Source organism: Zea mays, chromosome 2, assembly GCF_902167145.1.
Source record: "Zea mays cultivar B73 chromosome 2, Zm-B73-REFERENCE-NAM-5.0, whole genome shotgun sequence".
NCBI lineage: Eukaryota > Viridiplantae > Streptophyta > Magnoliopsida > Poales > Poaceae > Zea > Zea mays.
Genome location: NC_050097.1, coordinates 182,309,953 through 182,454,131, shown reverse-complemented (window position 1 = coordinate 182,454,131; position 144,179 = coordinate 182,309,953). Strand labels below are relative to the sequence as shown.

At 48.9% G+C, this 144,179-nt stretch overlaps 4 protein-coding genes and 1 long non-coding RNA gene across 7 annotated transcripts; 1 reads left to right on the top strand and 4 right to left on the bottom strand.

Moving 5' to 3' along the window:
• Window positions 1-22,633: 22,633 nt before the first annotated feature.
• On the bottom strand, window positions 22,634-25,363 carry LOC100282996 (ASC1-like protein 1). 2 transcript variants are annotated; one of them, XM_008669783.4, is made up of 7 exons: window positions 24,843-25,363; window positions 23,955-24,181; window positions 23,712-23,867; window positions 23,422-23,607; window positions 23,107-23,291; window positions 22,976-23,015; window positions 22,634-22,893 (listed from the first exon to the last, which is right to left on the bottom strand). In XM_008669783.4, the coding sequence occupies exons 1-6, from the start codon at window positions 24,996-24,998 to the stop codon at window positions 22,984-22,986; spliced, it is 942 nt and encodes a 313-aa protein (XP_008668005.1). In that variant the 5' UTR covers window positions 24,999-25,363; the 3' UTR covers window positions 22,634-22,893; window positions 22,976-22,983.
• A 24,573-nt stretch (window positions 25,364-49,936) lies between these two features.
• Window positions 49,937-50,673, bottom strand: LOC100277746 (uncharacterized). The gene is given in 1 exon segment (NM_001151238.1): window positions 49,937-50,673. A coding segment is annotated over 1 exon segment (324 nt). The 5' UTR covers window positions 50,532-50,673; the 3' UTR covers window positions 49,937-50,207.
• Window positions 50,674-60,569: 9,896 nt separating this feature from the next.
• On the top strand, window positions 60,570-87,128 carry LOC103647383 (uncharacterized). Its single transcript, XR_562806.2, has 2 exons — window positions 60,570-60,665; window positions 87,062-87,128. It is a non-coding gene; the product is annotated as an uncharacterized lncRNA (long non-coding RNA).
• Window positions 87,129-104,352: 17,224 nt separating this feature from the next.
• LOC109944347 (uncharacterized) lies at window positions 104,353-116,340 on the bottom strand. Its single transcript, XM_020549078.1, has 2 exons — window positions 116,175-116,340; window positions 104,353-104,544 (listed from the first exon to the last, which is right to left on the bottom strand). Exons 1-2 carry the CDS (start codon window positions 116,328-116,330, stop codon window positions 104,353-104,355), a joined length of 348 nt encoding a protein of 115 aa, XP_020404667.1. The 5' UTR covers window positions 116,331-116,340.
• A 7,118-nt stretch (window positions 116,341-123,458) lies between these two features.
• LOC100193958 (uncharacterized) lies at window positions 123,459-126,112 on the bottom strand. Of its 2 annotated transcripts, NM_001139027.1 has the most exons (6): window positions 125,303-126,111; window positions 125,032-125,209; window positions 124,460-124,623; window positions 124,082-124,340; window positions 123,882-124,006; window positions 123,479-123,740 (listed from the first exon to the last, which is right to left on the bottom strand). In NM_001139027.1, exons 1-5 carry the CDS (start codon window positions 126,007-126,009, stop codon window positions 123,896-123,898), a joined length of 1,419 nt encoding a protein of 472 aa, NP_001132499.1. In that variant the 5' UTR covers window positions 126,010-126,111; the 3' UTR covers window positions 123,479-123,740; window positions 123,882-123,895. The 2 variants fall into 2 exon arrangements, with proteins under 2 accessions (XP_035820452.1, NP_001132499.1); XM_035964559.1 differs by having other exon boundaries at window positions 123,459-124,006; window positions 125,303-126,112.
• Window positions 126,113-144,179: the final 18,067 nt, after the last annotated feature.

Here is a 144,179-nt window from a genome sequence, read left to right as displayed (position 1 = left end):
GGGGAGATGCCCATGATCAAGATGAGGAAGATGATCAAGTTCCAAGACCGCCACACCCAAGAGTCCACCAAGCAATTCAACGAGATCACCCCATGAACACCATCCTCGGTGATATTCAAAAGGGGGTAACTACTCGATCTCGTGTTGCTCATTTTTGTGAACATTACTCTTTTGTTTCCTCTATTGAGCCACACAGGGTAGAGAAAGCACTACAAGATTCGGATTGGGTGGTGGCGATGCAAGAGGAGCTCAACAACTTCACTAGGAATGAGGTATGGCATTTAGTTCCACGTACTAACCAAAATGTTGTAGGAACCAAGTGGGTCTTCCGCAACAAGCAAGATGAGCATGGTGTGGTGACAAGGAACAAAGCCCGACTTGTGGCCAAGGGATACTCACAAGTCGAAGGTTTGGATTTCGGTGAAACCTATGCACCCGTAGCTAGGCTTGAATCAATTCGCATTTTACTTGCCTATGCTACTTACCATGGCTTCAAGCTTTATCAAATGGACGTGAAAAGTGCCTTCCTCAATGGACCAATCAAGGAAGAGGTCTATGTTGAGCAACCTCCCGACTTTGAAGATAGTGAGTACCCTAATGACGTTTACAAACTCTCTAAGGCGCTTTATGGGCTCAAGCAAGCCCCAAGAGCATGGTATGAATGCCTAAGTCATTTTCTTATCACTAATGGCTTCAAAGTCGGAAAGGCCGATCCTACTTTATTTACTAAAACTCTTGATAATGATCTGTTTGTATGCCAAATTTATGTTGATGATATTATATTTGGGTCTACTAACGAATCTACATGTGAGGAATTTAGTAGGATCATGACACAGAAATTCGAGATGTCGATGATGGGGGAGTTGAAGTACTTCTTAGGATTTCAAGTGAAGCAACTCCAAGAGGGCACCTTCATTAGCCAAATGAAGTATATTCAAGACATTCTAAACAAGTTTGGGATGAAGGATGCCAAACCCATCAAGACACCCATGGGAACCAATGGGCATCTCGACCTCGACACGGGAGGTAAATCCGTCGATCAAAAGGTATACCAGTCGATGATAGGCTCTTTACTCTATTTATGTGCATCTCGACCGGACATAATGCTTTCCGTATGCATGTGTGCAAGATTCCAAGCCGACCCTAAGGAAGCTCACCTTACGGCCGTAAAACGAATCTTGAGATATTTAGTTTATACTCCTAAGTTTGGGCTTTGGTACCCTCGGTGTCGGGGACCATAATTAGGGGTACCCTCAAGACTCCTAATCTCAGCTGGTAACCCCCATCAGCACAAAGCTGTGAAGGCCTGATGGGTGCGATTAAGTCAAGGATCGGCCGACTCAAGGGACACGATCTCGCCTCGCCCGAGCCCAGCCTCGGGCAAGGGCAGCCGACCCCGGAGGATTTACGTCTCGCTCGAGGACCCCCTCTAGCAACGGACACACCTTCGGCTTGCCCGAGGCCCAATCTTCACCAAGAAGCAACCTTGGCCAAGTCGCCACGCCGACCGACCGTATCGCAGGAGCATTTAATGCAAAGGTGGCCTGACACCTTTATCCTGACGCACGCCCTTCAGTCAATAGAGCCGAAGTGACCGCAGTCACTTCGTCGCTCCTCTGACCGGCCTGACAAAAGGACAGCGCCGCCTGCGTCGCTCCGACTGCTGTGCCACTCGACAGAGTGCGGTCGACAGCAGCCAAGTCCGGCCTCGAGTGCCATAGGAAGCTCCGCCTCGCCCGACCCAGGGCTCGGACTCGGGCTCAGCCCTGGAACACGACGAACTCCGCTTTGCCCGACCCCAGGGCTCAGACTCGGGCTCAGCCCCGGAAGACGACGAACTCCGCCTCGCCCGACCCAGGGCCCGGACTCGGGCTCAGCCCCGGAAGATGACGAACTCCGCTTTGCCCGACCCCAGGGCTTGGACTCGGGCTTAGCCCCGGAAGACGACGAACTCCGCCTCGCCCGGCCCCAGGGCTCGGACTCGGGCTCAGCCCCGGAAGACGACGAACTCCGCCTCGCCCGAACCCAGGGCTCGGACTCGGGCTCAGCCCCGGAAGACGACGAACTCCGCTTTGCCCGACCCTAGGGCTCGGACTCGGGCTCAGCCCCGGAAGACGACAAACTCCGCTTCGCCCGACCCTAGGGCTCGGACTCAGACCTGACCTCAGCTGACGGTCTCCGCCTCGCCCGACCCAGGGGCTCGGACTCGACCTCGGCCTTGGAAGACAGACTCGACCTCGACCTCGGAGGAGCCTCCACCTCGCCCAACCCAGGGCTCGGACCGACCACGTCACAGGAGGCGCCATCATTACCCTACCCCAAGCTAACTCAGGCTACGGGGAACAAGACCGGCGTCCCATCTGGCTCGCCCCGGTAAACAAGTAATGATGGCGCCCCGCATGCTCTGTGACGACGGCGGCTCTCAGCCCCCTTACGGAAGCAAGGGGATGTCAGCAAGGACTCGACAGCCCCGACAGCTGTCCTTCCGCCAGGCTCCAGCGCTCCTCCGACGGCCACAACACCACACAAACCGGGTGCCAAAACCTCTCCGGCTGCCACGATGGCATGTACTTAGGGCACTAGCTCTCCTCCGCTAGACACATTAGCACACTGCTACACCCCCCATTGTACACCTGGATCCTTTCCTTACGCCTATAAAAGGAAGATCCAGGGCCCTCTTACAGAGGGTTGGCCGCGCGGGGAAGGACGGGACGGCGCTCGCGTAAGGCCGCTCGCTCCCTCCCGCGCAGACGCTTGTAACCCCCTACTGCAAGCGCACCCGACCTGGGCGCGGGACAAACACGAAGGCCGCGGGTTTCCCCTTTGACGCCTGTCTCCCTTCGACTTCTTCTCCCCCCTTCGCGCTCCGTCTCGCGCCGACCCATCTGGGCTGGGGCATGCGGCGACAATTTACTCGTCGGTCCATGGACCCCCCGGGTTCGAAACGCCGATAGTTGGCGCGCCAGGTAGGGGCCTGCTGCGTGTTGACGAACAGCTTCCCGTCAAGCTCCAGATGGGCAGTCTCCAGCAACCTTTCCAGCCCGGGACGGTGCTCCGTTTCGGGAGTCTTGAGTTCATGTCCCTCGACGGCAGCTACGACATGATACTCCTTCCCCCTCCGCGCGACAGCGACAATGGCGGCCGACAACCTGCCCGCCGGCGGCGGAATCGACGACGTCTTCCCCACGTGGTGGAAGAACAACATTCGGGCTTGTCCCGTCCCCTCCCCCGCCGACGGAGGGGGAGGCGGGGCAACCAAGGCCAAGCAGGAGGCGGCACCTCGTCGGCTGTCGAGCGAGTCGACCGCGCCGACGCCCCAACGGGGGGCACGTTGGGCATCGACCTCGCGTCTGAGACGAAGACGAGCGTCGTCTCCCCGCAACACGCCAACCCCAAGCAAACGGACGACGCCAGCACGCTCGCAAAGGACTTGCTGGGCGTCACCCTCGTACCTGAGACGGCGGTGCGATCTGCCCCTGACGTGACTTCATCACCGCCCGTCGACCAAGAGGTACCGACCGATTCCCATCTCGTGCCTTTTGGATTCAGCCTCGACCCACCAAGCGACTTTGCTTTGGTGGACGCTCTCATAGAGGCGAGTCCAAACCCTCTAGGGTATCGTATGCGGTCACCCTGGGACCGGCTGACGGCCGTCTCGACCTACGGGCCCTCGGGTTCCGAGGAAGATGACAAGCCCAACTTCTGTTGGGATTTCTCCGGACTTGGTAACCCCAATGCCATGCGGGACTTCATGACCGCATGCGACTACTACCTTTCCGACTGTTCCGACGGTAGCCGCAGCCTCGGCGACGAGGACTACGGCCCAAGTCGTGAATGTTTCCACGTCGATCTAGGGGGTCCCGACGAAGGCAACCATCTTGGTATACAGGAGAACGATGATCCCCATAGGCCTGTGCCTCGCGTTGACATCCTTCGGGAGCTAGTTGTGGTCCCCGTCCCGGCGGGGGGTCATGACCCACAGCTCGAGCAAATCCGCGAGATGCAGGCCATGCTCGACGAGGGAGCAGGAACACTTGAGCCGATCCACCGGGACATTGGGTAGGAATGGGCGGGCCAACCTCCGACCGGAGAAGTGCGTCATCTACCCCAGGGCGTCCAGTACCACATCGCCGACAACGTCAGGGTAAGGCCGCCACCGGTTTCCAGTGGGGTCGGCCAAAACCTGGCTGCAGCGGCAATACTTCTCCGCGCAATGTCGGAGCCATCAACCACCGAGGGGCGACGTATCCAGGGAGAGCTCAAGAATCTCCTGGAGGATGTCGCGGTCCGACGGGCCGAAAGCTCTGCCTCCCGAAGGCAGGGGTACACCTCAGAACATCGCGCCGCGACTTCCCGATTCATGCGGGAAGCCTCGGTCCACACCGGGCGCACGCGCAACACAGCGCATGCGGCCCCGGGTTGCCTCGGCAACGAGCACCATCACCGCAACCGTCAAGCCCACCTCGACGAGAAGGTGCGCCGAGGCTACCACCCCAGGCGTGGGGGACGCTATGACAGCGGGGAGGATCGGAGTCCCTCGCCCGAACCACCCGGTCCGCAGGCTTTCAGCCGGGCCATACGACGGGCGCTGTTCCTGACCCGGTTCCGAACCCCGACTACTATCACAAAGTACTCGGGGGAGACGAGACCGGAACTGTGGCTCGCGGACTATCGGCTGGCCTGCCACCTGGGTGGAACGGACGATGACAACCTCATCATCCGCAACCTCCCCCTGTTCCTCTCCAACACTGCTCGAGCCTGGCTGGAGCACCTACCTCCGGGGCAGATCTCCAACTGGGACGACCTGGTCCAGGCCTTCGCCGGCAACTTCCAGGGCACGTACGTGCGCCCTGGGAACTCCTGGGATCTCCGAAGCTGCCTCCAGCAGCCGGGAGAGTCTCTCCGGGACTACATCCGGCGATTCTCGAAGCAGCGCACCGAGCTGCCCAACGTCACCGACTCGAATGTCATCGGCGCGTTCCTCGCCGGCACCACCTGCCGTGACCTGGTGAGCAAGCTGGGTCGTAAGACCCCCACCAGGGCGAGCGAGCTGATGGACATCGCCACCAAGTTCGCCTCTGGCCAGGAGGCGGTCGAGGCAATCTTCCGGAAGGACAAGCAGCCCCAGGGCCGCCTACCGGAAGATGTCCCCGAGGCGTCAACTCAGCGCGGCACCCAGAAGAAAGGCAAGAAGAAGTCGCAAGCGAAACGCGACGCCGCCGACGCGGACCTTGTCGCCGCTGCTGAGTACAAGAACCCTCGAAAACCCCCCGGAGGTGCCAATCTCTTCGACAAGATGCTCAAGGAGCCGTGCCCCTATCATCAGGGGCCCATCAAGCACACCCTCGAGGAGTGCGCCATGCTTCAGCGCCACTTTCACAAGGCCGGGCCACCTGCGGAAGGTGGCAGGGCCCGTGACGACGATAAGAAGGAGGATCACAAGGCAAGAGAGTTCCCCGAGGTCCGCGACTGCTTCATGATCTACGGTGGGCAAGTGGCGAACGCCTCGGCTCGGCACCACAAGCAAGAGCGTCGGGAGGTCTGCTCGGTAAAGGTGGCGGAGCCAATCTACCTAGACTGGTCCGACAAGCCCATCACCTTCGACCAGGGCGACCATTCCGACCTCGTGCCGAGCCCGGGGAAATACCCGCTCGTTGTCGACCCCGTCATCGGCAACGTCAGGCTCACCAAGGTCCTCATGGACGGAGGCAGCAGCCTCAACATCATCTACGCCGAGACCCTCGGGCTCCTGCGGATCGATCTGTCCTCGCTCCGGGCAGGCGCTGCGCCTTTTCACGGGATCATCCCCGGTAAGCGCGTCCAACCCCTCGGACAACTCGATCTACCTGTCTGCTTTGGGACACCCTCCAACTTTCGAAGGGAGACCCTCACGTTCGAAGTGGTCGGGTTTCGAGGAACCTACCACGTAGTGTTGGGGAGGCCATGCTACGCCAAGTTCATGGCCGTCCCCAACTACACCTACCTCAAGCTCAAGATGTCGGTCCCCAACGGGGTCATCACCGTCGGCCCCACGTACCGACACGCGTATGAATGCGACGTGGAGTGCGTGGAGTACGCCGAGGCCCTCGCAGAATCCGAGGCCCTCATCGCCGACATGGAGAGCCTCTCCAAGGAGGCGCCAGACGTGAAGCGCCACGCCGGCAACTTCGAGCCAGCGGAGACGGTTAAATCCGTCCCTCTCGACCTCAGCAGCGACGCCTCCAAGCAGATCCGGATCGGCTGCGAGCTCGACCCCAAATAGAAAGCAGTGCTCGTCGACTTCCTCCGCGCAAACGCTGACGTTTTCGCCTGGAGTCCCTCGGATATGCCCGGCATACCGAGGGATGTCGCCGAGCACTCGCTGGATATCCGAGCTGGAGCCCGACCCGTGAAGCAGCCTCTGCGCCGATTCGACGAAGAAAAGCGCAGAGCCATAGGCGAGGAGATCCACAAGCTAATGGCGACAGGGTTCATCAAAGAGGTATTCCATCCTGAATGGCTTGCCAACCCTGTGCTTGTGAGAAAGAAAGGAGGGAAATGACGGATGTGTGTAGACTACACTGGTCTAAACAAAGCATGTCCGAAAGTTCCCTACCCTCTGCCTCGCATCGATCAAATTGTGGATTCCACTGCTGGGTGCGAAACCCTGTCTTTCCTCGATGCCTACTCAGGGTATCACCAAATCAGGATGAAAGAGTCCGACCAGCTCGCGACTTCTTTCATCACACCTTTCGGCATGTACTGCTATGTTACCATGCCGTTCGGTTTGAGGAATGCGGGTGCGACATACCAAAGGTGCATGAACCACGTGTTCGGCGAACACATTGGCCGAACGATCAAGGCCTACGTCGATGACATCGTAGTCAAGACGAGGAAAGCCTCCGACCTCCTTTCCGACCTTGGAGCGACATTCCGATGTCTCAAGGCGAAAGGCGTAAAACTCAATCCCGAGAAGTGTGTCTTCGGGGTCCCCCGAGGCATGCTCTTGGGGTTCATCGTCTCCGAGTGGGGCATCGAGGCCAACCCAGAGAAGATCGCGGCCATCACCAGCATGGGGCCCATCAAGGACTTGAAAGGCGTACAGAGGGTCACGGGATGCCTTGCGGCTCTGAGCCGTTTCATCTCGCGCCTCGGCGAAAGAGGCCTGCCTCTGTACCGCCTCTTAAGGAAGGCCGAGTGCTTCACTTGGACTCCTGAGGCCGAGGAAGCCCTCAGGAACCTGAAGGCGCTCCTCACGAACGCGCCCATCTTGGTGCCCCCCGTTGCCAGAGAAGCCCTCTTGATCTACGTCGCCGCGATTGTGGTTGAGAGACGAGAAGAGGGGCATGCATTGCCCGTCCAGAGGCCAGTCTACTTCATCAGTGAGGTACTGTCCGAGACCAAGATCCGCTACCCACAAATTCAGAAGCTGCTGTACGCGGTGATCCTAACGCGGTGAAAGTTGCGACACTACTTCGAGTCTCATCCGGTAACTGTGGTGTCATCCTTCCCCTGGGGGAGATCATCCAGTGCCGAGAGGCCTCGGGTAGAATTGCAAAGTGGCGGACGAGCTGGCTAAAATAGCCTCGGGGCGAACAACGGTTCCCCCGGACGTCTTCTCCCGATACCTGCATCAACCCTTCGTCAAGACCGACGACACACCCGAGCCCGAGAAGGCCTCGGCCCAGCCCGAGGCACCCTCGGCTCGCCCCGAGGCACCCTCGGCCCCCGAGGGTGAGGCACTGCGCGTCGAGGAGGAGCGGAGCGGGGCCTCGCCTAATCGAAACTGGCAGACCCCGTACCTGCAATATCTCCACCGAGGAGAGCTACCCCTCGACCGAGCCGAGGCTCGGCGGTTGGCGCGACGCGCCAAGTCATTCGTCTTGCTGGGAGACGGGAAGGAGCTCTACCACCGTAGCCCCTCAGGCATCCTCCAGCGATGCATTTCCATCGCCGAAGGCCAGGAGCTCTTACAAGAGATACACTCGGGGGCTTGCGGCCATCACGCAGCACCTCGAGCCCTTGTTGGAAACGCCTTCCGACAAGGCTTCTACTGGCCGACCGCGGTGGTCGACGCCACTAGAATTGTCCGCACCTGCCAAGGGTGTCAATTCTATGCAAGGCAGACACACCTGCCCGCTCAGGCTCTGCAGACGATACCCATCACCTGGTCGTTTGGTGTCTGGGGTCTGGACCTCGTCGGTCCCTTACAGAAGGCACCCGGGGGCTACACGCACCTGCTGGTCGCCATCGACAAATTCTCCAAGTGGATCGAGGTCAGACCCCTAAACAGCATCAGGTCCGAACAGGCGGTGGCGTTCTTCACCGACATCATCCATCGCTTTGGGGTCCCGAACTCTATCATCACCGACAACGGCACCCAGTTCACCGGCAGAAAGTTCCTGGACTTCTGCGAGGATCACCACATCCGGGTGGACTGGGCCGTCGTGGCTCACCCCATGACGAATGGGCAAGTAGAGCGTGCCAATGGCATGATTCTGCAAGGACTCAAGCCTCGGATCTACAACGACCTCAACAAGTTCGGCGGGCGATGGATGAAGGAGCTACCCTCGGTGGTCTGGAGTCTGAGGGCAACGCCGAGCCGAGCCACGAGCTTCACACCATTCTTTCTAGTCTATGGGGTCGAGGCCATCTTGCCCACAGACTTAGAATACGGTTCCCCGAGGACGAGGGCCTACGATGGCCAAAGCAATCGAGCTAATCGAGAAGACTCCCTGGACCAGCTGGAAGAGGCTCGGGACATGGCCTTACTACACTCGGCGTGGTACCAACAGTCCCTGCGACGCTACCACGCCCGAGGGGTTCGGTCCCGAGACCTCCAGGTGGGCGACCTGGTGCTTCGGCTACGACAAGACGCCCGATGGCGGCACAAGCTCACGCCTCCCTGGGAAGGGCCGTTCGTCATCGCCAAGGTTCTGAAGCCCAAAACGTACAAGCTGGCCAACAGTCAAGGCGAGGTCTACGACAACGCTTGGAACATCCGACAGCTACGTCGCTTCTACCTATAGGTGTACATTCGGGCCGCCCGGCCCGGCCCGGCCCAAGCCCGAAAAGGCCCGTATTGTTTGAATTTCGGGCCGGCCCGGCCCGTTTGAATTTTGGGTCGTGCCGGGCCGGCCCATGGGCCTCGCCCTCGGCCCACGGCCCGGCCCGTAATTGCTTAAACGTGCCGGGCTTATTTCGGGCGGCCCGAAATTATAAAAGCCCGGAATTCAATTTTTGGCCCGAAATTCACATTAGGGCCCGAAATTCAGTTTTTGGCCCGAAATTCAGTTTTAGGCCCGAAATTCACATTAGAGCCCTAAATTCAAAAAAAATAAAACAAATAAAAGATAAGACAAATAAATTTGAACAAAATCAAACTTAATATTTGTATTAAAGTTACCACAGCTATGCAATGACTACCTCGTTTATAAATCATTTTGTTAGAAGAAAAAAGAGTATAATCAGCTCTATACAAAGTTCGTAAGTTCAGTTTATTGTCTAATGTTCATAACAAAAGTAAAATTACACCACACACTCTAATTCAAAGATACGAAAAACATCTAACTAGCATTATCTCTAGCTTTGTGTTCTTTATCAAGTATATGAAAGTGTGCAATGAAGTGTGTTTTAATAAATATATGGGCCTTTTCGTGCCTCTATATGGGCCTTTTCGTGCCTGCCTTAAACGGGTCGTGCTCGTGCCCGCCCATGGGCCGTGACCTCGGCCCAAACCCGACCCGATATAACGGGCCGTGCCGGCCCGGCACTAAATTATTTCGGGCCGTGCCGTGCCTGGGCCGTGCTTTTTTTTCCGTGCTTCGGGCCGGCCCATCAGGCCCGGCCCAAATGTACACCTATACTTCTACCCTTAAGATGCTTTCAAGTCGTTCATACACCTCGGTCACATACAAAGTTTAGTCATCAAGGAAGGGTCAGCCTTGCCTCGGCAAAGCCCGACCCTCCCTCGGGGGCTAAAAGGGGGGAACCCCCTCTGCGTCAAAATTTTCCTTGGAAAAATATCTTTTCGGCCAGAATGTCTTTCGTGCTTTTCGACTACTTCGAAAGTGGATCCTGAAAACGACGGAGTACACGTAAGCAGCCAAGGCTGACCGAGCCGAGGGACTCCTACGCCTCCGGGATACGGATACCTCACTCATCACCTTCTGCGATAAGTAACTCACGCTCGGATAAGTGATTCCGCGGACCGAACAAGTCTTCACGCTCGAAAACTCCTCTGCCGAAACAATTTTTCGGGCCTTCTCGACTACATCGGTGACAGAACCCTATGGACGAGTAAGAGTGCACGTAAGCGGCAAGGCCGACCGAGCCGAGGGATTCCTACGCCTCCGGGATACGGATACCTCACTCATCACCTTCCGTGAAAAGTAACTCTCGCTTGGACAAACAATTCTGTTACCGACAAATAAGTCCAGATACTCGAAACAAGAGGAAAAGAAACACAACTTTACAACACGACGACAGTATGTTTGGGCCTCGGCGGCCGCAGAAAACATACGCACACTACAAGATAACCCGATCCTGCAGGCTCGGATCTTGACAGTCGAAGGAAGCAGCAGCACCCTCGGCGTCAACTACACCTTCGGCGAGGTCCTGCCTAGCCTCGGACGGCGACACGGTCGGAGGATCTCCACTCCGAAGGACGACATCAACACCATGCCCGGGCCATCGCCGCCAGGGTCTTCTCCAGGAATCCGGCTCGAGCAAACGGCTCGGCCGGCCGCCCCGAAGCCTCAGCCAGCTGTCCCCCGAGGACATCAGCCCAGCTCGTGGCATCGGCGACTCAACTCTAGCGTCGGTCCCGCCAGTGGACGACCCGGCTAGGCTCCGGCCGACCAAATCTTCTTTTTGAGCCAACTCTGCCTCTGTCCGTGCTGACGCCGCTACCTCCAGCTTCGGCTCATCGAAGAGCGACCGAGGGTTCCTTTAACTAAGCAAGAGAAGCCTCGGACAACAAGGTCGACCGAGCCGAGGGATTCCTACGCCTCCGGGATACGGATACCTCACTCGTCACCTTCACACGAGGCGACTCACGCTTGGTGAAGCGGTTCAGATAGCCGACAGGCGAGTCTTAGTGCTCGAAATGAGGAAAAAACATGGCTCCGTGCCAAAAATACATACATGTTCAGGCCCCGACAGCCGCAATGAACAAGACACCAGCACTCAAAGTGCCATCACAAATGGAACTCCGGTTCCACCTCCGCAGGCACGAACAACCCCACACGATTGGGGGGCCTGCGGAGCAACAGAAGGCCGACGGGTGGCTCGCTGCGGCCCGCTCCAACAACGACGACGATGACTTCTGCTCCGAGGGGCCGAACAGCAGCAGCGATGACCTCAGGGCGGATGCTGCTGCCATAGGGCCCTCGCTCACTTCCTCACTCGAGAGGCAAGGACGAGCAGAAGGTCGTAGAGTTGGAGGTCAGTCCGTGGGCGGCACCGTCTATCTCGTCGGCGAAGAAACCTCTTCCGGCTGCCGTGGCGGAAGGCGGCGCCGGAAGCGGCTCCGAAGCCGCTCGGGTCAGAGAGCCGGGCACGCGGCAGCTGCCAGCGCCACGAACGGCGAACGCCCTTCCCCCCGATCACTGAGGGAAGGAGCGGGCCGCTGCCCGCGCAGAGACCGACCCCAACTCGGCGCACTCCCCTCCCCAGCACTGATGATGAACATCCTTGAAGCTGAAGGAGGGGCAGAGGCCGCAGCCCGGCTTGCTTCTCCCCACCCAGGGGCTGGTGGTCACCGTCTTGGGTGACCACCGGTGAGGGGACGTGGCCGGGCTGCCTGATGAAAATCCTTGAAGCCGAACGATGGCTGAAAGGTACCAACTTCCACGAAGTTGCGTTCCTCCAACGGCAAGGCGGAAGGATTGCGGGTGTTCCCCGTCCGGGGGCTCGGAAGGTGGAAAGACGCGATGCATAAGGGAGCGCGAAGACATGGTCGCCTTTCAAGGGGATCACCCTCCTTTTAAAGGCGACTCTCCCCACTTGCGTCCTCAGCCATCGCGGGCTGAGTCTTCTCCAACACGCTCCAAGGTCCTCCCCCTACGACACGGGGGCTGGGTCCCACGCGTCATGCAAGCTGGCCCAGGGCAGAAGAAGCCAAACCGCCGCGCGCGGTGCATGCAACTGCCCATCGGTTACAAGCATTCCTCCACTTTTGCCCAGACCAGCGGGTGAAAGGGCAGACAGCCATGCAGTCGGCATGCAACCGCGCCAAGTGGGCGCACCCCTCCGACTCCAACGCGCCCAGCATGGAGGCCCAGGCCCACACGTCATGCAACCGGCGCGCCGGTTGCTACGTGCGAGCAACTGCACCGCCCCTCGTGCCACTACCGCGCCTCCTCGACTGCGGAACCAGTACCGCGACTCGAGGCAACCCTGCGCATGACCCAACAGCGCCAGCCAGGCGCATTGGTCACGGGCCAGTCAGCCGCGGGAGAAGGCGCGACGGTCGATGCGGCCAAAAATGGGCCGACAGTAATGGCGGTGGCAGGCGAGCGGAAGCAGCGATCACGTCGTCAGCCAAGCTCACGTCCCCTCATGGGACAGCGAGAGAATCCTCTCCCACGGCGTGAAGACGGCGCGCCCGTGTTCCGTTCCTCGAACGGCTCGCGCACGCGCAACGGCTGCCCCGCGAACCACTCGCTCCGTCGCATTAACTCCGCGGTAGGACAGGCGGCACCTTTGGCAGGAGAAGCGGGCGACGCTTCGCCTTCGCCATAACGACCGCGTCAAAAAAGGTGCGCCACGTCGTTTCGATTTCGTATCCTTTTCCTCTTTCTCTCTCTTACAACAGGGACCGGGAAAGGGGGATACCCCAAAAAGGATTCTTCTCCACGAAGGAAACGGGCCCCGAGCCCCCCCTACTGATCAGAGGTTCGAAGGCTGGCCCCTCGGAGGGGTTCAACAGCCGCCTCAGAGCACTCGGACTCCGCGCCCACTACTGGTCAGAGGTTCGAAGGCTGGCCCCTCGGAAGGGTTCAACGGCCGGCTCAGGCCACTCGGGCTCCGCGCCCACTACTGATCAGGGGTTCGTAGGCTGGCCCTCGAAGGGTTCACAGCCGCCTCAGACACAGAGCGAGGGATGACCCTGGGTACGTTCGATACATAACCAAGGCTCGGGCTACGCTCCTGAGGTACCCTAGGACATTTCCGAGACCAGCGGGAACGATCTTGTAACGGAATCCCATCAGAGGGAGGCATCGAGCCCTCGGACCCCATCAAAAGGGGACCGGGTCCGGCAGATCACCCGCAGGTACTTTTGGAGCGCGCCTCCGGGCCTCTAGCCGACCCCTAACAAATGGGGCACGGGCGTCCACTCGGATTACCCGTCAACAGTTCACTGGAGACACCATGTTCGGCGCCCTCCAATGGCAACATGGCGCTTTTCCCCCCTCCTCCTTGCGGAAAGGCAACGCAGGGGCGTATGTAAAAAAGTCGAGTCTGTCCTTTATCGTCCTCTCGCCCTGTGCGGAGGCTCGGGGGCTGCTCTCGCAAACTTGGCTCCGGCCAAACCGTTGACAGCGTCAACATACCGGCCCGAGAACTTGGGACCCGACCGTGCACCCGGGCTATGGCCAGCTCGCATGAGGGAACAACCATAATTAGGGGGCTACTGTCGGGGACCATAATTAGGGGTACCCTCAAGACTCCTAATCTCAGCTGGTAACCCCCATAAGCACAAAGCTGCGAAGGCCTGATGGGTGCGATTAAGTCAAGGATCGGTCCACTCAAGGGACACGATCTCGCCTCGCCCGAGCCCAGCCTCGGGCAAGGGCAGCCGACCCCGAAGGATTTACGTCTTGCCCGAGGACCCCCTCCAGCAATGGACACACCTTCGGCTCGCCCGAGGCCCAGTCTTCACCAAGAAGCAACCTTGGCCAAGTCGCCACGCCGACCGACCGTATCGCAGGAGCATTTAATGCAAAGGTGGCCTAACACCTTTATCCTGACGCGCGCCCTTCAGTCAACAGAGCCGAAGTGACCGCAGTCACTTCGCTGCTCCTCTGACCGGCCTGACAAAAGGACAGCGCCGCCTGCGCCGCTCCGACTGCTGCGCCACTCGGCAGAGTGCGGTTGACAGCATCCAAGTCCGGCCTCGAGCGCCATAGGAAGCTCCGCCTCGCCCGACCCAGGGCTCGGACTCGGGCTCAGCCCCGGAAGATGACGAACTCCGCTTCGCCCGACCCCAGGGCTCGGACTCGGGCTCAGCCCCGGAAGACGACGAACTCCGCCTCGCCCGACCCCAGGGCTCGGACTCGGGCTCAGCCCCGGAAGACGACGAACTCCGCTTCGCCCGACCCCAGGGCTCGGACTCGGGCTCAGCCCCGGAAGACGATGAACTCCGCTTCGCCCGACCTCAGGGCTCGGACTCAGCCCTGGCCTCAGCCGACGGTCTCCGCCTCGCCTGACCCAGGGGCTCGGACTCGACCTCGACCTTGGAAGACAGACTCGACCTCGACCTCGGAGGAGCCTCCACCTCGCCCAACCCAGGGCTCGGACCGACCACGTCACAGGAGGCGCCATCATTACCCTACCCCAAGCTAACTCAGGCTACGGGGAACAAGACCGGCGTCCCATCTGGCTCGCCCCGGTAAACAAGTAATGATGGCGCCCCGCATGCTCTGTGACGATGGCGGCTCTCAGCCCCCTTACGGAAGCAAGAGGACGTCAGCAAGGACTCGACAGCCCCGACAGTTGTCCTTCCGCCAGGCTCCAGCGCTCCTCCGACGGCCACGACACCACACGAACCGGGTGCCAAAACCTCTCTGGCTGCCACGATGGCATGTACTTAGGGCACTAGCTCTCCTCCGCTAGACACGTTAGCACACTGCTACACCCCCCATTGTACACCTGGATCCTTTCCTTACGCCTATAAAAGGAAGATCCAGGGCCCTCTTACAGAGGGTTGGCCGCGCGGGGAAGGACGGGACGGCGCTCGAGTAAGGCTGCTCGCTCCCTCCCGCGCGGACGCTTGTAACCCCCTACTGCAAGCGCACCCGACCTGGGCGCGGGACAAACACGAAGGCCGCGGGTTTCCCCTTTGACGCCTGTCTCCCTCCGGCTTCTTCTCCCCCCTTCGCGCTCCGTCTCGCGCCGACCCATCTGGGCTGGGGCACGCGACGACAATTTACTCGTCGGTCCAGGGACCCCCCGGGTTCGAAACGCCGACACTCGGGGATCCACATTTGATTTGATTGGTTATTCGGATGCCGATTGGGCGGGGTGTAAAATTAATAGAAAGAGCACATCGGGGACTTGCCAGTTCTTGGGAAGGTCCCTGGTGTCTTGGGCTTCAAAGAAGCAAAATTCCGTAGCTCTTTCTACCGCTGAAGCCGAGTATATTGCCGCAGGCCATTGTTGCACGCAATTACTTTGGATGAGGCAAACCCTTAGGGACTACGGTTACAAATTAACCAAAGTTCCTCTTCTATGTGATAATGAGAGTGCAATCCGCATGGCGGATAATCCCGTTGAGCATAGCCGCACTAAACACATAGCCATTCGGTATCATTTTCTAAGGGATCACCAACAAAAGGGAGATATCGAGATTGCATATATTAATACCAAAGAACAATTAGCCGATATCTTTACCAAGCCACTAGATGAACAAACCTTTAACAAACTTAGGCATGAGCTAAATATTCTTGATTCTAGGAATTTCTTTTGATGTCTTGCATACATAGCTCATTAATATACCTTTGATCATGTCTCTTTTATATGCTATGACTAATGTGTTTTTTCAAGTATATTTCAAACCAAGTCATAGATTGAAAGGGATTTGGAGTCTTCGGCGAAGACAAAGGCTTCCACTCCACTCCATCGAATCATTCACCCTTCGCCGTCGCTCCGAGCAACTCTCCAACCTTGGTATAATCTTCACTCATATTTTGTTTGCCAAAGGGGGAGAAAGTAGTTAACAAAGGCTTATATTTCACTCAAGTATCCGTTTTTGGCGATTCATGCCAAAGGGGGAGAAAGTATTAGCCCAAAGCAAAAGGACCGCACCACCACCATTTTTCAAAATTTGAAGTTAAGAAAAGGTTTTGAAATGATGAATTTTTCAATCGGTATCTTATTTTTGATACAATTTCAAATTGGTACACCCTCTTCAAAAACTAATATCTAAAACCCTCTTGAACACTAAGAGGAGGATTTTATTAAGGGGGAGTTTTGTTTAGTCAAAGGAAAAGCATTTGAAACAGGGGGAGAAAATTCCAAATCTCGAAAATGCTTCTCAAAATCTTATTCATTTACCTTTGACTATTTGCAAAAGGACTTGCAAAAACAAAACATGTGGTGCAAGCGTGGTCCAAAATGTCAAAAATAAAGAAACAATCCATGCATATCTTATGAAAATACTTATTGGTTCAATTCTAAGAAATCTTTGCACTTACATTATGCAAACTAATTCAATTATGCACTTTTATACTTGCTTTGGTTTATGTTGGCATCAATCACCAAAAAGGGGGAGATTGAAAGGGAATTAGACTTACACCTTTTTTCCTAATTGATTTTGGTGGTTGAATTGCCCAACACAAATAATTGGACTAACTAGTTTGCTCTAGTCTATAAGTTTTACAGGTGCTAAAGGTTCACTATAAGCCAATAAAAAGACCAAGAAAGGGTTCAAACAAAGAGAGCCAAAGACATCCCAAAAGGCACCCTGGTCTGGCGTACCGGACTGTCCGGTGTGCCACCGGACAGTGTCCGGTGCACCAGGGAACTCGAAGCTGAACTTGCCACCTTCGGGAAAATGGGAGGCCGCTCCGCTATAATTCACCGGACTGTCCGGTGAAGCACCGGACAGTGTCCGGTGTCACACCGGACTGTCCGGTGTGCCAGCGGAGCAACGGCTACTTCGTGCGCAACGTTCGTCTGCAACGCATTTAATGTGCACGCAGAGGACAGAGCAGCGCCAGACGGCGCACCAGACAGTCTACAGGACTTGTCCGATGCACCACCGGACAGCCCAGAGGCCCCACCAGTCAGAGCTCCAACGGTCAGAACCCAACGGCCGGCTGACGTGGCTGGCGCACCGGACTGTCCGGTGCGCCATGCGACAGCAGCCTTCCAACGACCACATTTTGGTGGTTGGGGCTATAAATACCCCAACCACTCCACATTCAATGGCATCCAAGTTTTCCACCTTCAACACATTACAAGAGCTATAGCATTCAATTCTAGACACAACTAAAGAGATCAAATCCTCTATCAAGTCCGGAATCACTCCAAATCAAATAGTGACTAGAGAGTGTGACATTTGTGTTCTTTTGAGCTCTTGCGCTTGGATCGCTTCTTTTCTTTCTCATTCTTCTTGTAATCAAACTCAATTGTAACCAAGGCAAGAGACACCAATTGTGTGGTGGTCCTTGCGGGAACTTTGTGTTCCGTTTGATTGAGAAGAGAAGCTCACTCGATCTAAGTGACCGTTTGAGAGAGGGAAAGGGTTGAAAGAGACCCGGTCTTTGTGACCACCTCAACGGGGAGTAGGTTTACAAGAACCGAACCTCGGTAAAGCAAATCCTTGTGTCACACTCTTTATTTGCTCACGATTTGTTTTGCGCCCTCTCTCTCGGACTCGTTTATATTTCTAACGCTAACCCGGCTTGTAGTTGTGCTTAAGTTTATAAATTTCAGATTCGCCCTATTCACCCCCCCCTCTAGGTGACTTTTACTTTGTAATTCACTTTCAGAACAACCTTCATCACAACAACTCTAGCCGAAGATCGGGGAAGCTTCGGTTCTTCGACGCGGTTGGAGCAGCAAAGAAGTGAATAAGTGATCGAGTCGCTTGCGCACCACGTCTTTTGAAGGAAAATATGATGTTTCCATCAGTAGGCCCAATATTCATGTGTTGTAGTTTTATACGAAGTTATATTTCGCACTACACCTATAAATAGAGGTACAATGCCCATGCATTTTCACCTTTTGCTGGACAGACACTCTCGTGCTTGCGGGATCGCTCTTCCTTCAAAGATATATGGTTTTCTTACCTTCCATTGCTACTTAGATCCCCAAAGGTATAATTGTAGCGATATGTTCAAGTACCATCTTCTGTTAATTTATTAGTACTAACTGACTTTTGATCCTTTTCCTTTAATTATCTCCTTTTCCTAGGAGTACTAAAGGGAAGGAGATCATATTATTCTAATTGTGTTGCCCTATTATGGTTCTCTTTAGGAACCATGACAGATGACCAGCACACATGAAACAAACTTACACTATTGTATCTTCAAAAAGTTTTACAAAAAGGAGACGTTAGAATTCATGATTTAATATGAGATATCTATGGATGCATAACTATTGTTTTTCCTTTCTTTTTTCAAAACATGGAGATGTTTGTTTGCTTTTTATAAATGAAATTTAAACTAAATCAATCGCCTAAAAAGATTTTCTCCTATGCGATGCTACAATAAACAATTGCTGATCATGGATTAATTAGGCTTAATAAATTTGTCTCGCCATTTAGTGTACATCTGTGTAAATACTCATAATTGATATTCAAACATCCAATATGGTATGACTAAACTTTAGTTAGAGGAACCAAACACCCCCTTAATCATTTAATCCATCCTCTCTAAATGTAGCCTAAACGAGGGTGCCACAAATTTAATAACGATTGATTCTCATTTCTCTGTGCATAACGCTTACATCACATACGTTCAGAGAAGAAGAGACCTTTATCTCATTCACATAATCACAATTGAGAATTAAATAAACCTTGTCTTGTCTGATGGCAAGATCAACATTAATATAATTGCACTTAATAATGCACTTTCTATTCTCAAAATGGCAGTGCATGTTACTATCATCTAAACACAAATTGAAATCAATTCCTTCTCGTCAAAAGCACACATAAAATATTATTTACTTAGGGAACAAAGCCACCATATAACTCTAATGCAATATCTCTAATGGCTTCAACATCAACTTTGAACCTTTTAGCGACTCTAATACTTTTTCTCCTCTTTAAACAATCTTCTTTGTATGGAATCAAGTATCGATTGACAAATCTAAATACATAGTTCATCTATGAATGCAATTTTATTCTTATTGTTCTTGTTCATCCATTTGAGGAACTGAATATAATCCTTCATCTGATGCACATTCTAGCAACATCATCTGCAGGTGTCATAATTTATCTCTTCTGGGTGATCTATGGAGAATGTCCTTTCTGCAATGAAACTTGTTTCCTTGTTATGTGACTTTGAAAAAAATATTCATTTGAGCTTAAGCCTCCATGATGAGACATAAATATTTTTATCTTGGTTCTCAAATTGAGGGTCAAAAGGCTTCTTAAAATATTGTTTCTTATGGGGTGACCCTTAACTTATGACGAATTCTTAACTAGATTCACATTGCCAGTCTTCATAGCCTTAAATTTGTCCACTTTATGGACACACATGGCAATCAACTTGTGCATCGTCCATTTTTAGGACTCATGTTATAGTTTATGACATAAGTCTTAATTTCTTTGAGTAGAGACACTAATATTAAGTGGACAACAAAGTTATTTTTAATTTCATATTAAAAGATTTAAGCGTATTAATAAGATTGGTCATCTTGAGTATGTGTTCCCTCATGCCAAAGCCATTATACTTATCATCTATAATTTTCTTTGTTATGGTTCTAGCATATGCTTTAGAAGAATGATTGAATTGTTGTTGAATCTTGTTAAGGTACTCAGTGCCACTCTGACATTCTGGTATTGCTCCCCTTATAGATTATATGATAGGGCTTATAATGACCATCATGCATTTCTTCTTTGATTTCTCACCCTTAACACATTCGAGACGACACATCATTGTCAACTCTACACTATTAGCTGCCTGGCATTCCTTCTGTTGACAACACAGGACCAACAAGCTTCGAGTTATCAATGACATAATCTATCTTAGTCAATGCCAGTGGCATGCCTAATTTCTCCTTCCAAGGGGGATAATTAGATCTATTTAATGTTTTTAAGTCTAAAGATTGTGTTCAAAGCATTTGAGATCTTAGATGGTGGTGCTTGAAATTTAAATCATCATGCATATAAAAATGTAACATTGGTTTAAATTAAAAATGCATAATACTAAAAAAATATTTCAATTCTAAGTTACCTTTGGTAGAATTAAAACATAATAAAATCTTTAAAATAAATTAGCATCAACATACCATAGTATTCTCGAATTAAATACACCCTTTGGTTCCAAGTTAATGGGACGATAAAATAAGTACTAGAAAAGTGATTGTCCCATCAAAGCTTGAATTGAACATTTATGGACAACTGCCAATCATGTGGTTCTGTGATACTCTTTGGGTGGCTGAAGGGTTCCAAGATAAGTTGTCTTCAAGTCTAGTTATGTTTCTGTAGGCAGCTATAGCATTTTGCAACAGATTATAAGTTGAAATCAACTTGACCAATTTCCTACACTTATTATCCAGTCGGCAGACTCATGTAATTTATGTATAGTATTCGATAAATGGATGACATTACATCAACTATTTCTAGGTACATTGTTTCACCATTTGAGTATGCTCTTCGTGAATCTGAAGGAAGCCTGTAGCTTGCCATTGTCAACGGGCAATTGAAATGGTCAGCAGCACCCGAACCTCCTTAGGTTGTCTCCAACAATTTCCCCTATACAAAATCCCCTTAGGCCTTGTTCGGTTGGATCCGGAACGGAGGGGATTGGAAGAGATTAATTGCTCTTCTATTCAATTTTTACTAGAAAGAGATTTAATCTTCTCTAATCCCCCTCAATCCACCTCTAACCGAACAAGCCCTTGTGTATATTTTTCTATTATGCTCCATTTGGATGTTGATATTGGAGGGCATGGAATTGAATTGGGTTCAATACCAAATTAGTCATGGTATTGAAATGAGATGCAATTCTAATTCTATTGTTTGGATTCCACTGAATTGGAGTTTGGAATTGTGTGGATTAATTCCACTCAATGCAATACATATGGGTGATGCTCTGTATTATGAGAGGCAATTTCAAGTTATAGTCCAATTCTAGAGAATTGGGTATTCGATTTCAAATCTCAATTCCATGTGCAACCAAGCAATAGAATTCTGGAAAGCCGATTCAATTTCTAATTCCATGCTCCAATATCTACATCCAAACATGATACTATATTTAACTATTTCCTTTAAAAGATTCTCCCCTATATTCAGTGTCTCCAACAATTTCCCCTATCCATCTCCCCTACACCAACTAACTCATATATTAAAAAATCTTTTTAACAATATTTCCAAATACGCAAGCAGTTACAGTGCTTCCGGGAGCTAAGGTGCCCGCACAGATGAGGGGAAATCCACATCCCCCAAACATCCAGGGAGCAAATACGGGGAAGCGTTTGACTCGTTCAGGGGCTACAGTGCTCCCTGTACGTGTGGTTGGGGGAGCCTGTAGTTACTGAGCGTTGGACTCGTTCAGGTAGTGCTGGGAATACGAGCCGAGTTTTTTGGATCAGCACGAGCATGATCCAAAAACAGTAGCCCAAAGCACGGCCCGACACGAAACAATATGGGTCGGGCTAGCACGACCCGAAGGAGAGCCTGGGTCGAGTCTCAAATTCCAGCTCGTCGGGCCTCGGGCACGACCCACACAAATGGGACGGGTTTGGGCCGACGCGGCCCAATGAAGCCCATATTGTTTAATTTCTTTAATTTAGTAAGCTACATACTTTATATTGTTGTGATATTTAGAATTTATGTAGTCAAATGATGTTAGAATTGTTTAATATCTTTAATTTAGTAAGTTATGGAATTTATGTGGTAGTAATATTTTGATTTTATGTGGTCAAATATATAGGCCAGCACGACCCAACGAAGGCACGACGTGGTTTAGAGCCGGACTGGACTACTATTTTTATACTTCGGTCTGGTACGACACGACCTTTTTTTGAGCTTTCTTGGCCTGAACCTGTTTGGCACGAAGCATGACGAGCCCAACCCAATTCCTAGCACTAGTTCAGGGCTACAGAGCCTTACTGATGAGCTTCACCAATCACCAGTATCTTACCTATGTGTTTCTTCACGTTGACAAACTCATTGCAACATACTTGCCCTAGACCAGCTTGTAGTTTCAATTGTCTCATTTCTTTATTATACATTACAGAGTGAAAATGATGTAAAACTGGCTCATGCTTGACGTCATTCAGTCCTTGGGTTGGATAGGCTCAATAGTGATTCTTTGTAGAACTTTCAGGTTATTACATCCGTCTAATGTTTGGGGATCTTTATTTCTCAGGGTGTCATAAATGTCAATTGAACGTCAAAGCTGCTATAAAGCTGCTATATGATACTCCCTCCGTCTTAAAATAGGTCTTTCTACTTTTTTTTTTCTGTCCACATTCATCCAAATGATAATAAATATAGACATATATAGAAACTACATTCGTATGTTACTTAATAAATATGTGATTAGTCTAAAACGAATTATATTTTAGGACTGAAGGAGTATATGTTATTGCCTTTGCACTTAGGCTTCTTCGCTATGCTCTTATTAGAATATTTAGGAGCTTATCTTTGTTGGACAATTGTGGCAGAAAAACAGGGTCCTCCAGAAATAAAAGTACAAATGTTACATTCTTGTTGGGAACTTCTTCCCAAGATTTCCATTTCCATCACAATGAATGATACACCAAGAAATCAACTAAGCTTCTGTAGCAAATTACATGATTTGAAAGCAAATCAACTGTCTAGCTACAAGAATGGATGAACAAGGGATCATTCTGTATCTCTTATAAATGATGGTTTAGTGAAATAAATACAATGCACTTCTGTTTTGATAAAAAGCATCCGATAGGCGGCTTCATTGACAACTCCCAAATGATGGTTGTCATCTTCTATGCTGAACGAATGATATGACCTAATGAATTACAATATCTGGATATCTTCTGTAAAAGAAAAAAAAAAGGTTCAGAAGGTGTGCCTTGCTGCAGGTATCACACAATGTAGTTCTTCAGTTAATCATTCAACCTAAAAAGTTAATCTTCATGCTCATCTTCGCCTTCAGAATCTGTACAATAGTATATCGTTTTTAGTAAATAAGATGCTGCTGAAGTAAAACATCTAACACCATGAAGGAAAAAGAGACAATGGTCACTGACCGGATCGAACATCATCACCAACACGCCCTTTCGATTGAATCTGTTTAACTAGCATCCGCCATATCAGTACCCACCAATATATGTGAAGAACTAGGAGTGAGAACAGAAGACAGTTGAAAACATAGTAGTATATGGGGCCATAAAATCGATGCTTCTCCCTATCCAAGGTCAGCAGCACTTCATAGCTGAACAAAAGAAGGAAGAGATAGATCAAATCATCAATGATAGAATATGCCAGTGATTTTAGTGGTACTGTGAAATGGCTAGAAGTAGCACTAGATGCCAGAAAACCTACATGATATAATTGCTGTTTACCTTGTGCTTCTTAGGATCCAGAAAGGGAACATAACGAGCCGAAGAAGTATCCACGATGCCACAAAAAGAAGAAATGCCATAACTGCTAGCCACTCGCAGCTACTGTACTTGGCCATCTTCCCAATCTCTAGGAATATATCACTTGCATCATGAAGGGCTAAAACAACAGTGCCAACACGAGCGAATCTGTTTGATAGGCACAACAACAATACAGCTAGGTCATGATGCTAGTATCAGTTTGCAAAAGAATGGCAATCACCCTCTCCTAGGAAATTTTATTAAAAAAATACCGGAAAATGTAGGAAAGAATAATCAGAACAACAGTTGCTATATGGTGGGACATTGATACTCCAAAGTCCGAACGTCTTGTTTCCCAGAACAGGAGAGCGAAAATTGAATATGTGTAAAATCCAGCAGCATACATGTAGACAGCTTTGAGCTTCAGTCTGGAAGAAGGAAAATGGAACGTTGAAGATGGATCTTCTTGGGGGGAAACATAATTTGGAAGAGCAAGAGAAGACATGCTTTCTTACTTTATCTTTTGATCAGGCCAGATCTGGTCACCAGGGCCTATCCAAAAGTATCTTGTGTTCTTAAACCATGGCTCATTGTATGTTACAGATAGTGAAAGCAGTTCGCCAGAAAGAAAAAAAACAAACTTCCATGCTGATTCCTTAAATTTATTGATTTTCTTTCTACTGTCATCTGTTTCAGAAAGCTTATCATGTCCCTTTCCAAATATAAATTTTCGTGCTAAAACCTGTAAATATTATGAGAAAGTATTATGATCCACAACCACTTGGAAGGCAGATTTTTAACTCACCCCACATTTGGTCAGTAATAACCAGTAAGCAGGAAGTTTCCATAAAAGTACAACACATGATGTCTAGATTCTACATCCTAAGGAATACACACTTTACAGCAGAAAATGCTTAAATATGTCACCTTATGCAAAAGAAGATGCAAATGGCATCTAAAAACGGGACTCCTAACATCCCAAGGCAGGCGAAACATATCGAAAGGAAGGCATCGTTGATGCACTAAAGGAGGCCAGTGCTACTTGAAAACAAAATCTAACACATTGTGAGCATACCTTTCCCAAACCCACTCCAGCACAAATCTAATAACAAAAGGTAGACCATGCAGTACTTTTCAGTTTCTACTACTTAATTGATCCACCAAAAATTTGGTATAGCGGTGGCATGTAAGACTTGCACAATTGCAGAGATGAATGCAAAAGGCAAATTCTTTTATGATCTGGTTCATCTAACTGATCCATGAACAGTTTCAGGAGTGTACCAAACCAAGTTAATCCAAATGAATGCTGCTAATCCGCACAAACCACAATCCCCGAATGACGCAACCTAGCATGGGCATTTCGGATACAAGAACCTCTGAGATGCAAGAAAGCAGCTGATTACCTCGAAGACGAGTCGGTCGAGGAGGAACCGGACGGCGGGGAAGAAGGCGACGAGTAAGGGGAGTACGGCGAAGTCCCCGTACGCCGGGTAGACCTCTGCCTCCCAGTCCACCGGCGTGGGAGAGGAGCCCAGGAACAGCTCCAGGAGCGCCGCCATTGCGGGAGGAGATCCAACCAAGAAGGCCGATCACTTTCTTGGATCCAAACCACTCCTCCGGGGCAACAATAGCGCGAAATGCGCGCAAGATTCGGCGCCGACACAATACGCTGGTGCGTGTCCCTGAGCCGATCCAAGGAGTCACTGAATGGAGGAAGAGGCGAGTCAACGCGAGCAGCGGTAGCTGGAACTGGAAGGAGGTGAGATTTGGGACAGGAGGGAGGAAACAACGAGGTCGACTTCTGGGTGGAGAGAACTAGGAACAGCAGCGGATGAACTGCCGCCTTTTTCTGTGGGTTGGCAAACAAAATAACGCATAAAATCGGAGGAGGATAAGAATTTTTTTATTAAGATCTGGGCGCCCATTAGTATTATTACACTGGTGTCCAAGCTTACTTGTTTTTTATATGTGGGAAATGATTCAATGCGAACGGGCGAAAAAGTGCAAAACTTTGGGTTGCAGCTAATGAAGAGCATTTCCAACTACTTTCTTCTAAAAACCTCCAATCCTTATTTGTCAACTTTTTTTAAAGCAATGGCAGACCTAGGTAACAGAAAGGGTATACACCTGACTTACACCCAAAAAGGTCGAATGATACTATTCTAACTTTTTTTCTTGTCCAAAGCACAAAATTTCATTTTTGTTAAAGTTGATCTTTACACCTAATAATTGTTCAAAAAGCTCAAATTTAACTTGAAATTTTTTCCTTGCTCAATATCATGGTCTAAAAAATAACAGAATCATCTGCATATTGAAGGATCGACAATCCACCGTCTAATAGGTGAGTTACAACCCTTCCACTTGATCACCCTCTTTGGTCATCTCTAAAATACTCTCTCCATCCTATAAAATATGGTGTATATTTTTTGACAAAGTCTTTAAAGTGAAACTTTGACCATTAATTTCTTTCAAAATATAATATCAAAAAATACAAATTTAGCTTTATATTATTTTTTGAATATAAATTCAAGTATATAACATGCATACACTAAAACTATATGTTTTTGTTGAATTGCATTTTAAAGTTTTAAAATGTTGACTTTTCTAAAAACATGTGCGCCTTGTTTTATGAGATGGATAGAGTAATGACTAGCATATCCACGATTGTATTAAACAAAATTAGAATGAAAATCCAACGCGAAGACGAACACAGGCTTACCTAGCTTGTTGCCATCAAAATAACTAGGTTACAGACCGAAGATATAAATATACTATGCAGACTTTAGAGAAGAGCGATGACTACAACGACGACTGAAGATGTGGGCCACAGCGGCTACTTGGCTAGAGATCCAAATTCACGTGAGGCGCTCTAGATGATGGATGCTTCAGTTCTGCAGGACCTAGCGTCTAACTAATGGGCCCAAGGCTATAACCTGATGGGCTAGAACCTATCCATATGCTATAAATATATACATACTTGGGCCTCTTGACTTTGGGGCCTGGGTGCTCGCCCACCCAGCCCCCTCTAAGGACCGGCCCTGCATTCTAGGAGACCAAATGAAAAGGCTTAGAATTCGGACTTGTCATTCGTAGACATACAGACACCCAGAACCAAAGACGAGGGAGCACAAGTAGGGGGAGCAGGATCGATGTTCCTGCACTTGCCGTCAAAATGTTGCGAGATGGCTGAGTGTTCTTGCACTAGTGTGGGGACTGCAATGGCGATCAGGGTGTCACCCTGACTATGGTCGCGACAGCGCACGCTAGAGCGGGAAGGTCGCATGGGCTGATGGCCTTCACCTTCCTACGTAGGATGCCGCACGCCGCGACAGTGATATGCAGCTCCTTAGAGCAAGTTCCCCTTGTGTCCTTCAGCACATGGAGTCGGATCGCCTTCGCTGTGGAGTCAACGAAGTTGCCTCGTTCAATGGGGTGGATTGAGGGGAAATTGGAGAGGATTAAATTGGGATTTAATTTCCTCTAATTACATTCAATTCACTTCAAACCGAACAAGTAGAATATAAGCCAGGATTACATTGAGAGATAGGTAGAGATGGCAATGGGTCCTGATCCCCGATTCTCTACGGGGAATTCCTACATTAGACGATGGGGATGGGGGAGTTTTTTTTCTCATAGGGATGTAAACGGAGAAAATTATTTCCCCGCCGGGTAAATGGGGATGGGGACGAGGAAGCATTCCGCATCCCCGTTCCCCACTGGACCCGTTAAATTAGCATGTGACCATATTTTTCGTATACTAGTTAATGATAAAAATAAATAATTGCCTTATCAAGACATCACTCTCTGTTCAAATATGTTCATTTTGATGTACGCATAATGATTTTTTAAAGCTAATAATATGCATAAGTGATGATGTTTTACATTAATAACAAAATATATATATATATATTCTAATTATAATTTAAGTAGGGATTTTGATCCCGTCGGGGATTTATCCCCACGGGGAACGGGGTTGGGAGAAACGTCCCCCGCAAGCCTTCGCAGAATCCCCACAGGGAAATTTTTTGTCACGTGGACGCAGATGGAAAGCTATTACCCGACAATAAAATCCCCATTGCCATTCCTAGAGATAGTCGGGAAGAGAGCAGCGCACCAAGAGACTGCAAGGAATCTCAACTCATTAGACGACAAGCCCACAGACGGGTATCGCAGCTCTTCACGGGTGTCGGGTTTTTGGTGGGAGGCGAAGGAAGGGCGTGCGGGGTGAGGAGAGCTTGAAGGTAACTGTAGCTTGCCCGTTTTAAAGGCGTTGGGGCAGTAGGGGCATGCGTGTGCGACGGCTCGGGGAAAGGCTCACGTGACACCTGTGAAGCGATGTGACCATCGGGAGAGACAGATGGAGGGGCAACCTGGGCAGGATCTTTGGCCCTGACCACTTCGGTGGTTGTTGAAATGGAAATGGTCTCAACATTTCCTATAATCGATTTTGGTGTTTGACGTCCATCACAAACCATATGGACTAACTAGTTTGCCTAGTGAATGATTTTCTCAGGTGCATAAAGTTCAACATAAACATACAAAGAAAAAGACTTGAGGGAATTCTATATAGTTTGGAGCATACAAGACTTGGTGTAGCCAGTGCCACACCGAACACTGTTCGGTGCTCAGGCTGTAGCTCTCCGCGAACTGGCCGCTCTCGGGTTTTCTCAGCGCGCGTCTGCTAAAATTCACCGGACTGTCCAGTGAGCCAAAGAGGCAACGGTCAACTTCGCCCAACAGTCGACTACGCTGACTGCAACGTAGTCAGTACTACGCTGACTGTTGTGTGGTCAGTAGAGCAGAAGTCAGAAGTCAGTCTGCAAAGTCAGAATGCACCAGACTGTCTGATGTGCCACCAGACTATCCGGTGCCGCAAGAGTATAGAAGACTTCAACGGTCAACAGCTCTAAACCCCAACGATCGGCTGACGTGGAACTCACCGGACAGAGAACAGTGCAGTGTCCAGTGTGCCCATCGACAGCAACGACTGGAATAGTGTTTGGGGCTATAAATACCCTTCAACCACCACCATTCAAACCATCCAAGCTTTCCAACCTTCTCATTCAATACTAGAGCAAAAGCATACACTCAAAGACACAATCAAAGCATCAAATTCTCTCCAAGCTCCAAAATCAAATCAAGTTCTTAGTGACTTGAGAGAGGGTGATTTGTGTTTCTTTTGTTGCTCTTGTTGCTTGGATTGCTTTCTTCTTCTCGAGAGCACCTAGAGGGGGGGTGAATAGGTGATCCTGTAAAAACATGAAACTTATAGCCACAAAAACTTGGTTAAGTGTTAGTAGGCTAAATAGCGAGCTCTTGTGAACACAAGTACCACAGAAAAGCAATCACAAAAGACACGCGAGTTATCCCGTGGTTCGGCCAAGTACAACACTTGCCTACTCCACGTTGTGGCGTCCCAATGGACGAGGGTTGCACTCAACCCCTTTCAAGTGATCCAAGGATCCACTTGAATACCACGATGTTTCTTTCTTTCACTATATCTCGTTCGCGAGGAATCTCCACAACTTGGAGCCTCTCGCCCTTACAAATGATGTTCTCAAAGAAGCACGGATGTAAGGGAGGGAAAAGCAACCCACACACAAGTCTCAAAAACAATAGCTCGAACACGCACACTAGTCACAACTTGAGCTCTAAGTTCACACACGAAGTTCTCAACTCAAAAGGAGCTCAAATTGCTATCACAAGGAATCAAACGCGCTAGAATGAAGACTTGGTGCTTAGAGATGATCAAAGAATGCTTGGTGTACTCCTCCATGCGCCTAGGGGTCCCTTTTATAGCCCCAAGGCAGCTAGGAGCCGTTGAGAGCAATCCAGGAAGGCTATCCTTGCCTTCTGTCGGGTGGTGCACCGGACAGTCCGGTGCTGATTGCTATCCTATTCTGGCGTAGCCAACCGTTGAAGATTTGGAGCCGTTGGCGCACCGGACACTGTCCGGTGCATACCGGACAGTCCGGTGCCCCCATCAGATCGTTGGCTCGGCCACGCGTCACGCGCGGATTGCGCGGCCGACCGTTGGCGCAGTCGACCGTTGGCTCACCAGACAGTCCGGTGCACCACCGGACAGTCCGATGATTTTTAGCCGTACGCCGCCGACGAATTCCCGAGAGCAGCCTTTTCACCAGAGCTAGCCTGGCGCACCGGACACTGTCCGGTGCACCACCGGACAGTCCGGTGCACCCAGACTGAACAACAGTTGACTGTACACACCCAACTCTTTTTCCTTTTGTCTTTTCTCTGATTCTATCACTTAGACAAATATGTTAGTACACAAAAACCAATGTACTAAGTCTAGAATCATACCTTTGTGTTGATTTGCACTTCTTCCACCATTTGGCATAATTTCACACTTAAACCATTTGTGTTGGCACTTGATCACCAAAATACTTAGAAATGGCCCAAGGGCTCATTTGCCTTTCAATCTCTCCCTTTTTGGTGATTTATGCCAACACAAAAAAACAACTAAAAGAAGTGCAACTTCAATACGAATGCATACACAAATTTGTTTTGATTCAAATTGGGCATATTTGGATAATTCTTTGCTACCACTTGGTTTGTTTTTGCAAATCAAACTCAATTTCCTATCTCTAAGTCAAATTCACTTGTTGAGGCATAGAGAGAGGTATTCCAGGAGAAATTAATCAAAGATTCAAAAACTCCCCCTTTTCCCATAATCAAACATTCTCCCCACAAGAGACCAATTTTTGACAATAAGAGACCATAAGAGTATTTTGACAAATCAAAAGCTCTAACTCTACAATTTTCAAAATTCTCAAGTGGTAGCTGATCCATTTCTTGCTTTGGCCTTAATTCCCCCCCTTTGGCATCAAGCACCAAAACGGGATCATTTGTGGCCCTTAAACCCCATTGCCTCACCAAAATCTTCAAATAAGAGTAAAAGGCAATAAGAGTATGGAGATGAACATGGAATTAGTTACTCTCTTATCGGAGTGCAGTGGAAGTCTTTCATGGTCCAAGTCCACCTTTCCCTTTCAATCCACTTTTGAGACTAAAACAAATAAACTCAAACACAAGGTTAGTCTCAAAGTGTCAAGTTGTAGCATGCCTCCCCCTAAATAAGTGCATCACTTGCAAATGGACTTGTGAGGTCCGAGGATCATGGGTACAACTTGAGCACCATAAATAAGCAACAAAATGCATAAAGGAACATGATCAAAGGTATAAAACACATGTATGCTATAAATCATTCCAAGTTCCGCGAAACTAAGACATTTAGCTCACTGCGCAGCCTGGAAAAGGTCTTCTCATCTAGAGGCTTGGTAAAGATATCGGCTAGCTGGTTCTCGGTGCTAACATAAAACACTTCGATATCTCCCTTTTGCTGGTTGTCTCTCAAAAAGTGATGTCGGATGTCTATGTGCTTTGTGCGGCTGTGTTCAACAGGATTGTTCGCCATGCGGATAACACTCTCATTATCACATAGGAGTGGGACTTTGCTCAGATTGTAGCCAAAGTCCCGGAGGGTTTGCCTCATCCAAAGTAGTTGCGCGCAACACTGTCCTGTGGCAACATACTCAGCCTCAGCGGTGGATAGGGCAACAGAAGTTTGTTTCTTAGAACACCAAGACACCAGGGACCTTCCTAAGAATTGGCACGCCCCTGATGCACTCTTCCTATCAACCTTGCATCCAGCATAATCAGAGTCTGAGTATCCAATCAAGTCAAAGGTTGACCCCTTTGGATACCAGATCCCGAAGCAAGGCGTAGCAACTAAATATCTAAGAATTCGCTTAAAGGCCACAAGGTGACACTCCCTTGGATCGGATTGAAATCTAGCACACATGCATACACTTAGCATAATATCCGGTCTACTAGCACATAAATAAAGTAAAGACCCTGTCATAGACCGGTATGACTTTTGATCAACGGACTTACCTCCTTTGTTGAGGTCGACATGTCTGTCGGTTCCCATTGGAGTCTTTGCGGGCTTGGCGTCTTTCATCCCAAACCGCTTGATCAAATCTTGCGTGTACTTCGTTTGGGAGATGAAAGTGTCGTCCTTGAGTTGCTTCACTTGGAACCCAAGGAAGTAATTCAACTCGCCCATCATCGACATCTCAAATTTTTGAGTCATCACCCTGCTAAACTCTTCACAAGACTTTTGGTTAGTAGAACCAAATATTATGTCATCGACATAAATTTGGCACACAAATAAATCGCCATCACACGTCTTAGTGAATAAAGTTGGATCGGCTTTCCCAACCATGAAAGCATTGGCAATTAGAAAGTCTCTAAGGCATTCATATCATGCTCTTGGGGCTTGCTTAAGTCCATAGAGCGCCTTAGAGAGCTTACACACGTGGTCGGGGTACCGTTCATCCTCAAAGCCAGGGGGTTGCTCTACGTACACCTCCTCCTCGATTGGCCCGTTGAGGAAAGCGCTCTTCACATCCATTTGGAACAACCTGAAAGAGTGGTGAGCGGCATAGGCTAACAAAATGTGAATGGACTCTAGCCTAGCCACAGGAGCAAAGGTCTCCTCAAAGTCCAAACCTGCGACTTGGGCATAACCTTTTGCCACAAGTCGTGCCTTGTTCCTTGTCACCACCCCGTGCTCGTCTTGTTTGTTGCGGAACACCCACTTGGTTCCCACAACATTTTGCTTTGGACGTGGCACCAAGGTCCAAACTTCATTTCGCTTGAAGTTATTGAGCTCTTCCTGCATGGCCAACACCCAGTCCAGATCTAGCAAGGCATCTTCTACCCTGAAAGGTTTAATAGAAGAGACAAAAGAGTAATGCTCACAAAAATTAACTAATCTAGAGCGAGTAGTTACTCCCTTGCTTATATCACCCAATATTTGGTCGACGGGATGATTCCTTTGAATCGTCGCTCGGACTTGAGTTGGAGGGGCCTGTGGTGCTTCTTCCTCCATAACATGATCATCTTGTGCTCCCCCTTGACCACACGCCTCTTCTTGATGAACCTGTTCATCATCTTGAGTTGGGGGATGCACCATTGTTGAGGAAGAAGGTTGACCTTGCTCCTTTTGTTCATGTGGTCGCACATCTCCAATCGCCATGGTGTGTATTGCGGCCGTTGGAACATCTTCTTCATCTACATCATCAATATCAACTTGCTCTTTTGGAGAGCCACTAGTCTCATCAAATACAACGTCGCTAGAGACTTCAACCAAACCCGATGATTTGTTGAAGACTCTATACGCCTTTGTATTTGAGTCATAACCTAACAAAAACCCTTCTACAGCTTTGGGAGCAAATTTGGAATTCCTACCTTTCTTCACTAGAATATAACATTTACTCCCAAATACACGGAAGTATGAAACGTTGGGTTTGTTACCGGTTAGAAGCTCATACGAAGTCTTCTTGAGGAGGCGATGAAGGTAGACCCAGTTTATGGCGTGGCAAGCCGTGTTCACGGCTTCTGACCAAAATCGCTCGGGCGTCTTGAATTCTCCAAGCATCGTCCTCGCCATGTCTATGAGCGTCCTGTTCTTCCTCTCTACCCCACCATTTTGCTGTGGTGTGTAGGGAGCGGAGAACTCGTGCTTGATTCCTTCCTCCTCAATGTACTCCTCCACTTGAAGGTTCTTGAATTCGGACCCGTTGTCGCTCCTTATCTTCTTCACCTTGAGCTCAAACTCATTTTGAGCTCTCCTTAGGAAGCGTTTAAGGGTCCCTTGGGTTTCTGTTTTATCCTGCAAGAAGAATACCCAAGTGAAGCGGGAAAAGTCATCAACTATAACAAGACCATACTTACTTCCCCCGATGCTGAAGTAGGCGACGGGTCTGAAGAGGTCCATATGCAGCAGCTCCAGGGGTCTTGATGTGGTCATCACGTTCTTGTTGTGATGAGCATTTCCCACTTGTTTACCTGCTTGACAAGCTGCACAAGGTCTATCTTTTTCGAAAGTTACATTTGTTAGACCTAACACATGTTCTCACTTTAGAAGTTTGTGAAGGTTCTTCATCCCCACATGTGCTAAACGGCGATGCCACAGCCAGCCCATGCTAGTCTTAGCAGTTAAGCATGCATCTAGACCGGCCTCTTCCTTTGCAAAATCAACTAAATAGAGTTTGTCGTCTAGTACACCCTTAAAAGCTAATGAACCATCACTCCTTCTAAAGACAGACACATCTACATTTGTGAATAAGCAATTATAACCCATATTACAAAGTTGACTAACGGACAACAAGTTATACCCGAGCGACTCAACTAAAAACACATTAGAAATGGAGTGCTCGGATGAAATAGCAATCTTTCCTAGTCCTTTAACCTTGCCTTGATTCCCGTCACCGAATATGATTGAATCTTGGGAATCTTTGTTCTTGACGTAGGAGGTGAACATCTTCTTCTCCCCCGTCATGTGGTTTGTGCAGCCGCTGTCGATAATCCAGCTTGAGCCCCTAGATGCATAAACCTGCAAGGCAATTTAGGCTTGGGTTTTAGGTACCCAACTCTTGTTGGGTCCTACAAGGTTAGTAACAATGGTCTTAGGGACCCAAATGCAAGTTTTATTTATCTCCCTTGCATTTTGCCCCTAATTTCCAAGCAATCACTTTCTTATTCTTCCTACAAATTGCAAAAGAAGCATTGCAAAGCATGATAAATTGTAGAAGGTTCATTACTTGGTTTTCTAGGTACATGAACAACATTTCTTCTAGGCATATCTCTACCATACACAGAGGAAGAACTTGAAGCAAACATGACATTTGAATCATAAGCATTACAACTCCTATCATGATGAATATTTCTAGAAAATTTCCTATCGTAAATAAATGCATGATTCTTTTGATTACTACTAGCCATAGGAGCCTTCCCTTTTTCCTTGTTGAAAATGGGAGCTCTTTGGTTTGTTAAGTTCTTGGTTTCCCTTTGAAAACCAAGACCATCCTTAATAGAGGGATGTCTACCAATAGTGTAGGCATCCCTAGCAGATTTTAGTTTATCAAAGTCATTCTTGCTAGTCTTAAGTTGGGCATTAAGACTAGCCACTTCATTATTTAATTTGGAAATGGAAATTAAGTGTTCATTACAAGCATCAACATTAAAATCCTTACACCTATTGCAAATCACAACATGTTCTACAAGAGAGCTTGATTTATTAGCTATTTCTAACTTAGTATTTAAATCATCATTAATACTTTTTAAGCTAGAAATTGATTCATGGCATGTAGATAGTTCACATGAAAGCATTTCATTTCTTTTAACTTCTAGAGCAAGAGAATTTTGCGTACTAACAAATTTATCATGCTCTTCATATAAAAGATCCTCTTGTTTTTCTAACAATCTATTCTTCTCATTTAAAGCATCAATTAATTCATTGATCTTATCAATTTTGGTTCTATCTAAGCCTTTGAATAAGCTAGCGTAGTCTACTTCATCATCACTAGACTCATCATCACTTGAAGAAGCATATGTAATGGTACTTCGAGTACTTACCTTCTTCTCCTTTGCCATGAGGTAGGTGTGATGCTCGTTGGGGAAGAGAGACGACTTGTTGAAGGCTGAGGCGGCGAGTCTTTCGTTGTCGGAGTCGGACGAGGAGCAATCCGAATCTCACTCCTTTCCAAGGTGTGCCTCGCCCTTCGCCTTTTTGTAGGTCTTCTTCTTTTCCCACTTTCCGCTATTCCCTTGTTCCTGGTCACTATCATTATCGGGATAGTTAGCAATAAAGTGACCAATCTTACCACACTTGAAGCAGGAGCACTTTCCCTTCGTCTTGCTCTTGTTGGGATGCTCCTTGCGACCTTTGAGCGCCGTCTTGAAGCGCTTGATGATGAGGGCCATTTCGTCCTCATTTAGCCCGGCCGCCTCAACTTGCGCCACCTTGCTAGGTAGCGCCTCCCTGCTACTTGTTGCTTTAAGAGCAACGGTTTGAGGCTCGTAGATCGGCATTGGGCCATTCAATGCATCATCAACATATCTTGCCTCCTTGATCATCATTCGCCTGCTTACAAACTTTCTGAGTATTTCCTCGGGCGTCATCTTGATGTACCTAGGATTCTCACGAATAGAATTTACAAGATGAGGATCAAGGACAGTGAAGGACCTTAGCATAAGTCGGACGACGTCGTGGTCCGTCCATCTCGTGCTCCCATAGCTCCTTATCTTGTTGACCAGAGTCTTGAGCCTATTGTACATTTGAGTTGGCTCCTCTCCCCTGATCATTGCGAACCTTCCTAGTTCGCCTTCCACCAACTCCATCTTGGTGAGCATGGTGGCGTCGTTCCCCTCATGCGAGATCTTGAGGGTGTCCCAAATCTGCTTGGCGTTGTCCAAGCCGCTCACCTTATTGTACTCTTCCCTGAACAAGGATGCTAAAAGAACAGTAGTAGCTTGTGCATTTTTATGGATTTGTTCATTGATAAACATGGAGTTATCCGAACTATCAAATTGCATTCCATTTTCTACTATCTCCCATATACTTGGATGAAGAGAGAACAAGTGGCTACGCATTTTGTGACTCCAAAATCCGTAGTCCTCTCCATCAAAGTGTGGAGGTTTACCAAGAGGAATGGAAAGCAAATGAGCATTTGAATTTTGCGGAATACGAGAATAATCGAAAGAAAAGTTCGAGTTAACCGTTTTCTTTTTCTCCTCGTATTCGTCGTCTTTTTGAGAAGAGGAAGATTCGTCGCTGTCGTAGTAGACAATCTTCTTAATGTGCCTCTTCTTCTTTCCATCCTTCTTCTTTTGACTCGAGCCGGAGTCGTTGGCTTTGTCGTCCCTTGGCTCGTTGAAGATGGACTCCTTCTCATTATCGTTGACCACCATCCCCTTTCCCTTAGGATCCATCTCTTCGGGCGATTAGTCCCTTTCTTGAAGAGAACGGCTCCGATACTGAAAGTCGCCTAGAGGGGGGGTGAATAGGGCGAAACTGAAATTCTCAAAAATAATCACAACTACAACCGGGTTAGCGTTTAGAAATATAATCGAGTCCGCGAGAGAGGGTGCAAAACAAATCGCAAGCGGATAAGGAGTGAGACACGTGGATTTGTTTTACCGAGGTTCGGTTCTTGCAAACCTACTCCCTGTTGAGGTGGTCACAAAGACCGGGTCTCTTTCAACCCTTTCCCTCTCTCAAACGATCCCTCGGACCGAGTGAGCTTTTCTTCTCAATCACTTGGAACACAAAGTTCCCACAAGGACCACCACAAGATTGGTGTCTCTTGCCTCAATTACAAGTGAGTTTGATCGCAATGAAGAATCAAAGGAAGAAGAAAGCAATCCAAGCGCAAGAGTTCAAAAGAACACAACAAATCTCTCTCACTAGTCACTAAAGCCTTGGGTGGAATTGGGAGAGTATTTGATCACTTTGAGTGTGTCTAGAATTGAATGCTAGAGCTCTTGTAAGTAGTTGGAAGGTGGAAAACTTGGATGATTTGAATGTGGGGTGGTTGGGGGTATTTATAGCCCCAACCACCAAACTAGCCGTTTGGTGGGGCTGTCTGTCGCATGGTGCACCGGACAGTCCGGTGCACACCGGACATGTCCGGTGCGCCAGCCACGTCACCAAGGCCATTGGGTTCCGACCGTTGGACCTCTGTCTTCTGGGCCCACCTGGATGTCCGGTGGCACACCGGACATGTACTGTAGAGTGTCCGGTGTGCCAGCGCGCGCGTGCCTGACTTCTGCGCGCTTCTGGCGCGCATTAAATGCGCCTGCAGGTGACCGTTGGTGCGAAGTAGCCGTTGCTCCGCTGGCTCACCGGACAGTACGGTGTACACCAGACACGTCCGGTGAATTATAGCGGAGCAAATTCCCGAAGCTGGCGATTTCCAGAGTCGCTCTTCCCTGGGGCACCGGACACTGTCCGGTGTACACCGGACAGTCCGATGAATTATAGCGGAGCGTCTCTGGATTTTCCCGAAGGTGACGAGTTTGACTTGGAGTCCTCTGGTGCACCGGACACTGTCCGGTGGCACATCGGACAGTCCGGTGCGCCAGACCAGAGGTGCCTTCGGTTATCCCTTGCTCTCTTTGTTGAACCCAATTCTTGGTCTTTTTATTGGCTAAGTGTGAACCTTTGACACCTGTATAACTTATACACTAGAGCAAACTAGTTAGTCCAATTATTTGTGTTGGGCAATTCAACCACCAAAATCAATTAGGAACTAGGTGTAAGCCTAATTCCCTTTCAATCTCCCCCTTTTTGGTGATTGATGCCAACACAAACCCAAGCAAGTATAGAAGTACATAATTGAACTAGTTTGCATAATGTAAGTGCAAAGGTTGCTTGGAATTGAGCCAATATAAATACTTATAAGATATGCATGGATTGTTTCTTTATTTTTAACATTTTGGACCACGCTTGCACCACATGTTTTGTTTTTGCAAATTCTTTTGTAAATCTTTTCAAAGTTCTTTTGCAAATAGTCAAAGGTAAATGAATAAGATTTTTCGAAGCATTGTCAAGATTTGAAATTTTCTCCCCCTGTTTCAAATGCTTTCCCTTTGACTAACAAAACTCCCCCTAGATGAAATCCTCCTCTTAGTGTTCAAGAGGGTTTTGATATAGATTTTTAAAATAATACTTTTCTCCCCCTTTTGAACACAATAAGATACCAATTTGAAATTTCCAATTGAATATCATTTTAAAATTAGGTGGTGGTGCGGTCCTTTTGCTTTGGGCTAATACTTTCTCCCCTTTGGCATGAATCGCCAAAAACGGAGTCATTAGAGCCCTTACAATTACTTTCTCCCCCTTTGGTCATAAATAAATGAGTGAAGATTATACCAAAGACGGAGTCCTTTCTCTCCCTCAAAGATGGAGAGTGGCTTGGAGCGACGGCGAGGGATGAGTTATGGAGTGGAAGCCTTTGTCTTCGCCGAAGACTCTAATTCCCTTTTAATATACCTATGACTTGGTTTGAAATAGACTTGAAAACACATTAGTCATAGCATATGAAAGAGACATGATCAAAGGTATATAAGAGAGCTATGTGTGCAAATCAACAAAAGAAGTTCCTAGAATCAAGAATATTTAGCTCATGCCTAAGTTTGTTAAAAGTTTGTTCATCAAGAGGCTTGGTAAATATATCGGCTAATTGACCTTTAGTGTTAATATATGAAATCTCGATATCTCCCTTTTGTTGGTGATCCCTTAAAAAGTGATACCGAATGGCTATGTGTTTAGTGCGACTATGCTCAACGGGATTATCCGCCATGCGGATTGCACTCTCATTATCACATAGAAGAGGAACTTTGGTTAATTTGTAACCATAGTCCCTAAGGGTTTGCCTCATCCAAAGTAGTTGCGCGCAACAATGGCCTACGGCAATGTACTCGGCTTCGGCGGTAGAAAGAGCGACCGAATTTTGCTTCTTTGAAGCCCAAGACACCAAGGATCTTCCCAAGAACTGGCAAGTCCCCGATGTGCTCTTTCTATTGATTTTACACCCCGCCCAATCGGCATCCGAATAACCAATCAAATCAAAAGTGGATCCCCTAGGATACCAAAGCCCAAACTTAGGAGTATAAACCAAATATCTCAAGATTCGTTTTACGGCCGTAAGGTGAGCTTCCTTAGGGCCGGCTTGGTATCCGGTCGAGATGCACATAAATATAGCAAAGAACCTATCATCGACCGGTATACCTTTTGATCGACGGATTTACCTCCCTCGTCGAGGTCGAGATGCCCATTGGTTCCCATGGGTGTCTTGATGGGTTTGGCATCCTTCATCCCAAACTTGCTTAGAATATCTTGAGTATACTTCATTTGGCTTAGGAAGGTGCCCTCTTGGAGTTGCTTCACTTGAAATCCTAAGAAATATTTCAACTCCCCCATCATAGACATCTCGAATTTTTGTGTCATGATCCTACTAAATTCTTAACATGTGGACTCGTTAGTAGACCCAAATATAATATCATCAACATAAATTTGGCATACGAACAAGTCATTTTCAAGAGTTTTAGTGAATAAAGTAGGATCGGCCTTTCCGACTTTGAATCCATTAGTGATAAGAAAATCCCTAAGGCATTCATACCATGCTCTTGGGGCTTGCTTGAGCCCATAAAGCGCCTTAGAGAGTTTATACACATAGTTAGGGTACTCACTATCTTCAAAGCCGGGAGGTTGCTCAACATAGACCTTTTCCTTGATTGGTCCATTGAGGAAGGCACTCTTCACGTCCATTTGGTAAAGCTTGAAGCCATGGTAAGTAGCATAGGCTAATAATATTCGAATTGACTCAAGCCTAGCTACGGGTGCATAGGTTTCACCGAAATCCAAACCTTCGACTTGGGAATATCCCTTGGCCACAAGTCGAGCTTTGTTCCTTGTCACCACACCATGCTCATCTTGCTTGTTGCGGAAGACCCATTTGGTTCCTACAACATTTTGATTAGTGCGTGGAACTAAATGCCATACCTCATTCCTAGTGAAGTTGTTGAGCTCCTCTTGCATCGCCACCACCCAATCCGAATCTTGTAGTGCTTCCTCTACCCTGTGTGGCTCAATAGAGGAAACAAAAGAGTAATGTTCAAAAAAATGTGCAACACGAGATATAGTAGTTACCCCCTTATGAATGTCACCGAGGATGGTGTCGACGGGGTGATCTCGTTGGATTGCTTGGTGGACTCTTGGGTGTGGCGGCCTTTGCTCTTCATCCTCCTTGTCTTGCTCATTTGCATCTCCCCCTTGATCATTGCCGTCATCTTGAGGTGGCTCATTTGCTTGATCTTCTCCTTCATCCATTTGAGCCTCTTCCTCATTTTGAGTTGGTGGAGATGCTTGCGTGGAGGAGGATGGTTGATCTTGTGCATTTGAAGGCTCTTCGGATTCTTTAGGACACACATCCCCAATGGACATGTTCCTTAGCGCGATGCACGGAGTCTCTTCATCACCTATCTCATCAAGATCAACTTGCTCTACTTGAGAGCCATTAGTTTCATCAAACACAACGTCACAAGAAACTTCAACTTGTCCAGATGACTTGTTAAAGACTCTATATGCCCTTGTGTTTGAATCATATCCTAGTAAAAAGCCTTCTACAGTCTTAGGAGCAAATTTAGATTTTCTACCTCTTTTAACAAGTATAAAGCATTTGCTACCAAAGACTCTAAAATATGAAATATTGGGCTTTTTACCGGTTAGAAGTTCGTATGATGTCTTCTTGAGGATTCGGTGTAGATACAACCGGTTGATGGCGTAGCAAGCGGTGTTGACCGCCTCGGCCCAAAACCGATCCGAAGTCTTGTACTCATCAAGCATGGTTCTTGCCATGTCCAATAGAGTTCGATTCTTCCTCTCCACTACACCATTTTGTTGTGGCGTGTAGGGAGAAGAGAACTCATGCTTGATGCCTTCCTCCTCAAGAAAACCTTTGATTTGAGAGTTCTTGAACTCCGTCCCGTTGTCGCTTCTAATTTTCTTGATCCTTAAGCCGAACTCATTTTGAGCCCGTCTCAAGAATCCCTTTAAGGTCTCTTGTGTGTGAGATTTTTCCTGCAAAAAGAATACCCAAGTGAAGCGAGAATAATCATCCACAATAACTAGACAGTACTTACTTCCGCCGATGCTTATATAAGCTATCGGGTCGAATAGATCCATATGTAGGAGCTCCAGTGGCCTGTCGGTCGTCATGATGTTCTTGTGTGGATGATGAGCACCAACTTGCTTTCCTGCTTGACATGCGCTACAAATCCTGTCTTTCTCAAAATGAACATTTGTTAATCCTAAAATGTGTTCTCCCTTTAGAAGCTTATGAAGATTCTTCATCCCAACATGTGCTAGTCGGCGGTGCCAGAGCCAGCCCATGTTAGTCTTAGCAATTAAGCAAGTGTCGAGTTCAGCTCTTTCAAAGTTCACTAAGTATAGCTGACCCTCTAACACTCCTTTAAATGCTATTGAATCATCACTTCTTCTAAAGACAGTGACACCTACATCAGTAAATAGACAGTTGTAGCCCATTTTGCATAATTGAGAAACGGAAAGCAAATTGTAATCTAATGAATCTACAAGAAAAACATTGGAAATAGAATGGTCAGGAGAAATAGCAATTTTACCCAATCCTTTGACCAAACCTTGATTTCCATCCCCGAATGTAATAGCTCGTTGGGGATCTTGGTTTTTCTCGTAGGAGGAGAACATCTTCTTCTCCCCTGTCATGTGGTTTGTGCACCCGCTGTCGATTACCCAGCTTGAGCCTCCGGATGCATAAACCTACAAAACATGTTTAGTTCTTGACTTTAGGTACCCAAATGGTTTTGGGTCCTTTGGCATTAGAAACAAGAACTTTGGGTACCAAAACACAAGTCTTTGACCCCTTGTGCTTGCCCCCAACATATTTGGCAACTACTTTGCCGGATTTGTTAGTTAAAACATATGATGCATCAAAAGTTTTGAATGAAATGCTATGTTCATTTGATGCACTAGGAGTTTTATTCTTAGGCAACTTATCATGGGTTGGTTGCCTAGAACTAGATGTCTCACCCTTATACATAAAAGCATGATTAGGGCCAGAGTGAGACTTCCTAGAATGAATTTTCCTAATTTTGTCCTCGGGATAGCCGGCAGGGTACAAAATGTAACCCTCGTTATCCTAAGGCATGGGAGCTTTGCCCTTAACTAAGTTAGACAATTTCTTAGGAGGGGCACTAAGTTTAACATTGCCTCCCTGTTGGAAGCCAATGCCATTCTTGATGCCAGGGCGTCTCCCGCTATAGAGCATACTTCTAGCAAATTTAAATTTTTTGTTTTCTAAGTTATGCTCGGCAATTTTAGCATCTAATTTTTCTATATGATCATTTTGTTATTTAATTAAAGACATGTGATCATGTATAGCATCAATGTTAACATCTCTACATCTAGTGCAAATAGTAGTGTGCTCAACGGTAGATGTAGATGGTTTGCAAGATTTTAGTTCAACAATTTTAGAACGCAATATATCATTTTTATCTCTAAGATCGGAAATAGTAGCATTGCAAACATCAAAATCTTTAGCCTTAGCAAGCAAATTTTCATTTTCATCTGTAAGGCTAGCAAGAGAAATGTTTAATTCTTCAATCTTGGCAAGCAAATTATCATTATCATTTCTAAGATTGGGAATTGAAACATTACAAGCAATAGAATCAACCTTAGTTAACAAATTAGAATTCTCATTTCTAAGGTTGTCTATAGTCTCATGGCAAGTGCTTAGCTCACTAGATAATTTTTCACATTTTTCTACTTCTAGAGCATAAGCATTTTTAACCTTAACATGCTTTTTATTTTCCTTGATTAGGAAGTCCTCTTGGGTGTCCAAGAGGTCATCCTTCTCATGGATGGCACTAATTAATTCATTTAACTTTTCTTTTTGTTGCATGTTTAGGTTGGCAAAAAGAGTGCGTAAGTTATCTTCCTCATCACTAGCATTTTCATCACTAGAGGATTCATATCTAGTGGAGGATTTAGATTTAACCTTCTTCTTTTTGCCATCCTTTGCCATGAGGCACTTGTGGCCGATGTTGGGGAAGAGAAGTCCCTTGGTGACGGCGATGTTGGCGGCGTCCTCGTCGTCGGAGGAGTCGCTAGAGCTTTCGTCGGAGTCCCACTCCCGACAAACATGGGCATCGCCGCCCTTCTTCTTGTAGTACCTCTTCTTCTCCTTTCTTCTCCCCTTCTTGTCGTCACCCCTGTCACTGTCACTAGAAATAGGACATTTAGCTATAAAGTGACCGGGCTTATCACATTTGTAGCAAACCTTCTTGGAGCGGGGCTTGTAATCTTTCCCCCTCCTTTGTTTGAGGATTTGGCGGAAGCTCTTGATGACGAGCGCCATTTCCTCGTTGTCGAGCTTGGAGGCGTCGATGGGTGTTCTACTCGGTGTAGACTCCTCCTTCTTCTCCTCTGTCGCCTTAAATGCGACCGGTTGTGCTTCGGACGTGGAGGGGCCGTCAAGCTCGTTGATCTTTCGTGAGCCCTTGATCATAAATTCAAAGCTCACAAAATTCCCGATTACTTCCTCGGGAGTCATTAGTGTATATCTTGGATTACCACGAATTAATTGTACTTGAGTAGGGTTAAGGAAAATAAGAGATCTTAGAATAACCTTAACCACCTCGTGGTCATCCCACTTTTTGCTCCCGAGGTTGCGCACTTGATTCACCAAGGTTTTGAGCCGGTTGTACATATCTTGTGGCTCCTCCCCTTGGCGAAGACGGAAGCGACCGAGCTCCCCTTCGATCGTTTCTCGCTTGGTGATCTTGGTGAGTTCATCACCCTCGTGCGCCGTCTTGAGCACGTCCCAAACTTCCTTGGCGCCTTTCAGTCCTTGCACCTTGTTGTACTCCTCCCTACTTAGAGAGGCGAGGAGTATGGTTGTTGCTTGGGAGTTGAAGTGCTCGATTTGGGCCACTTCGTCCTCATCATAATCCTCATCCCCTACGGATGGTACCTGTGCTCCAAACTCAACAACATTCCATATACTTTTGTGGAGTTTTCATTAAATCACTCCACCTAGCATAATCTTCACCGTCAAAGGTTGGCGGTTTGCCTAATGGAACAGAAAGTAATGGAGTATGTCTAGAAGTACGAGGATAATGTAAGGGAATCTTACTAAACTTCTCGCGCTCATGGCGCTTAGAAGTTATGGAGGGCGCGTCGGAGCCGGAGGTAGAAGGTGATGAAGTGTCGGTCTCGTAGTAGACCACCTTCCTCATCTTCTTTATTTTGTCGCCACTCCGATGCGACTTGTGAGAAGAAGTCTTCTTTTCCTTCTTCTTCTCCTTCTTCTTCTCCTTGTTGTGGGACTCTCCTGATAGAGCTTTCTCGTTGCTTGTAGTGGGCTTTTCGCCGGTCTCCATCTCCTTCTTGGCGTGATCTCCCGACATCACTTCGAGCGGTTAGGCTCTAATGAAGCACCGGGCTCTGATACCAATTGAAAGTCGCCTAGAGGGGGGGTGAATAGGGCGAAACTGAAATTCTCAAAAATAATCACAACTACAAGCCGGGTTAGCGTTTAGAAATATAATCGAGTCCGCGAGAGAGGGTGCAAAACAAATCGCAAGCGGATAAGGAGTGAGACACGTGGATTTGTTTTACCGAGGTTCGGTTCTTGCAAACCTACTCCCCGTTGAGGTGGTCACAAAGACCGGGTCTCTTTCAACCCTTTCCCTCTCTCAAATGATCCCTCGGACCGAGTGAGCTTTTCTTCTCAATCACTTGGAACACAAAGTTCCCACAAGGACCACCACAAGATTGGTGTCTCTTGCCTCAATTACAAGTGAGTTTGATCGCAATGAAGAATCAAAGGAAGAAGAAAGCAATCCAAGCGCAAGAGCTCAAAAGAACACAACAAATCTCTCTCACTAGTCACTAAAGCCTTGGGTGGAATTGGGAGAGGATTTGATCACTTTGAGTGTGTCTAGAATTGAATGCTAGAGCTCTTGTAAGTAGTTGGAAGGTGGAAAACTTGAATGATTTGAATGTGGGGTGGTTGGGGGTATTTATAGCCCCAACCACCAAACTAGCCGTTTGGTGGGGCTGTCTGTCGCATGGTGCACCGGACAGTCCGGTGCACACCGGACATGTCCGGTGCGCCAGCCACGTCACCAAGGCCGTTGGGTTCCGACCGTTGGAGCTCTGTCTTCTAGGCCCGCCTGGATGTCCGGTGGCACACCGGACATGTACTGTAGAGTGTCCGGTGTGCCAGCGCGCGCGTGCCTGACTTCTGCGCGCTTCTAGCGCGCATTAAATGCGCCTACAGGTGACCGTTGGTGCGAAGTAGTCGTTGCTCCGCTGGCTCACCGGACAGTCCGGTGTACACCGGACACGTCCGGTGAATTATAGCGGAGCAAATTCTCGAAGCTGGCGAGTTCCACAGTCGCTCTTCCCTGGGGCACCGGACACTGTCCGGTGTACACCGGACAGTCCGGTGAATTATAGCGGAGCGCCTCTGGATTTTCCCGAAGGTGACGAGTTTGACTTGGAGTCCTCTGGTGCACCGAACACTGTCCGGTGGTGCACCGGACACTGTCCGGTGGTGCATCGGACAGTCCGGTGCGCCAGACCAGAGGTGCCTTCGGTTATCCCTTGCTCTCTTTGTTGAACCCAATTCTTGGTCTTTTTATTGGCTAAGTGTGAACCTTTGACACCTGTATAACTTATACACTAGAGCAAACTAGTTAGTCCAATTATTTGTGTTGAGAAATTCAATCACCAAAATCAATTAGGAACTAGGTGTAAGCCTAATTCCCTTTCAGATACCAATTGAGAGCACCTAGAGGGGGGTGAATAGGTGATCCTGTAAAAACTTGAAACTTATAGCCACAAAACTTGGTTAAGTGTTAGTAGGCTAAATAGCAAGCTCTTGTGAACACAAGTACCACAGAAAAGCAATCACAAAAGACACGCGAGTTATCCCGTGGTTTGGCCAAGTACAACACTTGCCTACTCCACGTTGTGGCGTCCCAATGGACGAGGGTTGCACTCAACCCCTTTCAAGTGATCCAAGGATCCACTTGAATACCATGGTGTTTCTTTCTTTCACTATATCCCGTTCGCGTGGAATCTCCACAACTTGGAGCCTCTCGCCCTTACAAATGATGATCTCAAAGAAGCACGGATGTAAGGGATGGAAAAGCAACCCACACACAAGTCTAAAAAACAATAGCTCGAACACGCACACTAGTCACAACTTGAGCTCTAAGTTCACACACGAAGTTCTCAACTCAAAAGGAGCTCAAATTGCTATCACAAGGAATCAAACGCGCTAGAATGAAGACTTGGTGCTTAGAGATGATCAAAGAATGCTTGGTGTACTCCTCCATGCGCCTAGGGGTCCCTTTAATAGCCCCAAGGCAGCTAGGAGCCGTTGAGAGCAATCCAGGAAGGCTATCCTTGCCTTCTGTCGGGTGCCGGTGCTGATTGCTTTCCTATGCTGGTGTAGCCGACCGTTGAAGATTTGGAGCCGTTGGCGCACCGGACAGTCCGGTGCCACCCATCAGACCGTTGGCTCGGCCACACGTCACGCGCGGATTGCGCGGTCGACCGTTGGCGCAGTCGACCGTTGGCTCACCGGACAGTCCGCTGATTTTTAGCCGTACGCCACCGACGAATTCCCGAGAGCAGCCTTTTCACCAGAGCTAGCCTGGCGCACCGGACACTGTCCGGTGCACCCAGACTGAACAGCAGTTGACTGTACACAGCCAACTCTTTTTCCTTTTGTCTTTTCTCTGATTCTAGCACTTAGACAAATATGTTAGTACACAAAAACCAATGTACTAAGTCTAGAATCATACCTTTGTGTTGATTTGCACTTCTTCCACTATTTGGCATAATTTCACACTTAATCCATTTGTGTTGGCACTTGATCACCAAAATACTTAGAAATGGCCCAAGGGCACATTTCCCTTTCACTTCTCACTCTAAACTTCTCAAGTGTTTTGTAAAGCAAGCGAGAGACACCTAATTGTGTGGTGATCCTTGTGTGGTCTTAGTGACCCGTGTAATTAAGAAGAAGCACTCGACTGGTCTAAGTGACCGATTGAGAGAGGGAAAGGCTGGAATATACCCGGCCTTTGTGGCCTCCTCAACGGGGAGTAGGTTCTTTCAAATCGAACATCAGGAAACAAATCATCATGTTCTTTTGTGTTGATCTTCATCACTCGATTTGTTTCTCCCCACTCCTCTCTCTAAATTTCCCTTGCTCATATTGTTTTGAGTTTGCTCTTAAAGTTATCCGCATTGATTAAACAACTCATAGCAAGAGGAGCGATCTTCCGCACTCTGAATTTATTTCTAACCCTAACCCCGGGCAAAGTGTGTGTTCAAAGTTTATAATTTTCATGTTTCGCCTATTCACCTCTCCCCCTCTAGGCGACTTTCAACTATCCAGAAAACATGGGCGACACATGTAGTTGTAGTCTGATGATCCCGAGAGAAGAAAGGCCCGGGTTGTCGTGTGGTGCCCACAGTCGGGCAACGTCTAGTTCCTCGACTCATGTGACACGCTGGCGCGGGAAGAAGGCGAGTTTGAATTTTTAGGCCCGCATAGTTTTTGTCTCCATCGTCTTCCAGCTGGGCCACAGCAGCAGACGCCACTTCCAGGGACAAGTGTAGGAGAAAACATGGGAGTACAGGTGAAGGGAACCGCGAGGCGAGCCCTGACGAACGCGGCGATCGCCTTGGAGGCATCCAAAGCCGAGAAAACGTGGGGGCAGACGCAAGACGCCGGTAGGCGCCCGGGGCGGAGCCGTGAACAAGAAATTGAGCATGTTGGAGATGAGGAAGATGTTGAAGCGGGTCGCGCAAGAGGGAGAGTGGGCCAAATCGAAGCAGGTGGAAGTTAGGTGGGTCGCGCAAGAAATTGTTATTAATGTTAAACAATGTCACTTATACACATCGTCAGATGTAAGTAATCATTATGCATACATCAAAATGAACACATTTGTACAATTAGTAGTCTCTTGACAATGTAATTATATATTTTTGTCGTTAACTAGTACATAAAAACATAGTCACATGCAAGTTTAACGGGTCCCCACGGGGAACGGGGATGAGGAATGATTCCCCGTCCTCATCCCTGTTTACCCGTCGGGGATAATTTTTCCCCGTTTATATCCCCGTGGGGGAAGTTTCTTCTCCATCCCTATCCACATTCACTAATGGAGGAATTTCCCGCGGGGAATCAAGGATCGGGTTCCGTTGTCATCTCTAGATGCGAGAGAGCAGGATGGAACGACGGAACCTGGGACGGCTTTGGAGCAGAAGTCATGGAGCAGGCGAGCTTCCATGGCGATTGCCTAGCCGTACGCGGTCCCCCGTAAGGCCTTGTTCAGTTACAAAGGAATAAATCCCACCATGGATTTAATCCAAGTTTGGATTGGGTGAATCCATATGTTACACCCAATCCCATGGTAGAATTAAATCCACCATTTAATCTATGTATCTCTCAAAGCTAGCTATTCTTTTGATCCATGGATTCTAATAAAAACTTGTGCAATATCTTTATGGATTTGTTCCATACCTAATTAGCTATGGATATAATCCATAAATTCCATAGTTTAAAAAATTCTCAAATCCTTGGTTTATAATCCATGATGGGTTTAACCGAATAAAAAAATCGAGTAGACTTGGATTATTTTAGGGTATGGATTATGGTATGGATTTAATTCCAATCCATGCTAATTCAGAGCTGAATTGGTGTAAACGAACAAGACTTAAGCAGTGCCTAAGCAGTGGCGTGCATTTGCACCACCGTGGCGAGACGAGCGCGGCGAGGTCTAATCTTGGGGAAGGTGAGAGCGGCCTGCGAGTATAGGTGTACATTTGGGCCGGGCCTGATGGGCCGGCCCGAAGCACGGAAAAAAAGCACGGCCCAGGCACGGCCCGATCCAAAATAATTTAGTGCTGGGCCGGCACGACCCGTTATATCGGGCCGGGTTTGGGCCGAGGTCACGGCCCATGGGCGGGCACGAGCACGACCCGTTTAAGGCAGGCACGAAATGGCCCATGTAGAGGCACGAAAAGGCCCATATATTTATTAAAACCACACTTCATTATACACTTTCATATACTTGATAAAGAACACAAAGCTAGAGATAATGCTAGTTAGATGTTTTTTATAGCTTTGAATTAGAGTGTGTGATGTAATTTTACTTTTCTTATGAACATTAGACAATAAACTGAACTTACGAACTTTGTATAGAGCTGATTATACTCTTTTTCCTTCTAACAAAATGATTTATAAACGAGGTAGTCATTGCGTAGCTGTGGTAACTTTAATACAAAAATTAAGTTTGATTTTGTTCAAATTTATTTCTCTTATCTTTTATTTGTTTTATTATTTTTTTGAATTTAGGGCTCTAATGTGAATTTTGGGCCAAAAACTGAATTTCAGGCCAAAAATCGAATTTCAGGCTAAAAATTAAATTTCGGGCTTTTATAATTTCGGACCGCCCGAAATGAGCCCGACACGTTTAAGCAATTACGGGCCGGGCCATGTGCCAAGGGTTAGGCCCATGGTCCGGCCCGGTACGGCCCGAAATTCAAACGGGCCGGGCTGAAATTCAAACAATACGGGTCTTTTCGGGCTTGGACCGGGCCGGACTGGGCCGGGCGACCCGAATGTACACCTATACCTGCGAGCGTGTTTGTGGGTGCTAGATGGTGGTGGTGGTCTGGCGGCCGTGCGGCGGGAAAGATGTGGTTTTCTTGTGAACAATGAAAAGAAAATGTAATAAACAAGGGGTGAGCGAGTTGAAGGAATTTTGGAACTTATCAATTTTATACTGTAATTAATTGTGTGGTTGTCAGTTATTTTTATTCCAATTTTATACCGATATTGTAGCGTTCCCTCTACTTGTCTTGCATGGAGTAGGCTAACTTGATTCTGCGCTTGTTGTTTACTTTGGAAGGTTCTTTGTTAATGTCAATCCACTCATTACAAATAGTTGACGTGTTATATTTGTGGTTTCTGCAACCACTTATGAGAGTGATTTTTTAAAAGCAACAAATAACGAAAAAATAACTAGAGAATTATATATGTGCGCCTGCACATACTCCAACGAATTGTGCAGAAAATTGCCGTAAACTGATATTATTATTATAATAAAATTACAACCAATATGCCTCTCTTTAGATGGAAATTAACCCTAATTAAGCAAGAGATCTACGAGCAAACTTGAAAATACATTAAAGATCCGGTTAGCTGCTGGAAGGACCGAGAGACTGCCATCGATCTATCTAGTAAAAAACAAAGAGCTGGATTTGATCAAAACAGTTAGAAAATGCTTAGAATGCTTGTTTTAAAACAAGCATATATGCCCTAGCAGACACTGTGCATTCAGGCATTCTGGTCGTCGTTGTCCTGTTTGGTGATGTATTGTCGTCTCGCCTTGGCGGCCACGGCTTTGGCCCAGAGCTTGAGCTTCTCCTTGACGTCGTCCTCCCGGCCGTGGCCTGGGCGCCGGGCCCTCGTGCTCTGCTCGCGCCCGAACGCCAGCACCATGTCCAGCGGCACCACCGTCTCAACGAAGGCCTCGAAGGCGCGCAGGTGCTCCGGCGGCGTGTCCTGGTCGTCGTCGTGGAAGGCGCGGTCGTCGTACCGCGCCCAGTCGACGTCCGCCATTGCCAGCGTCTCAGTGGACGGCCTTCTGATCATGGACATTGCGGTCGCGCGCGCGGTAGGCGTTGCTGCTGGCTAGCTGCTGCTTGTGGTCGACGCACGTATCCCGGTGGATGATGGTGTACGCTGTTCTAAGGGTCGTGTCGTGTACTCGTGTGTAGCAGCTAGCACGAATCGATATGATAATAATAATAATAATACAACACACGCCCGATTTGTATTTATAGTGGTTGCGATTTGACGGTGACACGATATGCATGAGAAGCTTAAGCAGCAGTAGACAAGACTCGATGGGATTTAATTCACGGACGGCGCGTGGACTTGGAACTGTAGCACGTTTCCAAATCGGAGTACCGATCGAGTACGTACGTTGTTCATGTGTGACACGTGACTCTATTTTCGTACGTGCGTACGTCACGGTGCGGTGCGTTCATTCCTACGCAGCACGCAGCTAGGCAGCACCTGCTGACAGCTCGTGTATATATAAAGTATTCAGCTGTGACGTTCGTAATCGTGTACGCGCGTGTGCAAACGTTCCCCGCACGCGGTACAGATGTGCTGCTGTGCATGCGTAGCTTTTGGTTTTCAATGCACTTATGAACAGCACGGCCAGGTGACACCACCAGAATCGCGTTCTTTGTTGACTGTCGACCCTCGGCAAAAGATATTTTACACTCGACAAATATTTTATCGGCAAAAGATTATTTACCGAGTACATTTTTTCGCACACTCGATAAAGAATTTGCCGAGTGTCGAAAAGCACTCGAAAAAGAAAAACACTCGACAAATTAAGAATCGAAAAAATATAAAAACAGTAAAATATTTTTTAAAATTATAGGAACAACTCTAGCCCTATCATTTTTACTAGCCCTATCATTTTTACTATTATTTCGAAACAAATTTATATGTTTTGTGAATAATGAAATTCGAACTCGTAACCTCTCTCTCGCGCATACACTCCTATACCACTACACTACTAAACCAATTATACCTATATTACGTTTTTATTCCCCATGTAATATAACAAACCGAGAGTAATTTGATTTTTAAAGCAATAAATGAGTTCATTTGAAAATGTAACCAACTATAAAGTTGCATAACTTTTTAAGATCTACAAGTTATATTTTAATAGTTTCTACATCCGAGACCGTTTACAAAATTTGAATTTTAAATTTGAAAACTTCACGCGAATTTTTCAATGATAAGATGATTTTCAAATCAAAACGTTGTCAATTACAAAGTTTCATTACATTTCAAGACCTACAACTTTTATTTTGGTGGTTTTCCCATTCGAGATAGTTTGAAAAATTCAAAATTCAAACATAGTTTTGCATAACAAGATCATTTCAAACCAAAACATTGTCAACTACAAAGTTTTATAACTCTTTAATACCTACAACTTTCATGTTGGTGGTTTTTTCTTTCGAGGTCGTTTTCAAAATTCAAAATTTAAATTTTTTAAAGTCAGACGTAGTTTTCGTTGACAATATGACTTCAAATGAAAAAGTTGTCAACTATAAACTTCGATAACTTATCAAGATCTACAAAGTTTATTTTGGTTGTTTGGTCATTTGTTCATCTCACATGATGATTCTAACAATATGCACAAATTCTATATATCTCTCTCGTAGTTTCATAAACTACGAGAGAGATACAGGTTTTATGGACAAATTTATTTTTATTTTGTCATATGAAGAAATGTTCAATATATAAATTGTACATCATGATGAGTTATACAAATTTGTAGTTGAAAACTTTTTCATTTGAATTAATTTACTGCTTTAAAATGTGATTTTTAAATTGTCTTTGCCTAGTGTTGGAAAAAAAGCACTCGGCAAAGAGCTCTTTGCCGAGCGTTGTATTTCTGACACTCGGCAAATAGCTCTTTGCCGAGTGTCAAAAATAAAACACTCGGCAAAGAGCTTCTTGGCCGAGTATTTTCTTTTACCAAGAGTTTTTTGTGTGGTACTCGACAAAGAGATTTTTTGCCGAGTGCCCGAAAAAAAACACTCGGCAAAGAATTTGGCACTCGGTAAAGAGCCAAATTCCGGTAGTGTCAGTTGTCACGTACGTACGAAACCAGTGGAAATATTTTGCTTATATCGACTTGAATATCTCTCCTTATTAGCATGTATCATGTCATGCTTGCTTTGATATTTAAACAAAATATGTGATGTTAAAAAATTCTATTAATTATTGAGTCATCTTTGTTTGTGTAACATCGCTATTCTCCTTCGTGGAATAGTGGCTAGTGAAAACTACATGACAAATCTCCAATGTCAGAAAATAAGGATAAACCGACACTCAGGGTGCGCTTGGTTTGTAGGTTCAGCTGTGAGTTATGAAAAATTTGCTATGCGCACCTGAGAACCAGGTACCCAAAGACGGCACGCCAAGCCGACCGACCCGACCATCGAGTGACCCGACGAGACGGGATTGTCGACCAACCCGCCCGCCGAACAAATGTTGTCAAGAAACCCAGCGAAGCGGGGCTGCCGATCAACCTATCTACCGAGCAAGGCAGGGTTGCCGACCAACTGTCTGCCGAGTAACCCAGCGAGGCGGATCTACCAACCAACATGTCCGCCGAGCAACCCAGCAAGGCGGGGCTACCGACCAATCTGTCCGCCGAGCAACCTAGCCGAACACAAATCTTATTGTTGAAAGGGAAACAGGCTTACACCTTTTCTTAAATTAATTTTAGTGGTTGAATTGCCCAACACGAATAATTGGACTAAATAGTTTGCTCTAGTCTATAAGTCTTACAGGTGCCAAAGGTTCACAACAAGCCAATAAAAAGACCAAAGATGGGTTCAAATTAAGAGAGCTAAAGACTTCCCAAAAGGCACTCTGGTCTGGCGCACCGGACTGTACGGTGTGCCACCGGACAGTGTCCGGTGCACCAGGGCACTTCAAGCTGAACTCCTCACCTTCGGGAAAATGGGAGGCCGCTCCGCTATAATTCACCGGACTGTCCGGTGAAGCACCGGACTGTCCGGTGTGCCAGCGGAGCAACGACTACTTCGCGCCAACGGTCGACTGCAACCGCATTCAATGCGCTACAATGCGCGCCAGAGTCAGAGCACGCGCAGTTGGCGCACCAGACCGTCTACAGGACCTGTCCGGTGCACCACCGGACAGCCCAGAGGCCCCACCAGTCAGAGCTCCAACGGTCAGAACCCAATGGCCGGCTGACGTGGCTGGCGCACCGGACTGTCTGGTGCGCCATGCGACAGCAGCCTTCCAACGGCCACATTTTGGTGGTTGGGGCTATAAATACCTCAACCACCCCACATTCAATGGCATCCAAGTTTTCCACCTTCAACACATTACAAGAGCTATAGCATTCAATTCTAGACATAACCAAAGAGATCAAATCCTCTCCCAAGTCCGGAATCACTCCAAATCAAATAGTGACTAGAGAGAGCGACATTTGTGTTCATTTGAGCTCTTGCGCTTGGATTGCTTCTTTTTTTCTCACTCTTTCTTGTGATCAAACTCAATTGTAATCGAGGCAAGAGAAACAATTGTGTGGTGATCCTTGCGGGAAATTTGTGTTCCGTTTGATTGAGAAGAGAAGCTCACTCGATCTAAATGACCGTTTGAGAGAGGGAAAGGGTTGAAAGAGACCCGGTCTTTGTGACCACCTCAACGGGGAGTAGGTTTGCAAGAACCGAACCTTGGTAAAACAAATCATCGTGTCTCACTCTTTATTTGCCCGCGATTTGTTTTTCACCCTCTCTCTCGGACTCGTTCATATTTCTAACGCTAACTCGGCTTGTAGTTGTGCTTGAGTTTATAAATTTCAGATTCGCCCTATTCACCCCCCTCTAGGCGACTTTCAATTGTCCCCCAATTCTAGAAACCATGATAGTTGGCGCGCCAGGTAGGGGGAGGGGCGCTCAGCCTGGCCCCTTACCGATGACACTCCATTCATCCACCGACGAGCTCGACCGAAGAGGATTCGTCGACGTATGGCAAAGGGCGAAAAAGCGACATCTCAAGATGCTTGACGGTGATCTCAAGCGTCGCCTCAATAGTCGCGCCGACGCCATCAAGAAGAAGGCGGTGAAATCCTCAAGCACTTTGCTTGAGGTTACCACCGTAGGCTCTCCCCCAGGCTCCGTCATGCCCGGGGTCGCAAGCGGCGACCTACGGCAGAGCGTAGTGGTATCTGAGGTGGCCACTGCCATCCTGCAGCCAAGCAAGAGCAAGGCCGCTATGCTCCATAGTAGGTGGAGTCATCTCCCCCGCTCGTGGGGAGTGACTTCTTCAACCTGCCAATGGGTTTGAGGAAGCCATAATAACGAAGGCTATGCATTCGTTAACACAACTTCCCTAGAATCCATTGGTAGGGCCCATGGGCCAGGAAAAGGGGTTGGCCCCGTCCATTGCGCTGGTCTGTATCCTGGTCCCCCAACGCGTGCGGTGACCAACATCGGCTGCCGCACAAACTCATGGTTAAGTCCCAAATCCCTCGGCGTGCTGGTGGAGACCAGCAAGCAAACCATTAATGGGTTGCGCCTTCGGCAACCTCATCATGCATTAGGTGGCCAGCCGTGGCGAGGAGGGCCCATGGAAGCTCTCCACGCATGCCTATGTTTCCAAGAACCAACCCATCGGCCACAAGCTCCAATGTGTTCGGGGTAGCAGCCAATAACCTCCATAGGATGTTGCCTACCTTTCAAGGCAGACGCGCAACGGAGCTCATACAGTTTAGGGCGGCCCCGAACCTTACTCCCGAAAGGTAGCATGATAACGAACTCTTCCTTTGTAATGGGGTTACATTTATCCATGTCTCAGTCCGGTATGGCCAGCTATCATAAACCCGGTTTCTAGCGCCATGCAAGGCCTGGCTTGGTGAGAGCCGCCCTTATAAACACGGTCTCGGGTGATACATGTATCCCATTGTGAAGAAAAAGTTAGTCCTTATCCATCGGTTTATTTTCTTGTTTACGCATGTTGATTCCTTTTACTCCACTTCAGGGATCCAATGGAAACTCTCACGACCTGCCATAATTTTTGGATCTACATAGAAATAGGAACCGCAAACATGTGCCTATAGTGGTCACCATAATTTTTGGATCTGCATAAAAATAGGAACCACATGAATGTTGGATGAGTATTTGCACTCATATCTGCATGTGTTTACGCTCAAAATTGAAGGTTTTTACTCTCGAACATGGAGATACGTCCACTAGTGAATCGCATGCCATATTTTTACTCATGTACCGTATTGCATAAATATCTACACTATGTAGCATAATTAGTATCAATATATATCATAAAGTGGTTCTAATGAAACTAACTGCATGGTTGTTTGAACGATTCTATATTTATGGAAAAAATAAAGCATTTAAATAAGACTTTCTGTTTCCATGCATGCCAATCCATTTCCTTTCATCGCACAATACTGTCATCCTAAATTTGTGTGCATGCAGCAGGAAACATATTTTTATGTAGTATACTGATTTGCATAAACACATACACCGTGTAGCATAATTACTATCAGTATATATCATAAACTGGTTCTAACGAGCCTAGTTGCATGGCTGCTAGAGCGATCTTATATTTATGGAACCATCCATTTTTGCGTGCATGTAGCAGAAACAAAAATGCATCCAAAATTTGCGCACATGCAATCGAAACTCTCACGATTTACCATAATTATCGGATCTACCATAAAAACCGAATCTTCTTGCATGTGCCTAGGCGTGTGGTCGTGATCTAGTGTCTGGGCGAGGTTTTTTATGCTATCGCTATGAACTGTTTATGCTATTTCTATGGACTATTTACGTTATTTGCGCAAAAACGGTACCGTAATTTATGGCTTGTGTCCCACGCAGGAGGTTCGGTGTTTGACCGGAGGTTTGACTTACGCGTGTGGGGAGGTTTGACCCGGTGCATGGTAGTGGGACATGCCAGACCGCATGCACCTAGTCGTCGGGCGCGGATGAGAGGGTGGTTGAGCTTCATATAAGTATTGGAAGCCCAGTGCTTCCAATATATCGACAATATATATATATATATATATATATATATATATATATATATATATATATATATATATATATATATATATATATATATATATATATATATATATATATATATATATAGGTGAAGCATCATCCGAGCACAAAACGACCGAGCAGCCCGCATGCGCGCGGGGGGCGGTCCCCACACGCGCCGCACCTCATTTCACGCATGTTGGGGAGGTCTGGCTTTTTCCTTTTTTGTGCATGCATTGTTAGACTTTTTACTTTTTTGTGGCACACATCACACATTTTTCATTTTTCATGTATGCTGCTTGGTTTTTTATGCACATACACTCAATAATTTTATAGTAATCGCTTTGTAATAGATGCAATCCGTAATATTGCAGTCGCCAGTCAGTAATTTTACAACAGTAGTCGCTCAGTAACAGATGCAATTAGTAATTTTATTGAGTCATCACTCAGTAATAGATGCAGTCAGTAATATTGCACTCATCAGTCCGTAATTTTACTGCAGTCATCGCTCAGTAATAAATGCAATCAGTATGTAATATTGCTGTCATCAGTCAGTAATTTTACAACAGTAATCGCTCAGTTATAATTCCAGTAGTGAAGAAGTGTTCGGTTATTACCAACGAAACGTTGGATTATTTACTAACAAAACGTAAGATTATTACTGACGAACCGTTGGGTTATTATCGACGAAACGTTCGATTATTACAGATGAAGCATTGGGTTATTACCGACGAAACGATCGGTTATTACCGGCAAAGCGTTGGGTTATTACCGATGAAACATTTGGTTAGCATCAACGAAGCATTGGGTTGTTACCGACAAAACGTACCGACGAAACATTCGATTATTACAGACGAAGCATTGGGTTATTAGGATGAAACGATCGGTTATTACCGGCAAAGCGTTAGTTTATTACCGACGAAGCGTTGAGTTATTACCAACGAAACATTTGTTTAGTACCAACGAAGTATTGGGTTATTATCGACGAAACGTTCGGTTATTACTAATAAATCTGAACTACCGACGAATATCACCTACAAAGTGAATGCATGCAAAAAAAGAAAAAATGTGCAAGGTGTTACTTGATCCGACAAAAAAGAAAAAGAATTAATGCGCATGTGGGTTGTACGGTAGAAAAAAAGAAAAAAAGTGCGTCCAAGGGAGGCAGGGCTTGCGTTGGGCATGCATGGGTGGGTGACCACGTCGGACGCCGCGCAGGACGACCGACGAGACTGGTCCGGGTGAAGCTTCACCTTAGGTGACAAATAGCGCTAGTATATTTGTACTGACTGCTAAGTCAGGGAGCCTTTGTGCCAAGGCCGGACGGTCCGCGCTTGGGGTGATAAGTTTGGGGAATATCAGTGCCCCAATAATCAGTATGAGAAAAATAAGATGAAGTCGGTATCATATGCTTCAACTATCGGAAGTATTATGTATGCTCAAGTATGTATTCGTCCTGACTTAGCATTTATCACCGAGGTGTTTGGATGCTATCAGAAGAATCCAGATATAGATCACTGGTAAGTAGTCGCTATCAGAAGAATCCAGATATAGATCACTGATAAGCAGTCAAGAAGTCTCTAAGATACTGCAAGGTACTAAAGGTCAATTTCTATAAAACAGTTTCTTTAAAACAGGGTGCATCCAAACAGTGCCTTAATAGGAAAGTTCTTTGTAAATAATGTTTTCAATCCACTCATTACAAATAATTGACGTGTTATTTTATGGTTTGTGCAAGCACTTATTATTATTGAGCTATTCAAAGGCAAGTAAATATTTAATCTCTACAACTATTAAGACGATAGTGTAGACCAAATTTGTGCCTCCGCCTCCCCCCGCGCTATCCCCCGCCTACCCCCGCGCCCGTCCCCGCGAATGTCGCCCCTGCACCCACCCCGTGATGCAATCCCCACCCCCTCCGCCTCCCCCGTGCCATCCCCCGCCTACCCCCGCGCCCGTCCTCGGGAATGTCGCCCCTGCACCCACCCCACGATGCAATCCCCACCCCCCGACGCCCGCTCATCGCGCGCGCCTGCTACATAGCCATGAGAGTGAGGGAGGCGTAGGGACCAGGGAGCGGTGGCAGCGTGAGAGATCGATGGCCACGAGGGCAGGGCGGGGACCAACATCGTCTTCAAGCCCCGCTCGCCTTCCTCCTCCTCTTCTTCAGCGACGACCACCACCTCGCCACCATTGCCGTTGTAGGAAGCAAAGGTGGATCCGGCGCCCTCTGCCCCCGCACCTGCGATGCAAATCTCCCCCGCCCCCATCCCCTTCTTTGTTGCATCTCCGCAATGGCGTCGGGCTCATCTCGCCCCCAAATTGACCAGGTAAAACCCTAACTCATGCTCCAAATCCGCCCCCGACAACCTCGCGCACGGCGTAGGCCTACCGCCGCGACCTCGCCGAGTTTGGCACCGACCTGCGCCACGAGACCGAGGTGCTCGGCGAGGCCGTCGCCCGGGCCGCGCGGGACCTGCCATCCTCCGTGCGCGTCCAAGATAGACTCGCACAACTCCGTCCCCGCCGCAGATCTCACCATGCTGGAGCGCACCTCGGGCCGCAGCTCCATGCCCCCGCTCCACATCTGTCTCCCTCCCATGTCTCCCATTGTGCCCCTGTCCTCAACGCCTTTCCTCCGTCCGCCTGAGATGCCACACGCGATACCCGCCTGAGAATTTGTTAAAAAGTCCAAGTGCTGCCAGTACTAACTCACCATCATATATCGTCCATGACCTTGGGAACAGGGCGTGGTAAGTGCACCTGTCCTCCTTCAACCTCCAGTCCCAAGATCCAATGCCGGCTTTGCCAACTCCCCTGCAAATTCAGTTTTCCATCACACATCCTGCCTACTGATCAGGTGCACACAGTGGTCAAGAGTTCTGGTGCTCACTTGAGAAGGTCAGTGGTCGGCGCCGATAGCACCGTGGAGTACTTATTCCCGTTCGGGCACGAAACAAATGCCTAGGGTGTGAGAAAAACAATGGCTGCTGTCAGTTGCCCTCCGGCCCGCTCGCTACTCCTGCCGCCCCACACCCGCTCCTCCCGCCCTCTCATCGCATTCTCCACTATTTGGTTTTCGCATCGCCTTCCAAATCCAAAAGACCCAAACCCTAGCTGTAGCCGCCCCCTAAGGTCATCAAGATGTCTCAGCGCGGTGAGACGGGAAGTGGAGACCGGCCGCCGCATCGGCGTCGTCGCGCGATCAAGGGGTACAATGATGCCATTGCCGACATCCTCCACGACCACATGGTGAGATTGCTCCCCTCCCCTTTGCTAGAACTCCCACTAGGCGTCCCCTTCTGCTTGCCCAAATCTGAACATAGGGCAGGTCTGGGGCACGAATTGAACATGGTTCTATTTTAGCTTGGGAGTCTGCCAGTCTTTGACACACGCGATACGCTTCAATCGACTTCGCCAACCACTGCACGTCGTAGGGGGAGGAGAGATGAAGTGGGGACTAGCAGCCATCATGGCTTCCACGACGACTGTTGCACGGTTAGACCGTTTTAATCATTGTGTGCTACTGTTTTGTATTTTTTAGGAAGGAGTATCCACATTGTTTTATTTTCCATTTATGTCATGCAATGCTATTAATTTGAGTTTTCAGGATATATAATTCTTGTGTTCAAACTAATTTGTGGCACATGTATCTGTTTGGTGCAGTGATTTCTCGGGGGATAAATGCAGGAGAAGTGAGGAAACTGCAGGATACAAGGATTTACAGTTGCAATTGCCTTCTAAATCAGATTTATAGCCACCAGCTACACCGATGGCTGTCATGCCCTCCAGAGAGACAGTAAGGTGCATCACCTTCCATGATATAATTGAATGAGTGCTACTTGCAGCTGTCATATCTTATTATTATGTTTCATACGTGTAGGACAATATTGCAGAACACGGACACAATGCAGCCAAGCATGTAGCTTCATTAATCAGTGTAGATACGCCTAAAGTTGGCCCTAACATACAACAACGTACGACCAAGAAAAGGTTAGTATAGCTTATCAAATCAGCCTTAAGTTAATTCATTTACTCCCTTGACATTGTATACTTATATACCAGAGCGTTCGATCTGTTAGAGCTCGATCATCGCCGATAAAAAGGCTATGAAGAAACTGTTTGTAAGTCAACTTGAATGTAAAGACACTCCTGATGAGCCCAGGTATGTACTTCCTTACTGATAAACAATTAGCAGATTGCAATCGCCAATTGTTTTGTTCAACAAACATACATACATCTACTACGGTTGAACTTCTACATTCCAAATTAGAGGCTCTAGAATTTATAAAACGGAACTAGGAAAGGAATACTCTCTTCTAAAAAAAACTACATGTGCGTCTGTAGATAACTTCATCTAACATCACAAAGTGTCACCTTAACACAAAGAATTAAAGGCTATGTCAAAGTTTACGATACTATACATCTAAGCTCCTCGAGCTGTTGTTATTTTTGGCTTGACTGGACTGCTAGATGGTTAGATTTAGATCAACTCTGAATTGATTTTGATGTATATCAAAAAGGGCTTTGTTGTATGTATATAGAATTTTTCGAATATGAACTAGCTCAGACATTTAAGAGTCTTGTTCAAATGTTTAGATATTTCAGCCATTGCACAATCTGGTAGTCTTCAGGCCATTACCTGTGTTGTATAGTCATACCAACCACTGCAGACTCAACCAGTCTTTTGAACATTTTTGTACGTATAAATAGAGTAGGATAGTAACACATTTGTCTTGATGCTAACAAATAGCGATCATCGAGTATCTACCAAAACAATATTATTGGTTCTTTTTATGTGAGCATAGATAATAACTTTAAAAAATATGTCTAATGATGGGAAAATATGTCTCTGACAAAAATGACTTCTACCCTAGACAACACACTTGGGTTGTTGGTTTTAGTAATATCTTCATTTTTTGCATTATATTTTAAGAGTAGCAAATTTCTTAAATTATATTATAAATGCGGAGCATTTCATCAAAAGGCATATAACTTAAAATTTTAAGTATCACCTGATGACAGAAAGGTGTGCCACATTCCATGTACCTAGCAGATTATGTGTTTAGTAGTTGTCGGGTACCGTAATTAGGGGTACCCCCAATACTCCTAAACACGGCTGGTAAACACCCTCAGCACAAACTGCAAAGACTGATGGGCACGGTTCAGGTCAAGACCTCGTCTACCAAGGGACACAATCTCGCCTCGCCCGAGCCCGGCCTCGGGCGGGAACAGTAGTCCCGGACGAATTCACGCCTCGCCCGAGGGCCTCCTCAGACGGTGGGCGCACCCTCGGCTCGCCCGAAGCCCAGCTCGGGTAGGCTTCGTCGAGAAGCAACCTTGGCCAAGTCGTCTTACCAACCGACCGTATCGCAGGCGCATTCAATGCGAAGACCGCCTGACACCTTATCCTGACACGCGCGTCTCAGTCGGCAAGGTCGAAGTGACCGCAGTCACTTCGCCCTTTCAGTGACTGACCTGACAGGAAAATAGCGTCGCTCGCCCCGCTCCGACTGCTGTGCCACCCACCAGAGTAAGACTAACAACAGCCGAGTTCAGCCTCAGGTGCAACAGGAAGCTCCGCCTCGCCCGACCTTAGGCCTCGGCCTCAGGAGGAGGTCTCCGCCTCGCCCGACCTTAGGGCTCGCCCTCAGCCTCAGCCTCGAGAGGAATCACGTCCTCGCCCGACCCCGGCCTCGGCCTCAGGAGAAGTCTCCGCCTCGCCCAACCTTGGGCTCAGACCGACCGCGCCATAGGGGATACATCATTACCCTACCCCTAGCTAGCTTAGGCTACGAGGGAACAAGACCGGCGTCCCATCTGGCTCGCCCCGGTAACAGGTAATGATGGTTACCCGCGTGCGTCCATGACATCGGTGGTTCTCAGCCCCCTACGGAAGCAAGGAGATGTCAGCAGAATCCCAGCCGCACCGCCAGCTGTGCCTCTATGGGGCTCGGGCACTTCTCCGACGACCACATTATCGCGTACACAGGGCTCAAGCATCTCTCCGGCAGCCACGTTGGCATGTACACAGGGCCCAGGCACCTCTCTGCTAGACACATTAGCGCCTAGCTACACCCACATTGTACATCTGGACCCTCTCCTTGCATCTATAAAAGGGAGGTCCAAGGGCCTTCCTGCGGGGGGGGGGGGGGGGTCGCGCGGGGAGAACGAGCAAACGAACAGGCTCACTCGCTCTCTCTCTCTCTCTCTCGCGACGCTTGTAACCCCTACTACGAGCACACCCCCGGTGCGAGATAATACAAGCCGCGTTTTCCCCTTGTGTTCCATCTTGGGCCAACCCATCTGCGCAGGGGCACACAACGACAAATTTACTGGTTGGCCTACGGACCCCCCGGGTCCGAAACGCCGACAGTTGGCGCGCCAGGTAGGGGCCTGCTGCGTGTTAACGAACACCTTCCCGTTGAGTTCCAGATGGGTAGTCTTCAGCAACCTCTTCAGCCGAGGACGCTGCTCCGCTTCGGGAGTCTCGAGTTCATGTCCCTCGATGGTAGCTACGACATGGTACTCCTCCCCCAGCAGCGCGACAGCAACAGCGACGGCAGTCAGCTCGCCCGGCGGCGGCGAACTCGATGACGTCTTCCCCCCGTGGCAGAAGAGCAGCACCCGGGTTTGCCCCGCCACCCTCGTCACCGCAGGAGGAGGAGACGGTGCAACTGTGGCCACGCAGGAGGCGGCACCTCGTCGGTTGTCGGTCCAGAGCGAGTCGACGACACCGGCACCCCAGCGGGGGACATGTCAGGCGTTGTCCTCGCACCTAAGACAACGACGGATGTCATTTCCCCGCAACGTGCCAACCCCAAGCGGACTGATGACGCCAGCACTCTCGCGAAGGACTTGCTGGGCGTTAGCCTCGTACCTAAGATAACGGTGCAGTCCGTCCTCGACGTGACTTCCCCACTGTCCATCGACTAAGAGGTACCGTCCGTTTTCCACCCTGTGCCTTTTAGATTCAGCTTCGATCCACCAAGCGACCCTGCTTCCGTAAGCGCTTTCGTAAAGGCATACCCTAACCTTCTGGGGTACCATATGTGGTCATCTTGGGACCGACTGACGGCCGTCTCAACCTATGGGCCCCCGGGTTCCGAGGAAGAAGACGACCCCGACTCCGGTTGGGATTTCTCCGGGCTCCGTGATCCTAGTGCCATGCGAGACTTCATGACTGCATGTGACTACTGCCTCTCCGGTTGCTCTGACGATGGCCACAACCTTGACGACGAAGGTTGTGGCACAAGTCGCGAATGTTTCCACGTCGATCTGGGGGATCGCAACGAAGGCAACCACCTCGGTATGCCGGAGGATGGCGATCCCCCTGGGCCTGCTTCTCGCGTTGACATCTCGCGGGAGCTAGATGTATTCCCAGTCCCTGCGGGGGGTTAGGACACACAGCTTGAGCAAATTCGCGAGATGCAGGCCAAGCTCGACGAGGAAGCAGGCAACTTGTGCAGCTCCGGCAAAACATCGAGCAGGAGTGGGCAGGCCGAGCACTCTTCGGAGAAGCACATCATCGGGCCTGGGATGTCCAATGCCGTATCGTTGACGATGCCATGGCAAGGCTGCCCCCGGCCTCCATTGGGGTCGGCCAGAATCTAGCTGCAGCAGCGATGCTATTCCGAGCAATGCCGGAGCCATCCACCACCGAGGGGCGGCGTATCCAGAGAGAACTCAAGAATCTCCTAGAGGATGTCGCGGTCCGATGGGCCGAAAGCTCTGCCTCCCGAAGGCAGGGGTGCCACCCGGAGCATCGCGCAACGACTTCCCGACTCATGCGGGAGGCTTCGGTCCACACCGAGCGCACGCGGGACGAGACGCCTGCAGCCCCGGATCGCCTCGGCAACGAGCACCACTGCCGCGACCGTCGAGCCCGCCTCGACCATCGAGCCCGCCTCGACGAGAAGGTGCGCCGAGGCTACCACCCCTGGCGCGGAGGACGCTGCGACAGTGAGGAGGATTGGAGTCCCTCGCCCGAACCACCAGGTTCGTGAGCCTTCAGTCTGGCCATACGACGGGCGCCGTTCCCGGCTCGGTTCCGGGCCTCGACTACTATCACCAAGTACTTGGGGGGAAACAAGGCCGGAGTTGTGGCTTGCGGACTACCGGCTGGCCTGCCAGTTGGGAGGAACGGACGACGACAACCTCATCATTCGCAACCTCCCTCTGTTCCTCTCCGACGTCGCCCGGGCCTGGCTGGAGCATCTGCCTCCCGCGCAGATCTTTAACTGGGAGGATCTGGTCAAGGCCTTCGCTGGAAATTTCTAGGGCACGTACGTGCGCCCTGGGAACTCATGGGATCTCCGAAGCTGCCGCCAGCAGCCAGGGGAATTCCTGCGAGAGTACATCCAACGGTTTTCGAAGCAGTGCACCGAGCTGCCCAACATCACCGACTCGGATGCCATCGGGACGTTCCTCGCCGGCACCACTTGCCGCGACCTGGTGAGCAAACTGGGGCGCAAGACTCCCACCAAGGCGAGCGAATTGATGGACATCGCCACCAAGTTCGCCTCTGGTCAGGAGGCGGTCGAAGCCATCTTCCGGAAGGACAAGCAGCCTCAGGGACGACAGCAGGAAGACGTCCCCGAGGCGTCCGCCCATCGTGGCACGAGGAAGAAGTCCAAGACTAAGTCACAAGCGAAACGCGACGCCGCTGACACAGACCTTGTTGCTGCTGTCGAGCACAGGAACCCTCGGAAGCCTCCCGGAGGGGCCAACCTGTTTGACAAGATGCTCAAGGAGTCGTGCCCCTACCACCAGGGTCCCGTCAAGCACACCCTTGAGGAATGCGTCATGCTCCGGCGCTACTTCCATAAGGCCGGGCCCCCGGCTGAAGGTGGCAAAGGCCAAGACAACCACAAGAAGGAGGTCGACAAGGAAGAGGAGTTCTCGGAGGTCCACGGCTGCTTCATGATCTATGGTGGGCAAGTGGCGAACGCCTCGGCTCGGCACCGCAAGCAGGAGCGCCGAGAGGTCTGCTCGGTGAAGGTGGTGGTGCCAGTCCACCTAGACTGGTCCGACAAGCCCATCACCTTCGACCAAGGCGACCACCCCAACTGCGTGCCGAGCCCAGGAAGGGACCCGCTCGTTGTCGACCCCGTCATCGGCAACGCCAGGCTCACCAAGGTCCTCATGGACGGAGGCAGCAGCCTCAACATCATCTACGCCGAGACCCTTGGGCTCTTGGAGATCGATCTATCCACGATCCGGGCCGGTGCGGCGCCTTTTCATGGGATCATCCCCAGAAAGCGTGTCCTGCCCCTTGGACAACTCGATTTGCCCGTCTGCTTCGGAACTCCCTCCAACTTCCACAGGGAAACCCTCACGTTCGAGGTGGTCGGGTTCCGAGGGACCTACCACGCGGTGCTGGGGAGACCGTGCTACGCCAAGTTCATGGTCGTCCCCAACTACACATACCTCAAGCTCAAGATGTCGGGCCCCAACGGGGTCATCACCGTCGGATCCACGTACCGACACGCGTACGAATGCGACGTGGAGTGCGTGGAGTACACTGAGGCCCTTGCCAAGTCCGAGGCCCTCATCGCCGACCTAGGGTGCCTCTCCAAGGAGGTGCCTGATGCGGAGCGCCACGCCGGCAACTTCGAACCGGTTGAGGCGGTTAAGTCCATCGCCCTCGACCCCAGCAACGACGCCTGTAAGCAAGTCCGGATCGGCTTCGAGCTCGACCCCAAATAGGAAGCAGTGCTCGTTGACTTTCTCCGCGCAAACGCTGAAGTTTTTGCGTGGAGTCCCTCGGACATGCCCGGCATACCGAGGGATGTTGCCGAGCACTCATTGGACATCCGAGCCGGTGCCCGACCCATGAAGCAGCATCTGCACCGTTTTGACAAAGAAAAGCGCAGAGCCATAGGCGAGGAGATCCACAAGCTGATGGCCGCAGGGTTCATCAAAGAGGTATTCCATCCCGAATGGTTAGCTAACCCTGTGCTTGTGAAAAAGAAAGGTGGGAAATGGAGGATGTGCGTAGACTACACTGGTCTAAACAAAGCATGTCTGAAGGTTCCCTACCCTCTGCCTCGCATCGATCAAATTGTGGACTCCACTGATGGGTGCGAAACCCTGTCATTCCTCGACGCCTATTCAGGTTATCACCAAATCAAGATGAAAGAGTCCGACCAACTCGCGACTTATTTCATCACACCTTTTGGCATGTACTGTTATACTACTATGCCATTTGGCTTGAGGAATGCAGGTGCGACATACCAAATGTGCATGAACCAAGTGTTCGGGGAGCACATCGGCCGAACGGTCGAGGCTTACGTCGATGACATCGTTGTCAAGACAAGGAAAGCCTCCGACCTCCTCTCCGGCCTTGAAACGACATTCAAGTGTCTGGGAGCGAAGGGCGTGAAGCTCAATCCCGAGAAGTGTGTCTTCGGAGTCCCCCGAGGCATGCTCCTGGGGTTCATCGTCTCCGAGCGGGGCATCGAGGCCATCCCGGAGAAAATCGTGGCCATCACCAACATGGGGCCTATCAAAGATTTGAAAGGAGTATAGAGGTTCATGAGATGCCTTGCGACTCTGAGCCGCTTCATCTCGCGCCTCGGCGAGAAAGGATAACCCTTGTACCGCCTCTTAAGGAAGGCTGGGCGCTTCACTTGGACCCCTGAGGCCGAGGAAGCCCTCGGAAACTTAAAGGCACTCCTTACAAATGCGCCCATCTTGGTGCCCCCCGCTGCGGGAGAAGCCCTCTTGATCTACGTAGCCGCAACCACTCAGGTGGTCAGCGCCGCGATCGTAGTCGAGAGACGAGAAGAAGGGCATGCACTGCTCGTCCAGAGGCCGGTCTACTTCATCAGTGAGGTGCTATCCGAGACCAAGATCCGCTACCCACAAATCCAGAAGCTACTGTACGCAGTAATTCTGACGCGGCGAAAATTGCGACACTACTTCGAGTCTCATCCGGTGACTGTGGTGTCATCCTTCCCCCTGGGGGAGATCATCCAGTGTCGAGAGGCCTCAGGTAGGATAGCAAAGTGGGCAGTGGAACTCATGGGCGAGACAATCTCGTTCGCTCCTCGGAAGGCCATAAAATCCCAAGTCTTGGCGGACTTCGTGGCTGAATGGGTCGACACCCAATTGCTGACAGCCCCAATCCAACCTGAACTTTGGACCATGTACTTCGATGGGTCGCTGATGAAAACAGGAGCAGGTGCGGGCCTGCTCTTCATCTCACCCCTCGGGAAACATGTGCGCTACGTGTTGCGCCTCCATTTTCCGGCATCAAACAACGTGGCCGAGTACGAGGCTTTGGTTAACGGGCTGCGCATCACCGTCGAGCTAGGGGTTCGACGCCTCGACACTCGTGGCGACTCGCAGCTTGTCATTGACCAAGTCATGAAGAACTCCCACTGCCGCAACCAGAAGATGGAGGCCTACTGCGACGAAGTTCGGCGCCTGGAAGACAAGTTCTACGGGCTGGAGCTCAACCATATCATTCGACGATACAACGAGACTGCGGATGAGCTGGCAAAAATAGCCTCGGGGCGAACGACGGTTCCCCCGAACGTCTTCTCCAGAGACATACATCAACCCTTCGTCAAGATCGATGACACGCCCGAGCTCGAGGAGGCCTCGGCCCAGCCCGAGGTACCCTCGGCCGCCGAGGATGAGGCCCTGCGCGTCGAGGGAGAGCGGAATGGGGTCACGCCAAACCCGAACTGGCAGACCCCGTACCTGGAATATCTCCTCCGAGGAGAGCTGCCCCTCAACAAGGCCGAAGCTCGGCAACTGGCGCGGCGCGCCAAGTCGTTCGTCTTACTGGGTGATGAAAAGGAGCTCTACCACCGCAGCCCCTCAGGCATTCTCTAACGATGCATTTCCGTCACCGAAGGATAGGAGCTGTTGCAAGAGATACACTCGGGGGCTTGCGGTCACCATGCAGCACCTCGAGCCCTCGTCGGAAACGCTTTCTGACAAGGTTTCTACTGGCCGACCGCGGTGGCCGACGCCACTAGTATTGTACGCTCCTGCCAAGGGTGTCAATTCTACGCAAGACAGACGCACCTGCCCGCTCAGGCCCTGCAGACAATACCCATCACCTGACCATTTGTCGTGTGGGGTCTGGACCTCGTCGGTCCCTTGCAGAAGGCACCCGGGGGCTTCTCGCACCTGCTGGTCGCCATCGACAAATTCTCCAAGTGGATCGAGGTTTGACCCCTAACCAGCATCAGGTCCGAGCAGGCGGTGGCGTTCTTCACAAACATCATCCATCGCTTTGGGGTCCCGAACTCCATCATCACCGATAATGGCACGCAGTTCACTGGGAAGAAGTTCCTGGACTTCTGCGAGGACCACCACATCCGTGTGGACTGGGCTGCCGTAGCTCACCCCATGACGAATGGGCAGGTGGAGCGTGCCAACGGTATGATTTTGCAGGGACTTAAACCGAGGATCTACAACGACCTCAACAAGTTTGGCAAGTGGTGGATGAAAGAGCTACCCTCGGTGGTCTAGAGTCTGAGGACGACGCCGAGCCGAGCCACGGGTTTCTTGCCGTTCTTTCTAGTCTATGGGGCCGAGGCTATCTTACCCACAGACTTAGAATACGGTTCCCCGAGGACAAAGGCGTACGATGACCGAAGGAACCAGACCAGCCGAGAAGATTCATTGGACCAGCTGGAAGAGGCTCGGGACATGGCCTTGCTACACTTGTCACGGTATCAGCAGTCCCTGCGACGCTACCACGCCCGAAGGGTTCAGCCCCGAGGCTTCCAGGTGGGAGACCTGGTACTTCGGCTATGACAAGAAGCCCGAGGGCGCCACAAGCTTACTCCTCCCTAGGAAGGGCCGCTCATCATCGCCAAGATTTTGAAGCCCGGGACATACAAGCTGGCCAACAATCACGCTTGTAACATCCAACAGCTACGTCGCTTCTACCCTTAAGATGTTTCAAGTCGTTCATATACCTCGTTTTCTTTACATGCATAAATAAAGTCTAACCGTCAAGGAAGGATCAGCCTTGCCTCGGCAAAGCCCGACCCTCCCTCGGGGCTAGAAGGGGGGAACCCCCTCTGCATCAAAAATTTTCTACCAAGAAAGATTTTCTACCAAAGCAACTTTTGTGCCTTCTCGACTATATCGATAACAGAATCCTGCAAACGAGTAAGAGTGCACGTAAGCGGCAAGGCCGACCGAGCTGAGGGACTCCTACGCCTCCGGGATACGGATACCTCACTCATCACCTTCCGCGAAAAGTAACTCTCGCTCGGATAAGCGATTCTGCTACCGACGAACAAGTCCTGATACTCGAAACGAGAGGAAAGGAAACACAACTTTATAACACGACGATAAAAGTGTTTAGGCCTCAGCGGCCGCGAAAAACACATGTATACTGCAGACAAACTGTTCCTGCAGGGATCAGACGTCGACAGGGGAGCAGCGGCACCCTCGGCATCGTTTCCACCCTCGGTGGAATCTGGCCCGGCCTTAGACGGCGACACGAGCGGAAGGATCTCCACCTCGAAGGAGGACGCCAGCACCGCGCTTGGGCCCGCAATGGCCATGTCAAGCCTCTGGACCTCGGCTAAGGCAGCCACATCTTCGTCGGGTAGGCAGTACCCCTCGCTGACCCGCTCCAGATCCACGTCGTAATGGGAAGCGAGCACGGCGAAGGCCCGCCTAACGCCGTGGTGCAGCGCCCCACGGAGTCTGTTGCGCACATGGCCACCCAAGGCCCGCAGGTGACTCTGGGGGGAGCTACCCGAGGGGACGTCGTCGAGGTCAAAGGCCTGGCAAAAGGCCGAGATGACCTCGGACATAGCCACGCGGTCGACCTCTTTCTGCTCAGCCGCCTGGGAAAGAGCCTTGACGGACTCGTGAAGAGCCGTCTCGAACTCTGCAGATAGCCGAACAAAATTCTTTAGACACAAGTTGAAGAATGAAGCTGAATTGAGGTCACAAAGCGGTCGAAACATACCTTCGGCCCGGGCACGCTCCTGCGAGGCCACGACTTGGGCGGACTGGGCAGACCCGACGGCCACGACCAGATCCTCAGCAAGGGTCCTGGCCCGAGCGGACGCCTCGGCTAGCTGCTCCGTAGCCTCAGCCAGCTAACCCCTAAGGGCCTCAGCCCGGCCCACGGCCTCGGCAGCTTGGCTCCGAGATTGGTCCCGCTCGCCGATGACCTGGCCAAGCTCCAGCTGCCGCTGCTGCATATCCGTCCGTGCCAACGCCGCCTCTGCCCATGCCGCCGCTACCTCCGACTTCAGCTCATCACAGAGCAGCCGAAGGTCTACCACCTCGGTGCTCCGTTGGGCAAGGTGTTCATTAGCCTCGGCAAGCGCAGCCTTCTGGGACCGCAGCGAACCCCAGACGCCGCTCTCACGGCGGATGAACAGCGACTTGGCGGTGCTCATATCCGCAAGTTCCTGAGGAAGGAAAACAGGATATTACAAAGAATGCCCTGGTCACGTAAGGTGTACGCCTAAATCCTTACCTGGCAGACCTTGGGAACGTCCCTGGAAAGGACCTCCATGGTCAACCGAAGCGACCTCATCGCCGCCTCGGCATGCTCACGGAGCTCATTCTGAGACTGCTCCTCCCGCTCATCGTTGAGGAAAAGGAGGAGCTCCGAGGCGCCGTGGCTCCAGAACCGGAACGGCTGCTCGCGCCACTCATTTGGGTTGCGCTGCGCGGGGATAAGACCACTGCTCCCCAAGACAGGCCGCAGTTCTGCGCCCCCCTCCACTAAGGCGTCGGGTCCCCCTGCAGTCGACACGTCGGACACCATCGCCGTCGACGTGCTGGGCCTCCCCTCGGCTAAGGTGGCTGGCCTCCGATCACCAACCACGGCAACGGCGGCCGCCCTCTCCTCGTGGCCGAGAACGGGGAGGACGGGGACGACCACGAGCGGTGGCACCTCAACCATCCCGACATCGGAAGTGATGGGCGGCTCCGCGGGCGAATCAGCGATGGCCCCGGCGAGGGTCGATGTCGACGCCGGCAACAGGTCAGGCGGGCTTGGAGCCGCGGCCGCATCAGCAGTCTCCCCCGGCACGATGGCCGCCCTGACGGAGGGGTCAGCTTGGGAGGCTTGCCCCATGGCAAGTCGCACCGCCTAGGCTCCTCGCTCGAGGGCACCTTGCGCGGAGGCCAGCCAACCGGCATGGCGCGCCGTGGCACCAGCTGCAGAAGCCGGTTCCGTCTTGAGGGCCTTCCTGGGGGCCAGACTGGCCAAGCCCTGCCTCCGCTTGCCGAAAGGAAAAGAGAGAGGGCAAGATCAAGACACACGGAGAAAAAACCAAAACAGAGGTATCCTCAGATACTTACCCGCTCCGGACCAAGGCCAATCGTGCTTGCGGGGAGGCCCCTCGGGCCTCGGTCCCCGCAGGCGCTGCCAATGGTTGCCCTGCTGCCGACTCCGGCGCCGCCTCCACCTCGGGCGCCCGAGGCGCCGAAGGGGCAACCTGCCCAGGCGTCGTCACGATGACCGGAGGATCAACCCCCTGTGCAGCCGGCACGGGCGCTTGCTCTTGGGGAACAAGCAGATCGGCCTGACTCCCCGGAGTCACCTCAATTACCTCGGCCAAGGGGTCAAGTACCCCCTCGGCTTGCCTCCGCTCCTCGGACCGGGACCTTGATGTCCCGGCCCCAGATACTGATGGCGCCAGCCCACTTGGAGGCTGGCTCGGCGACCCCTGGCCCAGCCTCAGATCCGGGCTAAGGCTAAGACGGGCCGCCATGTCGTCGTCCTCGTCATCATCGTCGTCATCGTCGTCGTCAGGCGTCTCCGGCGATGGCTCCCTCGGGAGCTCGTCCCTCTCCTGTCTCCGACGACGCTTCTCCAAGGCTTCCCGAGCCCGCGTCCGCTCGCGGGCCCGGGCCTTTTCCGCGTCCTTCTTCCCCTTTTTCTTCTCCGCGGCGATCCTCCGCGCGGCTCGGCCCACCACGTCCTCCGGGACCGGTGGCAGGGAGAGTTTAAAACCCCTCAACCCCTGGGGATGAACGGAGATCCCAACGGTAAGAATCAAAGGCAACTTGGCGCAAAAGTGGAGAAGGAACAGACACTCACCAGGGACACGTACCCACGCTCGGGACGCATCACGGGCTGGGTAAGGGCGCCGACATCTAGCCTCCCTACCATACCCGCTACCCGCCTGCGGAGATCGTCGGCGGAGAGGGAAGACGAGGACATATGCGAGCCCTTCTTAAAGGGAAATAGGCTTACACCTTTTTCCTAATTGATTTTGGTGGTTGAATTGCCCAACACAAGTAATTGAACTAACTAGTTTGCTCTAGATCATAAGTTCTACAGGTGCCAAAGGTTCACAACAAACCAATAAAAAGACCGAGAAAGGATTCAAAAATAGAGAGCAAAGTCAGCCAAAGTGTGCCCTAGTCTGGCGCACCGGACTGTGCACCAGGGACTCCTACTCCGAACTGCTCACATTCGGGAATTCTGGAGGCCGCTCCGCTATAATTCACCGGACTGTCCGGTGTGGCACCGAACAGTGTCCGGTGGCGCACCGGACTGTCCGGTGTACCAGCGGAGCAACGGCTACTTCGCGCCAACGGTCGTCTACAGAAGGCATTAAATGCGCTACAATGCGCGCCAAAGTCAGAGCAGAGCCAGATGGCGCACCGGACACTGAACAGTGCCTGTCCGGTGGCCCAGAAGACAGAAGCTCCAACGGTCGGAATCCAACGGTTTGGTGACGTGGTAGGCGCACTGGACAGTGTCCGGTGGCGCACCGGACTGTCCGGTGCGCCATGCGACAGCAGCCTTCACCAAACGGCTAGTTTGGTGGTTAGGGCTATAAATACCCCCAACCACCCACCATTCATTGCATCCAAGTTTTCTGACTTCCCACACCTTACAAGAGCTATAGCATTCAATACAAGACATGCCAAAGAGATCAAATCCTCTCCCAAGTCCATAGATCATTCCCAATCAATTAGTGACTAGTGAGAGAGTGACTTGTGTACATTTGAGCTCTTGCGCTTGGATTGATTTTTTTCTCATTCTTTCTTGTGATCAACTCAATTGTAACCGAGGCAAGAGACACCAATTGTGTGGTGGTCCTTGCGGGGACTTTGTGTCCCATTTGATTGAGAAGAGAACCTCACTCGGTCTAAGTGACCGTTTGAGAGAGGGAAAGGGTTGAAAGAGACCCGGTCTTTGTGACCACCTCAAAGGGAGTAGGTTTGCAAGAACCGAACCTCGGTAAAACAAATCATCGTGTCTCACTCTTTATTTGCTTGTGATTTGTTTTTCACCCTCTCTCTCGGACTCGTTCATATTTCTAACGCTAACCCGGCTTGTAGCTATGCTTAAGTTTTTAAATTTCAGATTCGCCCTATTCACCCCCCTCTAGGCGACTTTCAATTGGTATCGGAGCCTGGTGCTTCATTAGAGCTTAACCGCTCAAAGTGATGTCGGGAGATCACGCGAAGAAGATGGTGATTAGCAGTGAGAAATCTGCTACAAGCCACGGGAAGGCCCCATCAAGGGAGTCCGCCAACAAGAAGAAGGATGGATCCCCTTCACGCATTCGATCGCACAAGAGTGGCGAGAAGAAGAAGAAAATGAAGAAAGTGGTCTACTACGAGACCGATTCTTCCTCGCCCTCTACATCCGGATCCGACGCCGCATCCGTCACTTCTAAGCGCCAAGAGCGCAAGAAGTATAGTAAGATTCCCCTACGCTATCCTCGCATTCCTAAGCATACTCCATTACTTTTTGTCCCATTAGGCAAACCACCGACATTTGACGGTGAAGATTATTCTAGGTGGAGTGATATGATGAGATATCACCTAACCTCACTCCACAAAAGTATATGGGATGTTGTTGAGTTTGGTGTACAGGTACCATCCGTAGGGGATGAAGACTATGATGAGGACGAGGTGGCCCAAATCGTGCACTTCAACTCCAAAGCCACCACTATACTCCTCACCTCTCTAAGTCGAGAGGAGTATAACAAGGTGCAAGGATTGAAGAGTGCCAAGGAGATTTGGGACGTACTCAAGACCGCACACGAAGGAGACGAGGTGACCAAGATCACCAAGCGGGAGACGATCGAGGGGGAGCTCGGTCGCTTCCGGCTTCGCCAAGGGGAGGAGCCACAAGAGATGTACAACCGGCTCAAGACCTTGGTGAACCAAGTGCGCAACCTCGGGAGCAAAAAATGGGATGACCATGAAATTGTCAAGGTTATTCTTAGATCACTCGTTTTTCTTAACCCTACGCAAGTACAATTAATACGTGGTGATCCTAGATACACACTAATGTCTCCCGAGGAAGTAATAGGAAAATTTGTGAGCTTTGAATTGATGATCAAAGGCTCAAAGATAATCATCGAGCAAGATGGCCCCTCCACGACCGAAGCACAACCGGTCGCATTCAAGGCGACGGAGGAGAAGAAGGAAGAGTCTAGATCAAGTAGACTCCCCATCGACGCCTCCAAGCTCGACAATGAGGAAATGACGCTCATCATCAAGAGCTTCCGCCAAATCCTCAAGCAAAGGAGAGGGAAGGACTACAAGTCCCGCTCCAAGAAAGTGTGCTACAAGTGTGGTAAGCCCGGTCACTTTATTGCAAAATGTCCAATATCAAGTGACAGTGACAGGGGCAACGACAAGAAGGGAAAGAGGAGAGAAAAGAAGAGATACTTCAAGAAGAAGAGCGGCGATGCCCATGTGTGCCGCGAGTGGAACTCCAACGAGAGCTCCTCCGACTCCTCCTCCGACGAGGACGCCACCAACATCTCCGTCACCAAAGGACTCCTCTTCCCCAATGTCGGCCACAAGTGCCTCATGGCAAAGGACGACAAAAGGAAGAAGGTAAAATCAAGATCCTCCACTAAATATGCATCCTCTAGTGATGGAGATAATTCTAGTGATGAGGAGGATAATTTGCGCACCCTTTTTGCCAACCTAAACATGCAACAAAAGGAAAAATTAAATGAACTAATTAGTGCTATTCATGAGAAGGATGAACTCTTGGACTCTCAAGAGGACTTCCTAATTAAAGAAAACAAGAAGCATGTTAAGGTTAAAAATGCTTACGCTCTAGAAGTAGAGAAATGTGAAAAACTATCTAGTGAGCTAAGCACTTGCCATGATATTATTGCCAACCTTAGAAATAAAAATGCTAAAATAATTGCTAAGGTTGATTCAAATGTTTGTGATGTTTCAATTCCCAATCTTAGAGATGATAATGTTAGTTTACTTGCTAAGATTGAAGAATTGAATGTCTCTCTTGCTAGCCTTAGGATTGAAAACGAAAAATTAATTGCTAAGGCTAAGGACTTAGATGTTTGCAATGTTACCATTTCCAATCTTAGAAGTGAAAATGACATTTTACATGCTAAGATTGTTGAACTAAAATCTTGCAAACCTTCTACATCTACAGTTGAGCATGTTTCTATTTGCACTAGATGTAGAGACATTAATGTTGATGCTATTCATGATCACCTAGCCTTAATTAAGAAACAAAATGATCACATAGCTCAACTTAATGCCAAAATTAATGAGCATGACTTAGAAAATGAAAAATTTAAATTTGCTACAAGCATGCTCTATAGTGGGAGACGCCCTGGCATCAAGGATGGCATCGGCTTCCAAAAGGGAGACAATGTCAAACTTAATGCCCCTCCTAAAAGATTGTCTAACTTTGTTAAGGGCAAGGCTCCCATGCCTCAGGATAACGAGGGTTACATTTTGTACCCTGCCGGTTATCCCGAGCACAAAATTAGGAGAATTCACTCTAGGAAGTCTCACTCTGGCCCTAATCATGCTTTTATGTATAAGGATGAGACATCTAGTTCTAGGCAATCAACCCGTGCTAAATTGCCTAAGAAGAAAACTCCTTTTGCATCAAATGATTCTAATATTTCATTTAATACTTTTGATGCATCTTATGTTTTGACTAACAAATCCGGCAAGGTAGTTGCCAAATATGTTGGGGGCAAACACAAGGGGTCAAAAACTTGTGTTTGGGTACCCAAAGTTCTTGTATCTAATGTCAAAGGACCCAAAACCGTTTGGGTACCTAAAATCAAGAACTAAATTTGTTTTGTAGGTTTATGCATCCGGGGGCTCAAGTCGGATCATAGATAGCAGGTGCACAAACCATATGACAGGGGAGAAGAAGATGTTCTCCTCCTACGAGAAAAACCAAGATTCTCAACGAGCTATCACATTCGGGGATGGGAATCAAGGTTTGGTCAAAGGATTGGGTAAAATTGCTATATCACCTGACCATTCCATTTCAAATGTTTTTCTTATAGATTCTTTAGATTATAACTTGCTTTTAGTTTCGCAATTGTGTAAAATGGGCTACAACTGTCTTTTTACGGATATAGGTGTTACTGTCTTTAGAAGAAGTGATGATTCAATAGCATTTAAGGGAGTGTTAGAGGGTCAGCTATACCTAGTAGATTTTGATAGAGCTAAACTCGACACTTGCTTAATTGCTAAGACTAACATGGGCTAGCTCTGGCATCGCCGACTAGCACATGTTGGAATGAAGAATCTTCACAAGCTTCTAAAGGGAGAACACATTTTTGGACTACAAATGTTCATTTTGAGAAAGACATAGTTTGTAGCGCATGTCAGGCAGGGAAGCAAGTTGGTGTTCATCATCCACACAAGAACATCATGACGACTTACAGGCCACTTGAGCTCCTACACATGGACCTATTCGGCCCGATAGCTTACATAAGCATCGGCGAGAGTAAGTACTGTCTAGTTATTGTGGATGACTATTCTCACTTCACTTGGGTGTTTTTTTGCAGGAAAAATCTCATACCCAAGAGACCTTAAAGGGATTCTTGAGACGGGCTCAAAACGAGTTCGACTTAAGGATCAAGAAAATAAGAAGCGACAACGGAACGGAGTTCAAGAACTCACAAATCGAAGGCTTCCTTGAGGAGGAGGGCATCAAGCATGAGTTCTCTTCTCCCTACACGCCACAACAAAATGGTGTAGTGGAGAGGAAGAATAGAACTCTATTGGACATGGCAAGGACCATGCTTGATGAGTACAAGACTTCGGATCGGTTTTGGGGGGAGGCGGTTAACACCGCGTACTACGCCATCAACCGATTGTATCTACACCAAATCCTCAAGAAGACATCGTATGAACTCCTAACCGGTAAAAAGCCCAATGTTTCATATTTTAGAGTCTTTGGTAGCAAATGCTTTATTCTTGTTAAAAGAGGTAGAAAATCCAAATTTGCTCCTAAGGCTGTAGAAGGCTTTTTACTAGGATATGATTCAAACACAAGGGCATATAGAGTCTTTAACAAGTCCTCTGGACTAGTTGAAGTTTCTTGTGACATTGTGTTTATGAGACTAACGGCTCTCAAGTAGAGCAAGTTGTTCTTGATGAGCTAGATGATGAAGAGGCTCCGTGCGTCGCATTAAGGAACATGTCCATAGGGGATGTGTGTCCTAAGGAATCCAAAGAGCCTCCACAAGCACAAGATCAACCATCTTCCTCCATGCAAGCATCTCCGCCAACTCAAGATAAGGATGAGGCTCAAGATGATGAAAGCAAAGATCAAGAAGATGAGCCACCTCAAGAGGAGAGCAACGATCAAGGGGGAGATGCCCATAAGGAAGATGAACAAGTTCCAAGACTGCCACACCCAAGAGTCCACCAAGCAATTCAACGAGATCACCTCGTGAACACCATCCTCGGCGATATTCAAAAGGGGGTAACTACTCGATCTCGTGTTGCTCATTTTTGTGAACATTACTCTTTTGTTTCCTCTATTAAGCCACACAGGATAGAGGAAGCACTTCAAGATTCGGATTGGGTGGTGGCGATGCAAGAGGAGCTCAACAACTTCACTAGGAATGAGGTATGGCATTTAGTTCCACGTCCTAATCAAAATGTTGTAGGAACCAAGTGGGTCTTCTGCAACAAGCAAGACAAGCATGGTGTGGTGACAAGGAACAAAGCCAGACTTGTGGCCAAGGGGTATTCACAAGTCGAAGGTTTGGATTTCAGTGAAACCTATGCACCCGTAGCTAGGCTAGAATCAATTCAAATTTTACTTGCCTATGCTACTTACCATGGATTTAAGCTTTACCAAATGGACGTGAAAAGTGCCTTCCTCAATGGACCAATCAAGGAGGAAGTCTATGTTGAGCAACCTCCCGGCTTTGAAGATAGTGAGTATCCTAATCACGTATATAAACTCTCAAAGGCGCTTTATGGGCTCAAGCAAGACCCAAGAGCATGGTATGAATGCCTAAGAGATTTCCTTATCACTAATGGCTTCAAAGTCGAAAAGGCTGATCCTACTTTATTTACTAAAACTCTTGACAATGATTTGTTTGTATGCCAAATTTATGTTGATGATATTATATTTGGGTCTATTAACGAATCTACATGTGAGGAATTTAGTAGGATCATGACACAAAAATTCGAGATGTCTATGATGGGGGAGTTGAAGTACTTCTTGGGATTTCAAGTGAAGCAACTCCAAGAGGGCACCTTCATTAGCCAAACGAAGTATATTCAAGACATTCTAAACAAGTTTGGGATGAAGGATGCCAAGCCCATCAAGACACCCATGGGAACCAATGGGCTTCTCGACCTCAACACGGGAGGTAAATCCATAGATCAAAAGGTATACCGGTCGATGATAGGTTCTTTACTTTACTTATGTGCATCTCGACCGGATATAATGCTTTATGTATGCATGTGTGCAAGATTCCAAGCCGATCCTAAGGAAGCTCACCTTAAGGCCGTAAAACGAATCTTGAGATATTTAGTTTATACTCCTAAGTTTGGGCTTTGGTATCCTAGGGGATCCACATTCGATTTAATTGGTTATTCGGATGCCGATTGGGCAGGGTGTCAAATTAATAGAAAGAGCACATCGGGGACTTGCCAGTTCTTGGGAAGGTCTCTGGTGTCTTGGGCTTCAAAGAAGCAAAATTCCATAGCTCTTTCTACCACCGAAGCCGAGTACATTGTCGCAGGCCATTGTTGCACGCAATTGCTTTGGATGAGGCAAACCCTTAGGGACTATGGTTACAAATTAACCAAAGTTCCTCTTCTATGTGATAATGAGAGTGCAATCCGCATGGCGGATAATCCCGTTGAGCATAGCCTCACTAAACACATAGCCATTCGATATCATTTTCTAAGGGATCACCAACAAAAGGGGGATATCGAGATTGCATATATTGACACCAAAGAACAATTAGCCGATATCTTTACCAAGCCACTAGATGAACAAACATTTAACAAACTTAGGCATGAGCTAAATATTCTTGATTCTCGAAATTTCTTTTGATGCTTTTGCACACATAGATCATTAATATACCTTTGATCATATCTCTTTTATATGCTATGACTAATGTGTTTTCAAGTGTATTTCAAACCAAGTCATAGATTGAAAGGGAATTGGAGTCTTCGGCGAAGACAAAGGCTTCCACTCCACTCCATCAAATTACTCATGCTTCGCCGTCGCTCCGAGCAACTCTCCAACTTTGGTATAATCTTCACTCTTATGTTATTTATCATAGGGAGAGAAAGTAAGGGCTTATATTTCACTCAAGTATCCATTTTTGGCGATTCATGCCAAAGGGGGAGAAAGTATTAGCCCAAAGCAAAAGGACCGCACCACCACCAATTTTCAAAATTTTGAGTTAAGAAAAGATTTTTCAATTGATGATTTTTCAATCTGTATCTTATTGTTGATATAATTTCAAATTGGTTCAACCTCTTCAAAACTAATATCTAAAACCCTCTTGAACACTAAGATGAGGATTTGATTGAGGGGGAGTTTTGTTTAGTCAAAGGAAAAAGCATTTGAAACAGGGGGAGAAAATTTCAAATCTTGAAAATGCTTCTCAAAATCTTATTCATTTACCTTTGACTATTTGCAAAAGGACTTTGAAAAGAATTTACAAAAGAATTGCAAAAACAAAACATGTGGTGCAAGCGTGGTCCAAAATGTTAAAAATAAAGAAACAATCCATGCATATCTTATGAGAATTTATTGGTTCAATTCTAAGTAACCTTTGCACTTACATTATGCAAACTTAGTTCAATTATGCACTTCTATATTTGCTTTGGTTTGTGTTGGCATCAATCACCAAAAAGGGGGAGATTGAAAGGGAAATAGGCTTACACCTTTTTCCTAATTGATTTTGGTAGTTGAATTGCCCAACACAAATAATTGGACTAACTAGTTTGCTCTAGATCATAAGTTCTACAGGTGCCAAAGGTTCACAACAAACCAAAAAAAAGACCGAGAAAGGATTCAAAAATAGAGAGCAAAGTCAGCCGAAGTGTGCCCTGGTCTGGCGCACCGGACTGTCCGGTGTGCCACCGGACTGTGTCCGGTGCGCCACTGGACAGTGTCCGGTGCACCAGGGACTCCTACTCCGAACTGCTCACCTTCGGGAATTCTGGAGGCCGCTCCGCTATAATTCACCGGACTATCCGGTGTGCCAGTGGAGCAACGGCTACTTCGCGCCAACGGTCGTCTGAAGAAGGCATTAAATGCGCTACAGTGCGCGCCAGAGTCAGAGCAGAGCCAGATGGCGCACCAGACACTGAACAGTGGCTGTCCGGTGCACCACCGGACTGTCCGGTGGCCCAGAAGACAGAAGCTTCAATGGTCGGAATCTAACGGTTTGGTGACGTGGCAGGCGCACCGGACAGTGTCCGGTGGCGCACCGGACTGTCTGGTGCGCCATGCGACAGCAGCCTTCACCAAACGGCTAGTTTGGTGGTTGGGGCTATAAATACCCCCAACCACCCACCATTCATTACATCCAAGTTTTCTGACTTCCCACACCTTACAAGAGCTATAACATTCAATACAAGACACACCAAAGAGATCAAATCCTCTCCCAAGTCCATAGATCATTCCCAATCAATTAGTGACTAGTGAGAGAGTGACTTGTGTTCATTTGAGCTCTTGTGCTTGGATTGCTTTTTTTCTCATTCTTTCTTGTGATCAACTCAATTGTAACCGAGGCAAGATACACCAATTGTGTGGTGGTCCTTGCGGGGACTTTGTGTCCCGTTTGATTGAGAAGAGAAGCTCACTCGGTCTATGTGACCGTTTGAGAGAGGGAAAGGGTTGAAAGAGACCCGGTCTTTGTGACCACCTCAACGGGGAGTAGGTTTGCAAGAACCGAACCTCGATAAAACAAATCATCGTGTCTCACTCTTTATTTGCTTGCAATTTGTTTTTCACCCTCTCTCTCGGACTCGTTCATATTTCTAACGCTAACCCGGCTTGTAGTTGTGCTTAAGTTTATAAATTTCAGATTCGCCCTATTCACCCCCCTCTAGGCGACTTTCACCTTCAAATCAACCCCCGGCTTCATCTCCGAGAGCTACAACCGCCGCTCTGCCAAAGGGAGCACCCTCCGGCGATGGATGGCGGCAACAACCCCCGCAGCGGTGAGCCCCTCATCTCTTAACTTCTGCAAGGTATCCAGAAGAGGCTGGAGCATCTCCTGTTTCTCGTGCGTGGCCCCCCAGCGCCAGTTACTGTCGGCGGCGGTCACCACTCGTTGAGAAAACGACGGAAGCCTCCCGTCATCGTTCCAGAGATAAAACCACCGGCGCTGCCACCCCTTGTTCGAAGACATAAGGGTGGCGGGGATGTACTGCTGCATGCGCCCTGGCCTCAGCTGAAAGGTGCAGCCACCGGCCCGCATCGCCATACAAACCTTCTTCGCCTCCATCGTCGAGGCAAAGAGCTCCGCGGAGAAGAGATGAGTCCATAGATCCCTGTGAGGGTCAATCCCCAAAAAACCCTCGTAAACCGCCGCGAAGATGGCCGCTTGCACAATGGAGTTGGGGTTGAAGTTGTGCAGCTCCACCCCGTAGTAGTGCAGGAGCGCCCGCATGAAACGGCTCGCTGGCACTCCAAACCCCCGCTCGTGGAAGGGGATGAAACTAACCACATACCCCGGCGGTGGAGTCGGGTCGGCCTCACTCGCGGGGGTCATCCACTCCGGCTGCGGCTCACCGGAGAGGGGACGGAGCAAACCATCGGCAACAAGGGCCTCCAGATCCTCCACAGCGACGGCGGAGAAAGGCCACGGGTCGCGCGGCGGAACGACGGTCACCTTGTCAGCCATCGCTGAACGAAGGGGGTGGAGGCGGAGGGGATAAGGTGCACAGTTTTCTTTTCTCTGGCTATTCTCTTAGGTTGCGAAAACCAAAGCAGAAGGCAAGCGCAAATGGCAGAGTAAAGAACCACCACCAGCCCTTCTTCCGGGTATATAAAGGCCCAGGCGAGATCCATTCAAAACTTCGCCCGAACTCGCCGTGAAATTCAAACTCGAAGGTGAAACGCCTGTTCCTCGAACGACTCGCGCACGCGCAACGGCTGCCTCGCGAATCGCCCGTCCCGTCGCATTAACTCCTCGGCAGGGCAAGCGACACCTTTGGCAGGCGAAGCGGGCGTCATTTCACCTCCGTCGTGATGACCGCGTCAAAAAAGGTGCACCGCACTATTTAAATTCATATCCTTTTCCTCTTCGTATTTTTCTCTCTTGCTATAGGGACCGGGAAAGAGGATATTTCAAAAAGGATCCTTCTCAGCGAAGGAAACGGGCCCCCGAGCCCTCCTACTGATCAGGGGTTCGAAGGATGGCCCCTCGGAAGGGTTCGACAGCCACCCCAGAGCAGTTGGGCCCCGAGCCCATTACTGATCAGGGGTTCGAAGGCTGGCCACTCGGAAGGGTTCGACAGCTGCCCCAGAGCACTCGAGCTCCGCACCCTTTACTGATCAGGGGTTCGAAGGCTGGCCCCTCGGAAGGGTTCGACAGCCGCCCCAAAGCATGCAAAGTGAGGGATGACTTTGGGTACGTCCGTTACATGGCCGAGGCTCGGGCTACGCTCCCGAGGTACCCTAGGACATTTCTGAGACCAGCAGGAGCGATTTTGTAACGGAATCCCACCAGAGGGAGGCATCGAGCCCTTGGACCCTATCGAATGGGTCCAGGTCCGGCAAATCACCTGCAGGTACTTTTGGAGCGCGCCTCTAGGCCACTAGCCGACCCTTATCAAACGGGGCATGGGCGTCCACTCGGATCACCAGTTAGCAACTCACTGGAGACACCATGTTCGGTGCCCTCCGAGGGCAACATGGCGCTTTCCCCCCTTCCTCCTTGAGGAAAGGCGACGAAGGGCGTATAAAAAAGTCGAGACAGTCCTTGATCGTCCTCTCGCTCCGTGCAGAGGCTCGGGGGCTGCTCTCGCAACCCGGCTACGGCCAAACCGTTGACAGCATCAACAAACCAGCCTAAAAACTCGGAACCTGACCATGCACCCGGGCTACGACCAGGCCGCATGAGGGAACAACAAAGTCGACCGAGGCATCACAAAAAGCATTAAGACCTCAGAGGAGTCAAACCACTCCTCCGAGGCCTCGGGGGCTACACCCGGCGGGTGCGCTCGCACGCACCCACCGGAACAAAGTATAACCGAGAAAGGCCGGTCCCCTCAAAAAAATGCGGCAAAGCCTCCAAGCGAGTACCAACACTCCCTTCGAGGCTCGGGGGCTACTGTCGGGTACCGTAATTAGGGGTACCCCCAATACTCCTAAACACGGCTGGTAAACATCCTCAGCACAAACTGCAAAGACTGATGGGCACGGTTCAGGTCAAGACCTCGTCTACCAAGGGACGCAATCTCGCCTCGCCCGAGCCCGGCCTCGAGCGGGAACAGTAGTCCCGGACGAATTCACGCCTCGCCCGAGGGCCTCCTCAGGCGGTGGGCGCACCCTCGGCTCACCTAAAGCCCAGCTCAGGCAGGCTTCGTCAAGAAGCAACCTTGGCCAAGTCGCCTTACCAACCGACCGTATCGCAGGCGCATTCAATGCAAAGACCGTCTGACACCTTATCCTGACACGCGCGTCTCAGTCGGCAAGGTTGAAGTGACCGCAGTCACTTCGCCCTTTCACTGACCGACCTGACAGGAAAACAGCGCCGCTCACCCTGCTCCGACTGCTGTGCCACCCACTGGAGTAAGACTAACAACAGTTGAGTTCAGCCTCGGGCGCAACAGGAAGCTCCGCCTCGCCCGACCTTAGGCCTCAGCCTCGGGAGGAGGTCTCCGCCACGCCCGACCCCAAGGCTCGGCCTCAGCCTCGGCCTCGAGAGGAATCGTGTCCTCGCCCGACCCCGGCCTCGGCCTCAGGAGAAGTCTCCGCCTCGCCCGACCTTGGGCTCGGACCGACCGCGCCACAGGGGATACATCATTACCCTACCCCTAGCTAGCTCAGGCTACGAGGGAACAAGACCGGCGTCCCATCTAGCTCGCCCCAGTAACAGGTAATGATGGTTCCTCGCGTGTGTCCATGACGTCGGTGGTTCTCAGCCCCCTACGGAAGCAAGGAGACGTCAGCAGAATCCCAGCCGCACCGCCAGCTGTGCCTCTACGGGGCTCGGGCACTTCTCCGACGGCCACATTATCGCGTACACAGGGCTCAAGCATCTCTCTGGCAGCCACATTGGCATGTACACAGGGCCCAGGCACTTCTCTGCCAGACACGTTAGCGCCTTGCTACACCCCCATTGTACATCTGGACCCTCTCCTTGCATTTATAAAAGGGAGGTCCAGGGCCTTCCTGCGGGGGGGGGGGGGGGGGGGTCGCGTGGGGAGAACGAGCAAACGAACAGGCTCACTCTCTCTCACTCACTCTCTCTCTCTCGCGACGCTTGTAACCCCTACTACGAGCACACCCCCGGTGCGAGATAATACAAGTCGCGTTTTCCCCTTGTGTTCCATCTTGCGCCAACCCATCTAGGCAGGGGCACGCAACGACAAATTTACTGGTTGGCTTACGGACCCCCCGGGTCCGAAACACCGATAGTAGTGGCCTAGAAACCAATTCATTTGTAGCTTCATCCCACTTTTTAACACGCTCATTTTCATCTATATAAGAGATCCCCTCTCGCTTGAATTTTACGAAACCTCAAGGTTTTTCAGCATTGAAAACTTGTGTTGGTTGGCTAGATGACTTTTTTGTTTTGTACTTCCTGCATACCAAAATGATCAGAAGTCTGACCCAGATACCATTTGCAATAAACTCAATCAATATTTTTCAGAAGGATAAAATTAACTTCCATCACCAAATCGACCTGATGGTTGTGTTCTGATGGTTAAGTTCCTCCTGCTAAGCGACCGTCTGACCTTCCCCCTCACCGCTGCTAGCTTTTTCTGCTCTCACTTGCGTTGTGCGGTTCTTCTCGCTGTGCTCGTCTCGTGCAGATCTGCTCGACGTGTGAACCACCGCGTCGCCGAGAAGGAGATCGTCGTCGTCCTCTCCTTCGCCTCCGCGGCCCTTGTCGAGAGCAGTGTTGCCGTCGTCGACCACCTCACCTTCCTCGTCTCTCACCTTCCTCCCCTCCAAAATATCACAGTCGCTTCCTCCTCTTCCTTGCAGAATCCAATCGTACATGGCCTGTTGAAGATCTTAGGGATTTGATTTACCGTTTTCTATTTCTGATTTTCGCTGAAGAAAAAATCATGTCTTTGTGGTGTTTCTTGAGCGATGTGTTGGGTTATTTATGCCTTCTAGATGGAGGAGGGAGCACGGGCAGAGGAAGTGCCAGTGCGACGGTGCACATTACCAAATGCACCAGATACTGTATTTATTTCAATAAATGGTAACTCCACGCCACAGACATGCGAAACATTTAAAAAGAAAACATCATTTCTCATAATAAAAAATATCCTAAATAGGTGTAGTTGGCATATCTTCAGTAGCACCTGTTTGTTTAGTATGCTTGCTTGCCGTGAGTCTAACTAGATATCTTGCTAGGTGATCTATTTTGAACTGCATCCTTTGCGTGGTGTTCCTTTCTTTTGATCTACTGCATTGAGTGTGCTGTTGACAATGACCCATTGTAAAAAGAACTTGTGGTGCTATGCACTTGCTTTTGGACTTAGTAGACTTGGTTGATGCACTGTTATTTTGGAGAGGTTAGATTTTTCATTCATCAAGCTACGGATTTTGAGAGGTTTTCAAACGTCAATTCATCTTCAGCAACATTTCTCCGTCCCGGATAGTGATGATCCATCTAAACAATTTTTCTTTTTGGTAAAAGGAAACACTTGAGGAATCTGAATGGTGAAATATATAGACACTTAGTCTGAGATTCTTCATTGTTTGATGTTTTCCAGATTTTCAGTTATACTAAATGATGATGCAAGGTTGAATTTTGGATCAACTTATACAACACGCTGATGATGCACATACGTGGTTTTGAAAACTTTAGTTCTTATTAGGGTAGCTGAATGTCTGGAAATATTTCTCTTTTTTCCCTGATGTATAGGAGAGCACATGTTGAACATTTCTTCATCCATTTACAGGATTACCTAGCTTATGGTGATCCATGAAGTGACATAAAATTGTTTTCACTGATGCAAAAGATTTGCTGAAAGAACTCTTGCACATTAGATTCGTTCCTATGTTTGCTGGTAGTAAATAGCATGCCAGCGGTTCAATTTTTTAATTTTTCTCTCTCTTTTGCTTGCTGTGTAACACACTTTTCTTTCCAAAAAATCATATCGCATTACTTGTTTTCTGTCTAGGCTGCATACAACATTGGTTCAAGGCTCTGCTTCTTGCCCTCCAGAAGATTAAGGTATCTCAGGAGCAGAAAAATTCTGCATTGCGACAGCTGAGCCACTTTTGATGTTTGCCCTTAGCTGTGGAATGTATTCTTCTCCCGAGGTAAGCTGTCAAAGCATCTTGGGTTTTGACTTCTCAGATGACAATGAAGGTAACATATCTTGATCCAAATGCACCGTTGAAAGCAATAAACATGCATCTCTACTCTAAAATGACATTATTGATGATATTATTCTATTAAATATTTCATGACACTCTTTTGCATGGAAGCCATCTTCTCAGAGGTGCTAACTGAATGGCAAACACTTTATGCCAAGGCCACGAGTTGAGGATCCAGGTTGATTCTTTATGGTTTTTATTAAATAGCATGCTTTTTGTGTTGATGAATTATCACAGCCCAAAAAATGGAAATGAATGACCGATTAATGTGTATAAAATCAATCATAAGTTCTCCTTCCATCATCAGATGGTGAATATCAGTAAGTTCTTATGCTATTATTATGAGTTAATTATTGTATAAATACCCATGAATAAGTTCTTCATAACCGGCTGCCTGGTGTGGATACAGATAGACAGGAATCTGATGAACCACCATCAGTATATATCTTCATCAACAAAAGCATGTGTCACCTTGCTTCTATAGAGAAGTATGTGGTATGTCTACAATATGCTTCATTTGTTGGTGATGTGCTTGTATGTGTCATATGCACAGTCAGTTGATTCTGTGTTCGTGCTTTTGCTAATTTTAGGAAAATTTTGCCACATTTGTTCCAATTCTTCTATTCAATCTTGAACTAGATACATTTCGGTATGTCTCATATATCCCAAACCATTGCTTATTTATGAGGCAGTGGCTTATGCAATTCATGATACAATTCTACCGGGGGCTTATGGGGTTTCCCCAAAAGGTTTGCACTACCGGTTTCTTTCTTAGTTCATCCCAGTATTTTATATCAGACGACATGACTATTACAAGGTATTCATTTGTCTTATTTTTATCCCGTCTAGACACATGTTTGTGTTTATTACTTATACCATCTGTGACTACTTTCCCTTCTCAACCGTGTAGACAATCACAGTTGATCCATACATATTGAATTATAGTGGACTTGTATTCTGCCAATAGTAATGTAAATACTGGAGAGGTTTATTTGGATTTCTTCACTTGAAAAGATTATAGTGCTGAGCATGGAATAGAAGATCAAACTAAATAATTATGCGAAGTCATTTGGTTGGTAATGTCATCCCTATTTATCAGCACTGACAACTACTGATCTACTGAATTACTGTTTGTAAAGGCCCCGTCATGCTGAAGCAAGCTGATGGTTCATATGCATGTTTCGTAGATAGTGAAGCTCGGTTCACTTTGGGACAGGTCATACCATAAGCTACTTGAATACATTTGCTCTACCGTTTTTCTGCTCGCTTGTGTGTTTGTGGGGAAAAGATACTAACTTCGTTGAACTTGTTGGGTTTGCAATGCAATTTATCTTCATTTAGGCGAAAGAACTATTGAGAGTTATTGGTTTACAAGAAGAGGGAAGCTCCCTTGAATTTCTAAGAGGATACAAGGTTCATCTCATCCTAGCTAAAAACTTGGCTGTAGCTTCAAAGTGTCTGCTTGCATAAATTACATTTCACTATAACACATAATGGAGGCATCATGAGTCACAATAATCGAGTTTCTGTGCTGCAGAATGCTACATGGTGGGAATAGGACGTTGATCAGTGATCAGGAGAAGTCGCATGCCTGGCGAACTTGAGGTGCTGCACCTGCTCGCTGGATGCTTTTCTGATTTGGAACTGGGAATAATTTTTTTCCCAACGAGTGTCCATGTCTTGTTGTATGTAACAGATAAATATGAAATTACACACAAAGAAGTCCATGTATAGCGTAAAAGACATGAAAAGTTGAAAATTCAATCAAGCATATTGTTTGATCCGTGAATTTATATGCGAGGGTTTATTTACCTTTTTATGATACATATATTGTAGGGGTGCATCAAATCAGTCGCTGGTGGCTGATGTTTGTGGTGTGAGGCCCGCTTGTGTTAACTTATTGTCGGGGACCATAATTAGGGGTACCCCCAAGACTCCTAATCTCAGCTGGTAAACCCCATCAGCACAAAGCTGCAAAGGCCTGATGGGTGCGATTAAGTCAAGGCTCGGTCCACTCAAGGGACACGATCTCGCCTCGCCCGAGCCCAGCCTCGGGCAAGGGCAACCGACCCCGGAGGATTCACGTCTCGCCCGAGGGCCCCCTCAAGCAACGGACACACCTTTGGCTCGCCCGAGGCCCAGTCTTCGCCAAGAAGCAACCTTGGCCAAATCGCCACGACGACCGACCGTATCGCAGGGGCATTTAATGCAAGGATGGCCTGACACCTTATCCTGACACGCGCCCTTCAGTCGATAGAGTCGAAGTGACCGCAGTCACTTCGCCGCTCCACTGACCGGCCTGACAAGAGGACAGCGCCGCATGCGCCGCTCCGACTGCTGTGCCACTCGACAGAGTGAGGCTGACAGCGGCCAAGTCCGGCCTCGGGCGCCATAGGAAGCTCCGCCTCGCCCGACCTCAGGGCTCGGCCTTGGCCTCGGCCCCAGAAGACGACGAACTCCGCCTCGCCCGACCCCAGGGCTCGGACTCGGCCTCGGCCCCGGAAGACGACGAACTCCGCCTCGCCCGACCCCAGGGCTCGGACTCGGCCTCGGCCCCGGAAGACGACGAACTCCGCCTCGCCCGACCCCAGGGCTCGGACTCGGCCCTGGCCTCAACCGACGGTCTCCGCCTCGCCCGACACAAGGGCTCGGACTCGACCTCGACCTCGGAAGACAGACTCGACCTCGACCTCGGAAGAGCCTCCGCCTCGCCCTACCCAGGGCTCGGACCGACCACGTCATAGGAGGGGCCATCATTACCCTACCCCTAGCTAGCTCTGGCTACGGGGAACAAGACCGGCGTCCCATCTGGCTCGCCCCGGTAAAACAAATAATGATGGCGCCCTGCGTGCTCCATGACGACGGCGGCTCTCAGCCCCCTTACAGAAGCAAGGAGACGTCAGCAAGGACTCAACAGCTCCGATAGTTGTCCTTCCGCAAGGCTCCGGCGCTCCTCCGACGGCCACGACATCACACAAACAGGGTGCCAAAACCTCTCCGGCTGCCACGACGGCATGTACCTAGGGCACTAGCTCTTCTCTGCTAGACACGTTAGCACAGTGCTACATCTCCCATTGTACACCTGGATCCTCTCCTTATGCCTATAAAAGGAAGGTCCAGGGCCCTCTTACAGAGGGTTGGCCGCACGGGGAAGGACGGGACGGCGCGCGCATAGGCCTCTCGCTCCCTCCCGCGCGGACGCTTGTAACCCCCTACTGCAAGCGCACCCGACCTGGGCGCGGGACAAACACGAAGGCCACGGGTTTCCCCCTTTTACGCATGTCTCCCTCTGGCTTTTCCCCCCTTCGCGCTCCGTCTCGCGCCGACCCATCTGGGCTGGGGCACGCGGCGACAATTTACTCATCGGTCCAGAGACCCCCGGGATCGAAACGCCGACAGTTGGCACGCCAGGTAGGGGCCTGCTGCGTGTTGACAAACAGCTTCCCGTCAAGCTCCTGATGGGTAGTCTCCAGCAACCTTTCCAGCCCGGGACGGTGCTCCGTTTCGGGAGTCTTGAGTTCATGTCCCTCGACGGCAGCTACGACATGATACTCCTTCCCCCGCCGCGCGACAGCGACAATGGCGGCCGACAACCCGCCCGTCGGCGGCGGAATCGATGACGTCTTCCCCACGTGGCGGAAGAACAACATTCGGGTTTGTCTCGTCGCCTCCCCCGCCGACGGAGGAGGAGGCGGGGTAACCAAGGCCAAGCAGGAGGCGGCACCTCGTCGGCTGTCGAGCGAGTCGACGGCGCCGGTGCCCCAACGGGGGACACGTCGGGCATCGACCTCGCGTCTGAGACGAAGACGAGCGCCATTTCCCCGCAACACGCCAACTCCAAGCGGATGGACGATGCCAGCACGCTCGCAAAGGACTTGCTGGGCGTCAGCCTCGTACCTGAGACGACGGTGCAGTCTGCCCCTGACGTGACTTCGTCACCGCCCGTCGACCGACCGATTCCCATCTCGTGCCTTTTGGATTTAGCCTCGACCCACCAAGCGACTTTGCTTCGGTGGACGCTTTCACAGAGGCGAGTCCAAACCCTCCGGGGTACGGTATGCGGTCACCCTGGGACCGGCTGACAGCCGTCTCGACCTACGGGCCCTCGGGTTCCGAGGAAGATGACGAGCCCGACTTTTGTTGGGTTTCTCTGGACTTGGTAACCCCAGTGCCATGCGGTACTTCATGACCGCATGCGACTACTGCCTTTCCGATTGTTCCGACGGTAGCCGCAGCTTCGGCGACGAAGACTGCGGCCCAAGTCGTGAATGTTTCCACGTCGATCTAGGGGGTCCTGGCGAAGGCAACCATCTTGGTATACCGGAAAACGGTGATCCCCTAGGCCTGTGCCTCGCGTTGACATCCTTTGGGAGCTAGCTGTGGTCCCAGTCCCTGCGCGGGGTCAGGACTCACAGCTCGAGCAAATCCGCGAGATGCAGGCCAGGCTCGACGAGGGAGCAGGAACGCTTGAGCCGTTCCGCCGGGACATCGGGCAGGAATGGGCAGGCCAACCTCCGGACGGAGAAGCGCGTCATCCACCCCAGGGCATCCAGCACCGCATCGCCGACGATGCCAGGGCAAGGCCGCCACCAGCTTCCAGTGGGGTCGGCCAAAACCTGGTTGCAGCGGCAATACTTCTTCGCGCGATGCCGGAACCCTCAACCACCGAGGGGCGGCGTATCCAGGGAGAGCTCAAGAATATCCTGGAGAATGCCGCGGTCCGACGGGCCGAAAGCTCTGCCTCCCAAAGGCAGGGGTACCCCTCGAAGCATCGCGCCGCGACTTCCCGATTCATGCAGGAAGCCTCGGTCCACACCGGGCGCACGCGCAACACAGCGCCTGCAGCCCTGGGACGCCTCGGCAACGAGCACCATCACCCCAACCGTCGAGCCCACCTCGACGAAAAGGTGCGCCGAGGCTACCACCCTAGGTGTGGGGGACGCTACGACAGCGGGGAGGATCAGAGTCCCTCGCCCGAACCACCCGGTCTGCAGGCTTTCAGCCGGGCCATACGACGGGCGCCATTCCCGACCCGGTTCCGAACCCCGACTACTATCACAAAGTACTCGGGGGAGACGAGGCCGGAACTGTGGCTCGCGGACTACCGGCTGGCCTGCCACCTGGGTGGAACGGACGATGACAACCTCATCATCCGCAACCTCCCCCTGTTCCTCTCCGACACCGCTCGAGCCTGGCTGGAGCATTTGCCTCCGGGGCAGATCTCCAACTGGGACGACCTGGTCCAAGCCTTCGCCAGCAACTTCCAGGGCACGTACGTGCGCCCTGGGAACTCCTGGGATCTCCGAAGCTGCCGCCAGCAGCCGAGAGAGTCTCTCCGGGACTACATCCGGTGATTCTCGAAGTAGCACCGAGCTGCCCAACATCACCGACTCGGATGTCATTGGCGCGTTCCTCGCCGGCACCACCTGCCGCGACCTGGTGAGCAAGCTGGGTCGCAAGACCCCCACCAGGGCGAGCGAGCTGATGGACATCGCCACCAAGTTCGCCTCTGGCCAGGAGGCGGTTGAGGCCATCTTCCGGAAGGACAAGCAGCCCCAGGGCCGCCAGCCGGAAGATGTCCCCGAGGCGTCCACTCAGCGCGGCACCAAGAAGAAAGGCAAGAAGAAGTCGCAAGCGAAACGCGACGCCGCTGACGTGAACCTTGTCGCCGCCGCTGAGTACAAGAACCCTCGGAAACCTCCCGGAGGCGCCAATCTCTTCGACAAGATGCTCAAGGAGCCGTGCCCCTATCATCATGGGCCCGTCAAGCATACCCTTGAGGAGTGCGCCATGCTTCGGTGCCACTTTCACAAGGTCGGGCCACCTGCGGAGGGTGGCAGGGCCCGCGACGACGATAAGAAGGAGGATCACAAGGCAGGAGAGTTCCCCGAGGTCCACGACTGCTTCATGATCTACGGTGGGCAAGTGGCGAACACCTCGGCTCGGCACCGCAAGCAAGAGCGTCGGGAGGTCTGCTCGGTAAAGGTGGCGGCGCCAGTCTACCTAGACTGGTCCGACAAGCCCATCACCTTCGACTAGGGCGACCATCCCGACCGCGTGCCGAGCCCGGGGAAATACCCGCTCGTTGTCGACCCTGTCGTCGACAACGTCCGGCTCACCAAGGTCCTCATGGACGGAGGCAGCAGCCTCAACATCATCTACGCCGAGACCCTCGGGCTCCTGCGGATCGATATGTCCTCGGTCCGGGTGGGCGCGACGCCTTTTCACGGGATTATCCCCTGGAAACGCGTCCAGCCCCTCGGACAACTCGATCTACCCGTCTGCTTCGGGACTCCCTCCAACTTCTGAAGGGAAACCCTCACGTTCGAGGTGGTTGGGTTCCGAGGGACCTACCACGCAGTGTTGGGGAGGCCATGCTACGCCAAGTTCATGGTCGTCCCCAACTACACCTACCTCAAGCTCAAGATGTCGGGCCCCAACGGGGTCATCACCGTCGGCCCCACGTACCGACACGCGTACGAATGCGACGTGGAGTGCGTGGAGTACGCCGAGGCCCTCACCGAATCCGAGGCCCTCATCTCCGACCTGGAGAGCCTCTCCAAGGAGGCGCCAGACGTGAAGCGCCATGCCGGCAACTTCGAGCCAGCGGAGATGGTCAAATCTATCCCTCTCGACCCCAGCAACGATGCCTCCAAGCAGATCCGGATCGGCTCTGAGCTCGACCCCAAATAGGAAGCAGTGCTCGTCGACTTTCTCCATGCAAACGCTGACGTTTTCGCGTGGAGTCCCTCGGACATGCCCGGCATACCGAGGGATGTCGTCGAGCACTCGCTGCATATCCAAGCTGGAGCCCGACCCGTGAAGCAGCCTCTGCGCCGATTCGACGAAGAAAAGCGCAGAGCCATAGGCGAGGAGATCCACAAGCTAATGGCTGCAGGGTTCATCAAAGAGGTATTCCATCCCGAATGGCTTGCCAACCCTGTGCTTGTGAGAAAGAAAGGAGGGAAATGGCGGATGTGTGTAGACTACACTGGTCTGAACAAAGCATGTCCGAAGGTTCCCTATCCTCTGCCTCGCATCGATCAAATCGTGGATTCCACTACTGGGTGCGAAACCCTGTCTTTCCTCGATGCCTACTCAGGGTATCACCAAATCAGGATGAAAGAGTCCGACCAGCTCGCGACTTCTTTCATCACACCTTTCGGCATGTACTGCTACGTTACTATGCCGTTTGGTTTGAGGAATGCGGGTGCGACATACCAAAGGTGCATGAACCACATGTTCGGCCAACACATCGGTCGAACAGTCGAGGCTTACGTCGATGACATCGTAGTCAAGACGAGGAAAGCCTCCGACCTCCTTTCCGACCTTGAAACGACATTCCGGTGTCTCAAGGCGAAAGGCGTAAAACTCAATCCCGAGAAGTGCGTCTTCGGAGTCCCCCGAGGCATGCTCTTGGGGTTCATCGTCTCCAAGCGGGGCATCGAGGCCAACCCGGAGAAAATCGCGTCCATCACCAACATGGGGCCCATCAAGGACTTGAAAGGCGTACAGAGGGTCATGGGATGCCTTGTGGCTCTGAGCTGTTTCATCTCGCGCCTCGGCGAAAGAGGCCTGCCTCTGTACCGCCTCTTAAGAAAGGTCGAGTGCTTCACTTGGACCCCTGAGGCCGAGGAAGCCCTCAGGAACCTGAAGGCGCTCCTCACGAACGCGCCCATCTTGGTGCCCCCCGCTGCCGGAGAAGCCCTCTTGATCTATGTTGCCGCTACCACTCAGGTGGTCAGCGCCGCGATCGTGGTTGAGAGACGAGAAGAGGGGCATGCATTGCCGGTCCAGAGGCCAGTCTACTTCATCAGTGAGGTACTGCCCGAGACCAAGATCCGCTACCCACAAATTCAGAAGCTGCTGTACGCGGTGATCCTGACGCGACGGAAGTTGCGACACTACTTCGAGTCTCATCTGGTGACTGTGGTGTCATTCTTCCCCCTGGGGGAGATCATCCAGTGCTGAGAGGCCTCGGGTAGGATTGCAAAGTGGGCGGTGGAAATCATGGGCGAGACAATCTCATTCGCCCCTCGGAAGGCCATCAAGTCCCAAGTCTTGGCGGACTTTGTGGCTGAATGGGTTGACACCCAGCTCCCAACAGCTTCGATTCAACCGGAACTCTGGACCATGTTTTTCGACGGATCGCTGATGAAGACAGGGGCAGGCGCAGGCCTGCTCTTCATCTCGCCCCTCGGGAAGCACCTACGCTACATGCTACGTCTCCACTTCCCGGCGTCCAACAATGTGGCCGAGTACGAAGCTCTGGTCAACGGGTTGCGCATCGCCATCGAGCTAGGGGTCCGACGCCTTGACGCTCGCGGTGACTCGCAGCTCGTCATTAACCAAGTCATGAAGAACTCCCACTGCCGCGACCCGAAGATGGAAGCCTATTGCGATGAGGTTCGGCGCCTGGAGGACAAGTTCTACGGGCTCGAGCTCAACCACATCGCCCGACGATACAACGAGACTGCGGACGAGCTGGCTAAGATAGCCTCGGGGTGGACAACGGTTCCTCCGGACATCTTCTCCCGAGACTTGCATCAACCCTCCGTCAAGACCGACGACGCGCCCGAGTCCGAGGCACCCTCGGCCCAGTCTGAGGCACCCTCGGCCTAGCCTGAGGCACCCTCGGCCCCGCCCGAGGCACCCCCGGCTCAGCCCGAGGCGGCCTCGGCCTAGCCCGAGGCACCCTCGGCCCCCGACGGTGAGGCACTGCGCGTCGAGGAGGAGCGGAGCGGGGTCACGTCTAATCGAAACTGGCAGACCCCGTACCTGCAATATCTCCACCGAGGAGAGCTACCCCTCGACCGAGCCGAAGCTCGACGGTTGGCGCGGCGCGCCAAGTCGTTCGTCTTGCTGGGGAACGGGAAGGAGCTCTACCACCGCAGCCCCTCAGGCATCCTCCAGCGATGCATATCCATCGTCGAAGGCCAAGAGCTCTTACAAGAAATACACTCGGGGCTTGCGGTCATCCCGCAGCGCCTCGAGCCCTTGTTGGAAACGCCTTCCGACAAGGTTTCTACCGGCCGACCACGGTGGCCGACGCCACTAGAATTGTCTGCACCTGCCGAGGGTGTCAATTCTAAGCGAGGCAGACACACTTGCCCGCTCAGTCCCTGCGACGCTACCACGCCCGAGGGGTTCGGTCCCGAGACCTCCAGGTGGGCGACTTGGTGCTTCGGCTGCGACAAGACGCCCGAGGGCATCACAAGCTCACGCCTCCCTGGGAAGGGCCGTTCGTCATCGCCAAAGTTCTGAAGCCCGGGACGTACAAGCTGGCCAACAGTCAGGGCGAGGTCTACAGCAACGCTTGGAACATCCGACAGCTACGTTGCTTCTACCCTTAAGATGCTTTCAAGTCGTTCGTACACCTCATTCACACACAAAGTCTAATCATCAAGGAAGGGTCAGCCTTGCCTCGGTAAAGCCCGACCCTCCCTCGGGGGCTAGAAGGGGGGAACCCCCTCTCGACAAAATTTTCCTCGAAAAAAGTCTTCCATCAAAAAGGTTTCCGCGTCTCCCGGCTATATCAGTAACAGGACCCCAAGAAACGAATAAGGGCGCATGTAAGTGGCAAGGCCGACCGAGCCGAGGGACTCCTATGCCTCTGGGATACGGATACCTCACTCGTCACCTACCACGAAAAATGACTCTTACTTGGGCAAGCTACCCTGCTACTGGCGAATGGGTCCGGATACGCAAAACGGAAGGAAAAGGAGCACAACCTTATATTACGATAATAAAGTGTTCGGGCCTCGGCGGCCGCAAAAGACACATATGCATTCAAAGAAAACTGCTCCGGTAGAGTCAGGCGTCGCCTAGAGAAGGAGTCGTGCCCTCGGCTTCGTCCCCACCTTCGGCAAGGTCCGCCCCGGCCTAGGACAACGGCGCAGGCGGGAGGATCTCTGCCTCGAAGATGGATGCCAGCATCGCGCTTGGGCCCGCGGCGGCCACGTCGAGCCTCTGGACTTCGGCCAGGGCAGCTTCATCTTCGTCGAGGAGGCAATACCCCTCGCTGACTCGCTCCAGATCCACGACATAGTGGGAAGCAAGCACGGCGAAGGCCCGCCTGACACCGTGATGCAGAGCCTCGCGGAGTCTACTACGTGCATGGTCGCCCAAGGCCTGCAGGTGACTTTGAGGGGAGCTTCCCGAGGGGACGTCGTCAAAGCCAAAGACCCGGCAGAAGGCCGAGATGGCCTCGGACATGGCCGCGTGGTCGGCCTCCCTCTGCTCGGCCACCTGAGCAAGCGCCTTGGTGGACTTACCAAGGGCAGACTCGAGCTCTGTGAACAGCCAAAGCGGAAGACCTCAAACACAAGTTGAGGAACTGAGCTAAAACAAAAACTTAAAACAGCCAAGACATACCTCCGGCTCGGGCACGCTGCTCCGAGGATGCGGCTTGGGCCATGGCTAGGTCTGCTGCAAGGGCTCCGGCCCGAGCAGACGCCTCGGCTAACTGGACTCCAAGAGCCTCAGCCCGGCTTTCGGCCTCGGCGGCCCGGCCCCGAGATTGGTCCCGCTCGTCGGTGACCTGGTCAAGCTCCGACTGCCGCCGCTGCGCCTCTGCGCGTGCCGCTGCTGCCTCTGCTCCCAGATCGACACAGAGCAACCGAAGGTCCGCCACCTCGGCGCTCTATTGGGAGAGGCGCGCGGTAGCCCTGACAAGCGTGGTCCTCCGGGACCACAGTGAACCCCAGACATCAACCTAGGCGAATGAACGACGACTTGGCGCCGCTCAGATCCGTCAGATCCTGAGGGAACGAAGCGGGGCATCACAAAGAACGCCTTGATCACGAGAAAGGTATGCCTGAAATCATTACCTGGAGGATCTTGGGAACGTCCCTGCAAAGGACCTCCAAGGTCGATCGGAGCGACCCCGCCGTTGCCTCGGCACACTCACGAAGCCCGTCCCAAGACTGCTCCTCCCGCTCATCGTCAAGAACGAAGAGGGGATCCGAGGCCCCACGGGTCCGGAACCGAAGCAACTGGCGCCGCCCCTTGGAACTGCGCCGCGCGAGGACAAGGCTGCCGCTCGACGGGACGGGTCATGGTCCCGCGCCCCCCTCCTTCGAGGCGCCAAGTAGCGACGCCTCGGCCATCTCAGCGTCGGCAGCGACGGGTGGCTCCATGGCCAGAACGGGAACAGCCTCGGCAGCAGCCGGCGCCAGCGCCGGCAGCATGTCTAGTGGGCTCGAGGCCATGGCCGCGCGAGCAGCCTCCCCCAGTGTGACAGCCGCCTCGACAGAAGAGCTAGCCTCGGGAGCTCGCTCCACGGCAACTGGTGCCGCCTGAGCCCCACGCTGTGGGGCATCCTGCGAGGAGGTCAGCTGGCCGGCGAGGCCCGGTGCGGCACTAGCTGCGGAAGCCGACGCCGTCTTGAGGACCTTCCGGGGAGCCAGATCGGTCGGACCGTGACTCCGCTTGCTAAGGATAAAAGGAAAATCAGGGTTGGGACATACGAAGGAGGAGCCAGGACGAAGATATCCTAAGATACTTACCCACTCCGGGCCATAATCAACCGTGCATGTGGGGAGGTCTCTCGAACCTCGACCCCCGAAGGTACCACCGAGGTCTGCCTCACTGCCAGCTTCGGTACCATCCTCGCCTTCGGCGCCCGAGGCACCCAAGGGACGGACTGCCCAGAAGCAGCCACGACGACCCGAGGATCGCCCTCCTGTGCAGCCGGCACGGGCGACGGTTCTCGGGGAACAGGCAGCCCGGTCTGACTCCCCGGGGTCACCTCAACTTCCCCGGCCAAGGGGTCAAGTACCCCCTCGGTCTGCCCCCGCTCTTCGGACCAGGACCCCGACATCCTGGCCCCGGATACCGACGGAACCAGCCCGCTCGGGGGCTGGCTTGATGACCCCTGGCCCAGCCTCAGATCCGGGCTAAGGCCAACGCGGGCAGCCATATCGTCGTCTTCATCGTTGTCTTCATCGTCGTCGTCGTCGTCAGGCGTCTCCGGCGACGGCTCCCTCGGGAGCCCATCCCTCTCCTGCCGATGACGGAGCTTTTCCAAGGCGTCCCGAGCCCGCATCCGCTCGCGGGCCCGAGCCTTCTTCGCGTCCTTTTTCTCCTTCCTCTTCTCCGCGGCAACCCTCTGCGGAGCTTGGTCCACCGCGTCCTCCGAGACCGGTGGCAGGAAAGGCTTGTGATGCTCTACCTCCTGGAGACAGACGAGAAGTCTCGGCTGCGAGAACCAAGTGCAATCTGACGCAAGGAGAAAGAAGGAGCGGACACTCACCAGGGACACACACCCGCGGTCAGGATGCATCAAGGGCTGGGAAAGGGCGCCGGCGTCCGGCTTCCCCAACGTGACGGCTACCCGCCTGTGGAGGTCGTCGACGGGAAGGGGATCCGAGGACATCCGCAAACCCTCCAAGTCGGCCTCCGGCGTCATCTCCCAAAGCGGCAGCCGCCGCTTCGTCAAGGGAAGCACCCTCCGACGATGAATGGCGGCAACCACTCCCGCAGCGGTGAGCCCTCCTTTCCGCAACTCCTCCAGGGCCTTCAGAAGGGGCTGGAGATTCTTCTGTCTATCGTGTGGGGTCCCGTAGCGCCAGTTATCGGCGGCGGCGGTCACCACTCGCTGAGAAAACGAGGGGAGCCTCCCGTCGTCATTTCGGAGATAGAACCACCGGCGCTGCCACCCTTTGTTCGAGGACACAAGGATGGCGGGGATATACTGCGGCGCCCGCGACTGCCTCAGCTGGAGGATACAGCCACCAGCCCGCACTGCCGTGCGGACCCTTCTCTCCCCCGTCGGCGAGGCAAAAAGCTCCGCGGAGAAGAGATGAGTCCACAGGTCCCAGTGAGGGTCAATCCCCAAGTACCCTTCACAAACCGCCGCGAAGATGGCAGCTTGTGAGATGGAGTTAGGACTGAGGTTGTGCAGCTCCACCCCGTAGACATGCAGAATCGCCCGCATAAATCGGCTTGCCGGCACTTCGAACCCCCGCTCGTGAAAGGAGACGAAGCTCACGACATACCCCGGCGGCGGGGACGGGGCGGCTCCGCTCGTGGGGGCCATCCACTCCGGCTGCGGGTCACCGGAGAGAGGGCGAAGCAAACCCTCAGCAATGAGGGCCTCTAGGTCATCCGCCGTGACGGTGGAGAAAAGCCACGGGTCACGCGGCGGAACAATGGTCACCCGGTCGGCCATCACCAAGCAGAAGAGGTGGCGGCGGCAAGGGCTGGGTGAGCGGTTTCCTTTCTCTAGCTATTCCCTCGGGTTGCGAAAACCTAAGAAGGAGGCAAGTAGCAGAGCAAAAAACCGTCACCGGTCCCTCTCCCGAATATATAAAGGCCCAGGCGAGACCCATTCAACACTTCACCCGAACCCGCCGCGGGATTCAAAACTCAAAGCAAAACGCTCGTTCCTCGAACGGCTCGCGCACGCGCAACGGCCGCCCCGTGAACCACTCGTCCCGTCGCATTAACTCTGCGGCAGGACGGGCGACACCTTTGGCGGGCGAAGCAGGCGACGCTTCACCTCCGCCATAATGACCGCGTCAAAAAAGGTGCGCCACGTCATTCGATTTCGTATCCTTTTCCTCTTCCTCTTTCTCTCTCTTACAACAGGGACCGAGAAAGGGGATACCCCGAAAGGGATCCTTCTCCGCGAAGGAAACGGGCCCCGAGCCCCCCTACTGATAAGAGGTTCGAAGGCTGGCCCCTCGGAGGGGTTCAACATCCGCCTCAGAGCGCTCGGGCTCCGCGCCCACTACTGGTCAAAGGTTCAAAGGCCGGCCCCTCGGAAGGGTTCAACGGCCGCCTCAGGCCACTCGGGCTCCGCGCCCACTACTGATCAGGGGTTTGTAGGCTAGCCCTCGAAGGGTTCGACAGTCGCCTCAGACGCAGAGCGAGGGATGACCCTGGGTACGTTCGATACATAACCAAGGCTCGGGCTACGCTCCTGAGGTACCCAAGGACATTTCCGAGGCCAACGGGAACAATTTTGTAACGGAATCCCATCAGAGGGAGGCATCGATCCTTCGGACCCCGTCAAAAGGGGACCGGGTCCGGCAAATCACCCGCAGGTACTTTTGGAGCGCGCCTCCGGGCCACTAGCCGACCCTTAACAAATGGGGCACGGGCGTCCACTCGGATTACCCGTTAGCAGCTCACTGGCGACACCATGTTCGGCGCCCTCTAAGGGCAACATGGCGCTTTTCCCCCCTCCTCCTTGCGGAAAGTCGACGCAGGGGCGTATGTAAAAAAGTCGAGTCTATCCTTGACCGTCCTCTCGCTCCATGCGGAAGCTCGGGGGCTGCTCTCGCAAACCCGGCTCCAGCAAAACCGTTGACAGCGTCAACATACCAGCCCGAGAACTTGGAACTCGACTGAGCACCCGGGCTACGACCACCTCGCATGAGGGAACAATCAGACCGGTCGAAGCATCACGAAACGCATTAAGACCTCGAAGGAGTCAAACAACTCCTCCGAGGCCTCGGGGGCTACACCCGGCGGGTGCGCTCGCGCGCACCCACCGTAACAAAATGCAACCGAGAAAGGCCGGTCCCCTTGCAAAAAAGTGCGACAAAAGCCTCCAAGCGAGTATTAACACTCCCTTCAAGGCTCGGGGGCTACTGTCGGGGACCATAATTAGGGGTACCCCCAAGACTCCTAATCTCAGCTGGTAACCCCCATCAGCACAAAGCTGCAAAGGCCTGATGGGTGCGATTAAGTCAAGGCTCGGTCCACTCAAGGGACACGATCTCGCCTCGCCCGAGACCAGCCTCGGGCAAGGGCAGCCGACCCCAGAGGATTCACGTCTCGCCCGAGGGCCCCCTTAAGCAACGGACACACCTTCGGCTCGCCCGAGGCCCAGTCTTCGCCAAGAACCAACCTTGGCCAAATCGCCACGACGACCGACCGTATCGCAGGGGCATTTAATGCAAGGATGGCCTGACACCTTATCCTGACGCGCGACCTTCAGTCGACAGAGCCGAAGTGACCGCAGTCACTTCGCCGCTCCACTGACCGGCCTGACAAGAGGACAGCGCCGCCTGCGCCGCTCCGACTGATGTGCCACTCGACAGAGTGAGGCTGACAGCAGCCAAGTCCGGCCTCGGGCGCCATAGGAAGCTCCGCCTCGCCCGACCTCAGGGCTCGGCCTTGGCCTCGACCCCGGAAGACGACGAACTCCGCCTCGCCCGACCCCAGGGCTCGGAATCGGCCTCGGCCCCGGAAGACGACGAACTCCGCCTCGCTCGACCCCAGGGCTCGGACTCGGCCTCGGCCCCGGAAGATGACGAACTCCGCCTCGCCCGACCCCAGGGCTCGGACTCGGCCTCGGCCCCGGAAGACGATGAACTCCGCCTCGCCCGACCCAGGGCTCGGACTCGACCCTGGCCTCAGCCGACGGTCTCTGCCTCGCCCGACCCAAGGGCTCGGACTCGACCTCGGAAGACAGACTCGACCTCGACCTCGAAAGAGCCTCCGCCTCGCCCTACCCAGGGCTCGGACCGACCACGTCACAGGAGGGGCCATCATTACCCTACCCCTAACTAGCTCTGGCTACGGGGAACAAGACCGGCGTCCCATTTGGCTCGCCCCGGTAAAACAAATAATGATGGCGCCCCGCGTGCTCCATGACGACGGCGGCTCTCAGCCCCCTTACGGAAGCAAGGAGACGTCAGCAAGGACTCAACAGCTCCGACAGCTGTCCTTCCGCAAGGCTCCGGCGCTCCTCCGACGGCCACGACATCACACGAACAGGGTGCCAAAACCTCTCCGGCTGCCACGACGGCATGTACTTAGGGCACTAGCTCTTCTCTGCTAGACACGTTAGCACACTGCTACACCTCCCATTGTACACCTGGATCCTCTCCTTACGCCTATAAAAGGAAGGTCCAGGGCCCTCTTACAGAGGGTTGGCCGCGCGGGGAAGGACGGGACGGCGCGCGCATAGGCCTCTCGCTCCGTCCCGCGCGGACGCTTGTAACCCCTACTGCAAGCGCACCCGACCTGGGCGCGGGACAAACATGAAGGCTGCGGGTTTCCCCCTTTTACGCCTGTCTCCCTCTGGCTTTTCCCCCCTTCGCGCTCCGTCTCGCGCCGACCCATCTGGGCTGGGGCACGCGGCGACAATTTACTCGTCGGTCCAGGGACCCCCGGGGTCGAAACGCCGACACTTATTCATCTAAACAAGAACTCTAAATGTTTCGTGTACATTGTGGATCAGGAATCATCGTCCTTATTTGTGTAGAAGCATGTTCTTGTTGTTTAGGTTTGGTCTAGCTTGTATTATGATGTCCTTTTGTGGGCCTTATATCATATTTAGATGGACACATTTGATGGTAAAAAGTGTCCTCGTAGATGTACTATATGTATTGCCTAGATGTCTTCTCAGGGAAATGACCTAAATGTCATCCAAGATGTATTGTATTTGTATGTATTGCCTAAGTGTCATCCTAAAAGTGTCATTTGACAGATATCTTCTCAGCATTCTTGGAAATGACCTGACTAGAGTTGTCACAAATCGATAGTTCCCTATCGTCATCACTGTTTGAAGGAGTACATGCGCCTCGAACTTGTTGTTCGGTATCTGTCTTGAGTGTTACAATTTCATGATCAGAAGCATCCTCCGTGCTGATTGACAAAATTTATGTATGGCTAGGATTACAAATAGATTACAAAACATTTTTTATATAGTATAACACACATTTTTATATAAGTTATCGTGATATTATATGTTTCCGTTGCAACGCACAGACACTCACCTAGTAATAAATTATGAGTCATTTTTTAAAAGCAACAAATCATGACAAAAATAACTAGAGAATTATGTGCGCCTACTTCATGGAATTGTGCAAAAAAAATTGCCCTAAATTGATATTATTAAAATAAAAAAATAACTACCTTGCCTCTCTTTAGATATATGGGAACCCTAATAAGCAAGAGATCTAGGAGCAAACTGGAAAATACATTAAAGATCTGGTTTGCTGCTTAGTGAATCGTCCTCGGAAAAACCGAGAGACTACCATCTATCTAGTAAAAAAACAAAGAGCTGGAATTGATAGAAAATGGTTAGAAAATGTTAGAATACTTGTTTTTTTTTAAAAAAAAGCAAGCATGCCCTCTAGACATGGTGCACGCAGACATTCTGGTTGTCGTGTTTGATGATGTATTGTCGTCTCGCCTTGGCGGCCACGGCTTTGGCCCAGAGCTCGAGCTTCTCCTTGACGTCGTCCTCCCGCCGGTGGCCTTGGCGCCGGGCTTTCGCGCTCTGCTCGTGCTCGAACGCCAGCACCTTGTCCAGCGGCACCACCCACTACTACAGGTATCCTCTATACAGGCGGTCCGGTTAGCCTCTACACAGGCGGTTCCAAGAACCGCTTGTGCTGCACCGCCTGTGATGTAAAACAACATCACAGGCGGTCAATCAAAAACCGCCTGTGATAGTCACACATCACAGGCGGTCCGGTTTAAAAGAACCGCCTGTGATAGTCACACATCACAGGCGGTCCGGTTTAAAAGAACCGCCTGTGATAGACACACATCACAGGCGGTTTTAATTATAAGCCGCCTGTATTTCCCAGATTCATATACAGAAGCAGATTCATATATATTTTCCAGATTCATATACAGAAACAGAATTAATAACAGCCTGTGATTCAAACACAGATTCAAACACAGATTCAGCAGGTTCCATAAACAGATTCATCATACAAAAATTCAAACATCCCCATATACATACACAGATTCATCCACATATATATCAAGTTCCATCATACACAGATTTATACACATCAAGTTGCATAACAACTCAACATCTCAAAGTTCCATAGACAACTAAACATCTAAAGTTCCTAACTAAAGACCTAAACACTGTGTGATATTGTGTACAAACTTAGTTCTGGGAATTTTTGCAAATTTCCATTTACATTGTAGAATAGCCCTTGTTGATGAAGAACTTCACGGCGCATAAAGTAAAGCAAGTCTCTTACAACCTTAGCCACGCCGTTGGAAACCATATCTCTTTCTAACCATTCAGCATTGATCTTAGATTTAGGAACCTGCAATGAAAGCAAAAAGCAATCGGTGCTAAGAGTAATGTGATGAGCAACAATATAACATAAAAATTGCAATATAGACAATGATAGCGAACTTACATCCTCACGATTGACCATGTAATGGAAGGTGACACGACACCATTCGCATACATAATAACCGCACAGGACAGTACCCGGAGGTTGTTTGTCACCATATGGAAATAATGATATTGACAAATTAGGCTTGTCCTCTGGATGTTCGCCGCCAAGATCTTTCCAATAAAAACGGTATGCACTGCATATAAGAATAGCATTGTGAGATTAAGAATACATTTGTTAAGATGTAATAAGTACAAGTGTGCAATAATAATCATACTTCTCTAAAATCTTCAAGAAGTCATTATACGTAGCCTTTTCCATTCTCAGTGAGTCGAAGACCACGACTTTACCATCCTTTGGCCAGATCATGATACAAATGTAGTGGTCACTATATAGACATAGACGAAAACACATGTTAATATCACGATTGCCATAATTTATAGTTCAAAATTAAACCATGTCGATAACTTACTTAAAGTGGTGCGGAGCTATTATTAAGTCCTTGCCATGTTGTACATGATTGTACATGGCTCGTCCAATGTATGCCGCCATTACCTTCATTTTCTTTCTCTGATTCTGTTTGACGGCTTTCTCAAATTCAGCATCGTCCAAGTCTTTGTATTCTTCTCCTTGCCTCCGAGCAACTACTTTGTAGCGAGCTTGGGATATCATCAACGGGTCAAGAAACCTTGTCTTAAGTTGTTTCTTCTTATCATCCATGTATTGCATCCTATGTGTAATAGTGTTAATCGTTAGACTCTCGTTTATGTGTGCGTGTACAAAACTAACAAATATGAAAGTTTAGAGGTACTTACAAGCAGAAGAGGGTTAAGTAGTTCGTTTCCATCCTTTGTCGGTGGTACAACGACCAGAGATCGTCAAAGAATAAATGCCGCACAGGATTTATATGATCATTGCTCCAAAATGCATCTTCTGGCACAACAAATGTGAATTCCCCGAGTTTGTATTTGTTGCTAGCCACCATGTACCACTCATGCATTCTAATCTCCGGAGTCGACAACTTAGAAAGTTGCATCGTCGTTAAGAACGGTCTCCCATTCACAAATTTAGGAGGAACATCCTCCTTCTTGTATACCGAGATATTGGTTTTAAGACGTAATGATTCTCGAGTATGAATCATTCCATCTTCTTCCCATACTTCGAAATTGTCTATTTGGGCCGGCCGTGTGCCTACTCCATGAGATGCTGATACTGCTTTTGATTGATTAGTCATAACTCTCTGCAATTTATGCAGGTAGCGTGCCACTGATTCTGACGGTTTCTTGACATCGTCTGTGGCGATTCGCTTATGAATCTTCTTTGAAATAGTTGGCCCTTCAACATTGGTGCCAACCTTTGGTTCCTTTTTTATGTTGACGTCGACATTCTGAGGAACAATTTTGTCTACGCCCCCCTCGTCGAGTTCCTTCGCAAGAGGCGATATGATTGTTTCAACGATTTTTTTGGAGGTCGGTGTCATATCTTCCTGCACCATGGGGTGTGGAATGATCGAACTAGCTTTTTGTTGCATTGGTGTTGAATTCGGCTCATCACCAAACTTGATGTCGCGTCAATGCCAAAGGACCAACTCGTTAATTGCCTCATGCAAAGTTATGATCCCCTCAACTGGAAAATCTATCTCCCAATCTTCACAACCATTGTCTGTGATTTCTAGAACTTCGACCACAGCATAGTGTGGCGGGACAGGATTGTCCTTGTAGTTAACAAGTCCTGGTTTTACCAAACCAGTAGCAGCTTGCTTTGTTTTTGTCCCAGATCGATTGATTGGAATATGAAGAAAGCAAGGCTTGTCCTCAACAATATCGTCTACAGGGTACTTGGTCAAGTCTTGCACAGATCCAACGCTGCTAGGGACTATAGGTGGACTCATGTGGCTTGGCTTGAGTTCAAATGATATGCATTCTGTTTTTTTTCATTTTGTTCATCACGTCATTAATAGCCTTTTGTACCCTTTCATCAATAGTCTCTTCAAGGGTCCTTTTCGACTTCTCGTGTTTCCTATATGACGACGCATACTCTGGAAACGCCTCTCTCCAGGAAATCTTAGAAGAGATTCCCCGAGCCCGTCCAGTGTGTTCAGGATTGCCTAGGGCTGCAGTTAGTATGTCATTCTCCCTCCGAGGCTTAAATTCTCCTTTTTTTCTCTTATCTGCATATTCTTGAATTTTTGACGAAACTTCGCCTACCAATTCTGGATGCACAAGTTTGCCGTCCTCACTCAAACCTGCTCGACCTAAGATCCAACGAATAGCTCTCTCATCGATATCTTTTAATATTGGGTCCAAAGTGCCGTTAGTTATAGCTTCCTCGATAATCTTGTTCCACTGCACAACTTTATGGTGATATCCGCTTGACCCCAGGCGATGGGGGTGTTTGTTCATCTTCGCTCTCTGAGAATTAGTTTCGCCCAGTTCTTTGGCCTTTAGTTCGGTCTTCTGACGAACAAATTCCTCCCACTGAGCTTGAGTGATTTTCCCCATTTTCTTGGGCGGAGGAACCTTATTCTTCTTAACAAAGTCCCTATTCATCTCGGCCTTCCACCCACGAAACATCTTGGCCATAGCAGAGAGCATCGACTTCCTTACTGCATCCTCTGTGCCTTTTGGGAACTTGAATGACTCAGACAACTTAACCCATAGCTTGTTGCGGGTGTCTTCATCTAAATCCTTCCATTTTTGAAGTGTGATTGGCACTATATCTCTAACAGTAGCCCCGCAGGAATTTCGAAACTTTGTAACCACGTCAAGTGGTTCTTCAGGAAACCCCTCTGCATTTAGTTTTGTTACATACATAACTGCACCTTCTTTCATCTGATTTGGACCTCGTCGCCCTCGTTTTCGCTTATGTGAAACGGATGATTCAGGCATCGGAGCATCCTCCGTGTTTCGTGTAGAAGATGCATCCTCTTTCTTCTCTTCATTTGAAATCTATATAGTGAAAAAATTAATGGCCTTTCATATATGAACATTATTTTACAATATAGTCCACATATTTCTATTTACCTCTTCATCGTTGGGAATATAGTCGGCATCAAGCTCATCTGATGTTTTTTTCTTCCTTGGAGGTATAGGAGTACAAGGATTGTCGTCACTAGTACTATCCTCCCCGCTCCCTTCACTGGAGCTGCTCGTTGTCTGCCATTCAAGTTTGGTCGCGTCTTCATCAACTTTGTTAGACGCACCGGTGCAGACCACATCCATACTAGGCTGCTCGTTGTCTGCCATTCAAGCTGGTTCCATCGATAAAGGGATATACTGTTAGTGTGATATACTGGTTCCATCAATAAGGGAACTTGGAGAAAAGGCACTTTCCAATGCAGTTAGACAGAGAAGGCATGGCTGTGATGTTATAATGCTGAAGGACCCCAAGAAGAGATTATGCCCTATAGTCTACCACCTCTCGTTATTTGTGGGCTTCACCGAGGGCGGGAAACATTTGGTGACATCAAACGACCTTCGGGCTGGGGACGTCTGCGAGCTTGTTAAGGGGCCAGACGATGGTGAGCCGGTGTACTCTGTCCGGATGTGTGGTCACAAAATTTAAAGCCGCCCCGGCTTCATCTGTGCGCTTCTCTTCTCTTATGTCGGCTACTAAGATCACTTAGCGACCCACCTAAGAGAAGAGAAGCACACACATGCAGCCGGGGCAGATTTTAATTTTGTGACCACACATCCGGACATAGTACACCGGCTCAACATCGTCTGGCCTCTTAACAAGCTCGCAGACGTCTTTAGCCCGAAGGTCGTTTGCTATCACCAAATGTTTCCAGCCATCGGTGAAGCCCACAAATAACGGGAGGTGGTAGACTACAGGGCTTAATCTCTTCTTGGGGTACTTCAGCATTATAACATCACAGCCATGCTGAAGGACCCCAAGAAGAGATTAAGCCCTGTAGGACCCCAAGAAGATATTAAGCCCTGTGGACTACCACCTCCCGTTATTTGTGGGCTTCACCGAGGGCGGGAAACATTTGGTGACATCAAACGACCTTCAGGCTGGGGACGTCTGCGAGCTTGTTAAGGGGCCAGACGATGGTGAGCCGGTGTACTCTGTCCGGATGTGTGGTCACAAAATTTAAAGCCGCCCCGGCTTCATCTGTGCGCTTCTCTTCTCTTATGTCGGCTACTAAGATCACTTAGCGACCCACCTAAGAGAAGAGAAGCACACACATGCAGCCGGGGCAGCTTTTAATTTTGTGACCACACATCCGGACATAGTACACCGGCTCACCATCGTCTGGCCCCTTAACAAGCTCGCAGACGTCTTCAACCCGAAGGTCGTTTGCTATCACCAAATGTTTCCAGCCATCGGTGAAGCCCACAAATAACGGGAGGTGGTAGACTACAGGACTTAATCTCTTCTTGGGGTCTACACACTTAAGATTGTAGGAGCTAGTGCTCAACTACTAGCATCTATAGATATGGACACAAGTCCAAATTTGGTGCTACTCGGCACCATCGATATCACTAGAAAAAAAATACATCAAAGAGATACACTTCCCAATAGTACTCGAAGATAGTTCATTGACTTGACACTCTCTAAGAGGTTCATACAAAATACATTATCTCTAAGAGTGAAACCTACGATACTCATATCGTGTTGTTTAGGACTAAACATCAACAACCCCTTGACTGGTCGCTATCATACTCAATTCCAAAATATTTTTCCAATATGTCGGCTTGAGTAAGGAAATCTGGGCATGGGAGTTCCTCCAAATCATCTGCAGCTTCATCATCATCTTCAGCATATTGCAGGGCTTCATCTTGAATAATTTTAGCCCTCTTGGAGTCAGCATACTTTTTGATGGACAGAGCACACTTCTCAAGCATGTCGCATACATCTCCAATTTGAAACAAAGTGGTCTTAAGTGTGTACACCGATTCCGGTTCACTAGTATCCACAACCCCATCAGTCACTAGACTGCGAATGATGTCAACATGTGTCTCGATGACTCGAACTGAGCTCTCAACCATGTCAAGTGGCTCTTTTTCCATCTCTAAAACTGAAAATGGCCAAGCCTCACAATCAACATTGAGATCGCAACAAAGGCAGGGATCAGAGGGAAAACAAGGATGTGGCTTATAGGGCAAAAAGAGGGGTCCAAATAACATTGTCATGGCTATGAACAAGTCAAAGATGGGAGATAAGAACAAGTCTTATAACATAGGGTTGGGAAGCAAAGATAGGTAGTCAAAAAACTAAGAAGGGAGATAAGAACAAGTCTTATAACATAGGGAGATAATAACATTGCCATGGCTATGTACTTCCATGATGTATGTGGCCATAAACACTAAAAATAGACTTGTTTCCCCAATCACTATGGAGATTTTCTACCAAGAAGGGGTCCTAGTAGTTGCATCAACTATCCATGACAAAATTCTTCATAAGCATAATTACCAACATTTAATCACAAGGGATACAAGCTACTAAAGCAAAAATGGTGACCTTAACAAAATATGTAAGTGAAAACACCAACAATATAAGCATAATGACCAACATTAACAATATAAGATTAACAATAATTAAGGCAGGGGTCCTAGTAGTTGCATCAACTATCCATGACAAAATTCTTCATAAGCATAATTACCAACATTTAATCACAAGGGATACAAGCTACTAAAGCAAAAATGATGACCTTAACAAAATATGTAAGTGAAAACACCAACAATATAATTATAATGACCAACATTAACAATATAAGATTAACAATAATTAAGGCAGGACTAGCAAAAACAAGTAATGAAGGCATGAATTTTTAACAAGTAATTAAGGCATGATCAAGGAGTGCACCGAGGGCTCGGAGATGGGCACGGCGGCGCACTCGGCGCTCGGGCTCGGCGGCGCTCGGGCTCGAGGATGGGGACGGCGGCGCTTGGCCTCGGAGACGGTGGCGCTTGGGCTCGGGGACGGGGAAGGGGACGGTGGCGCACTCGGAGATGGGCACGGCGGCGCGCTCGGGCTCGGGTACGGGGAAGGGGACGGTGGCGCACTCGGAGATGGGCTCGGCGGCGCTCGGGCTCGGGGACGGGGAAGGGGACGGTGGCGCACTCGGAGATGGGCTCGGCGGCGCTCGGGCTCGGGGACGGGGTGGAGGGCGCCTCGGATGACGGTGGCGCTCGGGGACGGGGACGGGCGCCCAGCTCGGAGACGGTGGTGGTTGGGCTCGGGCTCGGCGACGGCGTGGAGGGCGCTCACGGCTCGGAGACGGGGACGGGAACGGCGGCGCAGCAGCCTGGCGGCGTAGTATCAGGGCGAAAACACTAAACCCTAAGCCACCGTACCGACGCTTTTATATAGTAAAAACATCACAGGCGGATTTTAAGAAAAACCGCTTGTGATGTATAACATCACAAGCGGTTTTCTATGTCGACCGCCTGTGATATGTAAACATCACAGGCGGTCGACATAGAAAACCGCTTGTGATGTTATACATCACAAGCGGTTTTTCTTAAAATCCGCCTGTGATGTGTATGTAGTATAAAAGGCTCGGTTCCAGCGCAGGAACCCTAACTTCCGGAGCCCGACGCCGCTAGGCTGCACAGTACTGTAGCGGCGGCGGATTTTTTTGATCTACGGGGAAAAGGTTTTGTTTTTGATTTTCGGGCTTGATTTCAAGAGTTTATGCATATATATGATCTCCGTTTGTTTTATTTCTCATTTTGATACGATTTTTTGCCTCAATTTTGTAATATAGACCGGAATTGAAGAAAAACTCAGGAATTCCAAGATTTAGACTTGTAGTTGATCTGATTTAAAGATTTTTTTGAAGAGTTGTCTCACCTCAAGGTACCTATATTGCTGCAATCTTGTTTCATTTTCATGCACATTAATTCGTTCATGATTTAGGGATTAAATTCAATTAATTAGGGATATTTTAAAAAATTTTGTCTCATATACTAGGTACATCTCGATATGATCTTGTTTCACTTTCATGAACATTTATTTTTTCATGTTACATCTCGATATTGACGTTAATCAATATAGGGATAGGTAATGGCGGACCGAGGTTGGATGTACAATGTGCCAAGACCACATCCGTCGTACATTCGAAATTTGAGAAGCTTTATTGAAGCGGCCAACAAGCACGCGAATTTGCGAAAGAGCAAGGAGATATTATGTCCGTGCATCGATTGTGATAATAAGATAGCTTGGAGAGATATAGGAGTAATCCAATCACATCTGCTAAAAAGAGGGTTTAAAAACAATTACACGATATGGTCAGAACATGGTGAGTTGGATCCGTGTGAAGTGCCTCGTAATGACGAGAGAGTTGTCGGAATTTTAGATCTTAAAGTTGATGGTGAAGTGGATAATGTGGATGCTAATCAAGAATTTGAAGAATTTGATTGTGAAGAGATGTTGCGCCATATGGAACCAGAAATGTTAAGTTCTGTGGGATCGCAGAAAGGGCTATCTAAAATGGAGGGACTGGAAAGTGCCTCAAAAGAACCTTTATATGATGAATCAAAGGGTTGTGACAAAGAGTTTACTACACTGCGTACAGTTCTAGAACTTCTGAAGTTGAAGGCTAGCGCCGGATGGTCTGATACTAGCTTCACAGATCTTTTGAATTTTCTGTCTCAATTACTACCAAAACCCAACAAACTACCAACAAGCACTTATAAAGCGAAGAAGCTTATATCTCCCATAGCTCTGGGTGTGCAAAAAATTCATGCATGTCCGAACCATTGTATTCTGTATCGTGGCGATTTTGAGAACGCATCAAGATGCCCAGTTTGCAATGTCAGTCGATACAAGAAGAGCTACAATCAAGACTGTGTAAAAAAATTCCCGAAGAAAAATAAAAACAAGAAATCCACTATTGGACCTGAAAGTGACGATGACACTTTTGATGACATGGATGGGAAAAAGAAGTCAAAGAACCCAGCTTTGGTGATGTGGTATCTTCCAGTAATTGATCGCTTAAAACGTTTGTTCTCAAACCCTAGGGAGGCTGAGCTTATGCGTTGGCATGCTGAAAATCGCAAGCAGAATAACAAACAGATTCGACACCCTGCTGATGCATCACAATGGAAAAATTTTGATCTTATGTATCCTGAGTTTGCCAAAGAAACCAGAAATGTAAGATTTGCTTTGGGTACAGACGGAATGAATCCATTTGGTGAAAAAAGAAGTGTACATAGCACCTGGCCCGTGACTTTAACGATGTACAACCTTCCATCATGGCTGTGTCACAAAAGAAAGTATATTATGTTGACTATTCTTATTCAAGGTCCGAAATCAGCTGGTGTTGATATTGATGTGTTCCTAGAACCTCTTATGGAAGATATGACAAAGCTCTGGAATGAAGGAGTTAGAATATGGGATGAGTATTGCCGTGAGTATTTCAACTTAAGAGCAATTATATTTGTTACCATCCATGATTCTCCCGGTGGCGCCACACTATCAGGGCAAAAGACTAAAGGAAAGAATGGTTGTGTAGTGTGCGTCGATGGAACTGCTTCCATGTACCTTAAATCATCCAAGAAGTTGGTGTTCATGGGACACAGACGGTTCTTGATGAAGCAGCATAAGTACCGAAAGATGAAAGAGGAATTTAACAATCAACTGGAAAGTGAAGGTGCACCAAAGCCTTATAGTGGGAAACTTGTTTTTGAAATTGTAAAGAACATTCATGTTGTATTCGGAAAGGGAAAAAACAAAGGAGAAAAGAGAAAGAGAACTGACCCTTCAACTTACACAACTTTCAAGAAGCAATCAATATTTTTCAAGTACCTCCCATACTGGAAGGATATGGAAATTTGCCACAGCATTGATTTGATGCATGTAACAAAAAATGTTTTTGACAGCATCATTGGAACCTTGTTGGGCATGCCGAGTAAGACAAAAGACGGACTTAAATCACGCAATGATCTAGTAGATCTTCAAATCAGACCAGAACTTCATCCAGTGGATAGTGGCAAAGGGAAGCCTTACCTCCCCCCAGCTAGCTACAACTTGTCAGTTGAGGAGAGAACAAAGATTTGCAAATGTTTGCGTGGGGTCAAAGTGCCCACCGGTTTCTCATCCAATATCAGCAGACTAGTCAGGATGAAGGACTTGTCTCTATTTGGCTACAACTCTCATGACTGTCATGTGATGATGACGGTGTTCCTCCCAATTGCGGTAAGAGCCCTCAAAACAGAGCATGTCAAAGTTGTCATCACACGCTTGTGTTACTTTTTCAATGCGGTTTCACAAAAAGTAATAGCTTTAGAAGACTTGGACTATCTAAAGGCATACATCATCGAGACTATGTGCAAGCTTGAAATGTGTTTTCCTCCATCATTTTTTGATATGCAAGTACACCTAATCATACATCTCGTGGATCAGATAAAAATATTAGGGCCACTATATTTACATCATATGTTTCAGTTGGAGCGATACCTGGGAGTATTAAAAGGTTATGTGCGAAATCGCGCTCACCCAGAGGGTTCAATCATGGAGGGATACACTACAGAAGAAGTGATTGAGAGCTGTATAGATTACATCAGTGACGGAACAATGATAGGTGTGCCTGTACCTAAACATGAGGGTAAACTATGTGGGAGAGGGAGAATGGGCAAGAAAACTTTTCGCGTTGAGGATTACAAGCTAGTACATTGTGCTCATGGTAGTGTACTACAACATCTCACGATAGCCGAGCCTTACATAGAGGAACACCTGAATGAGCTTCGTAAAGAAAATCAGAACCGCACAGAGGACTGGATCATGAGGGAGCACAAACATCGTTTCAGCGAATGGTTAATGGACAAAAACATCCCATTCGGAGACTCTTCGGATGAGAAAACAATGAAGAATTTGGCTTCTGGGCCATCGTGTTTTGTGACATCATGGCAAGCATATGACATCAATGGGTACACATTCTACACTAAATCAAAAGACATGAAAAGTGTTGCACAAAATAGCGGTGTTCGTATCGATGCTTTTGACCTACATGGACAGAAGACCACATATTTTGGATTCATAGAGGAAATATGGGAACTTGATTATGGCCCAAGCATGAAAATACCCTTGTTTAAGTGCCAATGGGTACAACATCCCGTGGGGGTGATAGTGGATAACTACGGACTCACACTGGTAGACTTAAAGAAAGTAGGATATAAAGATGACCCGTGGGTTCTTGCCGAATGTGTTGCACAAGTGTTCTATGTACTCGATCCAGCAGATGAGAAGATGCATGTAGTTATTTCTGGAAAGCAAAAAATTGTTGGAGTTGAGAATGTGGGAGACCAAGATGAGGAATACAATAAGTATGAAGAGATGTTCGTCTTTAACGGTCCAGAGAGAATCAAGCGTGTGGAAAAGAAAATTGATAAGAACTTAAAGCCATACATGCGGAAAAATGGTAGTTCATGAAAAATTGTATGAATCAAATTGTATTTGTTATCATGTATGATCGACTATGAATTGTGGTTGCCAATTAATTTAAAATCTCTCTAGTTATCTATGTGTGCTATTATAATTCATTTAGATTGTATTTGCATATTATTGTTAAAAATTAAATATTAATTCATTTAAATTGTATTTGCATATTTCTGTTAAAAATTAAAATTATTTTCATATTTAAATTGTATTTTCATAATTTTACAATCACATGCAGTTTTGTCTTAGGGTCCGCTTGTGAAAAGGATAGAGCATCACAGGCGGTCCTAAACAAAAACCGCTTGTGATACTATTACATCACAGGCGTACTAAACCGCCTGGGACATCACAGGCGGTTTTCTAACCGAACCGTCTGTGATGTAAAAATCCTACCGCTTGTATAGAGCCAAATTGTACTAGTGACCGTCTCAATGAAGGCCTCGAAGGCGCGCAGGTGCTCCGGCGGCGGCGCGTCTTGGTCGTCGTCGTCGTCATCGTTGAAGGCGCAGTCGACGTCCGCCATTGCCAGCGCCTCGATGGACGGCCTTATTCTCATGCCCTTCGCGGTCGCGGTAGCCATTGTTGCGCACTTGCGCTGCTGCTTCTCGTCGATGCACGTATCACGGTGTGGATGATGGTGTTCTTAGGGCACGTCCTGGATGTCGTGTGTACAGTAGCGTTGATAGATTTGATGATAACAATAGAACAGCACGCCCGATTTGTATTTATAGTGATTGTTTGGGACTGCAGATCTGGAATCGGATTTGACGGTGACACGATATGTGAGACAGGCCGTATGTGGTTCATGTGACTGACCTCTGAGTGACACGTGACTCGCTTGGTTTATTCGTACGTGCGTACGTCACGGCACGGGTCAGTGTTCCTACGTACGCAGCAGAGGGCAGCACGTACGTGCTGACCGATCGTGTAGTGTTCTATCTCAGATGCGGCGTTCGTAAACGTGTACGCGTGTGTGCAAACGTGCGGGGACGTACGCGGGACAAACGCGTGCATAGCTTTTGGGTTTCAATGCACTTGTGCACGCATGAACAGCACGGGTCAGCTGACTGCTGGTCGAGTACGTACGTACGTGTCAACGCAGCATGGGCTTCACCGTTGACTCCGAGGATGCTACAACTTGATTCTGTTTGGTTGAGCTGTGATTGTGAAAAAACTGTTGTATATTGTGAGCTTTGAAAAAAACCGTTGTAAGCTGTGAGCCATTCCAAATCCTAAAACCGCTTGATAGAACCCACTAAAACCACTAAAAGTCTTTAGATATATATTTTCACAGTTTCATCCGAAAGCCGATAAAAGAAGTTTTAGAGGTGCTTTCAGTTTTGCACTGCGAGAAAGTCGACTATTATAGAAAGTTGCTTACTAGATCTAGCACTTTGGTTTGTCTTTTGGATTTTAGGGGGAATAAGTAAAAGCCAAAAGCCAAATAAACACACCCTCCCTCTCTCTATATATACCATATAGGACACTACCGGAAATGAGTTTGCCAAGTGGCAAGTAATTTGTCGAATGTTTTTTCGGCGCTCAGCAGAGAAACTATTTACCGAGTGCTAAATATAAAACGCTCGCTAAAAGAAAATACTATGCAAAGAGCTTCTTGTTGAGTGTTTTCTGTTTAGCACTCGTTAAATAATTTTCTTAGCCGAGTGTTCTCTTTTTACACTAGATAAATACAACTTTCAAATCACATTTTGAAGCAGAAAATTAATTAAAATGTAAAATATTTTAACTATAAAGTTGTATGACTCATCAAGATAAACAATTTTTATTTTAGTCATTTCCTATATGAGAAAGTAAAAATAAATTTATTCACAAAACTTACATCTCTCTTATAGTTTATGAAACTACAAGATATATATATAAGATTTATTCACAAAACTTACATAGCTCTTATAAGATGTGTATTGTACGCGTGTGTGCAAACATGCGGGGACGTAGGCCGTACAAACGTGCATGGTTTTTGGGTTTCAATGCACTTGTGGACGCATGAACAGCACAGCACGGGTCGTAAGCTCACTGCTGGTCACGTAGGTACGTGTGATCGCAAGCTGGGCTTGACCGTTGACTCAGAGAATGCTACAACTAGTAGTCTATATATATACCCTATTGTTGATATTTCGACGGGAGAGTTCTAATCAAATAGTGAATTTATGTTACGTATTCCGATCCAGATGAGTGATACAAGAAGATACAAGATTTATCCTGATTTGGACAATAGAAGGCCTTACTTCTAACGTGAGATGAGACTTATATTATCTTGCACTCGTTAAAGAATTTTCTTAGCCGAGTGTTATCTTTTTACACTAAGTAAATACAATTTTTCAAATCATATTTTGAAGCAGTAAATTAATTTAAATATAAAATGGTATAACTCATAAAAATAAATAATTTTTATTTTGGTCATTTCTTATATGACAAAGTAAAAATAAATTTGTTTACAAAACTTACATATCTCTTATAAGATTTATTCACAACTTACATAGCTCTTATAAGATGTGTATGGTACGCGTGTGTGCAAACGTGCGGGGACGTGCGCGCGTACAAACGTGCATGGCTTTTTTGGATTCAATGCACTTGTGGACGCATGAACAACACGGGTTAGCTCACCGTTGGACAGCCACATACTTACGTGTGATCGCAAGCTGGGCTTGACCGTTGACTCGGAGAATGCTACAACTACTAGTCTATATATATACCCTATTATTGGTATTTTGACCGGAGAGTCCTAACCAACTAGTGAATTTGTGTTACCTGTTTCGGTCCAAATGTGTGATGCAAGAAGACACAAGATTTATCCTAGTTCGGACAATAGAAGGCCTTACTTCTAGCAGGGTATGGGACTTATATTATCTTGCAACTAGGTGCCTGTAGTAGAGGATACAAGCTGATCGAGAGAGGGCATGGATCTCAAGTCTTCGTGCGCGATTATGACTAGTGCCAATATCGATTGTGGGGGCAAATGGTGAAGTGTTGTTCTCTATCCCTTGGAGTCTCCGGACTCCCTTTATAGCTGCAAGGAGGGAACCCAGGAGTACATGTGTTGTCGTAGTTGTCGACAGGGGGAGATCTCGAGCCCTTGTAGCAGTATGGCCCCTGACTTGGCTGATCTGGAGGAGGGTGTCTGACCCCTTTATCTCGTATCTTGACCAAGCATAGAACCGAGGCTAAGGTTGGGGGCTCGGATGCGTACACGAGCCCATCTTGTGAACGAGATGTTTGAGCCGTAGTTGTTGAAATAGCGAAGAGTATGGTGAAAAGTGTACGGTAACCCGTCCCATATGGCGTAAAGCGGACTTGACACCAGCCCTATGATTTCTGTAGCCATCCCGTTGTCAGTGGTTTTGCGGAAAGGTTGGTGGCGTCGGGTGTCCTTCTGTCGATGTTATTTGGCTGAGGCCATGCTCGGGCGAGGCGGAGATTTCTCTCGAGGCCATGATTGGGCCTGCGCCTAGACATACAGTCATACTGGGAGTGGTCAGAACAGTAGTCGGAGTGGTCTTCTGCGAGATTCATGAGGAGTTGGTAGCATTTAATGTGTTACTACCAGTGCAGTTGGCCGAGACTAAGCTCGGGCGAGGCGGAGTTTCCTCTCGAGGCCGAGGCCGACTTTGGGCGATGCGGAGTTCTCTTCTGAGGCTGAGACTGTGCCCAGACGTCGCAAGTCCCATCCGGAGTAGTTAAGAACAGTGATCGGAGCGAGGGAGCAGTGCCCGAAATTCGCAGGTAGGCGTCATCTTAGACGGTAAAAAGTAGATGGGACCGCGGTCCCATCATCCTCTGTTGACTGCGGTATCATTTGTTGGAGCAGGTATTTGTATCGATTGCATTTAATGCGCACACCTTTGTGGTTCCCGATAACTTGGGTCGAGGCCAAGCTCGAAGTTGTCCTTCGTCCATGCCCTCGGGTGAGTCGAGGATCCACGCGAGCGCAGCCTTCACCCAAGGATGGGCTCGGGTGAGGCGTAGTTTTGAGCAGCCGTTGGGCGGGGTCTCAAACGAATCGTGATTCGATCCTGCGTGTCCTCGGGGAGCGCATTTTTTGGGTTATGGTTTCCTAGTACTCAGGTGTTAGGTATGCGTAGGGGCATAATTCGGGTTCCCCTAATTATGATACCCGATAGTAGCCCCCGAGCCTCTAAGGGAGTGCATGCACTTGCTTGGGGGTTCTGCCAAACTCTCACAGGCGTGTTGCTTAACCTTTTGAAAGGTAGTAGATTTATTTCCGATGGGTGCGCGCGAGTGCTCCCATCGGGTGTATCCCCCAAGGTCTCGGAGGAGTGGTTACTCCTTAGAGGTCTTTATGTTTCCCTCCATGGACCTCGTTGATCTATCCATTGCACGTCTCCTGGCTGCAGCATGGGTGCAAAGGCATCCCTGACTCTCTGTGTTGGTTTGTTGGTGCTACCAACAATTCCACCACAACAATTGTGCAAGGATAGCCCCCGAGCCTCTTCACAGGACGAGAGGGCGACTAGGAACACCTTGACTTTTAATGATACACCTCTTTGTTGCCTTACTACAAGGAGGAAGAGGGGAAGGCACCATGCTACCCTCAATGGGCAACGAGCATGATGTCTCCTGTGAGCTGTTAGCTGGTGATCCGAGTGGAGGCCCAAGCCCCGTTTGATAGGGGTCGGCTAGTGGTCCGGAGACGCACCCCAATATACATGCGGGTGATTCGCTGGCCCGGACCTGTTTGATGGGATCCAAGGGCTCGATGCCTCCCTCCGATGGGATACCATCTCGATCATTCTCGGGGGGGTCCCGGATATGTCTTAGGGTACCTTGAGATTGTATCCTGAGCCTCGGCCATGAACGGACGTACCCATGGTCATCCCCGACTCTATGTTCTAGGGTGGTTGTCGAAACCCTACGAGGGTCCAACCTTCAAAGCTCTGATCAGTAAAGGGCTCGAAGCCCGTGTGCTCTAGGAAGCTAGCGAACCCCGACTAGGGGCCAACCTTCGAGCCCTTGATTAGTAAGAGGCTTGGGGCCCATTTCCTTCGCTGGGAGAGCGATCCCAAGAGATATCCTTTCCCATCACCTGTGGAGAAGGAGAAGTGGAGAGAGAGAGAGACACACACACCTTTTGAGGCGCCTACCTTGAGGAGGCGGAATGGCGCCCGTTGGTTGCGTCAGCTGGATGGGATGTGTGTCCCCTATGTGGGAGTTAATGTGATGGGACGAAAAGCCGGTGGGCTATCCGCTGTGGCGCGCGTGCTTACGGGGTTCGAAGAGACGAAATCTATTTCCAAATTCGATCTTACAATGCGGGGAGCTCGGTCCTGACCTTGGTGGGTTCGCTGGTCCATATATATATATACACATAAATATATTTATATATATCTAGAAGGGCCCCCTCCCGGCTCTTAGCTTGCTCTCGCCTTCCCAGCCTTAGCTACTGCTGTCCTTTCTGGTCGCGTCCAAGGATTGCGCTCCGAGACAAAAAAAAACGCATACCTTTTCGTCGCTTCCTTCCTGTTTCGCCATGGCCAAGAAGTTGAAAGTCCTTGCTCCCCGCAACCCATGGCCTTACTCTTCCGTGATCGATGAAGATTTACAGAGCCTGATCGACGAGGGGCTGCTCCACTCCCGCACCTTCGGAGCATACCCCAAGTAGCTTGCCCCTAGGGATGAGGAGGAGCCAACCCCGTCCACGGGCTACATCATCAGCTTTGTACCCTTCCATGAGTGGGGGTTTGGGGTGCCGGCGAGCTGCTTCATGCGGGCGCTCCCGCACTACTATGGGGTGGAGCTTCATAACTTCAACCCCAACTCCATAGCCCAGGCGGCGATCTATGCGACGGTCTGGAGGGGTACCTCGTGGTCAATCCCCACTAGGATCTGTGGCTCTAGCTCTTCCACGCGGTGCCAGTTTCTCTCCCTTCAGGGGTGAATAAGATCTGCCTTGCGATGAGGGTTGGCGGCTCCACGCTCCAGCTGCACTCGGATCGGGTGCAGCTATACATCCCTGTGTCCCTTACCTCTTCGAACAAGGGGTGGCAGAGCCGCTGGTTCTACCTTCGCAATGACGACGGGAGGCTACCTGCGTACACCAAGCGGGCCGTGACCACCACGGGGGAAAACTGGCGGTGGTGCGCACTGTAGGAGCATCAGTCTTAGCTGCGGTCCCTCCTGGATGCCCTGCGGAAGGTCCACTACCAAGGGCTTACTACAGCCCAGGTCGTCGCCGCCTTCCACCGTCGGAGGGTGCTGCCGCTAGTGGAGCGGCGCCTGTGCCTGGACGAGATGACGCTTGAGGCCTCTGTAGAGATTTCTCGGATGGCGTCAGCCACCCTCACCACCGACGACCTCCTCAAGCGGGTCAAGGGCACAGTGGGGAAGGTCGATTACACCGCCCCTGTCCCGATGCGCCTCGAGCGCGGCTACGTGTCCCTAGTAAGCCGTAGATCCTACTTCCGTTTTTGTCCTCGTTTCTTCATCTCAACATGACCTCCTGTTCATCCATAGGGGCTACAAGGTTACCGAACTGCCTTGCCCTCGGTCCCAAAAGACGTGGCTGGTCGGGAGACATGTAGGTTGGCTGCAGAGCATCAAAATAGGAAGAAGGACGAGGAGAAGAAGCGGTCCACTAGAAAAAGGCAGCTCGTGATGCTCTCGAGAGGCACCGTCGAGCACAGGAGAGGGAGGGCTGCCACTGGAGGCATCCATGATAACGATCAGCGAAAACGATGATGACGACAACAATGAGGGGATGGAGATCTAGCTTGGCATCAGTCCTGAGGTTAGGCTCTAGTCTGAGCCATCTTTAGTGGGCCCATCCGTTGGTCCGGATGCGCCGACGATGCTTGGGCTCGAGGTGTTTGCACCTTTGCCCGAGACGCAGACGTCTGCTGAGCCGGGGTCTATCCCCACGGTGGAGGAGGCGGTGGCGGAGCGGCCTGCCGACCCACTTCCGGTGCCGACCTCGGGGACCAAGGGCCTGAGGGGTCTGGATCCAAGGAGGTTAGGCCTGCCCGGGTCTGGGTAAATTGCCGTGAGATATCCGAAACTTGGTCTTTTGGGATCATTGGAATTGAATTCCATTCTAATAATAGTAATTTAGGCATATATCAATTAAGATAATTCGGTTTTATATAAAATATATTTGTATATTATTATTAGCAAGATGTCGGAGATATTTATGTGCTACATTTTTACTATAGATGAGTGAGATGAAGAGTGTCATGTAAGTTACAGAGTAGAAACAAATTTTACTAATGCATAAAATCATTTATCATCTTCCACCCCATGAATTTGAGATGTGTTTATATCTGAACTTTGGAAAGTGGTGGAATGTCAAATTCCAAACTAAATAAGTTACTTTATTGAATGAATTCTAATTCCTCTAAAATGAAGGGATCCAAACGCCCCGTGAGTATTTTGCATGAATTTCTACTCCTGTGCTCTTCATCCTGAAGCACAAAGTGGGTGCGCCGATCCTGACCCCCACGAAGGTCGTGAAGAGAGTCATGGGTTTGTCAGCTGAGGCTGCGGCTCACCCGATTCCTTGGGGGTGATGACACCCAGGATGCTCTCCAACGGGGGTCGAGACGGCGTGGTAAATTCTAATTTGCATGCAAATAGATTTTATTTATTCCATTATAGCTTTAATATAATTCTATACTAACAAAAAAACTAAATTAGGATGATCATCCATGGTTTCATATCACCAGAGATAGAAACTATATTCAGCAAAATAAATAAAGTAATAAAATATTCTCAATTTCATCTGGGACAAAAAATAAAGGCAGGAATTTGTATCAATAAGATCTTGAGACATCAATCCTCCCAAAGAAAGCACTAAGCTAATCACAACTAGCAACGTAACTGAATAATCACTTAACGCTTACAACACTTGAACAACATGTAGCTAACTGCAAAGGTAACACAATGCCTGAAGTCTCCAGCACATGCCACAATCCACACAAGCACAAAATGGTTCTGACACCTGGTACCTACTTCACAATACCTGCAGAAAGCGAAAGACCATAGTAGAAAATCATCTGCTCAATTGCAATTTGCTACTTCAAAATTCTCTGCCTGGATGTTTAAATATCAATATGGTATCAATTAAAACTATGTCAATATAGATTTTCAAAGTATAGTTTACCTCAAAAGATTCCGTTAAATAAACCTAAATTTGGCTAATATGCTAAAGATCTTCGTACAGTGTTGATTCCGTATAATGATATTTTGGGAAAGGATGGCATTTGCCAAGATGTTTCGGAGAGGAACCTGGAGAAGATAAACAAATGAGTGACCACTTAACATGTTACAATAGCAGTAGCAGGACTAAATTTGCAAACTTACCTCGCATGTTTGAAGAGCAGTAGAGAGAGCAAAATTGGCAAACTCGTCTGTCACCAGATCTCTGAAGTGAGAATAGCTAATGAATTCATATACAATGACTGATCTCTCTTCTTCGTGGAATACCCTTAAACACCATTCGACTACATTGCTGCTATACTTATTTTTTGCGAGTGTCACGTAATGATTTCTCAGGCAGGAAGCAATGATTTCAATGTGGGAGGGATCTCCCCTCCGCAGAACGTCCTGAACAATCCAGTTTCTGTGGAAGAACATAAAAGATATCAGAAACATCAATGCAGACATGAAGCAAGGCAAAAGAACTTTATGCACATTAAGGTTTTGGATGTTTGGAACAGTGCTATATATCCACATTCATACCCACTGGAATCTTGAGCAAGGAAAAGGCTCTCATAAGAGAGTTGTGTAAAAATATAATCCTTTTGTTTCTGGCTGACACGATCTAGGCAATTCTGTAGTAGGCGCAGTCCATTTTGTTGATATGCAAGTCTTGTACAATTCTGAGCAACTGCTTCGAAAATGAACTGCTAACACAAAAACGTCAAATAATGGAAATTAGAGTGCATATGAACACATACAGGAGCGAATTGTTGAAATGCATTACAGAAATGCAATAAGGTTTACAGATACTGCTTGTTTAGAATGGGAAGGGAATATATAAGCTAGTTTGCCATGAAGGTTGGACGCTGAATTAGGATTTTTTTTCTTTTTCTGAGAGAGAGAAGGAGAGAGAGCCTAAGTATTATTGTGGCTACTAGTGAGACGGCATGACTGTCTGAACTGAAGTCAATAGTTGTTGTATACTCTCTCCCAAAATATTTGTCTTAAGTCTACTAGATACCATTGTTGCTAGACTTTCGGCCATAACTTGAATGAATCAGAAAACTACCATTTGTTCCACTGGGACACACATTTATCACACAGGAAAGTACCTGAGCAATATCTGGAGGAGATCTCAATATGAAAGTCTGCAGCACTTCTAATCTTTTTGAATCCGACAGGAGGTACCTCATCTGATTATGTGCCATCCATTGCAGCATGGCATCTCCAAGAAGCTGCATTGATCTCCGAGTTGCACAGGAACTGATTATATGAACAACTTCATCTGGCCTGAAAAGACATAATCTATCAGTTAATTTATTGGCTGAAATAATAACAAAAAAAAAACTGGAAGATAACCGAAGTACGGTATTTGATAAGAACCTCCGGGTGCAAAGGCTACTGAAACTCTTCTTGTCCCGGGTGATCGTAGCAACGATCCCATCCCGCAGCTGCTGGTTGCAGTGATTGAACACCAGACGGAATAGCCGCTGCCCATGTCTGCTCTCTAAGAGGTGGCAGGCGTACGACACGATAATCTCGGGGGTTTCTTCGGAGAGCGCGAGGAGCAAGGCTTCCTCGTTCCCACGATGGAACGAGTTGGGGTAGTTGACAGACATCGTGCCACCTAGGTATGGCGGCGGCGCCATATACGCGTGGGCGTGGCCGTCAGGGCGGGGGCCGCGAGCTGCGGCGATTATTGCGGCAGGCGGCACGGCCGGCTCGTTCCGGGCCCCACGAGCTATGCTGCGCCCTTCCGCAAAGGGCCGCGCGTCTGGTACGCTAAGGTCGCAGGGCGGCAGCGGCATCCACACCGATGCAGGATGCATCTGCGACGGCGCTGACGGACCGGCTTCCTGCCCTATCGGAGGCGCTGGCGCGTATGCGCGCGGATAGATGATGTCGCGATCGCGATGATGCCCCAGAAAAGCAGGTGAGAAGCGATCCGCCGCTGCCGCTGCCGCCGCCCCCGCCGCGTCGTCGTCCTCTTCCCGACGCCCTTCCCGCATCCGCGGCAGCGCCAAGGCGGACTGCTGGTTGTTTATGGAAAGGCTCACCATCATCTCAAGCAGCTTGCCGTACTCCACCATGACGCTAGCTTGCTTCTCCTGATCACGATGATCCTGCGGCGGCGCAATGAATCGCACCCACGAGAACCCCGGGCTTACATACAGGAGACCAAACAGTCCACGACTAAGGGCTAGAGATTAGGATGTAGACTGCCCTTTTAAACTATTTCCCCTTCCCCATCTTCCGTAGAGCCCAAGAGAAGGAAGCCAGAGCGAGCGGCCAACAAAGTGGGTCCGAGGGAGGATTTCTGGTTAACAGAACGGGCTGGTCTGGTTGTTAATGTTTTGATAGGATTAGAAAGAGATTGTTGCGGGCGCTTTTTTGGGTGGTTTGGGAGAAAGGTATTGAACCGGATTTAGGAGGATAGGCAACTACGTCTCCTAACAAAATGTCATACTCGTATAATTTAAAAATGTAACACCCTTAAAGCACCAGTATGTTAAAAAGCGGTGTAGAAGGTGGGGTTTGAACCCACACCCTAAAAATGGAAGAAAGGGTGGAAGACACTAAACAAAGTTGTCTAACCAATAGAACATCATGTTCTAGTGTTTATAATATTAAATATAAATTGTACATATGTATATATGATTTTTTGTAAAATAAAAATAAATCGTGCCGGACCGGGCCAACACTACGGGCCGAGGCTACGGTCCAAGTATCGCACGACGCTCATGTCGGATTGGCCCAGCCTCTATTAAATGGGTCGTGCCTCGAGCCGGCTGGCCAAATACGACCCATTTGACCATCTATACTTACGCACGATAATGATGGTCCTCGCCTCAGTTGCTGCCACCTCGTTCGTCATTCTACTTCTTTTCTCTCTCCCCTCATGCCTCCACCTCCGCGCCACCCCATTCTCGGCAGAGGGCGTAAGAGCAGGCGCCTCCTTCCCGTATTCGTCCGACACCAGCCCCGACACCGACTCGCGCAGTGGCCAATGCATGTCCACGAGGACGTTGCACATCATGCACGAACCATCGTTTTCGTCGTCATCGTACGTCCCATTCGTATTCCCTGCCTTCGCCCTGTTCTTCCACCCCAACCTGCTGCCCCCGCCCACGGGCGCAGCCGCGAGCCGACCGACGCTTGACGCGGGTACGGGGCGAGTCGGTCATGCTCCTAGCCTTTCTCCGTGCGTGCCGTGGAGGAGGACATGGTGGTGTCTGCCACACTTAAGTTATCTTAGTGATGAGGAGTCCATGTCTAAGATATTGGGCAACTAAGGCTCGTAACGTGGCAGCAGTCGGCATATGCTACAGAGTTGTTGGTGGTGTTGTGTCGCTTCGGCGAGTCCAGGGTTGGTGAGAGCACCTAGAGGGGGGGTGAATAGGTGATCCTGTAAAAACTTGAAACTTAATCCACAAAGCTTGATTAGAGGTTAGCACAATATTGCCAAGTGGCTAGAGAGGAGTTCTTGCACAACACGATAACCACAAGAATATCAACACAGAGATGGCACAGTGGTTTATCCCGTGGTTCGGCCAAGTCCAACACTTGCCTACTCCACGTTGTGGCGTCCCAATGGACAAGGGTTGCAATCAACCCCTCTCAAGCGGTCCAAAGACCCACTTGAATACCACGGTGTTTTGCTTTGTTTACTATATCCCGTTTGCGAGGAATCTCCACAACTTGGAGCCTCTCGCCCTTACACTTTGATGTTCACAAAGAAGCACGGAGTAAGGGAGGGATGAGCAACGCACACAAGACACAAAATCAGAGCAACAATACGCACACAAGTCACAACACGAGCTCTCAACACAACTCAAAGAGTTCTCTACTCAAATGGAGCTCTAGTTGCTATCACGAAGAATCGAATGCGCGGAATTAAAGTCTTAGTGCCTAGGAATGCTTAGAGAACGCTTGGTGTTCACCTCCATGCGCCTAGGGGTCCCTTTTATAGCCCCAAGGCAGCTAGGAGCCATTGAGAGCATTCCAGGAAGGCATTTCTTGCCTTCTGTCGCCTGGCGCACCGGACAGTCCGGTGCACCACCGGACACTGTCCGGTGTGGATTTCATTCCTTCTTTGGCGAAGCCGACCGTTGGCGATTCAGAGTCGTTGGCGCACCGGACACTGTCCGGTGCACACCGGACAGTCCGGTACCCCCTTCTAACCGTTGGCTCTGCCACGCGTCGCGCGCGGATTACGCGGCCGACCGTTGGCCCGGCCGACTGTTGGCTCACCGGACAGTCTGGTGCACCACCGGACAGTCCGGATATTTATAGTCGTACGCCGCCGTCAAAGCCCGAGAGCAGCCAGTTCGCTAGAGCCAGTCTGGCGCACCGGACACTGTCCGGTGCACCATCGGACAGTCCGGTGCACCCAGACCGAGCTGCATTTTGGCTGTACTTAGCCAACTTTTCTTCAAAACAATTTCTCCTGTTTCTAGCACTTAGACACAATATATTAGTCTTCAAAACCATGTACTAAGTCTTAGAAACATACCTTTACTCTTGATTTGCACTTCTTGAGTCCTTGACAATTTAAACACTTAGGCACTTGTGTTGGACACTTAATCACCAAAATACTTAGAAATGGCCCAAGGGCACATTTCCCTTTCAATCTCCCCCTTTTTGGTGATTTATGCCAACACAATAAAAAACAACTAAAAGAAGTGCAACATCAATGCAAATGAAAACTCAAATTTGTTTTGATTCAAATTTGGCATATTTGGATCATTCTTTACCACCACTTGGTTTGTTTTTGCAAATCAAACTCAATTTCCTATCTCTAAGTCAAAGACACTTGTTGAGGCATAGAGAGGGACATTCCAAGAGAAATTGATCAAGAATTCAAAAACTCCCCCTATTTCCCATAATCAACCATTCTCCCCACAAGAGGCTAACTTTTGACAAAAGAGACAATAAGAGATTTTTGACAAACCAAAAGCTCTATTCTACTATTTTCAAAATTCTCAACTGGTAGCTGATCCATTTATTGCTTTGGCCTTATTTTCTCCCCCTTTGGCATCAAGCACCAAAACGGGATCAATCTTGGCCCTTTTAACCCTATTGCCTCACCAAAATCTTCAACTAAGAGTAAAAAGGCAATACGAGTACAAAGATGAACTTGGAATTATTTACTCTTTAATCGGAGTGCAGTGGAAGTCTTGCATGGTCCAAGTCCACCTTTTCCCTTTCAAATCTCCTTCGAGACTAAATTAAGCAAACTCAAGCACACGGTTAGTCTCAAGGAGTCAAGTTGTAGCACGTCTCCCCTAGATATGTGCATCACTTGCAAATGGACTTGTGAGGTCCGGGGAGTGCTTTTACAACTTGAGCACCATAAATAAACAACAAAATGCATAAGGAACATGATCAAAGCATAAAACACATGTATGCTACAAGTCAATCCAAGTTCCGCGAATCTAAGACATTTAGCTCACTACGCAGCCTGCAAAATGTCTTCTCATCTAGAGGCTTGGTAAAGATATCGGCTAGCTGGTTCTCGGTGCTAACATGAAACACTTCGATATCCCCCTTTTGCTGGTGGTCTCTCAAAAAGTGATGTCGGATGTCTATGTGCTTTGTGCGGCTGTGTTCAACAGGATTATCCGCCATGCGAATAGCACTCTCATTATCAGATAGGAGTGGGACTTTGCTCAGATTGTAGCCAAAGTCCCGGAGGGTTTGCCTCATCCAAAGTAGTTGCGCGCAACACTGTCCTGCGGCAACATACTCGGCCTCAACGGTGGATAGGGCAACGGAAGTTTGTTTCTTAGAGCTCCATGATACCAGGGACCTTCCTAAGAATTGGCACGTCCCCGATGTACTCTTCCTATCGACCTTACATCCAGCATAGTCAGAGTCTGAATATCCAATCAAGTCAAAGGTAGACCCCTTTGGATACCAGATCGCGACGCAAGGCGTAGCGACTAAATATCTAAGAATTCGCTTCACGACCACTAAGTGACACTCCTTTGGATCGGATTGAAATCTAGCACACATGCATACACTTAGCATAATATCTAGTCTACTAGCACATAAGTAAAGCAAGGAACATATCATAGACCGGTATGTTTTTTGATCAACAGACTTACCTCCTTTGTTGAGGTCGGTGTGTCCGTCAGTTCCCATTGGAGTCTTTGCGGGCTTGGCGTCCCTCATCCCAAACCGCTTTAGCAAATCTTGCGTGTACTTCGTTTGAGAGATGAAGGTCCCATCCTTGAGTTGCTTCACTTGGAACCCAAGGAAATAGCTTAACTCGCCCATCATTGACATCTCAAACTTTTGAGTCATCACCCTGCTAAACTCTTCACAAGACTTTTGGTTAGTAGAACCAAATATTATGTCATCGACATAAATTTGGCACACAAATAAGTCACCATCACAAGTCTTAGTAAAAAGAGTTGGATCGGCTTTCCCAACCTTGAAAGCATTAGCAATTAAAAAGTCTCTAAGGCATTCATACCATGCTCTTGGGGCTTGCTTAAGTCCATAGAGCGCCTTAGAGAGCTTACACACATGGTCGGGGTACCGTTTATCCTCGAAGCCAGGGGGTTGCTCCACGTACACCTCCTCCTTGATTGGCCCGTTGAGGAAAGCGCTCTTCACATCCATTTGGAACAACCTGAAAGAGTGGTGAGTAGCATAGGCTAACAATATGCGAATTGACTCTAACCTAGCCACAAGAGCAAAAGTCTCCTCAAAGTCCAAACCTGCGACTTGGGCATAACCTTTTGCCACAAGTCTAGCCTTGTTACTTGTCACCACCCCGTGCTCGTCTTGTTTGTTGCGAAACACCCACTTGGTTCCCACAACATTTTGCTTGGGACGAGGCACCAGTGTCCAAACTTCATTTCTCTTGAAGTTGTTGAGCTCTTCCTGCATGGCCAACACCCAGTCCGGATCTAGCAAGGCCTCTTCTACCATGAAAGGCTCAATAGAAGAGACAAAAGAGTAATGCTCACAAAAATTAACTAATCTAGAGCGAGTAGTTACTCCCTTGCTAATATCACCCAAAATTTGGTCGGCGGGATGATTCCTTTGAATCGTCGCTCGAACTTGAGTTGGAGGTGCCGGTTGTGCTTCTTCCTCCATTTCTTGATCATCTTGTGCTCCCCTTGATCACATGCCTCCTCTTGATGAACCTGTTCATCGTCTTGAGTTGGGGGATGCACCATTGTTGAGGAAGAAGGTTGATCTTGCTCCTTTTGTTCCTGTGGCCGCACATCTCCAATCGCCATGGTGCGTATTGCGGCCGTTGGAACGTCTTCTTCATCTACATCATCAAGATCAACAACTTGCTCTCTTGGAGAGCCATTAGTCTCATCAAATACAACGTCGCTAGAGACTTCAACCAAACCCGATGATTTGTTGAAGACCCTATACGCCTTTGTATTTGAGTCATAACCTAACAAAAACCCTTCTACAGCTTTGGGAGCAAACTTGGAATTTCTACCTTTCTTCACTAGAATGTAGCATTTACTCCCAAATACACGAAAGTATGAAACATTGGGTTTGTTACCGGTTACAAGCTCATACGAAGTCTTCTTGAGGAGGCGATGAAGGTACACCCTGTTTATGGCGTGGCAAGCCGTGTTCACGGCTTCCGACCAAAACCGCTCGGGCGTCTTGAATTCTCCAAGCATTGTCCTCGCCATGTCTATGAGTGTCCTGTTCTTCCTCTCTACCACACCATTTTGCTGTGGTGTGTAGGGAGCGGAGAACTCGTGCTTGATTCCTTCCTCCTCAAGGTATTCCTCCACTTGAAGGTTCTTGAACTCGGACCCATTGTTGCTTCTTATCTTCTTCACTTTGAGCTTAAACTCGTTTTGGGCTCTCCTTAGGAAGCGCTTGAGGGTCCCTTGGGTTTCAGTTTTATCCTGCAAAAAGAATACCCAAGTGAAGCGGGAAAAATCATCAACTATAACAAGACCATACTTACTTCCTTCAATGCTTAGATAGGCGACGGGTCCGAAGAGATCCATACGAAGTAACTCCAGGGGTCTTGATGTTGTCATCACATTTTTGGCATGATGAGAGCTTCCCACCTGTTTACCTGCTTGACAAGCTGCACAAGGTCTATCTTTTTCGAAAGTTACATTAGTTAGACCTATCACGTGTTCTCCCTTTAGAAGCTTGTGAAGGTTCTTCATCCCCACATGTGCTAAACGGCGATGCCACAGCCAGCCCATGCTAGTCTTAGCAATTAAGCATGCATCTAGACCGGCCTCCTCTTTTGCAAAATCAACTAAATAAAGTTTGTCGTCTAGTACACCCTTAAAAGCTAATGAACCATCACTTCTTCTAAAGACATACACATCTACATTTGTGAATAAACAGTTATATCCCATATTACAAAGTTGACTCATAGACAACAAGTTATATCCAAGCGACTCAACTAAGAACACATTAGAAATAGAGTGCTCGGATGAAATAGCAATTTTTCCTAACCCTTTCACCTTGCCTTGGTTCCCATCACCGAATATGATTGAATCTTGGGGATCCTTGTTCTTGACGTAGGAAGAGAACATCCTCTTTTCCCCCGTCATGTGGTTTGTGCATCCGCTGTCGATAATCCAGCTTGAGCCCCCGGATGCATAAACCTGCAAGGCAAATTTAGGCTTGGGTCTTAGGTACCCAACTCATGTTGGGTCCTACAATGTTAGTTACAATAGTCTTAGGGACCCAAATGAAAGTCTTGTCTCCCTTACATTTGGCCCCTAATTTCCTAGCAATTACCTTCTTATCCTTTCTACAAATAGCAAAGGAAGCATTGCAAGCATAATAAATTGTAGAAGGTTCATTCATTACTTTCCTAGGAACATGAGCAATATTTCTTCTAGGCATATGATGAACAACATTTTTCCTAGCCAAATTTCTATCATGCATAATAGAAGAACTAGAAGCAATCATGGCATGAGAATCTAAAGCATCATAACTTCTATAAGCATTCCTAGAATGTCTCCTATCATGATACATGAAAGCATGGTTCTTTTGAGCACTACTAGCCATAGGGGCCTTCCCTTTCTCCTTGGTGGAGATGGAAGCCTTATGGCTAGTTAAGTTCTTGACTTCCCTCTTGAAGCCAAGACCATCCTTAATTGAGGGGTGTGTACCAATCATGTAGGCATCCCTTGCAAATTTTAGTTTTTCAAATTCACTCTTGCTAGTCTTAAGTTGGGCATTAAGACTAGCCACTTCATCATTCAAATTAGAAATTGAAACTAGATGTTCACTACAAGCATCAACATTAAAATCTTTGCACCTATTGCAAATTGCAACATGTTCTACACAAGATGTTGATTTATTAGCTATTTCTAACTTAGCATTCAAATCATCATTTATGCTTTTTAAGCTAGAAATGGAGTCATGGCATGTAGACAATTCACTAGAAAGCATTTCATTACTTTTAATTTCTAAAGCAAGGGATTTTTGTGCCTCTACAAACTTATTATGTTCTTCATACAAAAGATCCTCTTGCTTTTCTAATAACCTATTCTTATCATTTAATGCATCAATTAATTCATTAATCTTATCAACCTTAGTTCTATCTAGGCCCTTGAATAAACATGAATAGTCTATTTCATCATCGCTAGATTCTTCATCACTTGAGGAAGCGTAAGTACTAGTATTATGAGTTCTTACCCTCTTTTCCCTTTCCATGAGGCAGGTGTGATGCTCATTGGGAAAGAGGGCCGACTTGTTGAAGGCGGTGGCGGCGAGTCCTTCGTTGTCGGAGTCGGACGACGAACAATCCGAATCCCACTCCTTTCCAAGGTGTGCCTCGCCCTTAGCCTTCTTGTAAGCCTTCTTCTTTTCCCTCTTGTTCCCTTATTCCTGGTCACTATCATTATCGGGACAATTAGCGATAAAATGACCAATCTTACCACATTTGAAGCATGAGCGCTTCCCCTTCGTCTTGGTCTTGTTGGGATGTTCCTTGCGACCCCTTAGCGCCGTCTTAAAACGCTTAATGATGAGGGCCATCTCTTCCTCATTGAGTCCGGCCGCCTCTACTTGAGCCACCTTGCTAGGTAGCACTTCCTTGCTCCTCGTTGCCTTGAGAGCAACGGTTTGAGGCTCGTGGATTGGACCGTTCAACGCATCGTCAACGTATCTAGCCTCCTTGATCATCATCCGCCCGCTTACAAACTTTTCAAGGATCTCCTCGAGCGTCATCTTGGTGTACCTAGGATTCTCACGAATATTGTTCACAATATGTGGATCAAGGATAGTAAAAGACATTAGCATTAGGCAGACGACGTCGTGGTCCGTCCATCGCGTGCTTCCATAGCTCCTTATTTTGTTGACGAGGGTCTTGAGCCGGTTGTATGTTTGGGTTGGCTCCTCGCCCCTGATCATTGCGAATCTCCCAAGTTCGCCCTCCACCAACTCCATCTTGGTGAGCATGGTGACGTCGTTCCCCTCATGCGAGATCTTGAGGGTGTCCCAGATCTGCTTGGCGTTGTCCAAGCCGCTCACCTTATGGTATTCATCCCTGCACAATGATGCTAGAAGAACAGTAGTAGCTTGTGCATTTTTGTGAATTTGCTCATTGATAAATGTGGGACTATCAGTACTATCAAATTGCATTCCACTCTCTACTATCTCCCATATGCTTGGATGGAGAGAGAACAAGTGACTACGCATTTTGTGACTCCAAAATCTGTAGTCCTCTCCATCAAAGTGAGGAGGTTTCCCAAGTGGAATGGAGAGTAAATGAGCATTTGTACTTTGCAGAATACGAGAGTAATCAAAAGAAAAGTTTGTATTGACCGTTTTCTTTTTCTCGTAGTTGTCATCGTCCTTTTGGGAAGAAGAGGACTTGTCGCTGTCGTCGTAGTAGACGATCTCCTTGATGCGCCTTGTTTTCTTCTTCTTCCCGTCTCTTCTTTTGTGGCTCGAGCCCGAGTCAGTAGGCTTGTCATCTTTCGGCTCATTGAAGATGTACTCCTTCTCGTTGTTGTTGACCACCATCCCCTTTCCCTTAGGATCCATCTCTTCGGGCGATTAGTCCCTTTCTTGAAGAGAACGGCTCTGATACCAATTGAGAGCACCTAGAGGGGGGTGAATAGGTGATCTTGTAAAAACTTGAAACTTGATCCACAAAGCTTGATTAGAGGTTAGCACAATATTGCCAAGTGGCTAGAGAGGAGTTCTTGCACAACACGATAACCACAAGAATATCAACACAGAGATGGCACAGTGGTTTATCCCGTGGTTCGGCCAAGTCCAACACTTGCCTACTCCATGTTGTGGCGTCCCAATGGACAAGGGTTGCAATCAACCCCTCTCAAGCGGTCCAAAGACCCACTTGAATACCACGGTGTTTTGCTTTGTTTACTATATCCCGTTTGCGAGGAATCTCCACAACTTGGAGCCTCTCGCCCTTACACTTTGATGTTCACAAAGAAGCACGGAGTAAGGGAGGGATGAGCAACGCACACAAGACACAAAATCAGAGCAACAATACGCACACAAGTCACAACACGAGCTCTCAACACAACTCAAAGAGTTCTCTACTCAAATGGAGCTCTAGTTGCTATCACGAAGAATCGAATGCGCGGAATTGAAGTCTTAGTGCTTAGGAATGCTTAGAGAATGCTTGGTGTTCACCTCCATGCGCCTAGGGGTCCCTTTTATAGCCCCAAGGCAGCTAGGAGCCGTTGAGAGCATTCCAGGAAGGCATTTCTTGCCTTCTGTCGCCTGGCGCACCGGATAGTCCGGTGCACCACCGGACACTGTCCGGTGCGGATTTCTTTCCTTCTTTGGCGAAGCCGACCGTTGGCGATTCAGAGCCGTTGGCGCACCGGACACTGTCCGGTGCACACCGGATAGTCCGGTGCCCCCTTCTGACCGTTGGCTCTGCCACGCGTCGCGCGCGGATTACGCGGCCGACCGTTGGCCCGGCCGACTGTTGGCTCACCGGACAGTCCGGTGCACCACCGGACAGTCCGGTGATTTATAGCCGTACGCCGCCGTCGAAGCCCGAGAGCAGCCAGTTCGCCAGAGCCAGTCTGGCGCATCGGACACTGTTCGGTGCACCACCGGACAGTCCGGTGCACCCAAACCGAGCTGCATTTTGGCTGTACTTAGCCAACTTTTCTTCAAAACAATTTCTCCTGTTTCTAGCACTTAGACACAATATATTAGTCTTCAAAACCATGTACTAAGTCTTAGAAACATACATTTACTCTTGATTTGCACTTCTTGAGTCCTTGACAATTTAAACACTTAGGCACTTGTGTTGGACACTTAATCACCAAAATACTTAGAAATGGCCCAAGGGCACATTTCCCTTTCAGTTGGGAAGCACTCGTATTCTCTCGTCCTTCTCGGACTGACGCCTGGTGCGGGTGCCTCTTGGTTTGGAGATGCTCCGGCTGGGCTTCTTTCTCCGCTTGCGTGCTCTCCCTATATATCTAGCGGTATACTACCTATGTTGTCTTCAGATGCCCAGGGCTTCGTCGTGTCCTTCTCCGGCAACGAACAGGTATGCCCGCCTCTTTCCTTCCCCTCCTGCTATACGAAACCTTGGAAGTGTGGGAGGCGAGGGATGAGGGTCTCTGATTTGCTGTCTATGGTACTCGTGCGTTCATAAAAATATTATGCGAAGAGCGGAGACAATCAATAAAAAATCTTGAGATCTTTTTGGTGGATAATTTACGTGGATATTGTTGTGAGCCATCGCAACGCACGGATAACCGACTAGTATATATATATCCTTGGAACTTCTCCTAAAATGAATAGAAATAATGATATTGGCTTAATGGTAGTTTAAACATTTATAAGATAAAAAGGCAATACATTGGAATATCCTCACGTGGATATTGGACTACTATTTTATTTAGTAATCATATTTTTCTAGTGAAAGGGATTAAATAAAAAGATATTGAAATATTGAATGTATCTTTTGACTCCACATTCAAGTACTATCTTAAGTGACTAATGTATATTTCCTTTGCACAAATGAATGAATAGATAGAAAAACATCAAGCCTGCATTCATGCTGGGATTTGCTTGTGCATCTTTGAAGTTTAAACTTAGTTTGAATTTTAGAAAATGGGACTAGAAGAGAAATGCAAAACAAAAAAAGAGAGAAAAAGAAAACAGAAAATAGAAGAGGAAAAAAGAAAAGTTAAAAAGAAGAAAAACCTACGTTTGGGCCAGGGTCGCCCTAGCTGCCCACTTTCTCCACATCCCACAACGGCCCAATTGCCTTGTCCGCTTTTATTTTTCATTGGGTCTACATAGGTCCTGTTTGTTTCGGATTATAATCTCTCCAGATTATATAATCCAGCGTAAATAATCTAGTAGTTAAACAAACACCGAAATTATGAATTCAGATTATAAAATCTAAAGCCCAGATTATGATAATCTCGTAATCTCCTCAAGAGTAACTTATTTGAGATTATTTTTGGCAAAAGACCCGCTACCCATGGTTATGTAAATAGAAATTACAATATATGCCATCCTTTTTTTCTCACCTCAAATAAACAAACAAGGGTAATGTTGTCTTTATGAATAATCTACATTTATGTAATCTACACTATCAAACAATTACATGTAGATTATATTTGTCTAGATTATAATTTGGATTATATAATTTAGACTATAATCTAGATTATATAATCTATAAACTGAAACAAACAGGCCCATAGGAGTATAAAGTCGAGCCCCCTCGTGACCCCATCCTCACCCGTCCTACCACAACAATCTCTACTACACCATATGATTCTAACGAGGGCGTCCACAGCCTGGCATGCCCCCGCCTTTCTCCCCACGCGCGGCGCGTCTGCAACGCCAGCGGCGCCGGAGCCCCCGCTACCATACCCATTCACACCGTGGACCATGCCACCGCCCACGACAACCCCGCAGAAATCACGCCCGCGAGATTCGCCGCGGCCGTCGCACCCCCGGAAATCTACCCAACTGCTGCCTTTCACGCCGTGCCTCACCCATGCCTTGACCACGGCCACCCCCGCCTCCTTGCCTCCCGCAAGCCCACCCCTGCGCGGGCCCATACTGGCGACGTCTCCCTCCTCTCCAGCTGCTATGGCAGGGGAGAAGTACCCCTGCAGCGGTGGTTCTGTTCCCGTCGGCACGTGCCCGCTCTTGGTAGGCGAGCCCTATCGACGCCCTCGTGCTTGCGGTGTCCACTGTCCTCATCCTCCTCCACGCAGCGTCCCCGTGCCTCACGTCGACCCACGCAACAACCCGTCGTGTCCTCCTCCACGTGGCGTCCCCACCGCAATGACCTCCTACTCCATGCGGTGTGTCCGGATTCAGTCGCGGATCGATCTCCACTTGTGGCTATTCCACAATCTACATCCTCAACTAATTGGCGGCACTCCCCTCCGATTCGTGCTCCCCACCACCGGCAGCGACGGTGCCGCCCCCGTCGCGTCCATGGACGTCGCATCACCTTCTGACGACCACGCCACGTCGCTGCTCCAGGAGGAGGCGTCAAGCGCCGGCATCGACGTCGGGGAGTGTGAGATGGTGGATCTGGGGGACCTCTTCTCCAAGCTCAATCCCATAGCCCGCTGCTCCGCCAAACAAAAATGGTGTCTCTCCTCGAAGATCTCATTTGGTACTCCCTGAGCTCGTCGCACGCCTCTCCCTGCCTCCTGTCGCCGACGTTTCCTCCTCTGTAGACCCTCTCGGCCTCCATATCCTGCCTCGTGTCCGGACCACATAGCCCTGTACTTCTTTAAGAAATGCGCTGCTTATTCTTGCATTGGGTTTACCACCTCACAAATCCTCTGTCGTGGGGCGGGCCACATCCCGCCGCCACCGTCGTCTGCAACCCACATTGCGCTACCACGAGCCGATTCAATGGCGCTGTTGTCTAGGTTGTCTCTAGGAATCAAGAAGGCCTCCTGATCCCACGCGTGCCACCGCCGCGGTCTGTGGGCAATCAAGGCCAAGCATAATGACGCCTTCCCCAAGGCTAAGAAGCCCACCGCACGAATGAGATCTACGACAAGAAATGGTCTCCACCAGAAATCCAAGAAGCCACAAGTTTTACCCCGCCGATGACATGAAGCCACACAAGCCCTGTACCCGCAAGCCGAATCCCACCAAGCTTATCTACCTGCGTGTGGATGTGGATTGCGCCATTTCTTCAGTAATATTTGTTTGCCATGAGCTGTGGGTCCTGACGGTTTCTGTTGCGTGCAAGTCGTCAATCACTCCCAGCAGCGTGTTGTATTACAAATGCATTGTTTGTCTTCAATAACTACATTAGTTGTTTTCTCTCAACATCTCCTTGCCTTTATTCTGCACTGGAACGTTCTGGATTGAACATTCTGGTCATATTTCATTTTCTTGCCTTTTTAGATGATGGAACAAAGCCAGTTCTGGCCTTTTGCAGATGCTTGCATACAACCTTATTTTATTTTCTTGCTTATATTCGTATGAGTGTGAAATTGTGAATATTGCAGTGATATTGATTATTAGTAGGAATAGGTTGGGATGAATTTGTACTAAACTTTTGTTTTACTACCTGCATCATCTTTTCCTTTATTGTTTTATAGAATGGGTGAATTCTCATTGTTCCAACATCCAATGAAAATCTTGAATGGATTATCATGCTCTGTTGAGTGTTCTGATCTTATATCATCAAGCAATCTGATACTGTCACTGTTACAGACCTTATTAGATTACCTTTTTACACATATTACAATGTCATTGTAATGTTTTGAACAACTATCCCATTTAAACAACATGTAAAATTACAATAATTGTTTAAATGGGATAGTTGTTCAAAACATTACAATGACACTGTAATACGTGTAAAAAGGTAATCTAATAAGGTCTGTAACATTGTCAGTATCAGATTACGGTGATATATAAAAGTCGTAGCAACACACGGGCACCTAACTATAATCCTATAATGTAGGAGTTTCTTTGTGCGTCACAACATTTTTGCAGAAACCCCTTTCAGTTTTCCTTCGATCAACCTAGAGTCCTCTTTCTTCTTTTATTTTCTTCTGTCACATATGAAAATATATAATGTCCCCCTTTAGCGTTATGGCACGCCAACAATTGGCAAGATATTTCTTAAGACATGTAAAATTGTTGTTGTACAGTGAAGAATTGGCCTTATTCTTGTGTTAAAACTGATCATGAGAGGGCTCGTGGGAGAATCTTAGTATAATGTGATTGTTAATGCAGTGCTCTCTTCTTCGATACCACTGATCGAGATATTTAGGAAAGGAGACTATTTTCAGTTCAGCGAGGGGGAGGCATCTTTCTTGCACCGTCTTTAATAATTCTACAGAGATTAAAAATGCAAACTATCTGAAAACTGATAACATCGTCAGGTAATTGATCTATGATCAATATGTTGTTTTGTCCTATTTAATCATTTGAGCTATAATTTTCTAATGTGTTGGAGGAGTTATGTCCCCTGCACTGTCAAATTTAAAACATTAGAAACATTGACATTTGAAATAATGCATGTATAGTAGCTCCCTGCCCGGTCAGGGTGTGCCGATGTCTGTGTTCCCAAGCACCCTCGTCGTGAAATGCCGTCGGAGCTACAAGTCGATTCAGGCGCTTGAGGTTGCTTTCCCCAGCACAAGTTTTTGGGTTCCTATTTACTCTGAAGATAAGTGTTTTAATACAAGTAAAATGGTAGTACTGATGAGTTAGTGTGCAAAATCTTCAATCCATACACTACTACTTGGCTCTGGTTGCACACTGATCACAGCCACTGCAGCATCCTAGAAGGAATGTTACTTGGTACAAGTATTTCAGATCCGTTGTGTTACCTTCTGCTTATCTACTTTGTTTGTTACCTTCTGTTTATCTACTTTGTTTGTTACCTTCTGTTTCTGCCTTCATCAAGCATTGTTTATCCTGGTAGGTGCACTTGGTGCTACTCTGACTCTAATGGTACTCAATTTGATGGATTTCAATGAAGCCGAAAGATAATGTTGCCTTGCAGAATGATGTCTGTTATCTTTAGGTGAGTTCTAACTCGTACGGGGGAATAAACTCCATTGTCATGTTAGTTAGAGGGAAGTGGATCTACATACTGCTTAGTTAGATTAATTGTGATAGTAAGGGGTATTTTGCTGCTTTGTCAACAGTTTCAATTTAGACGCTTGTTTTTTGGAATGAGCTGCTAAAAATGTATGATGTGTCCCTGGTCAGTGCTTACATTCATTGGTTACATATTTGATTGAGTTGAAGGCTGCTAATGCAGAAAGTGTTGTGGACATGCTTGTTCAAAGAATATATGTGAACAATGCTTCCGAGACCGTTTCCTTAGATGAAGTGCACAGACCTGCTCCTGTGTGGCTGAGTACATCGGTCGTTGTCTGAACTGTAGTTCTTACTGAAGTATTGTATAATATTCTTTTGAATGTACTAAGTGTGCTGGGAGCCAGAACAACCATGAATCCTTTGGCAACCCTTGACGACAAAGTTTGCTAGATCAAACACTGCATCCAATTGTCTGATCTGTAGAACAAATCTTAGTGTTCTATTTGTTTCTTATCCAACCTTTAAATGAAGATATTCGAGTACCTAAGATTTTTTATCTGGTTAGCCAATATATTTCTGTAGATATAACTGCCAAACAACATAAATTATGATCGACAAGCTAGCCCAAATTATTGATATCATATGTTGCCTCATCGTTGGAGTTCTTTCAACTAGGATTCTCTTGCCTGCGATGAGTTCTACCAAGTTTTTGATGTTTTCAAAGGGTTTTGGCCCTATAGTGTATGATATTTCTGTGCAGAACACAATGTTGTGTGTACTCTATTTATGTATTAGTTATGACTGCATGTTAAGCCACCGCCCGCCACCCGCCGCAACCACATCAACGTCGTTCCACGCCTGCCACCGACGGCGAACACTGGTAAGATCTCCACCCCCGCCTGTCACCTCTACGTGTCGTGCACTTATTTATGCGCCCTGTCTCTACGGAGGCTTCCTCACCTCTCAATTTTATTCAATGTAAACAACAGTTATTTTAATCTGCCCATTTTTGGATGCAAATTGTTTGTGAAACCAATCTAATCAGTCATGAGACTCTTTGATGCATTTGTTATGTAAATAGATATATGGATGAATCTTTCTTAATGTTTCTTTACATGTGGAACCTATATTGTGGGAATCATTGCTCTTGCAATAACTGGCCTCTGATTGTCTGATAATTGAACATATGGGTTTCTTTGTGAGTCAATCTCTTAACTCCTCTCGCAATCAGGTAGTTTATGCTTCTTTAGGTGAAAGGACTTATAAGCATCGAAGGAAGCAAAGTGCAAGCCCACCAAAGTGTAGATTGTTACTACAAATTTCTTCAGGAATGCATAAGCTTATACGAACCATGTTACCTTTTGTTTTGGTTTTTGCTATATTCATGTGATAAGTCATTAACAAACATCCGTTAAAGCAATTCTCAAACTATCTAGCATGAAGTAGCATATTACTATGAAAGGATCCAAAGGAAATATCTTCTTAGCTGTTGGTTATATCCAATGCATACAAAATTTTATACAAAAAAGAGTATCACTAATTCACTATGTGGTGTAGGTATCCATTGTCTAACTTTGTTGGACTAAAGAGCCTACCATTTTCATGGAGATCGTCATCCTTCTTTGTTGAGCCATCTGGGTGACCTTGCAAATTGGATAAGTTCCATAGAATACCTACTGCACATGAATTTTGAGCCTTTGTCAGGAGCTGAATAAGAACTTTGTTCATAGAACCACACTATTTATCTATAGACACACAGTTCATAGAATACCTACTGCTCATTATGGTGAAAACATTCATGTGATAGCCCTCACATGGCAGCTGCATAGTTGTTTAATTCTACCATCACTTAAGCATTCATTTTACTGTTAGTTTGAATTGACAATCCCTCATAATTTTATCATGTGCGCTTATGCATACATATTTTGATAGGATTTTGTATGAAACTGCAAAGACTGTTTTAAGAAAAGTTCTAGCAAAATTCTGGATGTACAATCGACACCTCAAAACTCTCTCTGCTTTGTAACCTTCAGTTACATTTCTCTGAACCTTTGCTTCAATCATGTGATTTATTTATCTATGTGCCTTCAATTACTACAAAAGGTTTGCCTGGCCATGACTCCTTATTGTTTATGTTTGTTTTTTCTTTGTTTTTTTCATGCCATGACAAAGAAAACACTATCATTATCAAATATTCAAACACGTAGAGTTGGTAAAAGTTTGACTATGATATTGATGATCTTTCTTGGTTTGAATGGAGTTTTTGCACCTATTCACAGGCTATGATATTTTAGCTATTGGAGGCTCGTCAATTTGTGTTCCGTTGCAATGCGAGATATCTGTCTCGAGTGTCACAATGTCATGTTCAGAAGCATCCTCCATGTTGATTGACAAAATTTGTGTATGGCTAGGATCACAAATAGATTACAAAACCTTTTTCATAACAGTATAACACTCATTTGTATTTAAGTTATCGTGGTATTATATGTTTCCGTTGTAACGCACGGGCACTCACCTAGTCGTCATTGAAGAAAGACCGAGAAGAGCTGAGAGGGAGAGTTCCGTGCAACCACCGTTGACCCGTGCAATCCTCGTCATAGGAGTCCTGGAGTGAGGCCATGAAACTTCACCAAGCCGAGCAGAGAATGTCTATGGCCTCGCCTGGGCGAAGCTATGCTTTGGATCCCCTAAATTGTTCGTCGACGACCTGGCGTCGCTACGGAGCCGCCGCATAGTGTGGGCAGAGATCTCCGTGCCAGAAAATCCGGTAAGAACACCACCGGTTCGTGATCTAATGGTCACCAGTCAAGCAGAACAGCCATTTTGGCCCAACCCATCACCACCGTAGAACTCAAATCCAAGGGTTGCGGGCTAATCATCGGGTAATTAAATCCTCGGCGTGGACCCCGGATCCAATGGTGGAGCACACGTACGGGTTCGCGCCCTGTGCGCTTTAATTGGGACCGTCCGGGTTGCATCGCACGACCTAGATGTCATGATACCCTTTCCATCGAGACCTTTTTCATAAGAGACCCTGTGCTCTTACAAAAATAACATGTCATCCTCACATGTATAGAAGATATTATATGTAGGTCCTCGGATTTTGCCAATTAGTCCCTAGACATTTTGAAATGCTTAGTTGCGGTCCAGATGTCTAGTGAACTTATAAAATAACACGAGAAATTGATTTTTAATGTGAAAATAACTCTAAAAACCTTGGAAAATCATATCTCCCTCATTTTAGCTCTGAGTT

Bases quoted from the DNA above. Each gene is read 5' to 3' on its own strand.
- LOC100282996 (XM_008669783.4), bottom strand. From the start codon at position 24,998: ATGGCGGCGCTCCTGGAGCTGTTCCTGGGCTCCTCTCCCACGCCGGTG. The intron at 23,292-23,421 runs GTAAACAGCAAT...TCTTTTGTTCAG, and splicing joins TGGATCCTAAGAAGCACAAG to CTATGAAGTGCTGCTGACCT. The intron at 23,016-23,106 runs GTCAGTGACCAT...ACTATTGTACAG, and splicing joins TGGTGATGATGTTCGATCCG to ATTCTGAAGGCGAAGATGAG.
- LOC109944347 (XM_020549078.1), bottom strand. From the start codon at position 116,330: ATGGCTACCGCGACCGCGAAGGGCATGAGAATAAGGCCGTCCATCGAG. The intron at 104,545-116,174 runs GTCACTAGTACA...TACCTGTAGTAG, and splicing joins TCGAGGCCTTCATTGAGACG to TGGGTGGTGCCGCTGGACAA.
- LOC100193958 (XM_035964559.1), bottom strand. From the start codon at position 126,009: ATGGTGGAGTACGGCAAGCTGCTTGAGATGATGGTGAGCCTTTCCATA. The intron at 125,210-125,302 runs GTTCTTATCAAA...ATGTCTTTTCAG, and splicing joins AGTAGCCTTTGCACCCGGAG to GCCAGATGAAGTTGTTCATA. The intron at 124,341-124,459 runs GTATGAATGTGG...GTTCTTCCACAG, and splicing joins CTTGCTCAAGATTCCAGTGG to AAACTGGATTGTTCAGGACG.